The following is a 144,179-nucleotide window of genomic DNA, read 5'->3' on the forward strand; positions in this document are numbered from 1 at the left end:
AAGATAGAAGCCATTATACAGGTATTCACACTGTGGCTACAATACCCGCAGTATAATAGTTATTGAGGCATGGCAGAAGCCATTATGCAGGTATTCACACTGTGGCTACAATACCAGCAGTATAATAGTTATTGAGGCACGGCAGAGGCCATTATACAGGTATTCACACTATGGCTACAATACCCACAGTATAACAGTTATTGAGGCACGGAAGAAGCCATTATACAGGTATTCACACTGTGGCTACAATACATGCAGTATAATAGTTATTGAGGTATGATAGAAGCCATTATACAGGTATTCACACTATGGCTACAATACCTGCAGTATAATAGTTATTGAGGCAAGGAAGAAGCCATTATACAGGTATTCACACTGTGGCTACAATACCTGCAGTATAATAGTTATTGAGGCACGGCAGAGGCCATTATACAGGTATTCACACTGTGGCTACAATACATGCAGTATAATAGTTATTGAGGCATGGCAGAAGCCATTATACAGGTATTCACACTATGGCTACAATACATGCAGTATAATAGTTATTGAGGCACGGCAGAGGCCATTATACAGGTATTCACACTGTGGCTACAATACCTGCAGTATAATAGTTAATAAGGCACGGAAGAAGCCATTATACAGGTATTCACACTATGGCTACAATACCTGCAGTATAATAGTTATTGAGGCAAGGAAGAAGCCATTATACAGGTATTCACACTGTGGCTACAATACCTGCAGTATAATAGTTATTGAGGCACGGCAGAGGCCATTATACAGGTATTCACACTATGGCTATAATACCTGCAGTATAATAGTTATTGAGGCATGGCAGAAGCCATTATACAGGTATTCACACTATGTCTACAATACATGCAGTATAATAGTTATTGAGGCACGGCAGAGGCCATTATACAGGTATTCACACTGTGGCTACAATACCTGCAGTATAATAGTTAATAAGGCACGGAAGAAGCCATTATACGGGTATTACCACTGTGGCTACAATACCCGCAGTATAATAGTTATTGATGCATGGCAGAGGCCATTATACAGGTATTCACACTGTGGCTACAATACCTGCAGTATAATAGTTATTGAGGCATGGCAGAAGCCATTATACAGGTATTCACACTGTGGCTACAATACCTGCAGTATATTGGTTTTGAGGCATGTCAGAGGCCATTATACAGGTATTCACACTGTGGCTACAATACCTGTAGTATAATAGTTATTGATGCATGGCAGAAGCCATTATACAGGTATTCACACTGTGGTTACAATACCTGCAGTATAATAGTTATTGAGGCACGGCAGAAGCCATTATACAGGTATTCACACTGTGGCTACAATACCTGCAGTATAATAGTTATTGAGGCATGATAGAAGCCATTATACAAGTATTACCACTGTGGCTACAATACCCGCAGTATAATAGTTATTGAGGCACGGCAGAAGCCATTATACAGGTATTCACACTGTGGCTACAATACCCGCAGTATAATAGTTATTGAGGCACGGCAGAGGCCATTATACAGGTATTCACACTGTGGCTACAATACCCGCAGTATAATAGTTATTGAGGCACGAAGAAGCCATTATACAGGTATTCACACTGTGGCTACAATACCTGTAGTATAATAGTTATTGAGGCATGATAGAAGCCATTATACAGGTATTCACACTGTGGCTACAATACCTGCAGTATGATAGTTATTGAGGCAAGATAGAAGCCATTATACAGGTATTCACACTGTGGCTACAATACATGCAGTATAATAGTTATTGAGGTATGATAGAAGCCATTATACAGGTATTCACACTGTGGTTACAATACCTGTAGTATAATAGTTATTGAGGCATGGCAGAGGCCATTATACAGGTATTCACACTGTGGCTACAATACCAGCAGTATAATAGTTATTGAGGCATGGCAGAAGCCATTATACAGGTATTCACACTGTGGCTACAATACCTGCAGTATGATAGTTATTGAGACATGATAGAAGCCATTATACAGGTATTCACACTATGGCTACAATACCTACAGTATAATAGTTATTGAGGCAAGATAGAAGCCATTATACAGGTATTCACACTGTGGCTACAATACCCGCAGTATAATAGTTATTGAGGCATGGCAGAAGCCATTATACAGGTATTCACACTGTGGCTACAATACCCGCAGTATAATAGTTATTGAGGCACGGCAGAAGCCATTATACAGGTATTCACACTGTGGCTACAATACCTGCAGTATAATAGTTATTGAGGCATGGCAGAAGCCATTATACAGGTATTCACACTGTGGCTACAATACCTGCAGTATAATAGTTATTGAGGCATGGCAGAAGCCATTATACAGGTATTCACACTGTGGCTATAATACCAGCAGTATAACAGTTATTGAGGCACGGCAGAAGCCATTATACAGGTATTCACACTGCGGCTACAATACCCGCAGCATAATAGTTATTGAGGCATGGCAGAGGCCATTATACAGGTATTCACACTGTGGCTCAATACCAGCAGTATAATAGTTATTGAGGCACGGCAGAGGCCATTATACAGGTATTCACACTATGGCTATAATACCCACAGTATAACAGTTATTGAGGCACGGAAGAAGCCATTATACAGGTATTCACACTGTGGCTACAATACATGCAGTATAATAGTTATTGAGGTATGATAGAAGCTATTATACAGGTATTCACACTGTGGCTACAGTACCTGCAGTATATTGGTTTTAAGGCACTGCAGTAGCCATTATACAGGTATTCACACTGTGGCTACAATACCCGCAGTATAATAGTTATTGAGGCACGGAAGAAGCCATTATACAGGTATTCACACTGTGGCTACAATACATGCAGTATAATAGTTATTGAGGTATGATAGAAGCCATTATACAGGTATTCACACTGTGGCTACAATACCCGCAGTATAATAGTTATTGAGGCATGATAGAAGCCATTATACAGGTATTCACACTGTGGCTACAATACCTGCAGTATAATAGTTATTGAGGCAAGGAAGAAGCCATTATACAGGTATTCACACTATGGCTACAATACATGCAGTATAATAGTTATTGAGGCACGGCAGAGGCCATTATACAGGTATTCACACTGTGGCTACAATACCTGCAGTATAATAGTTAATAAGGCACGGAAGAAGCCATTATACAGGTATTCACACTATGGCTACAATACCTGCAGTATAATAGTTATTGAGGCAAGGAAGAAGCCATTATACAGGTATTCACACTGTGGCTACAATACCTGCAGTATAATAGTTATTGAGGCACGGCAGAGGCCATTATAAAGGTATTCACACTATGGCTATAATACCTGCAGTATAATAGTTATTGAGGCATGGCAGAAGCCATTATACAGGTATTCACACTATGGCTACAATACATGCAGTATAATAGTTATTGAGGCACGATAGTAGCCATTATACAGGTATTCACACTGTGGCTACAATACCTGCAGTATAATAGTTATTGAGGCACGGCAGAAGCCATTATACAGGTATTCACACTGTGGCTACAATACCTGCAGTATAATAGTTATTGAGGCATGATAGAAGCCATTATACAAGTATTACCACTGTGGCTACAATACCCGCAGTATAATAGTTATTGAGGCATGGCAGAGGTCATTATACAGGTATTCACACTGTGACTACAATACCCGCAGTATAATAGTTATTGAGGCACGGAAGAAGCCATTATACAGGTATTCACACTGTGGTTACAATACCTGTAGTATAATAGTTATTGAGGCATGATAGAAGCCATTATACAGGTATTCACACTGTGGCTACAATACCTGCAGTATGATAGTTATTGAGGCACGGAAGAAGCCATTATACAGGTATTCACACTGTGGCTACAATACATGCAGTATAATAGTTATTGAGGTATGATAGAAGCCATTATACAGGTATTCACACTGTGGCTACAATACCTGTAGTATAATAGTTATTGAGGCATGGCAGAGGCCATTATACAGGTATTCACACTGTGGCTACAATACCTGCAGTATAATAGTTATTGAGGCATGGCAGAAGCCATTATACAGGTATTCACACTGTGGCTACAATACCTGCAGTATGATAGTTATTGAGGCAAGATAGAAGCCATTATACAGGTATTCACACTGTAGCTACAATACCCACAGTATAATAGTTATTGAGGCATGGCAGAAGCCATTATACAGGTATTCACACTGTGGCTACAATACCCGCAGTATAATAGTTATTGAGGCACGGCAGAAGCCATTATACAGGTATTCACACTGTGGCTATAATACCAGCAGTATAATAGTTATTGAGGCACGGCAGAAGCCATTATACAGGTATTCACACTGTGGCTACAATACCCGCAGCATAATAGTTATTGAGGCATGGCAGAGGCCATTATACAGGTATTCACACTGTGGCTACAATACCAGCAGTATAATAGTTATTGAGGCACGGCAGAGGCCATTATACAGGTATTCACACTATGGCTACAATACCCACAGTATAACAGTTATTGAGGCACGGAAGAAGCCATTATACAGGTATTCACACTGTGGCTACAATACATGCAGTATAATAGTTATTGAGGTATGATAGAAGTCATTATACAGGTATTCACACTGTGGCTACAGTACCTGCAGTATATTGGTTTTAAGGCACTGCAGTAGCCATTATACAGGTATTCACACTATGGCTATAATACCTGCAGTATAATAGTTATTGAGGCATGGCAGAAGCCATTATACAGGTATTCACACTATGGCTACAATACCTGCAGTATAATAGTTATTGAGGCACGTCAGAGGCCATTATACAGGTATTCACACTATGGCTACAATACCTGCAGTATAATAGTTATTGAGGCATGATAGAAGCCATTATACAGGTATTCACACTGTGGCTACAACACCTGCAGTATAATAGTTATTGAGGCATGATAGAAGCCATTATACAGGTATTCACACTGTGGCTACAATACCTGCAGTATAATAGTTATTGAGGCATGATAGAAGCCATTATACAGGTATTCACACTGTGGCTACAATACCTGCAGTGTAATAGTTATTGAGGCATTATAGAAGCCATTATACAAGTATTCACACTGTGGCTACAATACCTGCAGTATAATAGTTATTGAGGCACAGAAGAAGCCTTTATACAGGTATTCACACTGTGGCTACCCCCCTTTGTCATGTTTTACTTCACGCATTCCCCATTACAGGATGTTTAGTGACTGTTATTTCGTTTTAGTTCCCATACTTAGTTGTGGCCATTTTGACATCTAAAATAATGTGTCGTGTATTTAATCCAGTGTCGAGGTTTACTGTAGCCATAGTAGGTTTTAAGATGGAGTGGGGGTCCGTCCCATATCCAAAAGTCATGCTGCATTATACAATGAATGGAAATATACTAGGAACTACAAAACAGAAGGACGTGATTTTGTGCTTACAGTTAAGCAAGCGGTAATTAATGTAAAGCAGCTGCTGCAAAAGCAAACAAGACAAAACTTTTTATAATATTTTTACCCCTGTTTTGTGCTCCACATTTTAAAAAGGAAAATGAGAGTTAGAGTCAGTTCAAACGCGGGAAACTAGATTATTACATGGCATGGAAGGACTCTCTTATGAAAGGCTAAAAAAGGAGCTAGTTTAGCTTAGAAAAATGAAACCACAGAGGCGATCTCATTTATACGTACAAATACATGTATGGTAAATAAATTATTTATTCCTTCCAAATTCCTTATAAAAAAAGGACAGGGGGGTGCATTCATTACATGTGGAGGAAAGGCAATTTCGGCATCTAAATTGGAAAGGGACCTTTTCATTTAGAGTTGACAGACTGGAAGGCCCTACCACAAGAGGTAGTGATGGCAGACACTATATCAGCATTTACAGAAGGGCTGAATGCTTTTCTCACAACAAATGACATTGTGGGTTATAAATAATCTACCAATAGAATATATAACTGGTAGAGAAGCTGAACTTGACCTATGCCTTTTTTCAATCCTTGTAGCAACTGTTTATGTGGCATGCTGAGTTTCACAGGATTAGGCTGTGTGTGTCTGGGGATCGGCGCACCATCAAAGCATGCAGTGTCTGTCAGATGTTATATGTGCCACCTGAGAACATTGTCAGTCTGGTATTTTATGTACCAGCGGTACATGCATTTTTTTTCTGGTGAATTACGTGACATTGCAACATGCAGTATATGTCTGTTGGGTCACGGAAGAAAAAAGCATGCAGTATATGTCTGGCGTGTCACGTAACAAAGCATGAACTGTCTGTCTGGTTTATTGAGTGCCATCGGAGCAAACTGTGTCAGTCCAGCGTGTTGTGTGCTACCGGAGAACGCTGTGTCAGTCGGGTGTGTTGCGTGCCAAAGGAGGACGCTGTGTCAGTCCGGGTGCAGCGTAGCACCGAAGCACGCTGTGTCAGTCGGGCGAGTAGCGTGCCACTGAAGCACGCTGTGTCAGTCGGGCTTGTTGTGTGCCACCAAAGCATGCTGTGTCAGTCGGGCTTGTTGTGTGCCACCAAAGCACGCTGTGTCAGTTGGGCATGCCACCTGAGCACACTGTGTCAGTCGGGCGAGTAGCGTGCCACCAAAGCAGGCTGTGTCAGCTGGGCATGCCACCGGAGTACACCGTGTCTGTCGGGCGAGTAGCGTGCCACCGAAGCACGCTGTGTCAGTTGGGCATGCCACCGGAGTACGCTGTGTCAGTCGGGTGAATAGCGTGCCACCGAAGCACGATGTGTAAGTTGGGCATGCCACCGGAGCACGCTGTGTCAGTCCGGTGTGTTACGTGTCAACGGACCACGCTGTGTCATTGAGGGTGTTGCGTGCCACAGGAGCACGCTGTGTCAGTGAGGGTGTTGCGTGCCACCGGAGCACGCTATCAGTCCGGGTGTTACGTGCCACCGGAGCACGCTGTGTCAGTCCGGGTGTTACGTGCCACCGGAGCACGCTGTGTCAGTCCGGGTGTTACGTGCCACCGGAGTACGATGTGTCAGTCCGGGTGTTAAATGCCACCGGAGCACGCTGTGTCAGCCGAAGTGTTGCGTGCCACCGGAGAATGCTGTGTCAGTCGGGTGTGTTGCGTGCCAAAGGAGGACGCTGTGTCAGTCTGGGTGTAGCGTACACCTGCAGCATGCTGTCAGTCGGGCGAGTAGCGTGCCACCGAAGCACGTTGTGTCAGCTGGGCATGCCACCGGAGTAAACTGTCAGTCGGGCGAGTAGGGTGCCACTGAAGCACGCTGTGTCAACTGGGCATGCCACCGGAGCACGCTGTGTCAGTCCGGGTGTTGCGTGCCACCGGAGCACGCTGTGTCAGTCCGGGTGTTGCGTGCCACCGGAGCACGCTGTGTCAGTCCGGGTGTTGCGTGCCACCGGAGCACGCTGTGTCAGTCCGGGTGTTGCGTGCCACCGGAGCACGCTGTGTCAGTCCGGGTGTTACGTGCCACCGGAGCACGCTGTGTCAGTCCGGGTGTGTTACCGAAGCACGCTGTTTAAGTCGGGAGTGTTGCATGCCATCGGAGCGGGTGTGTTACGTGCCACCGGAGCACGCTGTGTCAGCCGAAGTGTTGCGTGCCACCGGAGCACGCTGTGTCAGTCCAGCGTGTTGCATGCCACAGGAGAATGCTGTGTCCGTCGGGTGTGTTGCGTGCCACAGTCTGGGTGTAGCGTACACCTAAGCACGCTGTGTCAGTCTGGCTTGTTGCGTGCCAACGGAGCACGCTGTGTCAGTCGGGCGAGTAGCGTGCCACCGGAGCACGCTGTGTCAGTCGGGCATGCCACCTGAGCACGCTGTGTCAGTCGAGCGAGTAAGAGTGCCACCGAAGCACGCTGTGTTAGTTGGGCATGCCAACGGAGCACACTGTGTCAGTCGGGAGAATAGCATGCCACCGAAACAGGCTGTGGCAGTTGGGCATGCCACCGCAGCACGCTGTGTCAGTCGGGGGTGTTGCGTGCCACCGGAGCACGCTGTGCCAGTCGGGCGAGTAGCGTGCCACCGAAACCCGCTGTCAGTTGGGCATGCCACCGGAGCACGCTGTGTCAGTCGGGCGAGTAGCGTGCCACTGAAGCACGCTGTGTCAGTTGGGCATGCCACCAGAGCATGCTGTGCCAGTCCGGCGTGTTGCGTCCTCCGGAGCACGCTGTGTCAGTCCGGGTGTTGCGTGCCACCGGAGCACGCTGTGTTAGTTGGGCATGCCACCGGAGCACACTGTCAGTCGGGCGAGTAGCGTGCCACCGAAGCACGGTGTGTCAGTTGGGCATGCCACCGGAGCACGCTGTGTCAGTCAGGCGAGAAGCGTGCCACCGAAGCACGCTTTGTCAGTCGGGCGAGTAGCGTGCCACCGAAACACGCTGTGTCAGTTGGGCATGCCACCAGAGCACGCTGTGTCAGTCGGGCGAGTAGCGTGCCACCGAAACACGCTGTGTCAGTTGGGCATGCCACCGGAGCACGCTGTGTCAGTCTGGTTGTTGCGTGCCACCGGAGCACGCTGTGTCAGTCTGGTTGTTGCGTGCCACCGGAGCACGCTGTGTCAGTCTGGTTGTTGCGTGCCACCGGAGCACGCTGTGTCAGTCTGGTTGTTGCGTGACACCGGAGCACGCTGTGTCAGTCCGGTTGTTGCGTGACACCGGAGCACGCTGTGTCAGTCTGAAGTGTTGCATGCCACCGAAGCACGCTGTGTCAGTCCGAAGTGTAGTATGCCACCGGAGCACTGTGTCAGTCCGAAGTGTAGTATGCCACCGGAGCACGCTGTGTCAGTGAGGGTGTTGCGTGCCACCGGAGCACGCTGTGTCAGTGAGGGTGTTGCGTGCCACTGGAGCATGCTGTGTCAGTCCGGGTGATGCGTGACACCGGAGCACGCTGTGTCAGTCCGGGTGTTGCGTGACACCGGAGCACGCTGTGTCAGTCGGGAGTGCTGCGAGCCATCGGAGCGGGTGTGTTGCGTGCCACCGGAGCACGCTGTGTCAGTCTGAAGTGTTGCATGCCACCGAAGCACGCTGTGTCAGTCCAAAGTGTAGTATGCCACCGGAGCACTGTGTCAGTCCGGGTGTTGCGTGCCACCGGAGCACGCTGTGTCAGTGAGGGTGTTGCGTGCCACCGGAGCACGCTGTGTCAGTGAGGGTGTTGCGTGCCACCGGAGCATGCTGTGTCAGTGAGGGTGTTGCGTGCCACCGGAGCACGCTGTGTTAGTCCGGTTGTTGCGTGACACCGGAGCACGCTGTGTCAGTCCGAAGTGTAGTATGCCACCGGAGCACGCTGTGTCAGTCGGGCATGTTGCGTGCCACCGAAGCACGCTATGTCAGTTGGGCGTGTTGCGTGCCACCAGAGCACCCTGTGTCAGTCTGACGTGTTGCGTGCCACCAAAGCACCCTGTGTCAGTCGGGCGTGTTGCGTGCCACCAGAGCAAGCTTTGTCAGTCGGGCGTGTTGCGTGCCACCAGAGCCCACTGTGTGAGTCGGGAATGTCACCGGAGCACGCTGTGTCAGTCGGGCATGCCACCGGAGCACGCTGTGTCAGTCGGGCATGCCACCGGAGCACGCTGTGTCAGTGGGGCGAGTAGAGTGCCACCGAAGCACGCTGTGTTAGTTGGGCATGCCACGGGAGCACACTGTCAGTCGGGCGAGTAGCGTGCCACCGAAGCACGCTGTGTTAGTTGGGCATGCCACCGGAGCACACTGTCAGTCGGGCGAGTAGCGTGCCACCAAAGCACGCTGTGTCAGTCGGGCCAGTAGCGTGCCACCGAAGCACGCTGTGTTAGTTGGGCATGCCACCGAAACACGATGTGTCAGTCGGACGAGTAGCGTGTCACCGAAACCCGCTGTGTCAGTTGGGCATGCCACCAGAGCACGCTGTGTCAGTCGGGCGAGTAGCGTGCCACCGAAATACGCTGTGTCAGTTGGGCATGCCACCGGAGCATGCTGTGTCAGTCCGGCGTGTTGCTTGCCATCGGAGCATGCTGTGTCAGTCCGGGTGTTGCGTGCCACCGGAGCACGCTGTGTCAGTGAGGGTGTTGCGTGCCACCGGAGCACGCTGTGTCAGTGAGGGTGTTGCGTGCCACCGGAGCACGCTGTGTAAGTCCGGGTGTTGCGTGCCACCGGAGCACGCTGTGTCAGTCCGGTTATTGCGTGACACCGGAGCACGCTGTGTCAGTCCGGTTATTGCGTGACACCGGAGCACGCTGTGTCAGTCGGGAGTGTTGCGTGCCACCGGAGCACGCTGTGTTAGTCGGGCGTGTTGCGTGCCACCAGAGCACGCTGTGTAAGTCGGGAATGTCACCGGAGCACGCTGTGTCAGCCGGGCGAGTAGCGTGCCACCGAAGCATGCTGTGTCAGTTGGGCATGCCACCGAAGCACGCTGTGTCAGTCCAAAGTGTAGTATGCCACCGGAGCACTGTGTCAGTCCGGGTGTTGCGTGCCACCGGAGCACGCTGAGTCAGTGAGGGTGTTGCGTGCCACCGGAGCACGCTGTGTCAGTGAGGGTGTTGCATGCTGTGTCAGTCCGGGTGTTGCGTGCCACCGGAGCACGCTGTGTCAGTCCAAGTGTTGCGTGACACCGGAGCACGCTGTGTCAGTCGGGAGTGCTGCGCGCCATCGGAGCGGGTGTGTTGCGTGCCACCGGAGCACGCTGTGTTAGTCCGAAGTGTTGCATGCCACCGGAGCACGCTGTGTCACTCCGAAGTGTAGTATGCCACCGGAGCACGCTGTGTCAGTCGGGCATGTTGCGTGCCACCGAAGCACGCTATGTCAGTTGGGCGTGTTGCGTGAAACCAGAGCACCCTGTGTCAGTCTGACGTGTTGCGTGCCACCAGAGCACCCTGTGTCAGTCGGGCGTGTTGCGTGCCACCAGAGCAAGCTTTGTCAGTCGGGCGTGTTGCGTGCCACCAGAGCCCACTGTGTGAGTCGGGAATGTCACCGGAGCACGCTGTGTCAGTCGGGCGAGTAGCGTGCCACTGAAGCACGCTGTGTCAGTTGGGCATGCCACTGGAGCACGCTGTGTCAGCCGGGCGAGTAGCGTGCCACTGAAGCACGCTGTGTCAGTTGGGCATGCCACTGGAGCACGCTGTGTCAGTCGGGCGAGTAGCGTGCCACCGAAGCACGCTGTGTCAGTTGGGCGAGTAGAATGCCACCGAAGCACGCTGTGTCAGTTGGGCGTATTGCGTGTCAACGGAGCACGCTGTGTCAGTTGGGGTGTTGCGTGCCACCGGAGCACGCTGTGTCAGTGAGGGTGTTGCGTGCCACCGGAGCACGCTGTGTCAGTCGGGAGTGTGGCGTGCCATCGGAGCGGGTGTGTAGCATGCCACCGGAGCAAACTGTGTCAGTCCGAAGTGTTGCATGCCACCGGAGCATGCTGTGTCAGTCCGAAGTGTTGCATGCCACCGGAGCACGCTGTGTCAGTCGGGCATGTTGCGTGCCACCGAAGCATGCCATGTCAGTTGGGCGTGTTGCGTGCCACCAGAGCACCCTGTGTCAGTCTGGCGTGTTGCGTACAACCAGAGCACGCTGTGTGAGTCGGGCGTATTGCGTGCCATCGAAGCACGCTGTGTCAGTCGGGCATGCCACCGGAGCACGCTGTGTCAGTCGGGCCAGTAGAGTGCCACCGAAGCACGCTGTTAGTTGGGCATGCCGCCTGAGCACACTGTCAGTCGAGCGAGTAGCGTGCCACCGAAGCACGCTGTGTCACTTGGGCATGCCACCGGAGCACGCTGTGTCAGTCAGGCGAGTAGCGTGCCACCGGAGCACGCTGTGTCAGTCAGGCGAGTAGCGTGCCACCGGAGCACGCTGTGTCAGTCGGGCGAGTAGCGTGCCACCGAAGCACGCTGTGTCAGTTGGGCATGCCACCGGAGCACGCTGTGTCAGTCGGGCGAGTAGCGTGCCACCGAAGCACGCTGTGTCAGTTGGGCATGCCACCGGAGCACGCTGTGCCAGTCGGGCGAGTAGCGTGTCAACTAAGCACTCTGTCAGTTGGGCATGCCACCGGAGCACGCTGTGTCAGTCCGGCGTGTTGCGTGCCAACAGAGCATGCTGTGTCAGTCTGGGTGTTGCTTGCCACCGGAATACGCTGTGTCAGTCGGGCATGTTACAGAAGCACGCTGTGTCAGTCGGGCGTGTTGCATGCCATCGGAGCGGGTGTGTTGCGTACCACTGGAGCACGCTGTGTCAGTCCAGCGAGTAGCGTGCCACCGAAGTAGAAGGGCTGAATGCTTTTCTTACAACAAATGATATTGTGGGTTATAAATAATCTACCAATAGAATATATAACTGGTAGAGAAAAGCTGAACTTGGCCTATGCCTTTTATCAATCCTTGTAGTAACTGTTTATGTGGCACGAAGAGTGTCACAGAATTAGGCTGTGTGTGTCTGGGGATCTGCGCACCATCAAAGCATGCAGTGTCTGTCAGATGTTATATGTGCCACCTGAGAACATTGTCAGTCTGGTATTTTACGTACCAGCGGTACATGCATTTTTTTTCTGGTGAATTACGTGACATTGGAACATGCAGTATATGTCTCGCGTGTCACGGAACAATAAAGCATGCAGTATATGTCTGGCGTGTCACGCAACAAAGCATGAAGTGTCTATCTGGTTTATTGAGTGCCACCGAAGCACGCTGTGTCAGTCGGGCGTGTTGCGTGCCACCGGAGCACGCTGTGTCAGTCGGGCGTGTTGCGTGCCACCGGAGCACGCTGTGTCAGTCGGGCGTGTTGCGTGCCACCGGAGCACGCTGTGTCAGTCGGGCGTGTTGCGTGCCACCGGAGCACGCTGTGTCAGTCGGGCGTGTTACGTGCCACCGGAGCTCGCTGTGTCAGTCGGGCGTGTTGCGTGCCACCGGAGCTCGCTGTGTCAGTCGGGCGTGTTGCGTGCCACCGGAGCACGCTGTGTCAGTCGGGCGTGTTGCGTGCCACCGGAGCACGCTGTGTCAGTCGGGCGTGTTGCGTGCCACCTGAGAATGCTGTATCACGCTGTGTCAGTCGGGCGTGTTGCGTGCCACCGGAGCACGCTGTGTCAGTCGGGCGTGTTGCGTGCCACCGGAGCATGCTGTGTCAGTCGGGCGCGTTGCGTGCCACCGGAGCACGCTGTGTCAGTCGGGCGCGTTGCGTGCCACCGGAGCACGCTGTGTCAGTCGGGCGTGTTGCGTGCCACCGGAGCACGCTGTGTCAGTCGGGCGTGTTGCGTGCCACCGGAGCACGCTGTGTCAGTCGGGCGTGTTGCGTGCCACCGGAGCATGCTGTGTCAGTCGGGCGCGTTGCGTGCCACCGGAGCACGCTGTGTCAGTCGGGCGCGTTGCGTGCCACCGGAGCACGCTGTGTCAGTCGGGCGTGTTGCGTGCCACCGGAGCACGCTGTGTCAGTCGGGCGTGTTGCGTGCCACCGGAGCACGCTGTGTCAGTCGGGCGTGTTGCGTGCCACCGGAGCACGCTGTGTCAGTCGGGTGTGTTGCGTGCCAATAGAGGACGCTGTGTCAGACCGGGTGTTGCGTGCCACCGAAGCACGATGTGTCAGTCGGGTGAGTAGCGTGCCACCGAAGCACGCTGTGTCAGTTGGGCATGCCACCGGAGCACGCTGTGTCAGTTGGGCGAGTAGCGTGCCACCGAAGCACGCTGTGTCAGTTGGGCATGCCAACAAAGCACGATGTGTCAGTCGGGCGTGTTGCGTGCCACCGGAGCACGCTGTGTCAGTTGGGCATGCCACCGGAGCACGCTGTGTCAGTCAAGCGAGTAGCGTGCCACCGAAGCACGCTGTGTCAGTTGGGCATGCCACCGGAGCACGCTGTGTTAGTCGGGCATGCCACGGGAGCACGCTGTGTCAGTCGGGCGAGTAGCGTGCCACCGAAGCACGCTGTGTCAGTTGGGCATGCCACCGGAGCACGCTGTGTCAGTCGGGCGAGTAGCGTGCCACCGAAGCACGCTGTGTCAGTTGGGCATGCCACCGTAGCACGATGTGTCAGTCGGGCGTGTTGCGTGCCACCGGAGCACGCTGTGTCAGTCGGGCGAGTAGCGTGCCACCGGAGCACGCTGTGTCAGTTGGGCGAGTAGCGTGCCACCGAAGCCCGCTGTGTCAGTTGGGCATGCCACCGGAGCACGCTGTGTCAGTCGGGTGTGTTGCGCGCCAATAGAGGACGCTGTGTTAGACCGGGTGTTGCGTGCCACCGAAGCACGCTGTGTCAGTCGGGCGTGTTGCGTGCCACATGAGCACGCTGTGTCAGTCGGGCGAGTAGCGTGCCACCGAAGCACGCTGTGTCAGTTGGGCATGCCACCGGAGCACGCTGTGTCAGTCGGGCGAGTAGCGTGCCACCGGAGCACGCTGTGTCAGTCGGGCGAGTAGCGTGCCACCGAAGCCCGCTGTGTCAGTTGGGCATGCCACCGGAGCACGCTGTGTCAGTCGGGTGTGTTGCGCGCCAATAGAGGACGCTGTGTCAGACCGGGTGTTGCGTGCCACCGAAGCACGCTGTGTCAGTCGGACGTGTTGCGTGCCACCGAAGCCCGCTGTGTCAGTTGGGCATGCCACCGGAGCACGCTGTGTCAGTCGGGTGTGTTGCGCGCCAATAGAGGACGCTGTGTCAGACCGGGTGTTGCGTGCCACCGAAGCACGCTGTGTCAGTCGGGCGTGTTGCGTGCCACCGAAGCACGATGTGTCAGTCGGGCGTGTTGCGTGCCACCGAAGCACGATGTGTCAGTCGGGTGAGTAGCGTGCCACCGAAGCACGCTGTGTCAGTTGGGCATGCCACCGGAGCACGCTGTGTCAGTCGGGCGAGTAGCATGCCACCGAAGCACGCTGTGTCAGTCGGGCAAGTAGCGTGCCACCGAAGGCACGCTGTGTCAGTTGGGCATGCCACCGAAGCACGATGTGCCAGTCGGGCGTGTTGCGTGCCACCGAAGCACGCTGTGTCAGTTGGGCATGCCACCGGAGCACGCTGTGTCAGTCGGGTGTGTTGCGCGCCAATAGAGGACGCTGTGTCAGACCGGGTGTTGCGTGCCACCGAAGCACGCTGTGTCAGTCGGGCGTGTTGCGTGCCACCGGAGCACGCTGTGTCAGTCGGGCGAGTAGCGTGCCACCGAAGCACGCTGTGTCAGTCGGGCAAGTAGCGTGCCACCGAAGCACGCTGTGTCAGTCGGGCATGCCACCGAAGCACGATGTGCCAGTCGGGCGTGTTGCGTGCCACCGAAGCACGCTGTGTCAGTTGGGCATGCCACCGGAGCACGCTGTGTCAGTCGGGCGAGTAGCGTGCCACCGAAGCCCGCTGTGTCAGTTGGGCATGCCACCGGAGCACGCTGTGTCAGTCGGGTGTGTTGCGCGCCAATAGAGGACGCTGTGTCAGACCGGGTGTTGCGTGCCACCGAAGCACGCTGTGTCAGTCGGGCGTGTTGCGTGCCACCGAAGCACGATGTGTCAGTCGGGTGAGTAGCGTGCCACCGAAGCCCGCTGTGTCAGTTGGGCATGCCACCGGAGCACGCTGTGTCAGTCGGGTGTGTTGCGCGCCAATAGAGGACGCTGTGTCAGACCGGGTGTTGCGTGCCACCGAAGCACGCTGTGTCAGTCGGGCGTGTTGCGTGCCACCGAAGCACGCTGTGTCAGTTGGGCATGCCACCGGAGCACGCTGTGTCAGTTGGGCATGCCACCGGAGCACGCTGTGTCAGTCGGGCGAGTAGCATGCCACCGAAGCACGCTGTGTCAGTTGGGCATGTAGCGTGCCACCGAAGCACGCTGTGTCAGTTGGGCATGCCACCGAAGCACGATGTGCCAGTCGGGCGTGTTGCGTGCCACCAGCGCACGGTGTCAGTCGGGCGAGTAGCGTGCCACCGAAGCACGCTGTGTCAGTTGGGCATGCCACCGGAGCACGCTGTGTCAGTCGGGCGAGTAGCGTGCCACCAGAGCACGCTGTGTCAGTTGGGCATGCCACCGGAGCACGCTGTGCCAGTCGGGCGAGTAGCGTGTCAACGAAGCACGCTGTGTCAGTTGGGCATGCCACCGGAGCACGCTGTGTCAGTCCGGCGTGTTGCGTGCCACCGGAATACGCTGTGTCAGTCGGGCGTGTTACAGAAGCACGCTGTGTCAGTCGGGCGTGTTAAATGCCATCGGATCGGGTGTGTTACGTGCCACTGGAGCACACTGTCAGTCCGACGTGTTGCGTGCCACCAGAGCAAGCTGTGTCAGTCCGGCGTGTTGCGTGCCACCGAAGCACTGTGTCAGTCGGGCGAGTCACATGCCACTGGAGCACGCTGTGTCAGTCGGGCATGTTGCGTGCCACCGAAGTACGCGGTGTCAGTCGGGCGTGTTGAGTGCCATCAGAGAACGCTGTGTCAGTCGGGCATGTCGCGTGCCACCGAAGTACGCTGTGTCAGTGGGGCATGTTGCGTGCCACCAGAGCACACGGTGTCAGTCGGGTGTGTCACCAGAGCAAGCTGTGTCAGTCGGGAGTGTTGCGTGCCACCAGAGCAAGCTGTGTCAGTCGGGCGTGTTGCGTGCCACCAGAGCAAGCTGTGTCAGTCGGGCGTGTTGCGTGCCACCAGAGCAAGCTGTGTCAGTCGGGCGTGTTGCGTGCCACCAGAGCACCCAGTGTCAGTTGGGCGTGTTGCGTGCCACCAGAGCACGCTGTGTGAGTCGGGAGTGTTGCGTGCCACCAGAGCACGCTGTGTGAGTCGGGAGTGTTGCGTGCCACCAGAGCACGCTGTGTCAAGTCGGGCATGCTGCGTGCCACCGGAACACGCAGTTTCTGTGTAAAATGTTGTGTGCAAGTGAAGCACGTTGTGTTAGTCTGGCGTGTTACATGCCAGCAGAGAACGATGAATCTGTGTAATGTGTTGATTGCCACCAGAACACGTAATATCTGTCTTTTATTATGTCTGGAGTGTTGCATTCCACCAAAGCACAAAGTGTCTGGGGTCTTCCATGCCACTGGAGCACGCTGTGTGAGTCTGGCGTCTTGCATACCACTGGAGCACGCTGTGTGAGCCTGACTTGTTGCGTGCCACAAGAGTACCAAGCGTCTGGTTTGTTGTATGCCACCTGAGAACGCTATGTCTATCTGGCGTGCAGTGTCATCAGAGCACGCTGTGTGTCTGGCGTGTTGCGTTCAGCCAAAGCACGCGATGTTGTGTGTCACTGGAGCATGTTGTGTCTGTATGTTTTCATTTTTTTTTCTAAGGTTGAAAGTAGACATACGTTTATCCAGTTCATCCTATAACCTAACATGTTGATCCAGAGGAAGGCAAAAATCCCATGAAGCAGAGGCTATTTGGCCATATTAGGGGAAAAATTCCTTCCTGACTCCACTTACAGCAATCAGACTAGATCCCTGGATCAACTAACCATCACACAATTTAATACATGTAACCGTTAGTATTATATTTTTTAAGAAAGGCATCTAGGTCCTCCTTGATTTTTTTTTTAGTGAATCAACCATTACATCATATGTCAAAGAATCGCCATCTGAGATTATGATTAAACCTTGTTTCCTTTAGACTCTGGCCACTGGGCCAAATCTGGCACTCGGGGTGATTATATTTGGCCCACGACGCCTGGGACTATGTGGAGCCCAATATACTGTATGTAGGACTATGTGGGGCCCATTATACTGTACGTGGGGCTCATTAGTCTGTATGCAGAACTATGTGCTGCACATTTTATTCTGTATGGATGACTATGTGGGGCCCATTGATCTGTATGTAGGACTATGTGGGGCCCGTTATTCTGTATGGAGGACTACGTGGGGCCCATTATTCTGTATGGAGGACTACAGGGGGATCAAAGTTGGGGCATCATACTGTGATGGGTCACCATACTTTGCTGGGGGGGGGGGGGTACAGAAGGGCCAACATACCGTGCTTCTGGTGGGTACTGTGGAGGAATTCACTGTGGGGGGTATCATACTGTGTTTGGGGGGCACTTTTTTGGCATTGATATACAAGGGTTAATGTTTCTCCTCTGTGTTCTATATCTTGTTTTGTATTACCCAACCTTGTAGTCTCATAGTCAAGGATATCATACTTCTTATCTTATAAGCAAAGTTTTGAGGTTCTGCAAAAACTGTTTTGGGTACATGATAAATAAAGTCATAACATGGGTAACCGAGGGTAGGGGGGGGGGCGCTACATGATTTACATTGTTTGCAAATGGTATAAGAGGTAGTATTCTCAATATGAATAAACAGACTTGTTATGCTCACAAGTGTGCAATTTTTTCTCTGAGCGCTCGTTATTTGAGGGCCTAATCTCTTAATTCAGCCTCACTGGCTGACTTTGGGTCAAAATAATAACAGCTACAACAGCATCATACTTTACTATTTGTATTATTTATTATTTCAAGGTTTTTTTATCCTTTGTAATTACATATTTAAATTGGGCCATATGCTTTTTACTGCTCTTAAATAACATATTATATTATTACAGTATGACCCATTAATGATTATGCCTTGGTATATAAAGATCATTAGAAAGAGTCCTTTACTGTCTCATCATATATCGTATATTGTAATAAGATCACTCCTAAAACCTCATTTTTCCCAAACTGAATAACACCAAGTTTGATAACCTGTATTAGTATTGCATTTCTCCCATTCCCTTAATAATCTTGTTCGCTGTTCTCAACACCCACCCTCGCTCAGCATTATCCTTTGCAAGGTGGCTGCTGGACAGGTCGTGGACGGGAGGTATGTGTCCCCGAAGTGCCAAGCTTCGGTGATGTAGGACCCGGAGAAGCAGGCTCCAGCACACATAGTGCTGAGAGGAATTTAATGGGCCCGGATTACAGGGCCGGGTTTTAAGAGCAGCTGAAAGAGCTGGGGGGGAAGCAGCTGCTCACTTACCTCCAGTCCAGGTCTTGGAAGGCTAATTTAAGACAGCTGCGCCTGTCTCTGTCTGTGTGTGTTGGGCAAGGTGAGCAGACCTTGCAGGTGCTTCTTAGACTCTGCAGGAGGCAGAGAAAAGCACCTTGTTTAAACGGCTGAGGCCATGCTGCATGGACATGTTATTTTGAGCTTTGTTCCGTTATTCCTTTTAGTGCCAGGAAAAGGCTGTTACTTTTGTTTCTTAACTGGTGTATGGACACTAAAATAAACCACCAGTTTATTTGAACCCGTGGACAGCATCACTGTGTGAACCCGTGCCTACCTCCAACGCGGCTCAGTGAGTACAAATTCCTACACCTTATACACTGGAGTCCAAAATTACAGACAGTATTTGAAGTGCCGCACTAGTGATTGCATAGAGGCAAAACTATGCTCTTGCAGTTAACATTAATGCCTCTTTTAATGCATCCCATGATTTTGTTTGACTTGGCAGCAGCTGCGTAGCACTGGTGACTCAAGTTGCGTTTTTTCTCCAGCAATAAGCCCAAGTCTTTTTTAGAGAGTTTTACCCAATGTTTTGCCATTTAGTACCGTATTTTTCGGACTATAAGACGCACCGGACCATAAGAGGCACCCCAAATTTTGGGTTGGAAAATAGGGAAAAAATATTTTTTATAAGATGGGGGTCCATCATATAGTCTGAATAGGTATCTTACCTGGGGGGCGTTTGAAGCGAGGGTCACAGGAGGCAGGGTCCATCAGGAAGCCTGCGGAAGTGGTGCCTGGGCCTGGGCTGGAGCCTGTGGTCCGGATGGGGCTGGGTCCTGGGCCTGTGAGCGGCGTGCGCTGCTGTCCGGTGGCTGCGGCTGTGCAGCGGAGCTGTGGTGGGTACTGCGGTGCGGCTTTCCGGTGGCCGCGGCCATCTTCATGAAGCTGTGATCCACAGAAAAATGGCCGCCCGATCTCCCAGACGGCACATGCGCCGGCTCGGAAGGCCATTTTCCCGTAGACCACTGTGCACACACCGCTGCTCTGCCTTGCCGCGGCAGCGCTGCACATCCACTCTGCCTCGCCGCTGCACCCACCGCCGCTCTGCTGCATCGGGCTTGTCGCCGCACCCACCAACGCAAGTATGTGATAAGGTTCTGACCACAAGACGCACCCCCCCCTTTTCCTCCTAAATTGGGGGGGGGGGGGGGGGACTGACTCCTAAAATATATAATAAATTAGATTCAGCAGTTCAATGCAGTATGTGCTGTAATTTTTTTCAGAAAAATTTGGGAAAGTTATGAAATAGCCAATGTCTGTTCTATTACTGATCTAAGGATTTAGACTTTTAGCTGAGAAAAATCTGTGTTGTAGTAGTGAGCTGCAGCGTTGTGGAGTCGGGAGTCAGGGAAATTGAGGAGTTGGAGTAGGTGGTTTGGCTTACCGACAACACAGCCATGATCTAGAGGTCTAAAAAGTATCACAAATGCACGATGGACTTGCAAAAGATCTTACCATTCCAGCAGTGCTGCATACAACCTTTGGTAATTACACAAAGCAATTGTTGACCACTGTTGCCTCTTAGTTGTGCACTCTGAAAGTAAGCAGAATATATTATTGAGGATTACTAAATCCAAAAACAGTTCTGACTGCAAAATTTAGAACTTTTAATTCTATCACTTCCAGCCCACACAGTTCACAGTCAACAGTACTACTGACAGTGAGGCTGGCCCATGTGTGTCTGGGGCGGCTCTTCTAGCGGACAGTTCTCCAGTTTTTCATAAAGCCATAGCTTATCAGTGAGGCTAATTGCAAATACAAGACCGAAAAGTCATCATTGGTGGCCATTTTGGTTGCCATCTGGAACCGTGAAGTTAAAGGAGCAATGGTTGTACAAGCTTGCTAATGCTTCATTCACACAGAAGACTTTGGGATTCTTGTTCTGAAGGTTAGTTAGCTCCTAATGTTCGACTGCTCAGCAATTACACATAGCATATATTACCTATCAATAAGATAAGACTATTTATTGAGCAACCCATTTCAAATGATTTTCCAGTGTGCCATATTTTTTGGGACTATAAGACACACATTCTAGCAAGAAAAAACAAATCTTTCTAGAGTGCATTTTATAGTATGCAGGCAGCCCCCTCAGATTGAAGAGAATCCTGACACAGCTTCCTTACTGATCGCTGAGAGAACTATGCAGCAGCAAAGCCCACAGCCTCTCCTGCCAACACTACTCAATCTGATCGGTGCCAGAGTGAATGCTAACCGGAACTGCACATCACTAAAGCTGTATGGAAGTTGGAGATGTTGAAAGAAGCAACGTCCACCGCACTCTCAAAAATCTATTTTGCAAGATGATTATCTTCCGAATAATTTTATTCAATAGTGTATATACATTAAAGCAAGGTGAATCAGAACAATGAGATACAAAATGACATTTGACCTGTCCCGGGTCTTTGGCAAAGGTCAAGAACATCTAAAATATAAAATAAAAATACCAAATAACACAGTATATAATACGCACATGAAAACAGAGTAATAGTTAATACAATAACTCCATACATGTACAGTGGGGAAAAAAAAGTATTTAGTCAGCCACCAATTGTGCAAGTTCTCCCTCTTAAAAAGATGAGAGAGGACAGAGGAGCCTCTTAAAGTAGAAGTTACAGGTCTGTGAGAGCCAGAAATCTTGCTTGTTGACCAAATACTTATTTTCCACCAAAATTTGAAAAAAAATTCTTTCCAAATCAGACAATGTGATTTTCAGGATTTGTTTTCTCATTTTGTCTCTCATAGTTGAGGTCAAACTATGATGTCAATTACAGGCCTCTCTGCAAAGCAGTCATCAAAGCAAAAGGTGGTTACTTTGAAGAACCTAGAATATAAGACATATTTTCAGTTGTTTCACACTTTTTTGTTAAGTATATAATTCCACATGTGTTAATTCATAGTTTTGATGCCTTCAGTGTGAATGTACAATTTAATAGTCATGAAAATACAGAAAAGTCTATAAATGAGAAGGTGTGTCCAAACTTTTGGTCTGTACTGTATGTGTGTATGTAACTTTGGTCATAAGAGAAACTACACAAAGTGTAATAAAGTAGATATAGTTTTCTTAAAAATAGGAAGCACAAAAAAATATAGACATATAGTCCGTATTCATATAATGGAGAAAATACATGTAATCATATATAGCGTCATATATAGTAGAGCATCGGCTGAGGTACAAATGAAGGTTCCCAGAGAACATCAGAACAGTTCATAAAACATTAGAAAAGGACTAAAACAAGGAGATACTAACTGAATCGCATAAATGTGGAGTTTGAAGACATACACTTATATGGTTGAGTGGTAGTGAGAGAATAAGGCAATATTATAGGTGTGTACGGACAAGCTAAAGAGAGTATGTGTGGGCATTTCAATGGGCGCAGATATTGTAGCAATAGGCGTGCCCTAGCAGGGGCATATACAAACTAGGAAGTGTATGAGCTTAAGAGGGGCATATACAAACTAGGTGCGCACATATAATAATAATTTTTATAGCGCCAACATATTCCGCAGCACTTTACAATTTTAGGGGGGACTTATACAGACAATACAGAATAAGCATATCTCATATCGAAAGGAGTGAGGGCACTGCTCGCTAGCTTACAGTCTATGAGAAAACATATAAACTGAAAGGGTCATATACAAACTAGGAAGTATATGAGCAAAAGAGTGTGAGTGGGCGTAGATATCCAAGGGTGTATTGCTAACTAAGGAAGATGAAATGCTACTTGCGCGAAGGATAATTTATGAAAAGTTAGTACGGGTATTAAATGTTCCACTGGAGATATCTCATATGGCAGTGATGGCGAACCTTTTAGAGATCGAGTGCCCAAACTGCAATCCAAAATCCACTTATTTATCGGCAAGTGCCAACACGGCAATTTAACCTAAATATTGAGGTTTTAGTTTAGGAAAAACAACTGATACAAAGAGCGGACGAGCGCAGTATAGAGCAGCCACAGAAAGGAGCAGGGGTCTGAGACTGCAGAAATAAAGAATGTGCTCACCCCCATCTTGGTATATGCCCCCATCCTTGTATATATGCTGGCCTCCCCCCATCCTTGTACATATGCTGCCCTCCCCTCATCCTTGTACATATGCTGCCCTCACCTCATCCTTGTATATATGCTCCCCCCCATAGTCCATGTATATATGCTCCCCCCCATAGTCCATGTATATATGCTCCCCCCCATAGTCCATGTATATATGCTCCCCCCCATAGTCCATGTATATATGCTCCCCCCCCATAGTCCATGTATATATGCTCCCCCCCCCATAGTCCATGTATATATGCTCCCCCCCCATAGTCCATGTATATATGCTCCCCCCCCATAGTCCATGTATATATGCTCCCCCCCATAGTCCATGTATATATGCTCCCCCCCATAGTCCATGTATATATGCTCCCCCCCCATAGTCCATGTATATATGCTCCCCCCCCATAGTCCATGTATATATGCTCCCCCCCATAGTCCATGTATATATGCTCCCCCCCCATAGTCCATGTATATATGCTCCCCCCCCATAGTCCATGTATATATGCTCCCCCCCTAGTCCATGTATATATGCTCCCCCCCCATAGTCCATGTATATATGCTCCCCCCCCATAGTCCATGTATATATGCTCCCCCTCCCCCAGTCTGCTAGTGCCGCTGTTCATCGCATATTAAAAAATAATAAACACTCCTCGTCACCTTCCTTCTTCTCTCCTGTAGCCGGCAGCTGACTCCAGTGTCCTAGCGACGGGGGCGCATGACGTCACTGCCATGCGCCCAGTCGCTTGTACGCTGATGTCAGCGGCTAGCTGCTGGCCTCTGACTGGCCAGCAGCGTGTATTGCGGCGCACAGGCCTGGCAAGTTCGTGCCAGAGGCCTCGGCCCCAGCCAGAGGGCCCAGCACAGGAACCGGCCAGGCTAAGGGACTCAGCCAGGCACAGGCCCCGGCTCCACCACATCTGACCTCTTCTGCTGCAGCCGCCAACTTCCTGAGGGACCCCGCCTCCTGTGACCCTCGCTCCACTGCCCCCCAGGTAAGATAACATACCTATTCAGACTATAAGATGGACCCCCATCTTATAAAAAATATTTTTTTCTATTTTCCACCCCAAAATATGGGGTGCGTCTTATGGTCCGAAAAATACGGTATATACCAAGCTAAAAAGAAATAGCCAAAGTTGATAAATGGTCACATCAGTACATAATTGTAAGATGAAATATTGCAATTGCATTAGGCATTACAACAAACATATGAATGTATTTAGAAAAATACTATGAGGTAAGATCAGTGACCTATGGAGACTAAGTGTCAGTTGGGACTACTAAATTGATCTCTATTTATGAGCTATACAAGTAGTAAAGATAAAGGGTGATGAAAATAGATCTACACACTACAAGGGCTACTTAAATGGTGCAATACCAGAAGGCACTAGTCGAACAATTAATACAAAAATTCCCAGCTGACAATGCTGGTGTCAGAGGTTATACACACTAGGGCAACCAAAGAGGAGACAAGGGAGACGCACACAAGGTCCAACAGAGGCAGGGGAACGCTATCAAAGGTCTAGAACAGTTTCATTAGACACTCCCAGCGCCCAGGCCCTGATGCCCAGGTTTGTCTGACAAGAAGGGAAAAGTTTTTGACAATGGCGAAAGAGTACTTAGCCGATCATACCAGCATCCTCTGTGGATCCTATGTGCCATACAAGTATTAGGTATCCAAAATGGATACGTTTCTACACCTTGGAGATGCTGGCCTGCCTTGCCACTAGCGTTTTGTCAGATCAGGCTTTTAGTGCCACCATGGGCACAATAACTGTCAACTGAAAATGCTTGACCGGTTGACTTATCAAAATGAACAAGGCCTGGATTGGTCCACACTTCTCAATTCCAACGGATGAAGGCAGAGGAACGCAAAGCAAATTGAAATGTTCCTTTTTTATGTGGTGTATTCCCATGCACCCAAAAAGGGTATATGGGTCATGGTTTCTTCTTTTTCTTGTCCTCTTCTAATCCAAATTAATACAAAACTATCCCTCCTCCAGCACCTATCCCTACACTAAATGTAGCTAACAGTGGTATTAATAGGGAAGAGAATAGATGTAACCCTGATAAGGCCTGTTGGTTTTAGGTTGCATCAGCAAGCAGAGCTGTAGAGTCAGAATTGTAGAGTCCGAGTCTGTGTCCATTTTGGTGGAGTCGATATAAAATGAACCAACTCCGACTCCTAAAATATATACAGTAGTACAATGCAAATAAAGTTTTTCCAGCTCACCAACTTTCTAGGAAGTGTTTCTCCAGAAAGTGTACAGATCCAGAAAGGACTTGTGTTGGTGCAAGTTGAACAAAGGCAAAAAATGAAAAACGATGCATCCAGCACTGGAAATCCGGAGAAGTTAAATGTCTATTTAAAAAACATTTTATTGAAAAAAACGATTAAAAAAAGCATGATTTTTTTAAAAAGGCGTATGGTCAGGGTCATGTTCACTGCACACTGACGTGTTTCGAACATAAATTGTTCTTGATCTTAGTATGGCATAGTTCTGACTCGTAAAGATGTTGTTTAAATGGTGACCAAAGAGGAAATAACATGGCAAAGTGAAATGAATTTGCTCCGCCCCCTTATAAATATTCAGTAGTATTATAAGTCAATGTATATACATCAAATCGTTTTTTATATTCATTCCACATGGGGTACGACTATTCAATTTTAAAATCCATGAAGCCTCTTTGAATCTCAAAAGTTGTAATCTCCTCCTCTCTTAGGAGAAAAAAACTCTATTGCATTAACCCGCAAAGTGCTGACATCTCCATTGTGGCAGTATAGGAAATGTTGTGATGCACCAGACAGACTCCGTGTGGTGCTATTCTGAGCATCATATATGTGCTCCGATATACGTCTTTTAAAAGTTCTAGTGCTGCATTCAACATATTGCAAATCACATTTTTCACAAGTAATAACATACACTATATATTTTCTATTGCAATTCATAAAATATTTTAAAGAATATTCTTTATCAGTAGATGATACAAATTTCTTTACATTGTACATGAAAGGACATAAGCCACATACAGTGAGGGAAATAATTATTTGATTCCTTTTCCTGTTTTTGTAAGGTTGCCCACTGACAAAGACATGAACAGTCTATAATTTTAAGGGTACGTTAATTTTAACCCCTTTACAACCCAAGGTGATTTGCACGTTAATGACCAGGCCAATTTTTACAATTCTGACCAGTGTCAGTTTATGAGGTAATTACTCTGGAACGCTTCAACGGATCCCCCTGATTCTGAGATTGTTTTTTTCATGACATATTGTACTTCTTGATTGCGGTAAAATTTCTTCGATATCATTTGCGTTTATTTGTGAAAAAAAATGGAAATTTGGCGAAAATTTGGAAAATTTTGCAATTTTCAAAATTTTAATTTTTTATGCTCTTAAATCAGAGGGATATGTCACACAAAATAGTTAATAAATAACATTTCCCACATGTCTAATTTACATCAGCACAGTTTTGGAAACATTTTTTTTTATTAGGGAGCTATAAGGGTTAAAAGTTGACCAGCGATTTCTCATTTTTCCAACAAAATTTACAAAACCATTTTTTTTTAGGGACCACATCACATTTGAAGTCACTTTGAGGGGTCTTTATGACAGAAAATACCCAAAAGTGACATCATTCTAAAAACTGCACCCCTCAAGGTGCTCAAAACCAAATTCAAGAAGTTTATTAACCCTTCAGGTGCATCACAGAAATTTTTGGAATGTGGAAGAAAAAAATGAACATTTCACTTTTTTCACAAAAATGTTACTTTAGACCCAATTTTTTTTTTTTTCGCAGGGGTAACAGGAAAAAAATGGACCCCATAATTTGTTGTGCAATTTCCCGAGCATGCAGATATCCCATATGTGGGGAAAAACCACTGTTTGGGCGCACGGCAGGGTTCGGAAGGGAAGGAGCGCCATTTGACTTTTTGAATGTAAAATTTGCTTGAATAATTAGCGGACACCATGTTGCGTTTGGAGAGCCCCTGATGTGCCTAAATAGTGGAAACCCTCCACAAGTGAACCCATTTTGGAAACTACACCACTCAAGGATTTTATCAAGGGGTATACTGAACATTTTGAACCCAGAGGTACGACACAGAATTTGATGACATTAGGTCATCATATTGAATAAGTTGTCATTAGTCTTGAGCACAAGTGCTCGCTACTTCAGTTGGCATCGGGTACTCGGGTATGCACCATGTATCGCGGGTGCTCGAGTGACATGCTCGAGTCTCAGCCTGCATGTTTCACGGTTATTAGACACCCAAAAAAAAACATGCGGGGATCGTTCGTGAATGGCAGGCAATCCCCGCAAGGTTTTTTTGGGCCGCGAAGCATATGGGGCGGAGACTCGAGCATCTCACTCGAGCACCCGATGCAAACTCAAGTAGCTAGCACTTGCGCTCAACACTAGTCGCCATATCGTCATCTTTTTCTTTTGAAAAAAAATTCCAACCCTAACCCTAGCCCAACCCTAACTGTAGCCCAACCCTATAGTTTACTTTTTACGCCGTTCCTCGTGCGGTATAAATGATTAGACTACTTTATTCTTCGGGTCGGTGCTATTACAGGGATACTAGAATCATATTGGGTTTTTATGATTGACAGCTGTCAAACACTAAAAGATGCATTGTTAGTAAAATCTAGTTTTTGTATCGCCATATTTTGAGAGCTATAATTTTTCCATATTTTGGCAGACAGTCATGTGATGACTTGTTTTTTGCGGGACAAGTTGACGTTTTTATTGGTACCATTTTCAGGCACGTGACATTTTTTGATCGCTTTCTATTGCAATTTTTGGGAGGCAGAATAAACAAAAACCAACAAGTCAGGAATTGTTTGTTTTTTTATGCTGTTCTGCGTGTTGTAAAATTGATAAGGGTCAGTACATTTATATCGTTCTTCTATGTTTTGGCGCTTTTACACAATAAAAGCTATTTTATAGAAAAAAATATTTTTTGCATCGCTTTATTCTGAGAGATATAACTTTTTTATTTTTCGGACGCTGGAGCTGTATGGCGGCTTGTTTTTGCGGGATAAGATGACGTTTTCAGCGGTACCATTTTTATTTATATTCGTCTTTTTGATTGCATTTTGTTCCATTTTTTGTTTGGCGGTATGATGTTTTTTGCTTCGTTTTTTATTTATTTTTCTTACTATGTTCACTAAAGGGGCTAACTAGTGGGACAGTTTTATAGGTGAGGTCGTTCCGGACGCGGCGATACCAAATATGTGTACTTTTATTGTTTTGCTTGTTTTCATAATTATTAATGAGTACATTTTTACTTTTGGTGGTTTATTTTTTTTATTTATATTTTTACAATTTTTTTTTTTTTTTTTTTAACACTTTTTTTTACTTGTATACTTTGTCCCACTATAGGACTTTCACTTTTTGCAGCCTGATCACCTGTATAGCATAGGGATGGAGCACCATCCCTGTGCTATACAGGCTGTCAGCGCTGCAGATGCAGAAGATACTTTGGTCATGCACTTGGCGTGACCAAAGTATCTTCCTGCTGTCTGGCGACCCGGATGTTGTCATGACATCGGGTCGCCCTGGCAACATCCGGGAAGCCGCAGTTGTGGACGCCAGCAGGAGAGCTTAGTATCGCGATCATCTCCCTTTACCCCCGCAATGCTGCGATCGACTTTGATCACAGCATTGCGGGGGTTAATGTGCCGGGAGCGGTGCAGGACCGCTCCCAGCACACAGCACCGGGTGTCAGCTGTGTGCGGGCGAAATCAACAGGGCGTACTAATACGTACCTGGCTCTTAAAGCCCAGGGCGCAGGTACGTATTAGTACGTCTTGGGCTTTTAAGGGGTTAACATTGAGAGATAGAATATCCCCCCCCCCCCCCCCCAAAAAAAAAAAAAAAAAAAATCAAGAAAATCACATTGTATAAATTAAATTTATTTGCATTTTGTAGTGAGAAATAAGTATTTGATCCCTCTGGCAAACAACACTTAATACTTGATGTCAAAACCCTTGTAGGCAAGCACTGCAGTCAGACGTTTTTTGCAGTTGATGATGAGGTTAGCGCACATGTCAGGAGGAATTTTGGTCCACTCCTCTTTGCAGATCATCTCTAAATCATTCTAATTTTAATCGAGTCTCCTTTTATTTTAGGAATTGAAAACCAGGTCCCAACAAAATGTCCCTTTTTCCCACAAAAAAACATGCCTTTTCCCTTGCGAATCTCTGGGGAGATGTATGATGCAGACACCCTCAACTGCATAAGTTCCTCGACCTCCCCCAGTACTGGTTCACCCCCAGCCCGCTTCCCCGGCAGAGGTACACAACTCCGACAAGAAGGCCCTGGAGAAGGTGGTCCCACCCATCTATCCAAAAAGCATCTATCAAGACGTATGGCTAACGACATGGCAGCCTCCAAGGACTGAGAGGTTTCATATACTGCCAAGGCATCTTTCAACCTTTCAGTAAGCCCCTCACAAAATTTACTTCTAAGGGCTGAGTCATTCCATTTGGAATCCGTTGCCCATCTACGGAATTTCAAACTACGTCTCCACTGACCGATTCCCCTGCTGAAAGCGACATAGCCTAGACTCAGCCAAGGCGACTCGGTCAGGGTCATCATGGATGAGGGCCAGAGACCCGAAAAAACCCTCCACAGACTGGAGACAAACCGAGTCCTGCGGTAAAGAAAACACCCATGACTGAGTATCAGTAGAGGCAGTAGAGAGGTCACAATTCCAACTCGTTGCTCATTTCCGGAGGAGTAAGGACGAAGTTTAAAATACAGTTTGCAGGCCTCCTTAAATACAAAAAACTTGTCCATACCACCAGAAAACCTTTCCGGGAGGGCAACCTTGGGTTCAGGCTGGGCAGGCCTACCTGCAGAGACCCCCACATTGACAACCTGTAGCCGCTGCTGAACCTCACCGCGCAGGTCATTCACCTCCAGAGACAGCCTGTGCAGCCGCTTTGCAACTGAACCCATACCAAGTGCTCCTCGGGTTAGGAAGCAGGAATCCGGCTGTCAATCAGAATGATGTTGGCAGTCCCACCCTGTCAGTAGAGCAGAAAAGAAGCCTCCGCTCTGTCGACGTGATGTCAGCAGTGGAAGCTAAATCCCCAGCAGGAGTGGTCTGTGACCAGTCTCTGCCCACTCTATGCTGGGGAAGAACGCCGCTGGGCACAACAGGCAGGTAAGTAGCAATTACCTGCCTGTTCGTGCTTAGGCACTTTTTTTTTTCAATAAAGTCCCAGATATTTCCTTTAATGAACGGTGAGAGGGAGAAAAGATCGGCCACTTTGTGCATTTTTTAAAAACTAATAAAATAGTAAAAAAAAATATCGCTTTTCGCAATATAAAAAAATTACACATAGCTCGGATTATTCAGTTTTGATAGAATTCAAATTTTCCTGTATGTCCACAAGTCTCAGCTATCATAATTTACATCACAAAAGTGGCATAAATTACAACAGAAATGTCACAGAAATGTCCAGGGTCACTGGAGAACATTATATATATATATATATATATATAATAAATTAAACAAGAAAACAAACCACCTGTAATCACATTTATTCTGGGGCCTCATTATTCCCCTCACTGTACTATCTCCATTCTACCCACTTCTGTAATGAGCCCTCTAGATCGGAGGTAATTTTTGAGGCTCATTTTAGCCTCCACTGTAGGCGCCTCATTAGTAAGGTTACTAGAGTGGAGTTGATATTTGAGGATCGTTCGTTCATGCGCGTGTGTGTGTAAGGCTATGTGCCCACGATGCAGAAATGAAGCAGAAAATTTCTGCAGCATTTCTGCATCTCCCTGGCAGAAAAACCGCATGCAGATTGTACATGCGTTTTTCCTGCAGAATACATGCGGATTCACATGCGTTTCCGCATGCAGATTGACAAGCGCTTTCCAGGCGATAGCATCACTTGGAAAGTGCTTGACAACTAGGTCACACTGTATAAATCCATGCAAAAGGCATGGATTTATATAGTGTGACCGTAAAAATAAAAAAATAAAGCTATACTCACCCCCGATGCCCCGGCGTGTGCTGCAGCGCTCGTTCCTGTCTGGTTCCCGGCTGCCGGCATATCGCAAGACACAGCGGTGAAGGGCCTGCGGTCACATTACTGTGACGTCACCGAAGGTCCTTCAGCGCTACCGGCATGCAGAGAGAAGCCGTCGGTAAGATGAATATAAACTTTATTTTTTATTTTATTCTTTTTTTCACAGGTACAATGGTACTCAGGTCTGGATGAGAGTCTTCTCTCCTCCAGAACTGGGTACCATCCGCACATAGAGACGCATATAATCCGCGTGTTCAAATGTACAGACGCGCATTGTATGCGTCTCAATGCAAGTCAATGGCGGCGCTTCCGCAAAATTAATGAACATGCTGCGGATTTACGAGCGCTGCAGAAACGCTGCGGAAAAATCTGCAGCATGTGCATTGATATTGTGGAATGCCATTGGGGACCATGGGGTGCAGATTACCATGCGTTTTTGATGCGTTTCCGCTGCGGAAATGCATGAAAAACGCATTGTGTGCACGCAGCATTACCAGCAGTGTTCTCCAGTGACCCCAAACATTCCTGTAATAAATTTGCCACTAATGTGTTGTACATTATGGTGACTGTCGGGGGCGCTCTTTTACACCTCTCCCCGTGGAGCTGCCCCCACTCTTCACCATGTCGGTGCTGCGGACAGGACTGTGAACAAACAGGAAAAGTCAGATTCTGGCAAAACTGAATAATCAGCGCTGAGTGTAATTTTTTATATTACAAAAAGCGACAATGCAAGTTTTATTAATCTGGAAAAAAATAATTTCTCAAATACATAAAGTATAAGAGTGTAAAAATCCATAAAATACATAATAGAGTAAAAAAAATCCTGTCTGACCAGTGATATTCGCTCCGAGCAATTCCATAAAAAGATCATTAAAAAAAAAAAACAATAAAAAGCCAGATGAGGCGACTAAATTGCACGGTGTATGAGCAGCTCCTGGAATCCACTCCGATCTAGTGGAGTCAGTGATGAACTGTCTACATTGGAGGGGATTTTTTGAGGCCCTCACTCCAGCAACTCCGATCTAGTCTGCTCAGCAGTGAAGCGTCTAGATCAGAGGATAAAGTGAGGAGCACATAAGATCCCCTCCAATCTAGACGCCTCAACACTGAAAGCACTAGATCGGAGTGGAGAATGGGAGAACCTCAAAAGATCAACTCCGATCTAGTCTGCTCAGCAGTGAAGCCTCTAGATCAGAGGATAAAGTGAGGAGCACATAAGATCAACTCCGATCTAGACGCCTCAACACTGAAAGCACTAGATCGGAGTGGAGAATAGGAGAACCTCAAAAGATCAACTCCGATCTAGTCTGCTCAGCAGTGAAGCGTCTAGATCAGAGGCTAAAGTGAGGAGCACACAAGATCAACTCCGATCTAGTCTGCTCAGCAGTGAAGCGTCTAGATCAGAGGCTAAAGTGAGGAGCACATAAGATCAACTCCGATCTAGTCTGCTCAGCAGTGAAGCGTCTAGATCAGAGGCTAAAGTGAGGAGCACATAAGATCAACTCCGATCTAGTCTGCTCAGCAGTGAAGCGTCTAGATCAGAGGCTAAAGTGAGGAGCACATAAGATCAACTCCGATCTAGTCTGCTCAGCAGTGAAGCGTCTAGATCAGAGGCTAAAGTGAGGAGCACATAAGATCAACTCCGATCTAGTCTGCTCAGAAGTGAAGCGTCTAGATCAGAGGCTAAAGTGAGGAGCACATAAGATCAACTCCGATCTAGTCTGCTCAGAAGTGAAGCGTCTAGAGCGTTGTGGCTAAAGTGAGTAGCACACAAGATCAACTCCGATCTAGTCTGCTCAGCAGTGAAGCGTCTAGATCAGAGGCTAAAGTGAGGAGCACATAAGATCAACTCTGATCTAGTCTGCTCAGCAGTGAAGCGTCTAGATCAGAGACTAAAGTGAGAAGCACATAAGATCAACTCTGATCTAGCCGCAGCAGGCTACGTGCACTCACCTCTAGCAGCATTCGGCCCTCTGCTGTACCCTGTGGCGCCCCCAGTCGATCACCAGGATGATCTCTCCTCGTGGTTCTCCTACTCCGCGGACCTGTTGCCATAACAGCAGCAAGTAACAGCAAGCAACGGGAACCTATCAGCGCTCGTCTTACTGCACCGTGCAGGCTGCGCAGCGCTGATAGGCTGAGCACACAAACATGCCGCCATTTCAGGAGCAGCGACTAGCCAGGCCCTGACCCCTCCTAATTCACCTAAGCCACAGCCGTGTCGTTCAGTGTAGCAAAATGGCGGATGGATAGGCGCGTTCATGACCCCTCGAGAGCCCGGTCAGCGAAACTAGGACTGCTGCAGTGTACAGCTACATCTCCACACACTGTATATAACCCTCAGAGCTCATACAGCGCGACCCCAGCACCCCTGTGCACCGCACCTCACATTCACCTCAGCATGGTTCTGCCATGGCTCCACCTCCTCAGAACCAGACTCCACTGACCGCGCCGCCGCTTACCTGCTGTGCGCTCATACTGCAGGCCGCACTGCTGCCGCTCCTCCTCCCCGACCAGCAGGCCGGCGCTATTCTTCCAGGCAGTGCATTCTGGGGATTCGGGGCAGAGAGTGGGCACCGATATCTCAGTAACCGCCTGGAACTGGCAGCAGAAAGCCCGCCAAATTACTGGCCGATGGGAAGGGGCGGGGACTGCAGAGAGCAGGAGGGATTGGGGGAGGGGGCGTATACAATCTGAGAGGATATAGATTATCAGTGTGTATGTGATATATACTGTCCATGTGTGTGTATATTATCTGTGTATGTGATATATACTGTCCATGTGTGTATATATTATCTGTGTGTATGTGATATATACTGTCCCTGTGTGTGTATATTATCTGTGTATGTGATATATACTGTCCATGTGTGTGTATATTATCTGTGTGTATGTGATATATACTATCCATGTGTGTATATATTATCTGTGTGTATGTGATATATACTGTCCATGTGTGTATATATTATCTGTGTGTATGTGATATATACTGTCCATGTGTGTATATATTATCTGTGTGTATATGATATATACTGTCCATGTGTGTGTATATATTATCTGTATGTGATATATACTGTCCATGTGTGTATATATTATCTGTGTGTATATGATATATACTGTCCATGTGTATATATTATCTGTGTGTATGTGATATATACTGTCCATGTGTGTATATATTATCTGTGTGTATATGATATATACTGTCCATGTGTATATATTATCTGTGTGTATGTGATATATACTGTCCATGTGTGTATATATTATCTGTGTGTATATGATATATACTGTCCATGTGTGTATATATTATCTGTGTGTATATGATATATACTGTCCGTGTGTGTGTATATTATCTGTGTGTATGTAATATATACTGTCCGTGTGTGTGTATATATTATCTGTGTGTATGTGATATATACTGTCCCTGTGTGTGTATGTGATATATACTGTCCATGTGTGTGTATATTATCTGTGTATGTGATATATACTGTCCATGTGTGTATATATTATCTGTGTGTATGTGATATATACTGTCCATGTGTGTATATATTATCTGTGTGTATATGATATATACTGTCCATGTGTGTGTATATTATCTGTGTGTATGTAATATATACTGTCCATGTGTGTATATATTATCTGTGTGTATGTGATATATACTGTCCATGTGTGTATATATTATCTGTGTGTATGTGATATATACTGTCCATGTGTGTATATTATCTGTGTATGTGATATATACTGTCCATGTGTGTGTATACTATCTGTGTGTATGTGATATATACTGTCCATGTGTGTGTGTATATATTATCTGTGTGTATGTGATATATACTGTCCATGTGTGTATATATTATCTGTGTGGGTGTGATATATACTGTCCATGTGTGTATATATTATCTGTGTGTATGTGATATATACTGTCCATGTGTGTATATATTATCTGTGTGTATGTGATATATACTGTCCATGTGTGTATATATTATCTGTGTGTATGTGATATATACTGTCCATGTGTGTATATATTATCTGTGTGTATATGATATATACTGTCCATGTGTGTGTATATTATCTGTGTGTATGTGATATATACTGTCCATGTGTGTGTATATTATCTGTGTGTATGTAATATATACTATCCATGTGTGTATATATTATCTGTGTGTATGTGATATATACTGTCCATGTGTGTATATATTATCTGTGTGTATGTGATATATACTGTCCATGTGTGTGTATATATTATCTGTATGTGATATATACTGTCCATGTGTGTATATATTATCTGTGTGTATATGATATATACTGTCCATGTGTGTGTATATTATCTGTGTGTATGTAATATATACTGTCCATGTGTGTATATATTATCTGTGTGTATATGATATATACTGTCCGTGTGTGTGTATATTATCTGTGTGTATGTAATATATACTGTCCGTGTGTGTGTATATATTATCTGTGTGTATGTGATATATACTGTCCCTGTGTGTGTATATTATCTGTGTATGTGATATATACTGTCCATGTGTGTATATATTATCTGTGTGTATGTGATATATACTGTCCATGTGTGTATATATTATCTGTGTGTATATGATATATACTGTCCATGTGTGTGTATGTGATATATACTGTCCATGTGTGTATATATTATCTGTGTGTATGTGATATATACTGTCCATGTGTGTATATATTATCTGTGTGTATGTGATATATACTGTCCATGTGTGTATATATTATCTGTGTGTATGTGATATATACTGTCCATGTGTGTATATATTATCTGTGTGTATGTGATATATACTGTCCATGTGTGTATATATTATCTGTCTGTATGTGATATATACTGTCCATGTGTGTATATATTATCTGTGTGTATATGATATATACTGTCCATGTGTGTGTATATTATCTGTGTGTATGTGATATGTACTGTCCGTGTGTGTATATATTAGCTGTGTATATGATATATACTGTCCATGTGTGTGTATATTATCTGTGTGTATGTAATATATACTGTCCATGTGTGTATATATTATCTGTGTGTATGTGATATATACTGTCCATGTGTGTATATATTATCTGTCTGTGTATGTGATATATACTGTCCATGTGTGTATATATTATCTGTCTGTGTATGTGATATATACTGTCCATGTGTGTATATATTATCTGTCTGTGTATGTGATATATACTGTCCATGTGTGTATATATTATCTGTCTGTGTATGTGATATATACTGTCCATGTCTGTCTATATTATTTGTGTGTCTGTGATATATACAATGTCCATGTGTGTATATATTATCTGTGTGTATGTGATATATACTGTCCATGTGTGTGTATATATTATCTGTCTGTATGTGATATATACTGTCCATGTGTGTATATATTATCTGTGTGTATGTGATATATACTGTCCCTGTGTGTGTATATTATCTGTGTATGTGATATATACTGTCCCTGTGTGTGTATATTATCTGTGTATGTGATATATACTGTCCATGTGTGTGTATATTATCTGTGTGTATGTGATATATACTGTCCATGTGTGTATATATTATCTGTGTGTATGTGATATATACTGTCCATGTGTGTGTATATATTATCTGTCTGTATGTGATATATACTGTCCATGTGTGTATATATTATCTGTCTGTATGTGATATATACTGTCCATGTGTGTGTATATTATCTGTGTGTATGTGATATATACTGTCCATGTGTGTATATATTATCTGTGTGTATGTGATATATACTGTCCATGTGTGTATATATTATCTGTGTGTATATGATATATACTGTCCATGTGTGTGTATATTATCTGTGTGTATGTGATATGTACTGTCCGTGTGTGTATATCTTAGCTGTGTATATGATATATACTGTCCATGTGTGTGTATATTATCTGTGTGTATGTAATATATACTGTCCATGTGTGTATATATTATCTGTGTGTATGTGATATATACTGTCCATGTGTGTATATATTATCTGTCTGTGTATGTGATATATACTGTCCATGTGTGTATATATTATCTGTCTGTGTATGTGATATATACTGTCCATGTGTGTATATATTATCTGTCTGTGTATGTGATATATACTGTCCATGTGTGTATATATTATCTGTGTGTATGTAATATATACTGTCCATGTGTGTATATATTATCTGTGTGTATGTGATATATACTGTCCATGTGTGTATATATTATCTGTGTGTATGTGATATATACTGTCCATGTGTGTATATATTATCTGTGTGTATGTGATATATACTGTCCATGTGTGTGTATATATTATCTGTCTGTATGTGATATATACTGTCCATGTGTGTATGTGATATATACTGTCCATGTGTGTATAGATTATCAGTGTGTATGTGATATATACTGTCCATGTGTGTGTATATTATCTGTGTATGTGATATATACTGTCCATGTGTGTGTATATTATCTGTGTATGTGATATGTACTGTCCATGTGTGTATATATTATCTGTGTGTATGTGATATATACTGTCCATGTGTGTATATTATCTGTGTGTATGTAATATATACTGTCCATGTGTGTGTATATATTATCTGTATGTGATATATACTGTCCATGTGTGTATATATTATCTGTGTGTATATGATATATACTGTCCATGTGTGTGTATATTATCTGTGTCTATGTAATATATACTGTCCATGTGTGTGTGTATATATTATCTGTCTGTATGTGATATATACTGTCCATGTGTGTATATATTATCTGTGTGTATGTGATATATACTGTCCATGTGTGTGTATATATTATCTGTCTGTATGTGATATATACTGTCCATGTGTGTATATATTATCTGTGTGTATGTGATAAATACTGTCCATGTGTGTATAGATTATCAGTGTGTATGTGATATATACTGTCCATGTGTGTGTATATTATCTGTGTATGTGATATATACTGTCCATGTGTGTGTATATTATCTGTGTATGTGATATGTACTGTCCATGTGTGTATATATTATCTGTGTGTATGTGATATATACTGTCCATGTGTGTATATTATCTGTATGTATGTAATATATACTGTCCATGTGTGTGTATATATTATCTGTATGTGATATATACTGTCCATGTGTGTATATATTATCTGTGTGTATATGATATATACTGTCCATGTGTGTGTATATTATCTGTGTCTATATAATATATACTGTCCGTGTGTGTGTATATATTATCTGTCTGTATGTGATATATACTGTCCATGTGTGTGTATATATTATCTGTGTATGTGATATATACTGTCCATGTGTGTGTATATTATCTGTGTGTATGTGATATATACTGTCCATGTGTGTATATATTATCTGTGTGTATGTGATATATACTGTCCATGTGTGTATATATTATCTGTGTGTATGTGATAAATACTGTCCATGTGTGTATATATTATCTGTGTGTATGTGATATATACTGTCCATGTGTGTGTATATATTATCTGTATGTGATATATACTGTCCATGTGTGTATATATTATCTGTGTGTATGTGATAAATACTGTCCATGTGTGTATATATTATCTGTCTGTGTATGTGATATATACTGTCCATGTGTGTATATATTATCTGTCTGTGTATGTGATATATACTGTCCATGTGTGTATATATTATCTGTGTGTATGTAATATATACTGTCCATGTGTGTATATATTATCTGTGTGTATGTGATATATACTGTCCATGTGTGTATATTATCTGTATGTATGTAATATATACTGTCCATGTGTGTGTATATATTATCTGTATGTGATATATACTGTCCATGTGTGTATATATTATCTGTCTGTGTATGTGATATATACTGTCCATGTGTGTATAGATTATCAGTGTGTATGTAATATATACTGTCCATGTGTGTATATATTATCTGTGTGTATGTGATATATACTGTCCATGTGTGTGTATATATTATCTGTATGTGATATATACTGTCCATGTGTGTATATATTATCTGTGTGTATGTGATAAATACTGTCCATGTGTGTATAGATTATCAGTGTGTATGTAATATATACTGTCCATGTGTGTATATATTATCTGTCTGTATGTGATATATACTGTCCATGTGTGTATATATTATCTGTGTGTATGTGATAAATACTGTCCATGTGTGTATAGATTATCAGTGTGTATGTGATATATACTGTCCATGTGTGTGTATATTATCTGTGTATGTGATATATACTGTCCATGTGTGTGTATATTATCTGTGTATGTGATATGTACTGTCCATGTGTGTATATATTATCTGTGTGTATGTGATATATACTGTCCATGTGTGTATATTATCTGTATGTATGTAATATATACTGTCCATGTGTGTGTATATATTATCTGTATGTGATATATACTGTCCATGTGTGTATATATTATCTGTGTGTATATGATATATACTGTCCATGTGTGTGTATATTATCTGTGTCTATATAATATATACTGTCCGTGTGTGTGTATATATTATCTGTCTGTATGTGATATATACTGTCCATGTGTGTGTATATATTATCTGTGTATGTGATATATACTGTCCATGTGTGTGTATATTATCTGTGTGTATGTGATATATACTGTCCATGTGTGTATATATTATCTGTGTGTATGTGATATATACTGTCCATGTGTGTATATATTATCTGTGTGTATGTGATAAATACTGTCCATGTGTGTATATATTATCTGTGTGTATGTGATATATACTGTCCATGTGTGTGTATATATTATCTGTATGTGATATATACTGTCCATGTGTGTATATATTATCTGTGTGTATGTGATAAATACTGTCCATGTGTGTATATATTATCTGTCTGTGTATGTGATATATACTGTCCATGTGTGTATATATTATCTGTCTGTGTATGTGATATATACTGTCCATGTGTGTATATATTATCTGTGTGTATGTAATATATACTGTCCATGTGTGTATATATTATCTGTGTGTATGTGATATATACTGTCCATGTGTGTATATTATCTGTATGTATGTAATATATACTGTCCATGTGTGTGTATATATTATCTGTATGTGATATATACTGTCCATGTGTGTATATATTATCTGTCTGTGTATGTGATATATACTGTCCATGTGTGTATAGATTATCAGTGTGTATGTAATATATACTGTCCATGTGTGTATATATTATCTGTGTGTATGTGATATATACTGTCCATGTGTGTGTATATATTATCTGTATGTGATATATACTGTCCATGTGTGTATATATTATCTGTGTGTATGTGATAAATACTGTCCATGTGTGTATAGATTATCAGTGTGTATGTAATATATACTGTCCATGTGTGTATATATTATCTGTGTGTATGTGATATATACTGTCCATGTGTGTATATATTATCTGTGTATGTGATATATACTGTCCATGTGTGTGTATATATTATCTGTGTGTATGTGATATGTACTGTCCATGTGTGTATATATTATTTGTGTGTATGTGATATATACTGTCCATGTGTGTATATTATCTATGTGTATGTGGTATATATTATCTGTGTGTATGTGATATATACTGTCCATGTGTGTGTATATATTATCTGTGTGTATGTGATATATATACTGTCCATGTGGGTATATATTATCTGTGTGTATGTGATATATATACTGTCCTTGTGTGTGTGTATATTATCTGTGTGTATGTGATATATACTGTCCATGTGTGTGTATATATTATATATATACTGTCCATGTGTGTATATATTATCTGTGTGTATGTGATATATATACTGTCCATGTGTGTGTATATTATCTGTGTGTATGTGATATATACTGTCCATGTGTGTATATATTATCTGTGTGTATATAATATATACTGTCCATGTGTGTGTATATTATCTGTGTGTGATATATATACTGTCCATGTGTGTGTGTGTGTATATATTATCTGTGTGTGTGTGATATATATACGTCCATGTGTGTATATATTATCTGTCTGTGTATGTGATATATATACTGTCCATGTGTGTACATATTATCTGTCTGTGTATGTGATATATACTGTCCATGTGTGTATATATTATCTGTGTGTATGTGATATATATACTGTCCATGTGTGTATATATTATCTGTGTGTATGTGGTATATACTGTCCATGTGTGTATATATTATCTGTGTGTATGTAATATATACTGTCCATGTGTGTGTATATTATCTGTGTGTGTGATATATATACTGTCCGTGTGTGTGTGATATATATACTGTCCGTGTGTGTATATATTATCTGTGTGTGTGATATACAGTACAGACCAAAAGTTTGGACACACCCTTTCATTTAAAGATTTTTCTGTATTTTCATGACTATGAAAACTGTACATTCACACTGAAGGCATCAAAACTATGAATTAACACATGTGGAATTATATACTTAACAAAAAAAGTGTGAAACAACTGAAAATATGTCTTGTATTCTAGGTTCTTCAAAGTAGCCACCTTTTGCTTTGATGACTGCTTTGCACACTCTTGGCATTCTCTTGATGAGCTTCAAGAGGTAGTCACCAGAAATGGTCTTCCAACAATCTTGAAGGAGTTCCCAGAGATGCTTAGCACTTGTTGGCCCTTTTGCCTTCACTCTGCGGTCCAGCTCACCCCAAACCCCAAACCTTGGGTTCTTTAGCCCACACAAGTCTCTTCTGCTTGTTGCCTGTCCTTAGCAGTGGTTTCCTAGCAGCTATTTTACCATGAAGGCCTGCTGCACAAAGTGTCCTCTTAACAGTTGTTGAAGAGATGTGTCTGCTGCTAGAACTCTGTGTGGCATTGACCTGGTCTCTAATCTGAGCTGCTGTTAACCTGCGATTTCTGAGGCTGGTGACTCGGATAAACTTATCCTCAGAAGCAGAGGTGACTCTTGGTCTTCCTTTCCTGGTGCGGTCCTCATGTGAGCCAGTTTCTTTGTAGCGCTTGATGGTTTTTGCAACTGCATTTGGGGACACTTTCAAAGTTTTCCCAATTTTTCGCACTGAGTGACCTTCATTTCTTAAAGTAATGATGGCCACTCGTTTTTCTTTACTTAGCTGCTTTTTTCTTGCCATAATACAAATTCTAACAGTCTATTCAGTAGGACTATCAGCTGTGTATCCACCAGACTTCTGCACAACACAACTGATGGTCCCAACCCCATTCATAAGGCAAGAAATCCCACTTATTAAACCTGACAGGGCACACCTGTGAAGTGAAAACCATTTCCAGTGACTACCTCTTGAAGCTCATCAAGAGAATGCCAAGAGTGTGCAAAGCAGTCATCAAAGCAAAAGGTGGCTACTTTGAAGAACCTAGAATATAAGACATATTTTCAGTTGTTTCACACTTTTTTTGTTAAGTATATAATTCCACATGTGTTAATTCATAGTTTTGATGCCTTCAGTGTGAATGCACAATTTTCAAAGTCATGAAAATTCAGAAAATTCTTTAAATGAGAAGGTGTGTCCAAACTTTTGGTCTGTACTGTATATACGTCCATGTGTGTATATATTATCTGTCTGTGTATGTGATATATATACTGTCCATGTGTGTATATATTATCTGTCTGTGTATGTGATATATACTGTCCATATGTGTATATATTATCTGTGTGTATGTGATATATACTGTCCATGTGTGTGTGTATATATTATCTGTGTGTATGTGATACACACAGATAATATATACACACACATGGACAGTATATGTCACATACACACAGATAATATATACACACACATGGACAGTATATATCACATACACACAGATAATATATACACACATGGACAGTATATATCACATACACACAGATAATATATACACACATGGACAGTATATATGTGATATGTACTGTCCATGTGTGTGTATATTATCTGTGTGTATGTGATATGTACTGTCCATGTGTGTATATATTATCTGTGTGTATGTGGTATATATTATCTGTGTGTATGTGATATATACTGTCCATGTGTGTATATATTATCTGTCTGTGTATGTGATATATATACTGTCCATGTGTGTATATATTATCTGTGTGTATGTGATATATATACTGTCCATGTGTGTGTATATATTATCTGTGTGTATGTGATATATACTGTCCATGTGTGTATATATTATCTGTGTGTATGTGATATATACTGTCCATGTGTGTGTATATTATCTGTGTGTATGTGATATGTACTGTCCGTGTGTGTATATATTATCTGTGTGTATGTGATATATACTGTCTGTGTGTATGTGGTATATATTATCTGTGTGTATGTGATAATATATACACACATGGACAGCATATATATCACATACACACAGATAATATATACACACACATGGACAGTATATATCACATACACACAGATAATATATACACACACATGGACAGTACATATTACACAGATAATATATACACACACATGGACAGTATATATATCATATACACACACATGGACAGTATATATCACATACACACAGATAATATACACACACATGGACAGTATATATCACATACACACAGATAATATATACACACATGGACAGTATATATATCTGTGTGTATGTGATATATACTGTCCGTGTGTGTGTATATTATCTGTGTGTATGTTGTATATATTATCTGTGTGTATGTGATATATACTGTCCATGTGTATGTATATTATCTGTGTGTATGTGGTATATATACTGTCCATGTGTGTGTATTTATTATCTGTGTGATATGTACTGTCCATGTGTGTGTATATATTATCTGTGTGTATGTGATACATACTGTCCATGTGTGTGTATATATTATCTGTGTGTATGTGATATGTACTGTCCATGTGTGTATATATTATCTGTGTGTATGTGATATATACTGTCCATGTGTGTATATATTATGTGTGTATGTGATATGTACTGTCCATGTGTGTGTATATTATATGTGTATGTGATATATACTGTCCATGTGTGTGTATATTATCTGTGTATGTGATATATACTGTCCATGTGTGTATATATTATCTGTGTGTATGTGATATATACTGTCCATGTGTGTGTATATTATCTGTGTGTATGTAATATATACTGTCCATCTGTGTATATATTATCTGTGTGTATGTGATATATACTGTCCATGTGTGTATATATTATCTGTGTGTATGTGATATATACTGTCCATGTGTGTATATATTATCTGTCTGTATGTGATATATACTGTCCATGTGTGTATATATTATCTGTGTGTATGTGATATATGCTGTCCATGTGTGTGTATATTATCTGTGTGTATGTAATATATACTGTCCATGTGTGTATATATTATCTGTGTGTATATGATATATACTGTCCATGTGTGTGTATATTATCTGTGTATGTGATATATACTGTCCATGTGTGTATATTATCTGTGTGTATGTAATATATACCGTCCATGTGTGTGTATATATTATCTGTATGTATGTGATATATACTGTCCATGTGTGTATATATTATCTGTGTGTATATGATATATACTGTCCATGTGTGTGTATATTATCTGTGTGTATATAATATATACTGTCCATGTGTGTATGTATTATCTGTGTGTATGTGATATATACTGTCCATGTGTGTATGTATTATCTGTGTGTATGTGATATATACTGTCCATGTGTGTATATATTATCTGTCTGTATGTGATATATACTGTCCATGTGTGTATATATTATCTGTCTGTATGTGATATATACTGTCCATGTGTGTATATATTATCTGTCTGTATGTGATATATACTGTCCATGTGTGTGTATATTATCTGTGTGTATGTGATATATACTGTCCATGTATGTATATATTATCTGTGTGTATGTGATATATACTGTCCATGTGTGTATATATTATCTGTGTGTATGTGATATATACTGTCCATGTGTGTGTATATATTATCTGTCTGTATGTGATATATACTGTCCATGTGTGTATATATTATCTGTGTGTATGTGATAAATACTGTCCATGTGTGTATAGATTATCAGTGTGTATGTGATATATACTATCCATGTGTGTGTATATTATCAGTGTGTATGTGATATATACTGTCCATGTGTGTGTATATTATCTGTGTATGTGATATATACTGTCCATGTGTGTGTATATTATCTGTGTGTATGTGATATATACTGTCCATGTGTGTGTATATTATCTGTGTGTATGTGATATATACTGTCCATGTGTGTGTATATTACCTGTGTGTATGTGATATAAACTGTCCATGTGTGTATATATTATCTGTGTGTATGTGATATATTTACTGTACATGTGTGTATATATTATCTGTGTGTATGTGATATATATACTGTACATGTGTGTATATATTATCTGTGTGTATGTGATAAATACTGTCCATGTGTGTATAGATTATCTGTGTGTATGTGATAAATACTGTCCATGTGTGTATAGATTATCAGTGTGTATGTAATATATACTGTCCATGTGTGTATATATTATCTGTGTGTATGTGATATATACTGTCCATGTGTGTGTATATTATCTGTGTGTATGTGATATGTACTGTCCATGTGTGTATATATTATTTGTGTGTATGTGATATATACTGTCCATGTGTGTATATTATCTATGTGTATGTGGTATATATTATCTGTGTGTATGTGATATATACTGTCCATGTGTGTGTATATATTATCTGTGTGTATGTGATATATATACTGTCCATGTGTGTATATATTATCTGTGTGTATGTGATATATATATATACTGTCCATGTGTGTATATATTATCTGTGTGTATGTGATATATATACTGTCCTTGTGTGTGTATATATTATCTGTGTGTATGTGATATATACTGTCCATGTGTGTATATATTATCTGTGTGTATGTGATATATACTGTCCATGTGTGTGTATATATTATCTGTGTGTATGTTATATATATATACTGTCCATGTGTGTATATATTATCTGTGTGTATATAATATACACTGTCCATGTGTGTGTATATTATCTGTGTGTGATATATACTGTCCATGTGTGTATATATTATCTGTGTGTATGTGATATATACTGTCCATGTGTGTGTATATTATCTGTGTGTATGTGATATATACTGTCCATGTGTGTGTATATTATCTGTGTATGTGATATATACTGTCCATGTGTGTGTATATTATCTGTGTATGTGATATATACTGTCCATGTGTGTGTATATTATCTGTGTATGTGATATGTACTGTCCATGTGTGTATATATTATCTGTGTGTATATGATATATACTGTCCATGTGTGTGTATATTATCTGTGTCTATATAATATATACTGTCCATGTGTGTGTGTATATATTATCTGTCTGTATGTGATATATACTGTCCATGTGTGTATATATTATCTGTGTGTATGTGATATATACTGTCCATGTGTGTATATTATCTATGTGTATGTGGTATATATTATCTGTGTGTATGTGATATATACTATCCATGTGTGTGTATATTATCTGTGTATGTGATATATACTGTCCATGTGTGTGTATATTATCTGTGTATGTGATATGTACTGTCCATGTGTGTATATATTATCTGTGTGTATATGATATATACTGTCCATGTGTGTGTATATTATCTGTGTCTATATAATATATACTGTCCATGTGTGTGTGTATATATTATCTGTCTGTATGTGATATATACTGTCCATGTGTGTATATATTATCTGTGTGTATGTGATATATACTGTCCATGTGTGTGTATATTATCTGTGTGTATGTGATATATACTGTCCATGTGTGTATATATTATCTGTGTGTATGTGATATATACTGTCCATGTGTGTATATATTATCTGTGTGTATGTGATAAATACTGTCCATGTGTGTATATATTCTGTGTGTATGTGATATATACTGTCCATGTGTGTGTATATATTATCTGTATGTGATATATACTGTCCATGTGTGTATATATTATCTGTGTGTATGTGATATATACTGTCCATGTGTGTGTATATTATCTGTGTGTATGTGATATATACTGTCCATGTGTGTATATATTATCTGTGTATGTGATATATACTGTCCATGTTTGTGTATATTATCTGTGTGTATGTGATATGTACTGTCCATGTGTGTATATATTATTTGTGTGTATGTGATATATACTGTCCATGTGTGTATATTATCTATGTGTATGTGGTATATATTATCTGTGTGTATGTGATATATACTGTCCATGTGTGTGTATATATTATCTGTGTGTATGTGATATATATACTGTCCATGTGTGTATATATTATCTGTGTGTATGTGATATATATACTGTCCTTGTGTGTGTGTATATTATCTGTGTGTATGTGATATATACTGTCCATGTGTGTATATATTATCTGTGTGTATGTGATATATACTGTCCATGTGTGTGTATATATTATCTGTGTGTATGTGATATATATACTGTCCATGTGTGTATATATTATCTGTGTGTATGTGATATATACTGTCCATGTGTGTATATTATCTGTGTGTATGTGGTATATATTATCTGTGTGTATGTGATATATACTGTCCATGTGTGTATATATTATCTGTGTGTATATAATATATACTGTCCATGTGTGTGTATATTATCTGTGTGTGATATATATACTGTCCGTGTGTGTGTGTATATATTATCTGTGTGTGTGTGATATATATACGTCCATGTGTGTATATATTATCTGTCTGTGTATGTGATATATATACTGTCCATGTGTGTACATATTATCTGTCTGTGTATGTGATATATACTGTCCATGTGTGTATATATTATCTGTGTGTATGTGATATATATACTGTCCATGTGTGTATATATTATCTGTGTATGTGATATATACTGTCCATGTGTGTGTATATATTATCTGTATGTGATATATACTGTCCATGTGTGTATATATTATCTGTGTGTATGTAATATATACTGTCCATGTGTGTATATATTATCTGTGTGTATGTGATATATACTGTCCATGTGTGTGTATATTATCTGTGTGTATGTGATATGTACTGTCCATGTGTGTATATATTATTTGTGTGTATGTGATATATACTGTCCATGTGTGTATATTATCTATGTGTATGTGGTATATATTATCTGTGTGTATGTGATATATACTGTCCATGTGTGTGTATATATTTGTGTGTATGTGATATATATACTGTCCATGTGTGTATATATTATCTGTGTATGTGATATATATATACTGTCCATGTGTGTATATATTATCTGTGTGTATGTGATATATATACTGTCCTTGTGTGTGTATATATTATCTGTGTGTATGTGATATATACTGTCCATGTGTGTATATATTATCTGTGTGTATGTGATATATACTGTCCGTGTGTGTGTATATATTATCTGTGTGTATGTGATATATATATATACTGTCCATGTGTGTATATATTATCTGTGTGTATGTGATATATATACTGTCCGTGTGTGTATATATTATCTGTGTGTATGTGATATATACTGTCCATGTGTGTATATATTATCTGTGTGTATATAATATACACTGTCCATGTGTGTGTTTATTATCTGTGTGTGATATATATACTGTCCATGTGTGTATATTATCTATGTGTATGTGGTATATATTATCTGTGTGTATGTGATATATACTATCCATGTGTGTGTATATTATCTGTGTATGTGATATATACTGTCCATGTGTGTGTATATTATCTGTGTATGTGATATGTACTGTCCATGTGTGTATATATTATCTGTGTGTATATGATATATACTGTCCATGTGTGTGTATATTATCTGTGTCTATATAATATATACTGTCCATGTGTGTGTGTATATATTATCTGTCTGTATGTGATATATACTGTCCATGTGTGTATATATTATCTGTGTGTATGTGATATATACTGTCCATGTGTGTGTATATTATCTGTGTGTATGTGATATATACTGTCCATGTGTGTATATATTATCTGTGTGTATGTGATAAATACTGTCCATGTGTGTATATATTATCTGTGTGTATGTGATATATACTGTCCATGTGTGTGTATATATTATCTGTATGTGATATATACTGTCCATGTGTGTATATATTATCTGTGTGTATGTGATAAATACTGTCCATGTGTGTATAGATTATCAGTGTGTATGTAATATATACTGTCCATGTGTGTATATATTATCTGTGTGTATGTGATATATACTGTCCATGTGTGTATATATTATCTGTGTATGTGATATATACTGTCCATGTTTGTGTATATTATCTGTGTGTATGTGATATGTACTGTCCATGTGTGTATATATTATTTGTGTGTATGTGATATATACTGTCCATGTGTGTATATTATCTATGTGTATGTGGTATATATTATCTGTGTGTATGTGATATATACTGTCCATGTGTGTGTATATATTATCTGTGTGTATGTGATATATATACTGTCCATGTGTGTATATATTATCTGTGTGTATGTGATATATATACTGTCCATGTGTGTATATATTATCTGTGTGTATGTGATATATATACTGTCCTTGTGTGTGTGTATATTATCTGTGTGTATGTGATATATACTGTCCATGTGTGTATATATTATCTGTGTGTATGTGATATATACTGTCCATGTGTGTGTATATATTATCTGTGTGTATGTGATATATATATATATATATATACTGTCCATGTGTGTATATATTATCTGTGTGTATGTGATATATATACTGTCCATGTGTGTATATATTATCTGTGTGTATGTGATATATACTGTCCATGTGTGTATATTATCTGTGTGTATGTGGTATATATTATCTGTGTGTATGTGATATATACTGTCCATGTGTGTATATATTATCTGTGTGTATATAATATATACTGTCCATGTGTGTGTATATTATCTGTGTGTGATATATATACTGTCCATGTGTGTGTGTGTGTATATATTATCTGTGTGTGTGTGATATATATACGTCCATGTGTGTATATATTATCTGTCTGTGTATGTGATATATATACTGTCCATGTGTGTACATATTATCTGTCTGTGTATGTGATATATACTGTCCATGTGTGTAAATATTATCTGTGTGTATGTGATATATATACTGTCCATGTGTGTATATATTATCTGTGTGTATGTGATATATACTGTCCATGTGTGTGTATATTATCTGTGTGTATGTGGTATATACTGTCCATGTGTGTATATATTATCTGTGTGTATGTAATATATACTGTCCATGTGTGTGTATATTATCTGTGTGTGTGATATATATACTGTCCGTGTGTGTGTGTGTGATATATATACTGTCCGTGTGTGTATATATTATCTGTGTGTGTGATATATATACGTCCATGTGTGTATATATTATCTGTCTGTGTATGTGATATATATACTGTCCATGTGTGTATATATTATCTTTCTGTGTATGTGATATATACTGTCCATATGTGTATATATTATCTGTGTGTATGTGATATATACTGTCCATGTGTGTGTGTATATATTATCTGTGTGTATGTGATACACACAGATAATATATACACACACATGGACAGTATATATCACATACACACAGATAATATATACACACACATGGACAGTATATATCACATACACACAGATAATATATACACACATGCACAGTATATATCACATACACACAGATAATATATACACACATGGACAGTACATATCACATACACACAGATAATATACACACACATGGACAGTACATATCACATACACACAGATAATATATACACACACATGGACAGTATATATGTGATATGTACTGTCCATGTGTGTGTATATTATCTGTGTGTATGTGATATGTACTGTCCATGTGTGTGTATGTGATATATACTGTCCATGTGTGTGTATATTATCTGTGTGTATGTGGTATATATTATCTGTGTGTATGTGATAATATATACACACATGGACAGAATATATATCACATACACACAGATAATATATACACACACATGGACAGTATATATCACATACACACAGATAATATATACACACACATGGACAGTACATATTACACAGATAATATATACACACACATGGACAGTATATATATCATATACACACACATGGACAGTATATATCACATACACACAGATAATATATACACACATGGACAGTATATATATCTGTGTGTATGTGATATATACTGTCCATGTGTGTGTGTGTGTATATTATCTGTGTGTATATATTATCTGTGTGTATGTGATATATACTGTCCATGTGTGTGTATATTATCTGTGTGTATGTGGTATATATACTGTCCATGTGTGTGTATTTATTATCTGTGTAATATGTACTGTCCATGTGTGTGTGTATATATTATCTGTGTGTATGTGATATATATACTGTCCATGTGTGTGTATTTATTATCTGTGTGATATGTACTGTCCATGTGTGTGTATATATTATCTGTGTGTATGTGATACATACTGTCCATGTGTGTGTATATATTATCTGTGTGTATGTGATATGTACTGTCCATGTGTGTATATATTATCTGTGTGTATGTGATATATACTGTGTATGTGATATATACTGTCCATGTGTGTATATATTATGTGTGTATGTGATATGTACTGTCCATGTGTGTGTATATTATATGTGTATGTGATACATACTGTCCATGTGTGTGTATATATTATCTGTGTGTATGTGATATATACTGTCCATGTGTGTATATATTATCTGTGTGTATGTGATATATACTGTCCATGTGTGTGTATATTATCTGTGTGTATGTAATATATACTGTCCATGTGTGTATATATTATCTGTGTGTATGTGATATATACTGTCCATGTGTGTATATATTATCTGTCTGTATGTGATATATACTGTCCATGTGTGTATATATTATCTGTGTGTATGTAATATATACTGTCCATGTGTGTACATATTATCTGTGTGTATATGATATATACTGTCCATGTGTGTATATATTATCTGTGTGTATGTGATATATACTGTCCATGTGTATATATTATCTGTGTGTATGTGATATATACTGTCCATGTGTGTGTATATATTATCTGTCTGTATGTGATATATACTGTCCATGTGTGTATATATTATCTGTGTGTATGTGATAAATACTGTCCATGTGTGTATATATATTATCTGTGTGTATGTGGTATATATTATCTGTGTGTATGTGATATATACTGTCCATGTGTGTGTATATATTATCTGTGTGTATGTAATATATACTGTCCATGTGTGTGTATATATTATCATCTGTGTGTATGTGATATATACTGTCCATGTGTGTATGTAATATATACTGTCCATGTGTGTATATTATCTGTGTATGTGATATATACTGTCCATGTGTGTATTATCTGTGTGTATGTGATATACACTGTCCATGTGTGTATATATTATCTGTGTGTATGTGATATATACTGTCCATGTGTGTGTATATATTATCATCTGTGTGTATGTGATATATACTGTCCATGTGTGTATGTAATATATACTGTCCATGTGTGTATATATTTGTGTGTGTGATATATACTGTCCATGTGTGTATATATTATCTGCGTGTGTGATATATACTGTCCATGTGTATATATATTATCTGTGTATATGTGCTATATACTGTCCATGTGTGTATGTGATATATACTGTCCATGTGTGTGTATATATTATCTGTGTGTGTGATGTATACTGTCCATGTGTATATATATTATCTGTGTGTGTGTGATATATACTGTCCATGTGTGTATATATTATATACTGTCCATGTGTGTATATACTATCTGTGTGTATGTGATATATACTGTCCATGTGTGTATATATATTATCTGTGTGTATGTGATATATACTGTCCATGTGTGTATATATTATCTGTCTGTGTATGTGATATATACTGTCCATGTGTATATATTATCTGTGTGTGTGTGATATATACATGTGTGTATATATTATCTGTGTGTATGTGATATATACTGTCCATGTGTGTATATATTATCTGTGTGTATGTGATATATACTGTCCATGTGTATGTAATATATACTGTCCATGTGTGTATATATTTGTGTGTGTGATATATACTGTCCATGTGTGTATATATTATCTGTGTGTATGTAATATATACTGTCCATATGTGTATATACTATCTGTGTGTATGTGATATATACTGTCCATGTCTGTATATTTTATCTGTGTGTCTGTGATATATACAATGTCCATGTGTGTATATATTATCTGTCTGTGTATGTGATATATACTGTCCATGTGTGTATATATTATCTGTGTGTGTGATATATACTGTCCATGTGTATATATATTATCTGTGTGTATGTGCTATATACTGTCCATGTGTGTATGTGATATATACTGTCCATGTGTGTATATTATCTGTGTGTGTGTGATATATACACACATGGACAGTATATATTATCTGTGTGTATGTGATATATACTGTCCATGTGTGTATATATTATCTGTGTGTATGTGATATATACTGTCCATGTGTGTATATTATCTGTGTATGTGATATATACTGTCCATGTGTATGTAATATATACTGTCCATGTGAGTATATATTATATACTGTCCATGTGTATATATATTATCTGTGTGTATGTGATATATACTGTCCATGTGTGTATTTATATTATCTGTATGTATGTGATATATACTGTCCATGTGTATATATATTATCTGTGTGTATGTGATATATACTGTCCATGTGTATATATTATCTGTGTGTGATATATACTGTCCATGTGTGTATATATTATCTGTGTGTATGTGATATATACTGTCCGTGTGTATATATTATCTGTGTGTATGTGATATATACTGTCCATGTGTGTGTATATATTATCTGTGTATGTGATATATACTGTCCATGTGTGTGTATATATATTATCTGTGTGTATGTGATATATACTGTCCATGTCTGTATATATTATCTGTGTGTGTGATATATACTGTCCATGTCTGTATATATTATCTGTGTGTGTGATATATACTGTCCATGTGTGTATATATTTTCTGTGTATGTGATATATACTGTTTATGTGTGTATATATTATCTGTGTGTATGTGATATATACTGTCCATGTGTGTATATATTATCTGTGTGTATGTGATATATACTGTCCATGTGTGTATATTATCTGTCTGTGTATGTGATATATACTGTCCATGTGTGTATATTATCTGTCTGTGTATGTGATATATACTGTCCATGTGTGTATATTATCTGTCTGTGTATGTGATATATACTGTCCATGTGTGTATATTATATGTCTGTGTATGTGATATATACTGTCCATGTGTGTATATATTATCTGTGTGTATGCGATATATACTGTCCATGTGTGTATATATTATCTGTGTGTATGCGATATATACTGTCCATGTGTGTGTATATATTATCTGTGTGTCTGTGATGTATACAATGTCCATGTCTGTATATATTATCTGTGTGTATGTGATATATACAATGTCCATGTGTGTATATATTATCTGTCTGTGTATGTGATATGTACTGTCCATGTGTGTGTATATTATCTGTATGTGATATGTACTGTCCATGTGTGTATATACTATCTGTGTGTATGTGATATATACTGTCCATGTGTGTATATATTATCTGTGTGTATGTGACATGTACTGTCCATGTGTGTATATATTATCTGTGTGTATGTGATATATACTGTCCATGTGTGTATATATTATCTGTGTGTATGTGATATATATACTGTCCATGTGTGTATACATTATCTGTGTGTATGTGATATATACTGTCCATGTGTATATATATTATCTGTGTGTATGTGGTATATACTGTCCATGTGTGTGTATATATATTATCTGTGTGTATGTGGTATATACTGTCCATGTGTGTGTATATATTTTATCTGTGTGTATGTGGTATATACTGTCCATGTGTGTTTATATTATCTGTGTGTATGCGATATATACTGTCCATGTGTGTATATATTATCTGTGTGTATGCGATAATATATACACACATGGACAGTATATATCGCATACACACAGATAATATATACACACATGGACAGTATATATCTGTGTGTATGCGATATATACTGTCCATGTGTGTATATATTATCTGTGTGTGTGATAAAATATACACCCATGGACAGTATATATCACACACACAGATAATATATACACCCATGGACAGTATATATCTGTGTGTATGTGATATACAGTACAGACCAAAAGTTTGGACACACCTTCTCATTTAAAGATTTTTCTGTATTTTCATGACTTTGAAAATTGTACATTCACACTGAAGGCATCAAAACTATGAATTAACACATGTGGAATTATATACTTAACAAAAAAGTGTGAAACAACTGAAAATATGTCTTATATTCTTGGTTCTTCAAAGTAGCCACCTTTTGCTTTGATGACTGCTTTGCACACTCTTGGCATTCTCTTGATGAGCTTCAAGAAGTAGTCACCGGAAATGGTTTTCACTTCACAGGTGTGCCCTGTCAGGTTTAATAAGTGGGATTTCTTGCCTTATAAATGGGGTTGGGACCATCAGTTGTGTTGTGCTGAAGTCAGGTGTTTTCACAGCTGATAGTCCTACTGAATAGACTGTTAGCTGCTTTTTTCTTACCATAATACAAATTCTAAGTAAAGAAAAACGAGTGGCCATCATTACTTTAAGAAATGAAGGTCAGTCAGTCCGAAAAATTGGGCAAACTTTGAAAGTGTCCCCAAGTGCAGTGCTACAAAGAAACTGGCTCACGAGGACCACCCCAGGAAAGGAAGACCAAGAGTCACCTCTGCTTCTGAGGATAAGTTTATCCAAATTACCAGTCTCAGAAATCGCAGGTTAACAGCAGCTCAGATTAGAGACCAGGTCAATGCCACACACAGTTCTAGCAGCAGACACATCTCTACAACACCTGTTAAGAGGAGACTTTGTGCAGAAGGCCTTCATGGTAAAATAGCTGTTAGGAAACCACTGCTAAGGACAGGCAACAAGTAGAAGAGACTTGTTTGGGCTAAAGAACACAAGGAATGGACATTAGACCAGTGGAAATCTGTGCTTTGGTCTGATGAGTCCAAATTTGAGATCTTTGGTTCCAACCACCGTGTCTTTGAGTGACGCAGAAAAGGTGAACGGATGGACTCTACATGCCTGGTTCCCACCGTGAAGCATGGAGGAGGAGGTGTGATGGTGTAGGGGTGCTTTGCTGGTGACACTGTTGGGGATTTATTCAACATTGAAGGCATACTGAACCAGCATGGCTACCACAGCATCTTGCAGCGGCATGCTATTCCATCTGGTTTGCGTTTAGTTGGACCATCATTTTCTTTTTCAACAGGACAATGACCCCAAACACACCTCCAGGCTGTGTAAGGGCTATTTGACCAATAAGGAGAGTGATTGGGTGCTACGCCAGATGACCTTGCCTCCACAGTCACCAGACCTGAACCCAATCGAGATGGTTTGGGGTGAGCTGGACCACAGAGTGAAGGCAAAAGGGCCAACAAGTGCTAAGCATCTCTGGGAACTCCTTCAAGATTGTTGGAAGACCATTTCCAGTGACTACCTCTTGAAGCTCATCAAGAGAATGCCAAGAGTGTGCAAAGCAGTCATCAAAGCAAAAGGTGCCTACTTTGAAGAACCTACAGTCATGGCCAAAAGTATTGAGAATGACACCAAAATTATATTTTCACATGATCTGCTGGCCTCTGGTTTTTATTAGTGTTTGTCTGATGTTTATATCACATACAGAAATATAATTGCAATCATATTATGAGTACCAATAGGTTATATTGACAGTTAGAATGAGTTAATGCAGCAAGTCAATATTTGCAGTGTTGCCCCTTCTTCTTCAAGACCTCTGTAATTCTCCCTGGCATGCTCTCAATCAACTTTTGGACCAAATCCTGACTGATAGCAGTCCATTCTTGCATAATCAATGCTTGAATTTTGCCAGAATTTGTTGGTTTTTGTTTGTCCACCCGTCTCTTGATGATTGACCACAAGTTCTCAATGGGATTAAGATCTGGGGAGTTTCCAGGCCATGGACTCAAAATCTCTGTTTTGTTCCATGAGACATTTAGTTATCACCTTTGCTTTATGGCAAGGTGCTCCATCATGCTGGAAAAGGCATTGTTGGGCGCCAAACTGCTCTTGGACGGTTGGGAGAAGTTGCTCTTGGAGGACATTCTGGTACCATTCTTTATTCATGGCTGTGTTTTTAGGCAAGACTGTGAGTGAGCCGATTCCCTTGGCTGAGAAGCAACCCCACACATGAATGGTTTCAGGATGCTTTACAGTTGGCATGAGACAAGACTGGTGGTAGCGCTCACCTCTTCTTCTCCGAATAAGCTGTTTTCCAGATGTCCCAAACAATCGAAAAGGGGATTCATCAGAGAAAATGACTTTGCCCCAGTCCTCAGCAGTCCACTCCCTGTACCTTTTGCAGAATATCAGTCGGTCCCTGATGTTTTTTCTGGAGAGAAGTGGCTTCTTTGCTGCCCTCCTTGAAACCAGCCCTTGCTCAAAGAGTCTCCGCCTCACAGTGTGTGCAGAAGCACTCACACCAGCCTGCTGCCATTCCTGTGCAAGCTCGGCACTGCTGGTAGTCCGATCCCGCAGCTGAAACAGTTTTAAGATACGGTCCTGGCACTTGCTGATCTTTCTTGGGCGCCCTGGAGCCTTTTTGACAACAATGGAAGCTCTCTCCTTGAAGTTCTTGATGATGCGATAGATTGTTGACTAAGGTGCAATCTTTGTAGCTACGATACTCTTCCCTGTTAGGCCATTTTTGTGCAGTGCAATGATGGCTGCACGTGTTTCTTTAGAGATAACCATGGTTAACTGAAGAGAAACAATGATACCAAGAACCAGCCTCCTTTTAAAGTGTCCAGTGATGTCATTCTTACTTAATCATGACTGATTGATCGCCAGCCCTGTCCTCATCAACACCCACACCTGTGTTAATGGATCAATCACTAAAACGATGTTAGCTGCTCCTTTTAAGGCAGGACTGCAATGATGTTGAAATGTGTTTTGGGGGTTAAAGTTCATTTTCTGGGCAAATATTGACTTTGCAAGTACAGTAATTGCTGTTAAGCTGATCACTCTTTGACATTCAGGAGTATATGCAAATTGCCATTACAAAAAATGAAGCAGTAAACTTTGGAAAAAATACTATTTGTCTCATTGTCAATACTTTTGGCCATGACTGTAGAATATAAGACATATTTTCAGTTGTTTCACACTATTTTTGTTAAGTATATAATTCCACATGTGTTAATTCATAGTTTGGTGCCTTCAGTGTTAATGTACAATTTTCATAGTCATGAAAATATAGAAAAATCTTTAAATGAGAAGGTGTGTCCAAACTTTTGGTCTGTACTGTATACTGTCCATGCGTGTATATACTATCTGTGTGTATGTGATATATACTGTCCATGTGTGTATATACTATCTGTGTGTATGTGATATATACTGTCCATGTGTGTATATATTATCTGTCTGTGTATGTGATATATACTGTCCATGGGTGTATATATTATCTGTGTGTATGTGATATATACTGTGCATGTGTGTATATTTTATATACTGTCCATGTGTGTATATATTATCTGTGTGTATGTGATATATATACTGTCCATGTGTGTATATATTATCTGTGTGTATGCGATTTATACTGTCCATTTGTGTATATATTATCTGTGTGTATGTAATATATACTGTCCATGTGTGTATATACTAACTGTGTGTATGTGATATATACTGTCCATGTGTGTATATATTATCTGTCTGTGTATGTGATATATACTGTCCATGGGTGTATATATTATCTGTGTGTATGTGATATATACTGTGCATGTGTGTATATATTATATACTGTCCATGTGTGTATATATTATCTGTGTGTATGTGATATATACTGTCCATGTGTGTATATATTATCTGTGTGTATGCGATTTATACTGTCCATTTGTGTATATATTATCTGTGTGTATGTAATATATACTGTCCATGTGTGTATATACTATCTGTGTGTATGTGATATATACTGTCCATGTGTGTATATATTATCTGTCTGTGTATGTGATATATACTGTCCATGGGTGTATATATTATCTGTGTGTATGTGATATATACTGTGCATGTGTGTATATATTATATACTGTCCATGTGTATATATTATCTGTGTGTATGTGATATATACTGTCCATGGGTGTATATATTATCTGTGTGTATGTGATATATACTATCTGTGTGTATGTGATATATACTGTCCATGTGTGTATATATTATCTGTCTGTGTATGTGATATATACTGTCCATGGGTGTATATATTATCTGTCTGTGTATGCGATATATATACTGTCCATGTGTGTATATATTATCTGTGTGTATGTGATATATACTGTCCATGGGTGTATATATTATCTGTCTGTGTATGTGATATATACTGTCCATGTGTGTATATATTATCTGTGTATCTGATATATACTGTCCATGTGTGTATATATTATCTGTGTATGTGATATATACTGTCCATGTGTGTGTATATATTCTGTGTGTATGTGATATATACTGTCCATGTGTGTATGTAATATATACTGTCCATGTGTGTATATATTATCTGTGTATATATATTATCTGTGTATGCGATATATACGGTCCATGTGTGTGTATATATTATCTGTGTGTATGTAATATATACTGTCCATGTGTATATATTATCTGTGTGTATGCGATATATACTGTCCATGTGTGTGTATATATTATATACTTTCCATGTGTGTATATATTAATATATACACATGGACAGTATATAATATATACACACATGGACAGTACATATCGCATACATAGATAATATATACACACATGGACAGTATATATCTGTGTGTATGTGATATATACTGTCCATGGGTGTATATATTATGTGTGTATGTGATATATACTGTGCATGTGTGTATATATTATATACTGTCCATGTGTGTATATATTATCTGTGTGTATGTGATATATACTGTCCATGTGTGTATATATTATCTGTGTGTATGCGATTTATACTGTCCATTTGTGTATATATTATCTGTGTGTATGTAATATATACTGTCCATGTGTATATATTATCTGTGTGTATGTAATATATACTGTCCATGTGTATATATTATCTGTGTATGTAATATATACTGTCCATGTGTGTATATATTATGTGTGTATGTAATATATACTGTCCATGTGTATATATTGTCTGTGTGTATGTAATATATACTGTCCATGTGTGTATATATTATGTGTGTATGTAATATATACTGTCCATGTGTATATATTATCTGTGTATGTAATATATACTGTCCATGTGTGTATATATTATCTGTGTGTATGTAATATATACTGTCCATGTGTGTATATATTATCTGTGTGTATGCGATATATACTGTCCATTTGTGTATATATTATCTGTGTGTATGTAATATATACTGTCCATGTGTGTATATATTCTGTGTGTATGTAATATATACTGTCCATGTGTGTATATATTCTGTGTGTATGTGATATACACTGTCCATGTGTGTGTATATATTATCTGTTTGTATGCGATATGTACTGTCCATGTGTGTATATATTATCTGTGTGTATGTGATATATACTGTCCATGTGTGTATATATTATCTGTGTGTATGTGATATATACTGTCCATGTGTGTATATATTATATACTGTCCATGTGTGTATATATTATCTATGTGTATGTGATATATACTGTCCATGTGTGTATATATTATCTATGTGTATGTGATATATACTGTCAATGTGTGTATATATTTGTGTGTATGTAATATATACTGTCCATGTGTGTCTATATTATCTGTGTGTATGCGATATATACTGTCCATGTGTGTATATATTATCTGTGTGTATGTGATATATACTGTCCATGTGTGTGTATATATTATCTGTGTGTATGTGATATATACTGTCCATGTGTGTGTATATTATCTGTGTGTATGTGATATATACTGTCCATGTGTGTATGTGATATATACTGTCCATGTGTGTATGTGATATATACTGTCCATGTGTGTATGTGATACATACTGTCCATGTGTGTATATATTATCTGTGTGTATGTGACATATGCTGTCCATGTGTGTATATATTATCTGTGTGTTTGTAATATATACTGTCCATGTGTGTATATATTTGTGTGTATGTGATATATACTGTCCATGTGTGTGTATATATTATCTGTGTGTATGTGATATATACTGTCCATGTGTGTATATATTATCTGTGTGTATGTAATATATACTGTCCATGTGTATATATTATCTGTGTGTATATAATATATACTGTCCATGTGTGTATATATTATCTGTGTGTATGCGATATATACTGTCCATTTGTGTATATATTATCTGTGTGTATGTAATATATACTGTCCATGTGTGTATATATTCTGTGTGTATGTGATCTATAATGTCCATGTGTGTATATATTCTGTGTGTATGTAATATATACTGTCTGTGTGTGTATATATTATGTGTGTATGTAATATATACTGTCCATGTGTGTATATATTCTGTGTGTATGTGATATACACTGTCCATGTGTGTGTATATATTATCTGTTTGTATGCGATATGTACTGGCCATGTGTGTATATATTATCTGTGTGTATGTGATATATACTGTCCATGTGTGTATATATTATATACTGTCCATGTGTGTATATATTATCTGTGTGTATGTGATATATACTGTCCATGTGTGTATATATTATCTATGTGTATGTGATCTATACTGTCAATGTGTGTATATATTTGTGTGTATGTAATATATACTGTGTATGCGATATATACTGTCCATGTGTGTGTGTATATATTATATACTGTCCTTGTGTGTATATATTATCTGTGTGTATGTGATATATACTGTCCATGTGTGTATGATATATACTGTCCATGTGTGTGTATATATTATTTGTGTGTATGTGATATATACTGTCCATGTGTGTGTATATTATCTGTGTGTATGTGATATATACTGTCCATGTGTGTGTATATATTATATACTGTCCTTGTGTGTATATATTATCTGTGTGTATGTGATATATACTGTCCATGTGTGTATGTGATATATACTGTCCATGTGTGTATGTGATATATACTGTCCATGTGTGTGTATATTATCTGTGTGTATGTGATATATACTGTCCATGTGTGTGTATATATTATATACTGTCCTTGTGTGTATATATTATCTGTGTGTATGTGATATATACTGTCCATGTGTGTATGTGATATATACTGTCCATGTGTGTCTATATTATCTGTGTGTATGCGATATATACTGTCCATGTGTGTATGTGATATATACTGTTCATGTGTGTGTATATATTATCTGTGTGTATGTGATATATAGTGTCCATGTGTGTGTATATTATCTGTGTATGTGATATATACTGTCCATGTGTATGTGATATATACTGTCCATGTGTGTATGTGATATATACTGTCCATGTGTGTATGTGATATATACCGTCCATGTGTGTATATATTATCTGTGTGTATGTGACATATGCTGTCCATGTGTGTATATATTATCTGTGTGTTTGTAATATATACTGTCCATGTGTGTATATATTTGTGTGTATGTGATATATACTGTCCATGTGTGTGTATATATTATCTGTGTGTATGTGATATATACTGTCCATGTGTGTATATTATCTGTGTGTATGCGATATATACTGTCCATGTGTGTATATATATTATCTGTGTGTATGTGATATGTACTGTCCATATACAGCAGCCGCATAAATTGCATGAATAGAAATGCTAATGAAGATTGGGCGAATGGGACTAGCTGATACCCAGCTCTTTTGTTTGGTGATGACAAGGTGTCAATCAGACCTTTTCATGACCAAACTTAATTAAAGTAAAGAGTTAAATAAACACAGACACAGAATTAACATTTTATTTGAATTACAGCAGAGACATTCTTTAATCATTTAAATGAACCAATATACTCACCCCAGTTCTATGGTAATCCAAGGGTTTAAGCAATGTCCCACCAAATAACTTTATTTAGCTCCAAAAAGCATTCATTGATGTACAAAAACGCTTCAAAAAACGAGTGTAAAAAAACGCATCAAAAACGCATGTAAAATCCGCATGCGTTTTTTTCTGCCAGTGAGGCAAAAACGCTCAGGAAATTTCTGCTTCAAATTTGCATCATGCGCACATAGCCTGAGACTGCCAGAGAGGAGCCTGTGGATCGGAGACCTCAGTGAGTGTGAGGTCAGGAGGTCTGCAGTGAGGGGCAGCTGGACGCTACTCACCTTCTCATACTGTACATTCATCCAGAATTCTATATTGTCCTGTCTGCTGCTGCTGCTGGGGCTCCATGTGAGTTATTGCAGGACTCTGAGCTTTGATGCAGATTAGGGTCTCCTGTCAGTGCAGAAGGTTCAGTCTGGTGCATTAAATCACATTGAGCCCCAGCGGAGGCCACAGAGATCACAATACAGGACCCTGCACTGACTGATCACACCTGAACCTACAGCACATCACACATTATACTATATGGCTCTATATGTATATGTGAGGTCTTGTAGACAGGGAGAGGTGTGATCAGTACAGTGTATATCTGTGTACATAATATACCATATACTGATTAGCCTATGATGTACGGTGATACACACATCAGATGTTTTAAAAAATACACATTACTATATGACCTCAGATGTCTGTAGTCACAGTACATCATAAACTAGTCATGTATTCCCCTATATACTGCATGTATGTTGTATACTGTGTGAGCAGACATCAGATGTTATGTACAGGTTAATGTGTGTATAGTATAATATCTGATGTTTGGTAATTATTATACTACAAAGTCCAGCTCATGGACCAAGACAGCCGAAAGGCTGAAAACTGTGGCACACGGGCCGCACCAAACCCTCTCATATCCCAATATCACCGCTATCTGCATCCCCAAGATGCAGGCTGCGTTGAATACATTAGTGGAGGATGGAACCGCTCGCTCCTACTTCCACCAATCAGCGTGTGCAACTGACACAGCAAACGTGATGACATCACTACATCACGTCTGCTGTGCGGAGAGTCAGCGTACCGGAAACTGGTGCAGAGCGCCGGGGAAACGAGAGCGAGGTGAGTATGTGTTGTTTTTTTTCTTTCATATGTGTATGGGATGTGTGCCTGCATATAGGGGGCTATGGGAGGACTCACACTGTATATAGGAGGTTATGTTGTGGCTCATATTGTATATAGGAGACTATGTAGGTCCTCACACTGTATATAACAGGCAGTGTGGGGGCTCATACTGTATGTAGGAGGCTATGTGGGGGCTCATACTGTACACTGTGTGCAAAATTATTAGGCAAGTTGTATTTTAGAGGATTATTTTTATTATCGATCAACAACTATGTTCTCAATCAACCCAAAAGACTCATAAATATGCAAGCTTAATATTTTTGGAAGTTGGAGTGGGTTATAAAAACCAAATATAATCCCATCTCGCTGTGATATATATACTGTCCATGTGTGTATATATTATCTGTGTGTATGTGATATATATACTGTCCATGTGTGTGTATATATTATCTGTGTGTATGTGATATATACTGTCCATGTGTGTGTATATATTATCTGTGTGTATGTGATATATACTGTCCATGTGTGTATATATTATCTGTGTGTATGTGATATGTACTGTCCGTGTGTGTATATATTATCTGTGTGTATGTGATATATACTGTCCATGTGTGTGTATATTATCTGTGTGTATGTGATATGTACTGTCCGTGTGTGTATATATTATCTGTGTGTATGTGATATATACTGTCCATGTGTGTGTATATTATCTGTGTGTATGTGGTATATATTATCTGTGTGTATGTGATAATATATACACACATGGACAGTATATATATCACATACACACAGATAATATATACACACACATGGACAGTATATATCACATACAGATAATATATACACACACATGGACAGTACATATCACACAGATAATATATACACACACATGGACAGTATATACAGTTATATGAAAAAGTTTGGGCACCCGTATTAATCTTAAGCTTAATGTTTTGTAAAAATTGGTGTTTTTGCAACAGCTATTTCAGTTTGATATATGTAATAACTGTTGGACACAGTAATGTTTCTGCCTTGAAATGAGGTTTATTGTACTAACAGAAAATGTGCAATCTGCATTCAAACAAAATTTGACAGGTGCATAAGTTTGGGCACCCTTATCATTTTCTTGTTTTAAATACTCCTACCTACTTTTTACTGACTTACTAAAGCACTTTTTTTGGTTTTGTAACCTCATTGAGCTTTGAACTTCATAGCCAGGTGTATGCAATCATGAGAAAAGCTACTTAAAGTGGCCACTTGCAAGTTGTTCTCCTCTTTGAATCTCCTCTGAAGAGTGGCATCATGGGCTCTTCAAAACAACTGTCAAATGATCTGAAAACAAAGATTATTCAACATAGTTGTTCAGGGGAAGGATACAAAAAGCTGTCTCAGAGATTTAACCTTTCAGTTTCCACTATGAGGAACATAGTAAGGAAATGGAAGAACACAGGGACAGTTCTTGTTAAGGCCAGAAGTGGCAGGCCAAGAAAAAGATCAGAAAGGCAGAGAAGAAGAATGGTGTGATCAGTCAAGGACAATCCTCAGACCACCTCCAGAGAGCTGCAGCATCAACTTGCTGCAGATGGTGTCACTGTGCATCGGTCAACTATACAATGCACTTTGCACAAGGAGAAGCTGTATGGGAGAGTGATGCGAAAGAAGCCATTTCTGCAAGCTAGCCACAAACAGCGTCGGCTGAGGTATGCAAAAGCACATTTGGAGAAGCCAATTTCTTTTTGGAAGATGGTCCTGTGGACTGATGAAACTAAGATTGAGTTGTTTGGTCATACAAAAAGGCGTTATGCATGGCGGCAAAAAAACACAGCATTCCAAGAAAAACACTTGCTACCCACAGTAAAATTTGGTGGAGGTTCAATCATGCTTTGGGGCTGTGTGGCCAATGCCGGCACCGGGAATCTTGTTAAAGTTGAGGGACGCATGGATTCCACTCAGCATCAGCAGATTCTTGACCATAATGTTCAAGAATCAGTGATAAAGTTGAAGTTACGCAGGGGATGGATCTTTCAGCAAGACAATGATCCAAAACACCGCTCCAAATCTACTCAGCATTCATGCAGAGGAACAATTACAATGTTCTGTAATGGCCATCCCAGTCCCCAGACCTGAATATCATTGAACATCTGTGGGATCATTTGAAGAGGGCTGTCCATGCTCGGCGACCATCAAACTTAACTGAACTGGTATTGTTTTGTAAAGAGGAATGGTCAAAAATACCTTCATCCAGGATCCAGGAACTCATTAAAAGCTACAGGAAGCGACTAGAGGCTGTTATTTTTGCAAAAGGAGGATCTACTAAATATTAATGTCACTTTTCTGGTGAGGTGCCCATACTTATGCACCTGTCAAATTTTGTTTGAATGCAGATTGCACATTTTCTGTTAGTACAATAAACCTCATTTCAAGGCAGAAACATTACTGTGTCCAACAGTTATTACATATATCAAACTGAAATAGCTGTTGCAAAAACACCAATTTTTAAAAAACATTAAGCTTAAGATTAATAGGGGTGCCCAAACTTTTTCATATAACTGTATATTCCATACACACAGATAATATATACACACACATGGACAGTATATATCACATACACACAGATAATATACACACACATGGACAGTATATATCACATACACACAGATAATATATACACACATGGACAGTATATATATCTGTGTGTATGTGATATATACTGTCCATGTGTGTGTATATTATCTGTGTGTATGTGATATATACTGTCCATGTGTGTGTATATATTATCTGTGTGTATGTGATATGTACTGTCCATGTGTGTGTATATATTATCTGTGTGTATGTGATATATACTGTCCATGTGTGTATATATTATGTGTGTATGTGATATGTACTGTCCATGTGTGTGTATATTATCTATGGGTATGTGATATGTACTGTCCATGTGTGTGTGTGTATATATTATCTGTGTGTATGTGATATATACTGTCCATGTGTGTGTATATATTATCTGTGTGTATGTGATATATACTGTCCATGTGTGTATATATATATCTGTGTAAATGTGCTATATACTGTCCATGTGTGTATGTGATATATACTGTCCATGTGTATATCTATTATATACTGTCCATGTGTGTATATATTATCTGTGTGTGTGATATATACTTTCCATGTGTGTATATATTATATACTGTCCATGTGTGTATATATTATCTGTGTGTATGTGATATATACTGTCCATGTGTGTATATATTATATGTGTGTATGTGATATATACTGTCCATGTGTGTATATATATTATCTGTGTGTATGTGGTATATATTATCTGTGTGTATGTGATATATACTGTCCATGTGTGTGTATATATTATCTGTGTGTATGTAATATATACTGTCCATGTGTGTGTATATTATCTGTGTGTATGTGATATACACTGTCCATGTGTGTATATATTATCTGTGTGTATGTGATATATACTGTCCATGTGTGTGTATATATTATCATCTGTGTGTATGTGATATATACTGTCCATGTGTGTATGTAATATATACTGTCCATGTGTGTATATATTTGTGTGTGTGATATATACTGTCCATGTGTGTATATATTATCTGTGTGTGTGATATATACTGTCCATGTGTATATATATTATCTGTGTATATGTGCTATATACTGTCCATGTGTGAATGTGATATATACTGTCCATGTGTGTGTATATATTATCTGTGTGTGTGATATATACTGTCCATGTGTATATATATTATCTGTGTGTGTGTGATATATACTGTCCATGTGTGTATATATTATATACTGTCCATGTGTGTATATATTATCTGTCTGTGTATGTGATATATACTGTCCATGTGTATATATTATCTGTGTGTGTGATATATAATGTCCATGTGTGTATATATTATCTGTGTGTATGTGATATATACTGTCCATGTGTGTATATATTATCTGTGTGTATGTGATATATACTGTCCATGTGTGTATATTATCTGTGTATGTGATATATACTGTCCATGTGTATGTAATATATACTGTCCATGTGTGTATATATTTGTGTGTGTGATATATACTGTCCATGTGTGTATATATTATCTGTGTGTATGTAATATATACTGTCCATATGTGTATATACTATCTGTGTGTATATATTATATACTGTCCATGTGTGTATATATTATCTGTGTGTATGTAATATATACTGTCCATGTCTGTATATTTTATCTGTGTGTCTGTGATATATACAATGCCCATGTCTGTATATATTATCTGTGTGTATGTGATATATACAATGTCCATGTGTGTATATATTATATGTCTGTGTATGTGATATGTACTGTCCATGTGTGTATATATTATCTGTCTGTGTATGTGATATATACTGTCCATGTGTGTATATATTATCTGTGTGTGTGATATATACTGTCCATGTGTATATATATTATCTGTGTGTATGTGCTATATACTGTCCATGTGTGTATGTGATATATACTGTCCATGTGTGTATATATTATCTGTGTGTGATATATACTGTCCATGTGTATATATATTATCTGTGTGTGTGATATATACTGTCCATGTGAGTATATATTATATACTGTCCATGTGTATATATATTATCTGTGTGTATGTGATATATACTGTCCATGTGTGTATATATATATTATCTGTGTGTATGTGATATATACTGTCCATGTGTGTATATATATTTTCTGTGTGTATGTGATATATACTGTCCATGTGTGTATATATTATCTGTGTGTATGTGATATATACTGTCCATGTGTATATATTATCTGTGTGTGTGTGATATATACTGTCCATGTGTATATATTATCTGTGTGTGTGTGATATATACTGTCCATGTGTGTATATATTATCTGTGTGTATGTGATATATACTGTCCATGTGTGTATATATTATCTGTGTGTATGTGATATATACTGTCCATGTGTGTGTATATATTATCTGTGTATGTGATATATACTGTCCATGTGTGTGTATATATATTATCTGTGTGTATGTGATATATACTGTCCATGTCTGTATATATTATCTGTGTGTATGTGATATATACTGTCCATGTCTGTATATTTTATCTGTGTGTCTGTGATATATACAATGCCCATGTCTGTATATATTATCTGTGTGTATGTGATATATACAATGTCCATGTGTGTATATATTATCTGTCTGTGTATGTGATATGTACTGTCCATGTGTGTATATATTATCTGTCTGTGTATGTGATATGTACTGTCCATGTGTGTATATATTATCTGTGTGTGTGATATATACTGTCCATGTGTATATATATTATCTGTGTGTGTGTGATATATACTGTCCATGTGAGTATATATTATATACTGTCCATGTGTATATATATTATCTGTGTGTATGTGATATATACTGTCCATGTGTGTATATATATTATCTGTGTGTGTGATATATACTGTCCATGTGTGTATATATATTATCTGTGTGTATGTGATATATACTGTCCATGTGTGTATATATATTATCTGTGTGTATGTGATATATACTGTCCATGTGTGTACATATATTATCTGTGTATGTGATATATACTATCCATGTGTGTATATATTATCTGTGTGTATGTGATATATACTGTCCATGTGTATATATTATCTGTGTGTGTGTGATATATACTGTCCATGTGTGTGTATATATTATCTGTGTGTATGTGATACATACTGTCCATGTGTGTATATATTATCTGTGTGTGTGATATATACTGTCCATGGGTGTATATATTATCTGTGTATCTGATATATACTGTCCATGTGTGTATATATTATCTGTGTGTATGTGATATACAGTACAGACCAAAAGTTTGGACACACCTTCTCATTTAAAGATTTTTCTGTATTTTCATGACTTTGAAAATTGTACATTCACACTGAAGGCATCAAAACTATGAATTAACACATGTGGAATTATATACTTAACAAAAAAGTGTGAAACAACTGAAAATATGTCTTATATTCTTGGTTCTTCAAAGTAGCCACCTTTTGCTTTGATGACTGCTTTGCACACTCTTGGCATTCTCTTGATGAGCTTCAAGAAGTAGTCACCGGAAATGGTTTTCACTTCACAGGTGTGCCCTGTCAGGTTTAATAAGTGGGATTTCTTGCCTTATAAATGGGGTTGGGACCATAAGTTGTGTTGTGCTGAAGTCAGGTGGATTCACAGCTGATAGTCCTACTGAATAGACTGTTAGCTGCTTTTTTCTTACCATAATACAAATTCTAAGTAAAGAAAAACGAGTGGCCATCATTACTTTAAGAAATGAAGGTCAGTCAGCCGAAAAATTGGGCAAACTTTGAAAGTGTCCCCAAGTGCAGTGCTACAAAGAAACTGGCTCACGAGGACCACCCCAGGAAAGGAAGACCAAGAGTCACCTCTGCTTCTGAGGATAAGTTTATCCAAGTTACCAGTCTCAGAAATCGCAGGTTAACAGCAGCTCAGATTAGAGACCAGGTCAATGCCACACACAGTTCTAGCAGCAGACACATCTCTACAATACCTGTTAAGAGGAGACTTTGTGCAGCAGGCCTTCATGGTAAAATAGCTGTTAGGAAACCACTGCTAAGGACAGGCAACAAGCAGAAGAGACTTGTTTGGGCTAAAGAACACAAGGAATGGACATTAGACCAGTGGAAATCTGTGCTTTGGTCTGATGAGTCCAAATTTGAGATCTTTGGTTCCAACCACCGTGTCTTTGAGTGACGCAGAAAAGGTGAACGGATGGACTCTACATGCCTGGTTCCCACCGTGAAGCATGGAGGAAGAGGTGTGATGGTGTAGGGGTGCTTTGCTGGTGACACTGTTGGGGATTTATTCAACATTGAAGGCATACTGAACCAGCATGGCTACCACAGCATCTTGCAGCGGCATGCTATTCCATCTGGTTTGCGTTTAGTTGGACCATCATTTTCTTTTTCAACAGGACAATGACCCCAAACACACCTCCAGGCTGTGTAAGGGCTATTTGACCAAGAAGGAGAGTGATGGGGTGCTACGCCAGATGACCTTGCCTCCACAGTCACCAGACCTGAACCCAATCGAGATGGTTTGGGGTGAGCTGGACCGCAGAGTGAAGGCAAAAGGGCCAACAAGTGCTAAGCATCTCTGGGAACTCCTTCAAGATTGTTGGAAGACCATTTCCAGTGACTACCTCTTGAAGCTCATCAAGAGAATGCCAAGAGTGTGCAAAGCAGTCATCAAAGCAAAAGGTGCCTACTTTGAAGAACCTACAGTCATGGCCAAAAGTATTGAGAATGACACCAAAATTATATTTTCACATGATCTGCTGGCCTCTGGTTTTTATTAGTGTTTGTCTGATGTTTATATCACATACAGAAATATAATTGCAATCATATTATGAGTACCAATAGGTTATATTGACAGTTAGAATGAGTTAATGCAGCAAGTCAATATTTGCAGTGTTGCCCCTTCTTCTTCAAGACCTCTGTAATTCTCCCTGACATGCTCTCAATCAACTTTTGGACCAAATCCTGACTGATAGCAGTCCATTCTTGCATAATCAATGCTTGAATTTTGCCAGAATTTGTTGGTTTTTGTTTGTCCACCCGTCTCTTGATGATTGACCACAAGTTCTCAATGGGATTAAGATCTGGGGAGTTTCCAGGCCATGGACTAAAAATCTCTGTTTTGTTCCATGAGACATTTAGTTATCACCTTTGCTTTATGGCAAGGTGCTCCATCATGCTGGAAAAGGCATTGTTGGGCGCCAAACTGCTCTTGGACGGTTGGGAGAAGTTGCTCTTGGAGGACATTCTGGTACCATTCTTTATTCATGGCTGTGTTTTTAGGCAAGACTGTGAGTGAGCCGATTCCCTTGGCTGAGAAGCAACCCCACACATGAATGGTTTCAAGATGCTTTACAGTTGGCATGAGACAAGACTGGTGGTAGCGCTCACCTCTTCTTCTCCGAATAAGCTGTTTTCCAGATGTCCCAAACAATCGAAAAGGGGATTCATCAGAGAAAATGACTTTGCCCCAGTCCTCAGCAGTCCACTCCCTGTACCTTTTGCAGAATATCAGTCGGTCCCTGATGTTTTTTCTGGAGAGAAGTGGCTTCTTTGCTGCCCTCCTTGAAACCAGCCCTTGCTCAAAGAGTCTCCGCCTCACAGTGTGTGCAGAAGCACTCACACCAGCCTGCTGCCATTCCTGTGCAAGCTCGGCACTGCTGGTAGTCCGATCCCGCAGCTGAAACAGTTTTAAGATACGGTCCTGGCACTTGCTGATCTTTCTTGGGCGCCCTGGAGCCTTTTTGACAACAATGGAAGCTCTCTCCTTGAAGTTCTTGATGATGCGATAGATTGTTGACTAAGGTGCAATCTTTGTAGCTACGATACTCTTCCCTGTTAGGCCATTTTTGTGCAGTGCAATGATGGCTGCACGTGTTTCTTTAGAGATAACCATGGTTAACTGAAGAGAAACAATGATACCAAGAACCAGCCTCCTTTTAAAGTGTCCAGTGATGTCATTCTTACTTAATCATGACTGATTGATCGCCAGCCCTGTCCTCATCAACACCCACACCTGTGTTAATGGATCAATCACTAAAACGATGTTAGCTGCTCCTTTTAAGGCAGGGCTGCAATGATGTTGAAATGTGTTTTGGGGGTTAAAGTTCATTTTCTGGGCAAATATTGACTTTGCAAGTACAGTAATTGCTGTTAAGCTGATCACTCTTTGACATTCAGGAGTATATGCAAATTGCCATTACAAAAAATGAAGCAGTAAACTTTGGAAAAAATACTATTTGTCTCATTCTCAATACTTTTGGCCATGACTGTAGAATATAAGACATATTTTCAGTTGTTTCACACTTTTTTTGTTAAGTATATAATTCCACATGTGTTAATTCATAGTTTGGTGCCTTCAGTGTTAATGTACAATTTTCATAGTCATGAAAATATAGAAAAATCTTTAAATGAGAAGGTGTGTCCAAACTTTTGGTCTGTACTGTATACTGTCCATGCGTGTATATACTATCTGTGTGTATGTGATATATACTGTCCATGTGTGTATATACTATCTGTGTGTATGCGATATATACTGTCCATGTGTGTATATATTATCTGTCTGTGTATGCGATATATACTGTCCATGTGTGTATATATTATCTGTCTGTGTATGTGATATATACTGTCCATGGGTGTATATATTATCTGTGTGTATGTGATATATACTGTCCATGTGTGTATATATTATCTGTCTGTGTATGCGATATATACTGTCCATGTGTGTATATATTATCTGTGTGTATGTGATATATACTGTCCATGGGTGTATATATTATCTGTGTGTATGTGATATATACTGTCCATGTGTGTATATATTATATACTGTCCATGTGTGTATATATTATCTGTGTGTATGTGATATATACTGTCCATGTGTGTATATATTATCTGTCTGTGTATGCGATATATACTGTCCATGTGTGTATATATTATCTGTGTGTATGTGATATATACTGTCCATGGGTGTATATATTATCTGTGTGTATGTGATGTATACTGTCCATGTGTGTATATATTATATACTGTCCATGTGTGTATATATTATCTGTGTGTATGTGATATATACTGTCCATGTGTGTATATATTATCTGTCTGTGTATGTGATATATACTGTCCATGTGTGTATATATTATCTGTGTATCTGATATATACTGTCCATGTGTGTATATATTATCTGTGTATGTGATATATACTGTCCATGTGTGTGTATATATTCTGTGTGTGTGATATATACTATCCATGTGTGTATGTAATATATACTGTCCATGTGTGTATATATTATCTGTGTGTATGTGATATATACTGTCCATGTTTATATATATTATCTGTGTGTATGTGATATATACTTTCAATGTGTGTATATATTATCTGTGTATATATATTATCTGTGTATGCGATATATACAATCCATGTGTGTGTATATATTATCTGTGTGTATGTAATATATACTGTCCATGTGTATATATATTATCTGTGTGTATGTGATATATACTGTCCATGTGTGTATATATTATGTGTGTATGTGATATGTACTGTCCATGTGTGTATATATTATCTGTGTGTGTGATATATACTGTCCATGTGTATATATATTATCTGTGTATATGTGCTATATACTGTCCATGTGTGAATGTGATATATACTGTCCATGTGTGTGTATATATTATCTGTGTGTATGTGATATATACTGTCCATGTGTGTATATATATATCTGTGTAAATGTGCTATATACTGTCCATGTGTGTATGTGATATATACTGTCCATGTGTATATCTATTATATACTGTCCATGTGTGTATATATTATCTGTGTGTGTGATATATACTTTCCATGTGTGTATATATTATATACTGTCCATGTGTGTATATATTATCTGTGTGTATGTGATATATACTGTCCATGTGTGTATATATTATATGTGTGTATGTGATATATACTGTCCATGTGTGTGTATATATTATCTGTGTGTATGTAATATATACTGTCCATGTGTGTGTATATTATCTGTGTGTATGTGATATACACTGTCCATGTGTGTATATATTATCTGTGTGTATGTGATATATACTGTCCATGTGTGTGTGTATATATTATCATCTGTGTGTATGTGATATATACTGTCCATGTGTGTATGTAATATATACTGTCCATGTGTGTATATATTTGTGTGTGTGATATATACTGTCCATGTGTGTATATATTATCTGTGTGTGTGATATATACTGTCCATGTGTATATATATTATCTGTGTATATGTGCTATATACTGTCCATGTGTGAATGTGATATATACTGTCCATGTGTGTGTATATATTATCTGTGTGTGTGATATATACTGTCCATGTGTATATATATTATCTGTGTGTGTGTGATATATACTGTCCATGTGTGTATATATTATATACTGTCCATGTGTGTATATACTATCTGTGTGTATGTGATATATACTGTCCATGTGTGTATATATTATCTGTCTGTGTATGTGATATATACTGTCCATGTGTATATATTATCTGTGTGTGTGATATATAATGTCCATGTGTGTATATATTATCTGTGTGTATGTGATATATACTGTCCATGTGTGTATATATTATCTGTGTGTATGTGATATATACTGTCCATGTGTGTATATTATCTGTGTATGTGATATATACTGTCCATGTGTATGTAATATATACTGTCCATGTGTGTATATATTTGTGTGTGTGATATATACTGTCCATGTGTGTATATATTATCTGTGTGTATGTAATATATACTGTCCATATGTGTATATACTATCTGTGTGTATATATTATATACTGTCCATGTGTGTATATATTATCTGTGTGTATGTAATATATACTGTCCATGTCTGTATATTTTATCTGTGTGTCTGTGATATATACAATGCCCATGTCTGTATATATTATCTGTGTGTATGTGATATATACAATGTCCATGTGTGTATATATTATCTGTCTGTGTATGTGATATATACTGTCCATGTGTGTATATATTATCTGTGTGTGTGATATATACTGTCCATGTGTATATATATTATCTGTGTGTATGTGCTATATACTGTCCATGTGTGTATGTGATATATACTGTCCATGTGTGTATATATTATCTGTGTGTGTGATATATACTGTCCATGTGTATATATATTATCTGTGTGTGTGATATATACTGTCCATGTGCGTATATATTATATACTGTCCATGTGTATATATATTATCTGTGTGTATGTGATATATACTGTCCATGTGTGTATATATATATTATCTGTGTGTATGTGATATATACTGTCCATGTGTGTATATATTATCTGTGTGTATGTGATATATACTGTCCATGTGTATATATTATCTGTGTGTGTGTGTGATATATACTGTCCATGTGTGTATATATTATCTGTGTATATGTGATATATACTGTCCATGTGTGTATATATTATCTGTGTGTATGTGATATATACTGTCCATGTCTGTATATATTATCTGTGTGTATGTGATATATACTGTCCATGTCTGTATATTTTATCTGTGTGTCTGTGATATATACAATGTCCATGTCTGTATATATTATCTGTGTGTATGTGATATATACAATGTCCATGTGTGTATATATTATCTGTCTGTGTATGTGATATGTACTGTCCATGTGTGTATATATTATCTGTGTATGTGATATGTACTGTCCATGTGTGTATATATTATCTGTGTGTGTGATATATACTGTCCATGTGTGTATATATTATCTGTGTGTGTGTGATATATACTGTCCATGTGAGTATATATTATATACTGTCCATGTGTATATATATTATCTGTGTGTATGTGATATATACTGTCCATGTGTGTATATATATTATCTGTGTGTGTGATATATACTGTCCATGTGTGTATATATATTATCTGTGTGTATGTGATATATACTGTCCATGTGTGTATATATATTATCTGTGTGTATGTGATATATACTGTCCATGTGTGTACATATATTATCTGTGTGTATGTGATATATACTATCCATGTGTGTATATATTATCTGTGTGTATGTGATATATACTGTCCATGTGTATATATTATCTGTGTGTGTGTGATATATACTGTCCATGTGTGTATATATTATCTGTGTGTATGTGATACATACTGTCCATGTGTGTATATATTATCTGTGTGTGTGATATATACTGTCCATGGGTGTATATATTATCTGTGTATCTGATATATACTGTCCATGTGTGTATATATTATCTGTGTGTATGTGATATACAGTACAGACCAAAAGTTTGGACACACCTTCTCATTTAAAGATTTTTCTGTATTTTCATGACTTTGAAAATTGTACATTCACACTGAAGGCATCAAAACTATGAATTAACACATGTGGAATTATATACTTAACAAAAAAGTGTGAAACAACTGAAAATATGTCTTATATTCTTGGTTCTTCAAAGTAGCCACCTTTTGCTTTGATGACTGCTTTGCACACTCTTGGCATTCTCTTGATGAGCTTCAAGAAGTAGTCTCCGGAAATGGTTTTCACTTCACAGGTGTGCCCTGTCAGGTTTAATAAGTGGGATTTCTTGCCTTATAAATGGGGTTGGGACCATAAGTTGTGTTGTGCTGAAGTCAGGTGGATTCACAGCTGATAGTCCTACTGAATAGACTGTTAGCTGCTTTTTTCTTACCATAATACAAATTCTAAGTAAAGAAAAACGAGTGGCCATCATTACTTTAAGAAATGAAGGTCAGTCAGCCGAAAAATTGGGCAAACTTTGAAAGTGTCCCCAAGTGCAGTGCTACAAAGAAACTGGCTCACGAGGACCACCCCAGGAAAGGAAGACCAAGAGTCACCTCTGCTTCTGAGGATAAGTTTATCCAAGTTACCAGTCTCAGAAATCGCAGGTTAACAGCAGCTCAGATTAGAGACCAGGTCAATGCCACACACAGTTCTAGCAGCAGACACATCTCTACAATACCTGTTAAGAGGAGACTTTGTGCAGCAGGCCTTCATGGTAAAATAGCTGTTAGGAAACCACTGCTAAGGACAGGCAACAAGCAGAAGAGACTTGTTTGGGCTAAAGAACACAAGGAATGGACATTAGACCAGTGGAAATCTGTGCTTTGGTCTGATGATTCCAAATTTGAGATCTTTGGTTCCAACCACCGTGTCTTTGAGTGACGCAGAAAAGGTGAACGGATGGACTCTACATGCCTGGTTCCCACCGTGAAGCATGGAGGAAGAGGTGTGATGGTGTAGGGGTGCTTTGCTGGTGACACTGTTGGGGATTTATTCAACATTGAAGGCATACTGAACCAGCATGGCTACCACAGCATCTTGCAGCGGCATGCTATTCCATCTGGTTTGCGTTTAGTTGGACCATCATTTTCTTTTTCAACAGGACAATGACCCCAAACACACCTCCAGGCTGTGTAAGGGCTATTTGACCAAGAAGGAGAGTGATGGGGTGCTACGCCAGATGACCTTGCCTCCACAGTCACCAGACCTGAACCCAATCGAGATGGTTTGGGGTGAGCTGGACCGCAGAGTGAAGGCAAAAGGGCCAACAAGTGCTAAGCATCTCTGGGAACTCCTTCAAGATTGTTGGAAGACCATTTCCAGTGACTACCTCTTGAAGCTCATCAAGAGAATGCCAAGAGTGTGCAAAGCAGTCATCAAAGCAAAAGGTGCCTACTTTGAAGAACCTACAGTCATGGCCAAAAGTATTGAGAATGACACCAAAATTATATTTTCACATGATCTGCTGGCCTCTGGTTTTTATTAGTGTTTGTCTGATGTTTATATCACATACAGAAATATAATTGCAATCATATTATGAGTACCAATAGGTTATATTGACAGTTAGAATGAGTTAATGCAGCAAGTCAATATTTGCAGTGTTGCCCCTTCTTCTTCAAGACCTCTGTAATTCTCCCTGGCATGCTCTCAATCAACTTTTGGACCAAATCCTGACTGATAGCAGTCCATTCTTGCATAATCAATGCTTGAATTTTGCCAGAATTTGTTGGTTTTTGTTTGTCCACCCGTCTCTTGATGATTGACCACAAGTTCTCAATGGGATTAAGATCTGGGGAGTTTCCAGGCCATGGACTAAAAATCTCTGTTTTGTTCCATGAGACATTTAGTTATCACCTTTGCTTTATGGCAAGGTGCTCCATCATGCTGGAAAAGGCATTGTTGGGCGCCAAACTGCTCTTGGACGGTTGGGAGAAGTTGCTCTTGGAGGACATTCTGGTACCATTCTTTATTCATGGCTGTGTTTTTAGGCAAGACTGTGAGTGAGCCGATTCCCTTGGCTGAGAAGCAACCCCACACATGAATGGTTTCAAGATGCTTTACAGTTGGCATGAGACAAGACTGGTGGTAGCGCTCACCTCTTCTTCTCCGAATAAGCTGTTTTCCAGATGTCCCAAACAATTGAAAAGGGGATTCATCAGAGAAAATGACTTTGCCCCAGTCCTCAGCAGTCCACTCCCTGTACCTTTTGCAGAATATCAGTCGGTCCCTGATGTTTTTTCTGGAGAGAAGTGGCTTCTTTGCTGCCCTCCTTGAAACCAGCCCTTGCTCAAAGAGTCTCCGCCTCACAGTGTGTGCAGAAGCACTCACACCAGCCTGCTGCCATTCCTGTGCAAGCTCGGCACTGCTGGTAGTCCGATCCCGCAGCTGAAACAGTTTTAAGATACGGTCCTGGCACTTGCTGATCTTTCTTGGGCGCCCTGGAGCCTTTTTGACAACAATGGAAGCTCTCTCCTTGAAGTTCTTGATGATGCGATAGATTGTTGACTAAGGTGCAATCTTTGTAGCTACGATACTCTTCCCTGTTAGGCCATTTTTGTGCAGTGCAATGATGGCTGCATGTGTTTCTTTAGAGATAACCATGGTTAACTGAAGAGAAACAATGATACCAAGAACCAGCCTCCTTTTAAAGTGTCCAGTGATGTCATTCTTACTTAATCATGACTGATTGATCGCCAGCCCTGTCCTCATCAACACCCACACCTGTGTTAATGGATCAATCACTAAAACGATGTTAGCTGCTCCTTTTAAGGCAGGGCTGCAATGATGTTGAAATGTGTTTTGGGGGTTAAAGTTCATTTTCTGGGCAAATATTGACTTTGCAAGTACAGTAATTGCTGTTAAGCTGATCACTCTTTGACATTCAGGAGTATATGCAAATTGCCATTACAAAAAATGAAGCAGTAAACTTTGGAAAAAATACTATTTGTCTCATTCTCAATACTTTTGGCCATGACTGTAGAATATAAGACATATTTTCAGTTGTTTCACACTTTTTTTGTTAAGTATATAATTCCACATGTGTTAATTCATAGTTTGGTGCCTTCAGTGTTAATGTACAATTTTCATAGTCATGAAAATATAGAAAAATCTTTAAATGAGAAGGTGTGTCCAAACTTTTGGTCTGTACTGTATACTGTCCATGCGTGTATATACTATCTGTGTGTATGTGATATATACTGTCCATGTGTGTATATACTATCTGTGTGTATGCGATATATACTGTCCATGTGTGTATATATTATCTGTCTGTGTATGCGATATATACTGTCCATGTGTGTATATATTATCTGTCTGTGTATGTGATATATACTGTCCATGGGTGTATATATTATCTGTGTGTATGTGATATATACTGTCCATGTGTGTATATATTATCTGTCTGTGTATGCGATATATACTGTCCATGTGTGTATATATTATCTGTGTGTATGTGATATATACTGTCCATGGGTGTATATATTATCTGTGTGTATGTGATATATACTGTCCATGTGTGTATATATTATATACTGTCCATGTGTGTATATATTATCTGTGTGTATGTGATATATACTGTCCATGTGTGTATATATTATCTGTCTGTGTATGCGATATATACTGTCCATGTGTGTATATATTATCTGTGTGTATGTGATATATACTGTCCATGGGTGTATATATTATCTGTGTGTATGTGATGTATACTGTCCATGTGTGTATATATTATATACTGTCCATCTGTGTATATATTATCTGTGTGTATGTGATATATACTGTCCATGTGTGTATATATTATCTGTCTGTGTATGTGATATATACTGTCCATGTGTGTATATATTATCTGTGTATGTGATATATACTGTCCATGTGTGTGTATATATTCTGTGTGTGTGATATATACTATCCATGTGTGTATGTAATATATACTGTCCATGTGTGTATATATTATCTGTGTGTATGTGATATATACTGTCCATGTTTATATATATTATCTGTGTGTATGTGATATATACTTTCAATGTGTGTATATATTATCTGTGTATATATATTATCTGTGTATGCGATATATACGATCCATGTGTGTGTATATATTATCTGTGTGTATGTAATATATACTGTCCATGTGTATATATATTATCTGTGTATGTGATATATACTGTCCATGTGTGTATATATTATGTGTGTATGTGATATGTACTGTCCATGTGTGTATATATTATCTGTGTGTGTGATATATACTGTCCATGTGTATATATATTATCTGTGTATATGTGCTATATACTGTCCATGTGTGAATGTGATATATACTGTCCATGTGTGTGTATATATTATCTGTGTGTATGTGATATATACTGTCCATGTGTGTATATATATATCTGTGTAAATGTGCTATATACTGTCCATGTGTGTATGTGATATATACTGTCCATGTGTGTATATATTATCTGTGTGTGTGATATATACTTTCCATGTGTGTATATATTATATACTGTCCATGTGTGTATATATTATCTGTGTGTATGTGATATATACTGTCCATGTGTGTATATATTATATGTGTGTATGTGATATATACTGTCCATGTGTGTATATATATTATCTGTGTGTATGTGGTATATATTATCTGTGTGTATGTGATATATACTGTCCATGTGTGTGTGTATATATTATCTGTGTGTATGTAATATATACTGTCCATGTGTGTGTATATTATCTGTGTGTATGTGATATACACTGTCCATGTGTGTATATATTATCTGTGTGTATGTGATATATACTGTCCATGTGTGTGTATATATTATCATCTGTGTGTATGTGATATATACTGTCCATGTGTGTATGTAATATATACTGTCCATGTGTGTATATATTTGTGTGTGTGATATATACTGTCCATGTGTGTATATATTATCTGTGTGTGTGATATATACTGTCCATGTGTATATATATTATCTGTGTATATGTGCTATATACTGTCCATGTGTGAATGTGATATATACTGTCCATGTGTGTGTATATATTATCTGTGTGTGTGATATATACTGTCCATGTGTATATATATTATCTGTGTGTGTGTGATATATACTGTCCATGTGTGTATATATTATATACTGTCCATGTGTGTATATACTATCTGTGTGTATGTGATATATACTGTCCATGTGTGTATATATTATCTGTCTGTGTATGTGATATATACTGTCCATGTGTATATATTATCTGTGTGTGTGATATATAATGTCCATGTGTGTATATATTATCTGTGTGTATGTGATATATACTGTCCATGTGTGTATATATTATCTGTGTGTATGTGATATATACTGTCCATGTGTGTATATTATCTGTGTATGTGATATATACTGTCCATGTGTATGTAATATATACTGTCCATATGTGTATATACTATCTGTGTGTATATATTATATACTGTCCATGTGTGTATATATTATCTGTGTGTATGTAATATATACTGTTCATGTCTGTATATTTTATCTGTGTGTCTGTGATAAATACAATGCCCATGTCTGTATATATTATCTGTGTGTATGTGATATATACAATGTCCATGTGTGTATATATTATATGTCTGTGTATGTGATATGTACTGTCCATGTGTGTATATATTATCTGTCTGTGTATGTGATATATACTGTCCATGTGTGTATATATTATCTGTGTGTGTGATATATACTGTCCATGTGTATATATATTATCTGTGTGTATGTGCTATATACTGTCCATGTGTGTATGTGATATATACTGTCCATGTGTGTATATATTATCTGTGTGTGTGATATATACTGTCCATGTGTATATATATTATCTGTGTGTATGTGATATATACTGTCCATGTGTGTATATATATTTTCTGTGTGTATGTGATATATACTGTCCATGTGTGTATATATTATCTGTGTGTATGTGATATATACTGTCCATGTGTATATATTATCTGTGTGTGTGTGATATATACTGTCCATGTGTGTATATATTATCTGTGTGTATGTGATATATACTGTCCATGTGTGTGTATATATTATCTGTGTATGTGATATATACTGTCCATGTGTGTGTATATATATTATCTGTGTGTATGTGATATATACTGTCCATGTGTGTGTATATATATATTATCTGTGTGTATGTGATATATACTGTCCATGTCTGTATATATTATCTGTGTGTATGTGATATATACTGTCCATGTCTGTATATATTATCTGTGTGTATGTGATATATACTGTCCATGTCTGTATATTTTATCTGTGTGTCTGTGATATATACAATGTCCATGTCTGTATATATTATCTGTGTGTATGTGATATATACAATGTCCATGTGTGTATATATTATCTGTCTGTGTATGTGATATGTACTGTCCATGTGTGTATATATTATCTGTCTGTGTATGTGATATGTACTGTCCATGTGTGTATATATTATCTGTGTGTCTGATATATACTGTCCATGTGTGTATATATTATCTGTGTGTGTGATATATACTGTCCATGTGTGTATATATTATCTGTTTGTGTGTGATATATACTGTCCATGTGAGTATATATTATATACTGTCCATGTGTATATATATTATCTGTGTGTATGTGATATATACTGTCCATGTGTGTATATATATTATCTGTGTGTGTGATATATACTGTCCATGTGTGTATATATATTATCTGTGTGTATGTGATATATACTGTCCATGTGTGTATATATATTATCTGTGTGTATGTGATATATACTGTCCATGTGTGTACATATATTATCTGTGTGTATGTGATATATACTATCCATGTGTGTATATATTATCTGTGTGTATGTGATATATACTGTCCATGTGTATATATTATCTGTGTGTGTGTGATATATACTGTCCATGTGTGTATATATTATCTGTGTGTATGTGATACATACTGTCCATGTGTGTATATATTATCTGTGTGTGTGATATATACTGTCCATGGGTGTATATATTATCTGTGTATCTGATATATACTGTCCATGTGTGTATATATTATCTGTGTGTATGTGATATACAGTACAGACCAAAAGTTTGGACACACCTTCTCATTTAAAGATTTTTCTGTATTTTCATGACTTTGAAAATTGTACATTCACACTGAAGGCATCAAAACTATGAATTAACACATGTGGAATTATATACTTAACAAAAAAGTGTGAAACAACTGAAAATATGTCTTATATTCTTGGTTCTTCAAAGTAGCCACCTTTTGCTTTGATGACTGCTTTGCACACTCTTGGCATTCTCTTGATGAGCTTCAAGAAGTAGTCACCGGAAATGGTTTTCACTTCACAGGTGTGCCCTGTCAGGTTTAATAAGTGGGATTTCTTGCCTTATAAATGGGGTTGGGACCATAAGTTGTGTTGTGCTGAAGTCAGGTGGATTCACAGCTGATAGTCCTACTGAATAGACTGTTAGCTGCTTTTTTCTTACCATAATACAAATTCTAAGTAAAGAAAAACGAGTGGCCATCATTACTTTAAGAAATGAAGGTCAGTCAGCCGAAAAATTGGGCAAACTTTGAAAGTGTCCCCAAGTGCAGTGCTACAAAGAAACTGGCTCACGAGGACCACCCCAGGAAAGGAAGACCAAGAGTCACCTCTGCTTCTGAGGATAAGTTTATCCAAGTTACCAGTCTCAGAAATCGCAGGTTAACAGCAGCTCAGATTAGAGACCAGGTCAATGCCACACACAGTTCTAGCAGCAGACACATCTCTACAATACCTGTTAAGAGGAGACTTTGTGCAGCAGGCCTTCATGGTAAAATAGCTGTTAGGAAACCACTGCTAAGGACAGGCAACAAGCAGAAGAGACTTGTTTGGGCTAAAGAACACAAGGAATGGACATTAGACCAGTGGAAATCTGTGCTTTGGTCTGATGAGTCCAAATTTGAGATCTTTGGTTCCAACCACCGTGTCTTTGAGTGACGCAGAAAAGGTGAACGGATGGACTCTACATGCCTGGTTCCCACCGTGAAGCATGGAGGAAGAGGTGTGATGGTGTAGGGGTGCTTTGCTGGTGACACTGTTGGGGATTTATTCAACATTGAAGGCATACTGAACCAGCATGGCTACCACAGCATCTTGCAGCGGCATGCTATTCCATCTGGTTTGCGTTTAGTTGGACCATCATTTTCTTTTTCAACAGGACAATGACCCCAAACACACCTCCAGGCTGTGTAAGGGCTATTTGACCAAGAAGGAGAGTGATGGGGTGCTACGCCAGATGACCTTGCCTCCACAGTCACCAGACCTGAACCCAATCGAGATGGTTTGGGGTGAGCTGGACCGCAGAGTGAAGGCAAAAGGGCCAACAAGTGCTAAGCATCTCTGGGAACTCCTTCAAGATTGTTGGAAGACCATTTCCAGTGACTACCTCTTGAAGCTCATCAAGAGAATGCCAAGAGTGTGCAAAGCAGTCATCAAAGCAAAAGGTGCCTACTTTGAAGAACCTACAGTCATGGCCAAAAGTATTGAGAATGACACCAAAATTATATTTTCACATGATCTGCTGGCCTCTGGTTTTTATTAGTGTTTGTCTGATGTTTATATCACATACAGAAATATAATTGCAATCATATTATGAGTACCAATAGGTTATATTGACAGTTAGAATGAGTTAATGCAGCAAGTCAATATTTGCAGTGTTGCCCCTTCTTCTTCAAGACCTCTGTAATTCTCCCTGGCATGCTCTCAATCAACTTTTGGACCAAATCCTGACTGATAGCAGTCCATTCTTGCATAATCAATGCTTGAATTTTGCCAGAATTTGTTGGTTTTTGTTTGTCCACCCGTCTCTTGATGATTGACCACAAGTTCTCAATGGGATTAAGATCTGGGGAGTTTCCAGGCCATGGACTAAAAATCTCTGTTTTGTTCCATGAGACATTTAGTTATCACCTTTGCTTTATGGCAAGGTGCTCCATCATGCTGGAAAAGGCATTGTTGGGCGCCAAACTGCTCTTGGACGGTTGGGAGAAGTTGCTCTTGGAGGACATTCTGGTACCATTCTTTATTCATGGCTGTGTTTTTAGGCAAGACTGTGAGTGAGCCGATTCCCTTGGCTGAGAAGCAACCCCACACATGAATGGTTTCAAGATGCTTTACAGTTGGCATGAGACAAGACTGGTGGTAGCGCTCACCTCTTCTTCTCCGAATAAGCTGTTTTCCAGATGTCCCAAACAATCGAAAAGGGGATTCATCAGAGAAAATGACTTTGCCCCAGTCCTCAGCAGTCCACTCCCTGTACCTTTTGCAGAATATCAGTCGGTCCCTGATGTTTTTTTCTGGAGAGAAGTGGCTTCTTTGCTGCCCTCCTTGAAACCAGCCCTTGCTCAAAGAGTCTCCGCCTCACAGTGTGTGCAGAAGCACTCACACCAGCCTGCTGCCATTCCTGTGCAAGCTCGGCACTGCTGGTAGTCCGATCCCGCAGCTGAAACAGTTTTAAGATACGGTCCTGGCACTTGCTGATCTTTCTTGGGCGCCCTGGAGCCTTTTTGACAACAATGGAAGCTCTCTCCTTGAAGTTCTTGATGATGCGATAGATTGTTGACTAAGGTGCAATCTTTGTAGCTACGATACTCTTCCCTGTTAGGCCATTTTTGTGCAGTGCAATGATGGCTGCACGTGTTTCTTTAGAGATAACCATGGTTAACTGAAGAGAAACAATGATACCAAGAACCAGCCTCCTTTTAAAGTGTCCAGTGATGTCATTCTTACTTAATCATGACTGATTGATCGCCAGCCCTGTCCTCATCAACACCCACACCTGTGTTAATGGATCAATCACTAAAACGATGTTAGCTGCTCCTTTTAAGGCAGGGCTGCAATGATGTTGAAATGTGTTTTGGGGGTTAAAGTTCATTTTCTGGGCAAATATTGACTTTGCAAGTACAGTAATTGCTGTTAAGCTGATCACTCTTTGACATTCAGGAGTATATGCAAATTGCCATTACAAAAAATGAAGCAGTAAACTTTGGAAAAAATACTATTTGTCTCATTCTCAATACTTTTGGCCATGACTGTAGAATATAAGACATATTTTCAGTTGTTTCACACTTTTTTTGTTAAGTATATAATTCCACATGTGTTAATTCATAGTTTGGTGCCTTCAGTGTTAATGTACAATTTTCATAGTCATGAAAATATAGAAAAATCTTTAAATGAGAAGGTGTGTCCAAACTTTTGGTCTGTACTGTATACTGTCCATGCGTGTATATACTATCTGTGTGTATGTGATATATACTGTCCATGTGTGTATATACTATCTGTGTGTATGCGATATATACTGTCCATGTGTGTATATATTATCTGTCTGTGTATGCGATATATACTGTCCATGTGTGTATATATTATCTGTCTGTGTATGTGATATATACTGTCCATGGGTGTATATATTATCTGTGTGTATGTGATATATACTGTCCATGTGTGTATATATTATCTGTCTGTGTATGCGATATATACTGTCCATGTGTGTATATATTATCTGTGTGTATGTGATATATACTGTCCATGGGTGTATATATTATCTGTGTGTATGTGATATATACTGTCCATGTGTGTATATATTATATACTGTCCATGTGTGTATATATTATCTGTGTGTATGTGATATATACTGTCCATGTGTGTATATATTATCTGTCTGTGTATGCGATATATACTGTCCATGTGTGTATATATTATCTGTGTGTATGTGATATATACTGTCCATGGGTGTATATATTATCTGTGTGTATGTGATGTATACTGTCCATGTGTGTATATATTATATACTGTCCATGTGTGTATATATTATCTGTGTGTATGTGATATATACTGTCCATGTGTGTATATATTATCTGTCTGTGTATGTGATATATACTGTCCATGTGTGTATATATTATCTGTGTATGTGATATATACTGTCCATGTGTGTGTATATATTCTGTGTGTGTGATATATACTATCCATGTGTGTATGTAATATATACTGTCCATGTGTGTATATATTATCTGTGTGTATGTGATATATACTGTCCATGTTTATATATATTATCTGTGTGTATGTGATATATACTTTCAATGTGTGTATATATTATCTGTGTATATATATTATCTGTGTATGCGATATATACGATCCATGTGTGTGTATATATTATCTGTGTGTATGTAATATATACTGTCCATGTGTATATATATTATCTGTGTATGTGATATATACTGTCCATGTGTGTATATATTATGTGTGTGTGTGATATATACTGTCCATGTGTATATATATTATCTGTGTATATGTGCTATATACTGTCCATGTGTGAATGTGATATATACTGTCCATGTGTGTGTATATATTATCTGTGTGTATGTGATATATACTGTCCATGTGTGTATATATATATCTGTGTAAATGTGCTATATACTGTCCATGTGTGTATGTGATATATACTGTCCATGTGTGTATATATTATCTGTGTGTGTGATATATACTTTCCATGTGTGTATATATTATATACTGTCCATGTGTGTATATATTATCTGTGTGTATGTGATATATACTGTCCATGTGTGTATATATTATATGTGTGTATGTGATATATACTGTCCATGTGTGTATATATATTATCTGTGTGTATGTGGTATATATTATCTGTGTGTATGTGATATATACTGTCCATGTGTGTGTGTATATATTATCTGTGTGTATGTAATATATACTGTCCATGTGTGTGTATATTATCTGTGTGTATGTGATATACACTGTCCATGTGTGTATGTAATATATACTGTCCATGTGTGTATATATTTGTGTGTGTGATATATACTGTCCATGTGTGTATATATTATCTGTGTGTGTGATATATACTGTCCATGTGTATATATATTATCTGTGTATATGTGCTATATACTGTCCATGTGTGAATGTGATATATACTGTCCATGTGTGTGTATATATTATCTGTGTGTGTGATATATACTGTCCATGTGTATATATATTATCTGTGTGTGTGTGATATATACTGTCCATGTGTGTATATATTATATACTGTCCATGTGTGTATATACTATCTGTGTGTATGTGATATATACTGTCCATGTGTGTATATATTATCTGTCTGTGTATGTGATATATACTGTCCATGTGTATATATTATCTGTGTGTGTGATATATAATGTCCATGTGTGTATATATTATCTGTGTGTATGTGATATATACTGTCCATGTGTGTATATATTATCTGTGTGTATGTGATATATACTGTCCATGTGTGTATATTATCTGTGTATGTGATATATACTGTCCATGTGTATGTAATATATACTGTCCATATGTGTATATACTATCTGTGTGTATATATTATATACTGTCCATGTGTGTATATATTATCTGTGTGTATGTAATATATACTGTTCATGTCTGTATATTTTATCTGTGTGTCTGTGATATATACAATGCCCATGTCTGTATATATTATCTGTGTGTATGTGATATATACAATGTCCATGTGTGTATATATTATATGTCTGTGTATGTGATATGTACTGTCCATGTGTGTATATATTATCTGTCTGTGTATGTGATATATACTGTCCATGTGTGTATATATTATCTGTGTGTGTGATATATACTGTCCATGTGTATATATATTATCTGTGTGTATGTGCTATATACTGTCCATGTGTGTATGTGATATATACTGTCCATGTGTGTATATATTATCTGTGTGTGTGATATATACTGTCCATGTGTATATATATTATCTGTGTGTATGTGATATATACTGTCCATGTGTGTATATATATTTTCTGTGTGTATGTGATATATACTGTCCATGTGTGTATATATTATCTGTGTGTATGTGATATATACTGTCCATGTGTATATATTATCTGTGTGTGTGTGATATATACTGTCCATGTGTGTATATATTATCTGTGTGTATGTGATATATACTGTCCATGTGTGTGTATATATTATCTGTGTATGTGATATATACTGTCCATGTGTGTGTATATATATTATCTGTGTGTATGTGATATATACTGTCCATGTGTGTATATATATTATCTGTGTGTATGTGATATATACTGTCCATGTCTGTATATATTATCTGTGTGTATGTGATATATACTGTCCATGTCTGTATATTTTATCTGTGTGTCTGTGATATATACAATGTCCATGTCTGTATATATTATCTGTGTGTATGTGATATATACAATGTCCATGTGTGTATATATTATCTGTCTGTGTATGTGATATGTACTGTCCATGTGTGTATATATTATCTGTCTGTGTATGTGATATGTACTGTCCATGTGTGTATATATTATCTGTGTGTCTGATATATACTGTCCATGTGTGTATATATTATCTGTGTGTGTGATATATACTGTCCATGTGTGTATATATTATCTGTTTGTGTGTGATATATACTGTCCATGTGAGTATATATTATATACTGTCCATGTGTATATATATTATCTGTGTGTATGTGATATATACTGTCCATGTGTGTATATATATTATCTGTGTGTGTGATATATACTGTCCATGTGTGTATATATATTATCTGTGTGTATGTGATATATACTGTCCATGTGTGTACATATATTATCTGTGTGTATGTGATATATACTATCCATGTGTGTATATATTATCTGTGTGTATGTGATATATACTGTCCATGTGTATATATTATCTGTGTGTGTGTGATATATACTGTCCATGTGTGTATATATTATCTGTGTGTATGTGATACATACTGTCCATGTGTGTATATATTATCTGTGTGTGTGATATATACTGTCCATGGGTGTATATATTATCTGTGTATCTGATATATACTGTCCATGTGTGTATATATTATCTGTGTGTATGTGATATACAGTACAGACCAAAAGTTTGGACACACCTTCTCATTTAAAGATTTTTCTGTATTTTCATGACTTTGAAAATTGTACATTCACACTGAAGGCATCAAAACTATGAATTAACACATGTGGAATTATATACTTAACAAAAAAGTGTGAAACAACTGAAAATATGTCTTATATTCTTGGTTCTTCAAAGTAGCCACCTTTTGCTTTGATGACTGCTTTGCACACTCTTGGCATTCTCTTGATGAGCTTCAAGAAGTAGTCACCGGAAATGGTTTTCACTTCACAGGTGTGCCCTGTCAGGTTTAATAAGTGGGATTTCTTGCCTTATAAATGGGGTTGGGACCATAAGTTGTGTTGTGCTGAAGTCAGGTGGATTCACAGCTGATAGTCCTACTGAATAGACTGTTAGCTGCTTTTTTCTTACCATAATACAAATTCTAAGTAAAGAAAAACGAGTGGCCATCATTACTTTAAGAAATGAAGGTCAGTCAGCCGAAAAATTGGGCAAACTTTGAAAGTGTCCCCAAGTGCAGTGCTACAAAGAAACTGGCTCACGAGGACCACCCCAGGAAAGGAAGACCAAGAGTCACCTCTGCTTCTGAGGATAAGTTTATCCAAGTTACCAGTCTCAGAAATCGCAGGTTAACAGCAGCTCAGATTAGAGACCAGGTCAATGCCACACACAGTTCTAGCAGCAGACACATCTCTACAATACCTGTTAAGAGGAGACTTTGTGCAGCAGGCCTTCATGGTAAAATAGCTGTTAGGAAACCACTGCTAAGGACAGGCAACAAGCAGAAGAGACTTGTTTGGGCTAAAGAACACAAGGAATGGACATTAGACCAGTGGAAATCTGTGCTTTGGTCTGATGAGTCCAAATTTGAGATCTTTGGTTCCAACCACCGTGTCTTTGAGTGACGCAGAAAAGGTGAACGGATGGACTCTACATGCCTGGTTCCCACCGTGAAGCATGGAGGAAGAGGTGTGATGGTGTAGGGGTGCTTTGCTGGTGACACTGTTGGGGATTTATTCAACATTGAAGGCATACTGAACCAGCATGGCTACCACAGCATCTTGCAGCGGCATGCTATTCCATCTGGTTTGCGTTTAGTTGGACCATCATTTTCTTTTTCAACAGGACAATGACCCCAAACACACCTCCAGGCTGTGTAAGGGCTATTTGACCAAGAAGGAGAGTGATGGGGTGCTACGCCAGATGACCTTGCCTCCACAGTCACCAGACCTGAACCCAATCGAGATGGTTTGGGGTGAGCTGGACCGCAGAGTGAAGGCAAAAGGGCCAACAAGTGCTAAGCATCTCTGGGAACTCCTTCAAGATTGTTGGAAGACCATTTCCAGTGACTACCTCTTGAAGCTCATCAAGAGAATGCCAAGAGTGTGCAAAGCAGTCATCAAAGCAAAAGGTGCCTACTTTGAAGAACCTACAGTCATGGCCAAAAGTATTGAGAATGACACCAAAATTATATTTTCACATGATCTGCTGGCCTCTGGTTTTTATTAGTGTTTGTCTGATGTTTATATCACATACAGAAATATAATTGCAATCATATTATGAGTACCAATAGGTTATATTGACAGTTAGAATGAGTTAATGCAGCAAGTCAATATTTGCAGTGTTGCCCCTTCTTCTTCAAGACCTCTGTAATTCTCCCTGGCATGCTCTCAATCAACTTTTGGACCAAATCCTGACTGATAGCAGTCCATTCTTGCATAATCAATGCTTGAATTTTGCCAGAATTTGTTGGTTTTTGTTTGTCCACCCGTCTCTTGATGATTGACCACAAGTTCTCAATGGGATTAAGATCTGGGGAGTTTCCAGGCCATGGACTAAAAATCTCTGTTTTGTTCCATGAGACATTTAGTTATCACCTTTGCTTTATGGCAAGGTGCTCCATCATGCTGGAAAAGGCATTGTTGGGCGCCAAACTGCTCTTGGACGGTTGGGAGAAGTTGCTCTTGGAGGACATTCTGGTACCATTCTTTATTCATGGCTGTGTTTTTAGGCAAGACTGTGAGTGAGCCGATTCCCTTGGCTGAGAAGCAACCCCACACATGAATGGTTTCAAGATGCTTTACAGTTGGCATGAGACAAGACTGGTGGTAGCGCTCACCTCTTCTTCTCCGAATAAGCTGTTTTCCAGATGTCCCAAACAATCGAAAAGGGGATTCATCAGAGAAAATGACTTTGCCCCAGTCCTCAGCAGTCCACTCCCTGTACCTTTTGCAGAATATCAGTCGGTCCCTGATGTTTTTTTCTGGAGAGAAGTGGCTTCTTTGCTGCCCTCCTTGAAACCAGCCCTTGCTCAAAGAGTCTCCGCCTCACAGTGTGTGCAGAAGCACTCACACCAGCCTGCTGCCATTCCTGTGCAAGCTCGGCACTGCTGGTAGTCCGATCCCGCAGCTGAAACAGTTTTAAGATATGGTCCTGGCACTTGCTGATCTTTCTTGGGCGCCCTGGAGCCTTTTTGACAACAATGGAAGCTCTCTCCTTGAAGTTCTTGATGATGCGATAGATTGTTGACTAAGGTGCAATCTTTGTAGCTACGATACTCTTCCCTGTTAGGCCATTTTTGTGCAGTGCAATGATGGCTGCACGTGTTTCTTTAGAGATAACCATGGTTAACTGAAGAGAAACAATGATACCAAGAACCAGCCTCCTTTTAAAGTGTCCAGTGATGTCATTCTTACTTAATCATGACTGATTGATCGCCAGCCCTGTCCTCATCAACACCCACACCTGTGTTAATGGATCAATCACTAAAACGATGTTAGCTGCTCCTTTTAAGGCAGGGCTGCAATGATGTTGAAATGTGTTTTGGGGGTTAAAGTTCATTTTCTGGGCAAATATTGACTTTGCAAGTACAGTAATTGCTGTTAAGCTGATCACTCTTTGACATTCAGGAGTATATGCAAATTGCCATTACAAAAAATGAAGCAGTAAACTTTGGAAAAAATACTATTTGTCTCATTCTCAATACTTTTGGCCATGACTGTAGAATATAAGACATATTTTCAGTTGTTTCACACTTTTTTTGTTAAGTATATAATTCCACATGTGTTAATTCATAGTTTGGTGCCTTCAGTGTTAATGTACAATTTTCATAGTCATGAAAATATAGAAAAATCTTTAAATGAGAAGGTGTGTCCAAACTTTTGGTCTGTACTGTATACTGTCCATGCGTGTATATACTATCTGTGTGTATGTGATATATACTGTCCATGTGTGTATATACTATCTGTGTGTATGCGATATATACTGTCCATGTGTGTATATATTATCTGTCTGTGTATGCGATATATACTGTCCATGTGTGTATATATTATCTGTGTGTATGTGATATATACTGTCCATGGGTGTATATATTATCTGTGTGTATGTGATATATACTGTCCATGTGTGTATATATTATATACTGTCCATGTGTGTATATATTATCTGTGTGTATGTGATATATACTGTCCATGTGTGTATATATTATCTGTCTGTGTATGCGATATATACTGTCCATGTGTGTATATATTATCTGTGTGTATGTGATATATACTGTCCATGGGTGTATATATTATCTGTGTGTATGTGATGTATACTGTCCATGTGTGTATATATTATATACTGTCCATGTGTGTATATATTATCTGTGTGTATGTGATATATACTGTCCATGTGTGTATATATTATCTGTGTATCTGATATATACTGTCCATGTGTGTATATATTATCTGTGTATGTGATATATACTGTCCATGTGTGTGTATATATTCTGTGTGTGTGATATATACTGTCCATGTGTGTATGTAATATATACTGTCCATGTTTATATATATTATCTGTGTGTATGTGATATATACTTTCAATGTGTGTATATATTATCTGTGTATATATATTATCTGTGTATGCGATATATACGATCCATGTGTGTGTATATATTATCTGTGTGTATGTAATTTATACTGTCCATGTGTATATATATTATCTGTGTGTATGCGATATATACTGTCCATGTGTGTGTATATATTATATACTTTCCATGTGTGTATATATTAATATATACACATGGACAGTATATAATATATACACACATGGACAGTACATATCGCATACACAGATAATATATACACACATGGACAGTATATATCTGTGTGTATGTAATATATACTGTCCATGTGTATATATTATCTGTGTGTATGTAATATATACTGTCCATGTGTATATATTATCTGTGTATGTAATATATACTGTCCATGTGTGTATATATTATGTGTGTATGTAATATATACTGTCCATGTGTATATATTATCTGTGTGTATGTAATATATACTGTCCATGTGTGTATATATTATCTGTGTGTATGTAATATATACTGTCCATGTGTATATATTATCTGTGTGTATATAATATATACTGTCCATGTGTGTATATATTATCTGTGTGTATGCGATATATACTGTCCATTTGTGTATATATTATCTGTGTGTATGTAATATATACTGTCCATGTGTGTATATATTCTGTGTGTATGTGATATATACTGTCCATGGGTGTATGTGATATATACTGTCCATGTGTGTCTATATTATCTGTGTGTTTGCGATATATACTGTCCATGTGTGTATATATTATCTGTGTGTATGTGATATATACTGTCCATGTGTGTGTATATATTATCTGTGTGTATGTGATATATACTGTCCATGGGTGTATATATTATCTGTGTGTATGTGATATATACTGTCCATGTGTGTATATATTATCTGTGTATCTGATGTATACTGTCCATGTGTGTATATATTATCTGTGTATGTGATATATACTGTCCATGTGTGTGTATATATTCTGTGTGTATGTGATATATACTGTCCATGTGTGTATGTAATATATACTGTCCATGTGTGTATATATTATCTGTGTGTATGTGATATATACTGTCCATGTTTATATATATTATCTGTGTGTATGTGATATATACTTTCAATGTGTATATATATTATCCATGTGTGTGTATATATTATCTGTGTGTATGTGATATATACTGTCCATGTGCGTATATATTATCTATGTGTATGTGATATATACTGTCAATGTGTGTATATATTTGTGTGTATGTAATATATACTGTGTATGCGATATTTACTGTCCATGTGTGTGTGTGTATATATTATATACTGTCCTTGTGTGTATATATTATCTGTGTGTATGTGATATATACTGTCCATGTGTGTATGTGATATATACTGTCCATGTGTGTATGTGATATATACTGTCCATGTGTGTGTATATATTATCTGTGTGTATGTGATATATACTGTCCATGTGTGTGTATATTATCTGTGTGTATGCGATATATACTGTCCGTGTGTGTATATATTATATACTGTCCTTGTGTGTATATATTATCTGTGTGTATGTGATATATACTGTCCATGTGTGTATGTGATATATACTGTCCATGTGTGTCTATATTATCTGTGTGTTTGCGATATATACTGTCCATGTGTGTATATATATTATCTGTGTGTATGTGATATATACTGTCCATGTGTGTGTATATATTATCTGTGTGTATGTGATATATACTGTCCATGTGTGTGTATATTATCTGTGTGTATGTGATATATACTGTCCATGTGTGTATGTGATATATACTGTCCATGTGTGTATGTGATATATATACTGTCCATGTGTGTATATATTATCTGTGTGTATGTGACATATGCTGTCCATGTGTGTATATATTATCTGTGTGTTTGTAATATATACTGTCCATGTGTGTATATATTTGTGTGTATGTGATATATACTGTCCATGTGTGTGTATATATTATCTGTGTGTTTGTAATATATACTGTCCATGTGTGTGTATATATTATCTGTGTGTATGTGATATATACTGTCCATGTGTGTATATTATCTGTGTGTATGCGATATATACTGTCCATGTGTGTATATATATTATCTGTGTGTATGTGATATGTACTGTCCATATACAGCAGCTGCATAAATTGCATGAATAGAAATGCTAATGAAGATTGGGCGAATGGGACTAGCTGATACCCAGCTCTTTTGTTTGGTGATGACAAGGTGTCAATCAGACCTTTTCATGACCAAACTTAATTAAAGAGTTAAATAAACACAGACACAGAATTAACATTTTATTTGATTTACAGCAGAGACATTCTTTAATCATTTAAATGAACCAATATACTCACCCCAGTTCTATGGTAATCCAAGGGTTTAAGCAATGTCCCACCAAATAACTTTATTTAGCTCCAAAAAGCATTCATTGATGTACAAAAACGCTTCAAAAACGAGTGTAAAAAAACGCATCAAAAACGCATGTAAAATCCGCATGCGTTTTTTTCTGCCAGTGAGGCAAAAACGCTCAGGAAATTTCTGCTTCAAATTTGCATCATGCGCACATAGCCTGAGACTGCCAGAGAGGAGCCTGTGGATCGGAGACCTCAGTGAGTGTGAGGTCAGGAGGTCTGCAGTGAGGGGCAGCTGGACGCTGCTCACCTTCTCATACTGTACATTCATCCAGAATTCTATATTGTCCTGTCTGCTGCTGCTGCTGGGGCTCCATGTGAGTTATTGCAGGACTCTGAGCTTTGATGCAGATTAGGGTCTCCTGTCAGTGCAGAAGGTTCAGTCTGGTGCATTAAATCACATTGAGCCCCAGCGGAGGCCACAGAGATCACAATACAGGACCCTGCACTGACTGATCACACCTGAACCTACAGCACATCACACATTATACTATATGGCTCTATATGTATATGTGAGGTCTTGTAGACAGGGAGAGGTGTGATCAGTACAGTGTATATCTGTGTACATAATATACCATATACTGATTAGCCTATGATGTACGGTGATACACACATCAGATGTTTTAAAAAATACACATTACTATATGACCTCAGATGTCTGTAGTCACAGTACATCATAAACTAGTCATGTATTCCCCTATATACTGCATGTATGTTGTATACTGTGTGAGCAGACATCAGATGTTATGTACAGGTTAATGTGTGTATAGTATAATATCTGATGTTTGGTAATTATTATACTACAAAGTCCAGCTCATGGACCAAGACAGCCGAAAGGCTGAAAACTGTGGCACACGGGCCGCACCAAACCCTCTCATATCCCAATATCACCGCTATCTGCATCCCCAAGATGCAGGCTGCGTTGAATACATTAGTGGAGGATGGAACCGCTCGCTCCTACTTCCACCAATCAGCGTGTGCAACTGACACAGCAAACGTGATGACATCACTACATCACGTCTGCTGTGCGGAGAGTCAGCGTACCGGAAACTGGTGCAGAGCGCCGGGGAAACGAGAGCGAGGTGAGTATGTGTTGTTTTTTTTCTTTCATATGTGTATGGGATGTGTGCCTGCATATAGGGGGCTATGGGAGGACTCACACTGTATATAGGAGGTTATGTTGTGGCTCATATTGTATATAGGAGACTATGTAGGTCCTCACACTGTATATAACAGGCAGTGTGGGGGCTCATACTGTATGTAGGAGGCTATGTGGGGGCTCATACTGTACACTGTGTGCAAAATTATTAGGCAAGTTGTATTTTAGAGGATTATTTTTATTATTGATCAACAACTATGTTCTCAATCAACCCAAAAGACTCATAAATATGCAAGCTTAATATTTTTGGAAGTTGGAGTGGGTTTTTTTAGATTTGGCTATCTTAGGAGGATATCTGTTTGTGCAGGCAACTATTACTGTGCAGAATTATTAGGCAACTTAATAAAAACCAAATATAATCCCATCTCACTTGCTTATTTTCACAAGGTAAACCAATATCCGTGCACAAAATTTAGAAATAAACATTTCTGACATGCAAAAACAAAAACCAAAAAAATTAGTGATCAATATTGCCACCTTTCTTTATGATGACACTCAACAGCCTTCCATTAATAGATTCTGTCAGTTGCTTGATCTGTTCCGAGAGGTGTACTGTTTTCCCTCCCTGTAGATCTCACATTTTATGATGGGCCACAGGTTCTCTATGGGGTTCAGATCAGGTGAACAAGGGGGCCATGTCATTATTTTTTCTTCTTTTAGACCTTTACTAGCCAGCCACGCTGTGGAGTAGTTGGATGCATGTGATGGAACATTGTCCTGCATGAAAATCATGTTTTTCTTGAACGGTACCGACTTCTTCCTGTACCACTGCTTGAAGAAGTTGTCTTCCAGAAACTTGCAGTAGGTCTGGGAGTTGAGCTTCACTCCATCCTCAACCCGAAAAGGTCCCACAAGTTCATCTTTGATGATACCAGCCCATACCAGTACCCCACCTCCACCTTGCTGGCGTTTGAGTCGGAGTGGAGCTCTTCCCTTTACTGGCCCATCCATCTGGCCCATCAAGAGTCACTCTCATTTCATCAGTCCATAAAACCTTTGAAAAATCAGTCTTAAGATATTTCTTGGCCCATTCTTGACGTTTTATGTTATGTTTCTTGTTCAAAAGTGATCGTTTTTCAGCCTTCCTTACCTTGGCCATGTCCCTGAGTATCGCACACCTTGTGCTTTTTGATACTCCAGTAACGTTGCAGCTCTGAAATATGGCAAAACTGGTGGTGAATGGCATCTTGTCAGATTCACGCTTGATTTTCCTCATTTCATGGGCAGTTATTTTGCACGTTTTTTGGCCAACACGCTTCTTGCGACCCTGGTGGCTATTTGCCTTGAAACGCTTGATTGTTCAGTGATCACGCTTCAAAAGTTTGGAAATTTCAAGACTGCTGCATCCCTCTGCAAGACAGCTCGCAATTTTGGACTTTTCAGAGCCCGTAAAATCTCTCTTCTGACCCATTTTGCCAAAGGAAAGGAAGTTGCCTAATAATTAAGCACACCTTGTATAGGGTGTTGATGTCATTAGTCAACACCCCTCTTCATTACAGAGATGCACATCACCAGATTTACTTAATTGGTAGTTGGCTCTCAAGCCTATGCAGCTTGGAGTAGGACAATATGTATAAAAAGTATCATGTGATCAAAATACTAATTTGCCTAATAATTGTGCACACAGTGTATGTAGGAGGCTATGTGGGGGATCATACTGTATATAGGAGGCTGTGTGGGTCCTCACGCTGTATATAGGAGGCTGTGTGGGTACTCGCGCTGTATATAGGAGGCTGTGTGAGTCCTCACGTTGTATGTAGGAGGCTGTGTGGGTTCTCACACTGTATATAGGAAGCTATGTGGGTCCTCACACTGTATGCAGGAGACTGTGGGTCCTCACACTATATATATATATATAGGAGGCTATGTGGGGGCTAATACTGTATATAGGAGGCTATGTGGGTCCTCACACTGTATATAGTAGGTTGTGTGGGGGCTGATACTGTATATAGGAGGCTATGTGAATCCTCACTGTATATATGAGGCTGTGTGGATCCTCACTGTATATAGGAGGCTGTGTGGGGGATGATACTATATATAGGAGGCTATGTAGGTCCCCACATTGTATATAGGTGGCTATGTGAGGGCTCACATTGTATATAGGTGGCTATGTGAGGGCTCACATTGTATATAGGTGGCTATGTGAGGGCTCACATTGTATATAGGTGGCTATGTGAGGGCTCACATTGTATATAGGTGGCTATGTGAGGGCTCACATTGTATATAGGTGGCTATGTGAGGGCTCACATTGTATATAGGTGGCTATGTGAGGGCTCACATTGTATATAGGTGGCTATGTGAGGGCTCACATTGTATATAGGTGGCTATGTGAGGGCTCACATTGTATATAGGTGGCTATGTGAGGGCTCACATTGTATACTGCTCAAAAAAATAAAGGGAACACTTAACAGAATGTACTCCAAGTAAATCAAACTTCTGTGAAATCAAACTGTCCACTTAGGAAGCAACACTGACTGACAATCAATTTCACATGCTGTTGTGCAAATGGAATAGACAATACTGTAGATGGAAATTATTGGCAATTATCAAGACACACTCAATAAAGGAGTGGTTTTGCAGGTGGGGACCACAGACCACAACTCAGTACCAATGCTTTCTGGCTGATGTTTTGGTCACTTTTGAATGTTGGTTGTGCTTTCAAACTCGTGGTAGCATGAGACGGACTTTACAACCCACAGAAGTTGCTCAGGTAGTGCAGCTCATCCAGGATGGCACATCAATGCGAGCTGTGGCAAGAAGGTTTGCTGTGTCTGTCAGCGTAGTGTCCAGAGGCTGGAGGCGCTACCAGGAGACAGGCCAGTACACCAGGAGATGTGGAGGGGGCCATAGGAGGGCAACAACCCAGCAGCAGGACCGCTACCTCCGCCTTTGTGCAAGGAGGAACAGGAGGAGCACTGCCAGAGCCCTGCAAAATGACCTCCAGCAGGCCACAAAAGTGCATGTGTCTGCACAACTGGTTAGAGGGTGGTATGAGGGCCCGACGTCCATAGATGGGGGTTGTGCTAACAGGACGCTGGGCATTTGCCACAGAACACCAGGATTGGCAAAGTCGCCACTGGTGCCCTGTGCTCTTCACAGATGAAAGCTGGTTCACACTGAGCAGATGTGACAGAGTCTGGAGACCCCATGGAGAGCGATCTGCTGCCTGCAACCTCCTTCAGCATGACCATTTTGGCAGTGGGTCAGTAATGGTGTGGGGTGGCATTTCTTTGGAGGGCCGCACAGCCCTCCATGTGCTCGCTAGAGGTAGCCTGGCTGCCATTAGGTACCGAGATGAGATCCTCAGACCCCTTGTGAGACCATATGCTGTTGCGGTTGGCCCTGGGTTCCTCCTAATGCAGGACAATGCCAGACCTCATGTGGCTGGAGTGTGTCAGCAGTTCCTGCAAGATGAAGGCCTTGAAGCTATGGACTGGCCCTCCCGTTCCCCAGACCTGAATCCGATTGAGCACATCTGGAATATCATGTCTCGGTTCATCCACCAACGTCACGTTGCACCTCAGACTGTCCAGGAGTTGGCAGATGCTTTAGTCCAGGTCTGGGAGGAGATCCCACAGGAGACCATCTGCAACCTCATCAGGAGCATGCCCAGGTGGTGTAGGGAGGTCATACAGGCACGTGGAGGCCACACACAATACTGAGCCTCATTTTGACTTGTTTTACGGACATTACATCAAAGTTGGATCAGCCTGTAGTGTGTTTTTTTACTTTAATTTTGGGGGTGACTCCAAATCCAGGCCTCTATTGGTTAATAAATTTGATTTCCATTGATGATTTTTGTGTGATTTTGTTGTCAGCACATTCAACTTTGTACAGAACAAAGTATTCAATGAGAATATTTAATTCATTCAGATCTAGGATGTGTTATTTGAGCGTTCCCTTTATTTTTTTGAGCAGTGTATATGTGGCACCCCAGGGGTCTGGAGGACAGCAGACACAGGGAAAGTGAGAACAGGAGCTCTGTAGGAGCAGAAGCAGAAGACCAGGGGCTGGAAGCAGAGATGTAGCTCGCCCTGGCAGAGCAACTTAGTAACCGGACACTGGAGTCCGAGGCTGTGGGGACTGATATACACCCAGCAGCAGAAACCAGCCGGCAGGGGATTCCAGGTCCTCTGGCCATAGAAGCCCGGAGGCTCAGTCACAAGGAAGGGACCAGCGCCGCCATCCAGGAGCGGAGGCTAACAGAAGGCCCCAAGTCACCAGCCATACGGGTGAGCACCACACGGTATACTCAGGGACGTGGGCTACTTGTAACCGCTTACAGCAATGTAGCCAGGAAGAGTGCAGATAGACGGGGAGGCCTACAACTCCGCCTGGCCAGGGGAGATCCTGCTTGCTCACAGACTGACCAGGCCCCTTATACTAGCCAGTACTCCCAGGAGGGTCTGCCTTATAACATCAGTAAAGACCCTGAACTGCAACCACACGTCTCTGTGTTTCATCGCCGCACCAGCACCATTAGTACTGGGACGCTCCCACCATCACTACCATCATTCACTCTAGCTGCCCTGAGGCAATACTTCTCCCGTGGGGAGTCATCCCATTGTTCGCTGCGCATATAACATCAGCCTCAGCGGTCTGCAGCGCAGCGGCGGTCCCCACTGACCGCAATCCATGGGTGGCGTAGTCGGACAATTACAATACCAATAGACTGCCACTGGTTTGACCACCCCGAGCCACGGACCGGGTCACCGCCACACGGAGACTACAACCCCCAGCATCCTACAACAGGCCGGGTTCCGGGTTCCCCAGCACAGGCCCAGGGGGCGAGTCAACTTTGGCGTAGTCGGCAGGATTTCGTGCCCGCAACCACCGGGCACTGCGTGCCTGAAAAAGACTTTTGTAACTTACCTGTGGCGAAGTTTCCCGCAGTCCGGAGTCGATTCCCGCCATCAGACCCCATCTTGGACCGTTTCCCGCCGTCTTCTGCCGTCTTCCCGCCATCCGCAGCTGCTTCCCGCCATCGGACGCCATCTTCAGGACGCCGAGCAGGAAGAAGAGGGGCGTGGACGCCGAAAGCATGCGAGACCCGAAGCTCCGCCCCACGCACCGACTCTGCGCAAGGTCCTGGAAGGGAGGAAGAGCGACGCTGACGTCCTCGACCCCGACGATCGACTGCGGAGCCGCGGCCTACGGAAGAAGAGCATCGCAAGGTAGGCCACGGTCCACTAGGGGGGAGGAGGATGTCGGAGGGGAGCTCCACCGCCACACCGGTCGCCAGCGCAACCGCTGCTGCGGTCATGCCTTTCACCATGCCCTATATCCCGGGGGCAACCTGGCTACCCCAGTAGTCAGGGGAGTCACATACTCTAAATGACTTTAGAGAAAGACTGGATAGCCTCTTCCAGGTATACCCCCTCACAGAAGAACAAAAAGTGAGCATCCTGGTGGCCCAGTTAATCGGGGCAGCCCAAAGGGAGGTAAAGTCCTGGTCACCTGGGAAGAAGAGGACTGTCAGAGAAATACTAGCCCGGCTGAAAGACACATTTGATACCCGCACCTCAGCCGAAATAAAGCTCCGATTTTACGGGTGCAAACAGCGGGCACATGAGAGTATAAGAGACTATGCTCTAAACCTACAAGAGGCCCTGAGAGCCATTAAGCAGGCAGACCCTGACAGCGTGGGAAATGAAGACAAGCTGTTGACCGAACAATTTATTGAGGGTCTACTGTGCAATGCCCACCGAACCCAGTTGCGGGCAATGGCCTTACAGGACCCTGACCTGGACTTTGCACAGTTCAAGGACAGAGCCATCCGGGTGCTCCGAGAACCGGCACCAGGTGGCGCTGTGACCCACAGGCGCCCTGCTATCACTTACCACCAGGAAACGGCGCCCTTGTCTGCAGGTCTTGTGGGAGCTGATGCACAGGCTTTAAACAGTGACCCGGCTACAGACCTGCACCATCAGGTCCAAGAGCTGACTAAGAGCGTTGCCGCGCTAACCAGAACTGTGCAGTCTTTACAGGTCTCTTCTCCAGGAAAGATCCAGCTGGCATCCGGACTGGAGGACGTCCCGTGGCGCCGACTGAGGAGGACCCCACCGGCCAGAGGAAGACCCAGCGACAGATACAACGAGGGCGGACGACCCATCTGCCGCCGCTGCAATCAACCCGGACATATGGCAAGGTACTGTCATTTAAACTAGAGGGCCAACCCCCAGGCATAAGATCATCAGGCCCATCAAACTGGCGTGATAAATACGTAGGGGGACGTCCAATCTTGCCTGTGGTACTGGATGGTATTCCTATGAGTGCCCTACTAGACACTGGGTCACAGGTGACCACCATCCCGTACGTGCTCTTTAAGCAGTACTGGAATGACTCGGACATAACCCGCTACCCAGATGACGACCTGAGTATCATCGCGAGCAATGGTCAGCCCGTGCCGCAGGTGGGATTCAAGGAGGTGACCATTAAGATTGGTAAAGTCGAACTGGCGGCACAAGGACTGATTATAGTGGATATAGACCGTCATGAGAGTCACCCTAGAATAACCTTGGGAACTAATGTGATTGAAAATTGTCTTGCAGAGGTGATTCTCATTTTACAGCAGGTTGCCAAGAACGCCAATTCCAGCCAGCAGCGTGTCCTCCAAAAGTAGATCCGGGTGCTGATGAAGCGGCAACAGATGGAACTATCTGGTGGTGAGATAGGTAGCGTGAGAATGTGTGACCCGTTCCCTATTGCCATGCCCCCAAAAAGTGAGATGATGATTTGGTGCCGGGCAGCTATTGGTCGAAGAGGTAGAGACTACCAAGCAATGGTAGAACCCGTCTACTCAGACAGTAGGCCCACCATTTTGACAGCACGGGGGGTGGTCGATGTACGCCATGGGAGGGTGCCCGTCCGCATCATAAATATCGGGGAGAGAGAGGTATACCTGCCCCGGTATGCCACGCTAGCCAAATTGTTCACCATCAACCAGAACTCTGTACAGGCCGTGGAACCCTTGCCTCCATCTCAACCAGAGGAAGGTAACGGCTCTAAGAAACCAATGGAGGACTGGTGTCTGCAACTGCATTTGGGTACTGACTCCACTCCCTCACACCAAAAACAGGGAGTCTATCGGGTGGTTCAAGAGTACGAGAGAGTGTTTAGTAAACACCCGCTGAACTTCGGGCGAGTAAAGGGGGTAGAACATCACATCCCAACGGGGGACCATCCTCCCATAAAGGAGAGATACCGACCCGTACCCCCTGCACACTATCAACACGCCAAGGGGATGCTAAAAGACATGAAGGAGGCTGGGGTAATCAGGGACAGCTGTAGCCCCTGGGCAGCTTCACTAGTCTTAGTGAAAAAGAAAGACAACACCATGAGAATGTGTGTAGACTACAGGAAGGTCAACCGTATCACACACAAAGATGCGTACCCGTTACCAAGGATAGAAGAGTCCTTAGCTGCATTAAAATCTGCTAACTTCTTCTCTACTTTGGATCTCACTAGCGGGTACTGGCAGGTTCCTGTAGCAGAGGCGGACCGGGAGAAGACCGCATTCACCACCCCGATGGGTCTCAGCGAATTTAACTGTATGCCGTTCGGGCTCTGCAACGCACCAGGAACCTTCCAACGGTTGATGGAGTGCTGTCTGGGACACCGGAACTTCGAGACGGTCCTGTTATACCTGGACGATGTCATTTTCTATTCCAAGACCTACGAGGACCACCTGAAACACCTGGCAGAAGTGTTTGAAGCTCTGGCAAACTACGTCCTAAAGGTGAAACCCTCCAAGTGTCACCTCCTGAAACCAAAGGTGCAGTACCTGGGACACGTGGTGAGTGCTGACGGAGTGGCTCCCAACCCTGATAAGATCACCGTGATTAAGCACTGGCCAAGACCCTCCAGCATAAAGGAAGTGCGGCAGTTCCTCGGGTTGGTAGGCTACTACCGAAGATTCATTCCCGGTTTCACCAAAATGGCAGCCCCTATGCATGACCTCCTGATAGGTCAATCTCGGAAAGCCAAAAACCAGAAGCCGCCCTTCAGGTAGGAAAAGCTGGAAGAGGAGTCCTTCTGCCAGCTGAAGATGGCCCACACGGGGGATGAAATCCTGGCATATCCAGACTACAGCCAGCCCTTTATCCTCCACACGGACGCAAGTAACATCGGGCAAGGAGCCGTACTGTCCCAGATCGAGCAGGGGAAAGAATGGGTAATTGCTTACGCCAGCCGAAAGCTACGGCCCACGGAGAGGAACCCTGAGAATTATAGCTCATTCAAGCTGGAGTTCCTGGCAGTAGTGTGGGAAGTGACCGAACGTTTCAAGCATTACCTTGCCTCCTCCAAATTCACCGTGTACACGGATAACAACCCGTTGACACACCTGGACACTGCAAGGCTCGGTGCCCTGGAACAGAGATGGATGGCCTGCCTGTCCAACTTTGAATTCACCATCAAATACCGGGCGGGACGCTCAAATGCCAACGCGGATGCCCTGTCTAGAATGCCGAACTTACCGGACGTAGGGGAAGATCCAGAAGATCTGGAAGAAGTTGAGCTCCCTGCGTTCCACCGTCATGGGATTACCCTGTATTCCCACCGTGTGAAGGACAGGTGCTCCGTGACGTTCAATCCCTTGCCCCTCTACAACTGGGCGGAGACGCAAGACAGTGATCCCGCAGTCCGTTTGAAGGAAATGCTGACCCAGGCCGATGCCAGTCTTGACCCAGACACTCCGGAGGAGACCAAGCAACTGTGGAAGGAGAAAAGTAAGCTGTTCCTCTACAGGGAGAAGCTGTGCCGGAGAATGGTTAACTCTCGAACACATGAGTTGACCTGGCAGGTAGTGGTCCCAAGACGAGACGCGGCTATGGTTCTGGAGGCATACCACAACGGAGCAGGACACTTCGGATGGAAGAAGCTGGAGTTCTTGTTGCGTGAACGGTTCTACTGGGTAGGCATGAGAGGAGCCATCGAGAAGTGGTGCAGAGACTGTGGCCCGTGCAACCTAAGAAGAAAGGATTGTGCCAGCCAGAAGACTCCCCTGCAGCCCATCATCACCAGACAGCCACTGGAACTGGTAGCCCTGGACCATGTGAAACTGGCTCCAAGCAGATCAGGGTATGTCTACGCCCTCACAATCGTAGATCATTACTCCCGGTTCCTGGTGGTGGTCCCGGTCAAGGACTTAACGGCTCAAACAGCAGCTAGAGCCTTCCAGCAGCACTTCTGCTGTCCAAACGGGTACCCGGACCAAGTGTTGACAGACCAAGGACCAGCCTTCGAAGCGGAGGTCTTCCAGGAGTTCTGCAACCTGTATGGCTGCAAGAAGATAAGAACAACGCTCTATCACCCTCAAACCAATGGACTCTGCGAGAAGATGAACCAGGTGGTGATAGATCTGCTAAAAACATTGCCCCTGGAAGAACGCAGTCTGTGGCCTGAGAAACTGCCCGATCTGGTGGACCTGTATAACCACATCCCTGTAGGTTCCACCAACTGTACCCCGGCTTACCTAATGAGAGCAAGACCTGGTAAGCTGCCTATTGACCTGGATATGGGAGTCCTGACACCTGAGGACACCTCGCCAGAGGCAGACTGGGATACAGAACGGCAGCAGCAGTATCGGAAAGTACAGGAGAGCGTCGAGCGAAGTCTGTCTCAAGCTAGAGAAAGGCAAGAGAAGGCTTATAACCAGTATGCTCCCGCTGTTCCCCTGGTACCTGGAGAGCAGGTCTTGAAGAGGAAGAGGCGGCTCCACAAGTTGGACGACCAGTGGGAGAAGGACCCGTACACCGTACTGCCCTCAAGCCATGAGAACCCAAAAATCTGCGTAAACAGTAAGGATGGAGGAGAAACCACAGCCATTGTCTCCAGAGACCACCTGAAGAAGTGTCCCGAGCAGCTGCAAAGCCCTGAAGAAGATCAAGAAAACCCTCAACCCGCAGAGGAAAGGGAAGAAATGATCCGTACCGTACTCGGAGACTTCCCCTGGTCTTGGACACAAGTAAACGGCGCTGTCGTGGTACCCGTCCTCACCTTTCTCCAGCCAGCCCCGCAAGTGCCTACAGAGGAACCGGTAGAGCTGGAAGAGCAGCCGGCCCAAGAGGCAGAAGAGTCCACACCAGCAGTCCAGGAGAATCAACCCTCTGCTAGTAGTGAGCCTGCCGTGCCCCTAGTGAGCCAAAGAGTGCGCAGACAGCTGCCCAGCTTACCTACAACCTCCCCTACACCCTGTAGTGCAGAACCAGTTAGTGAGCTCCGTAGGTCCACTAGAGTCACAAGAGGTCAGATGCCCGCTCGCTGGAAAATCTAAACTAATGCACTGTGAATTTATCTGTTTAACTGTTTATGGTTTTTGTTGTTGCCTGTTACTAATTATGTTTCTCAGTTACCCTGCAGATTTATTTGGACTAACAGGTTATGGACGCTGGATAACCGGAACAGTTTTGTAGATAGTTGCACCTTGGTGCCTCTTGCGAAGATGGTCGCAGAAGAGAAAACCTGTCTGGCGTGGCCTCCTTGCAGCCCAAAGTAGTTAGTCTACCCTTGCAGCCATGCCCAAGGCCAGCGCAAGGGGTTTGCTTTGGACAGGTCCCCTATTCTGTGCCAAGACTTCGCATTCTTGGGTGACATGGACACCCTCCAGTTACACAAACTTCACCTTGGGTGATATGGACACCCGGTTATGGACACGCCGTGACCTTTACAGACTAAAGCTTCTTGTAAATATGTTATTGTGTTATTGTTATACCCTGCATTTATGTTTCTTTAAAAATGTGTTTAGTCCCGGAGTACTAAAATTTACTAGGGGGGAATGTGGCACCCCAGGAGTCTGGTTGCCACAGTAATAGAAATATTATGTCTGAGAGCAAGTGGGATGTTTCTCTGGTCAGGAGACCTAAGCATGCAACACTGCCCGCCCAGACCTGGGAGGGAAGGAATCTGCCCTTATAAACTGGGTCTGGGGCGGGATTAGGTTAGTCAGAGCCTAGAGTGAAGTCCCAGACAGAGACGCAGTCTGGTCTGGAGGACAGCAGACACAGGGAAAGTGAGAACAGGAGCTCTGTAGGAGCAGAAGCAGAAGACCAGGGGCTGGAAGCAGAGATATAGCTCTCCCTGGCAGAGCAACTTAGTAACCGGACACCAGAGTCCGAGGCTGTGGGGACTGATATACACCCAGCAGCAGAAACCAGCCGGCAGGGGATTCCAGGTCCTCTGGCCATAGAAGCCCGGAGGCTCAGTCACAAGGAAGGGACCAGCGCCGCCATCCAGGAGCGGAGGCTAACAGAAGGCCCCAAGTCACCAGGCATACGGGTGAGCACCTCACGGTATACTCAGGGACGTGGACTACTTGTAACCGCTTACAGCAAGGTAGCCAGGAAGAGTGCAGATAGACGGGGAGGCCTACAACTCCGCCTGGCCAGGGGAGATCCTGCTTGCTCACAGACTGACCAGGCCCCTTATACTAGCCAGTACTCCCGGGAGGGTCTGCCTTATAACATCAGTAAAGACCCTGAACTGCAACCACACGTCTCTGTGTTTCATCGCCGCACCAGCACCATTAGTACTGGGACGCTCCCACCATCACTACCATCATTCACTCTAGCTGCCCTGAGGCAATACTTCTCCCTTGGGGAGTTATCCCATTCTTGGCTGCGCATATAACATCAGCCTCAGCGGTCTGCAGCGCAGCGGCGGTCCCCACTGACCGCAATCCACGGGTGGCGTAGTCGGACAATACCAATAGACTGCCACTGGTTTGACCACCCTGAGCCACGGACCGGGTCACCGCCACATGGAGACTACAACCCCCAGCATCCTACAACAGGCCCGGTTCCGGGTTCCCCAGCACAGGCCCAGGGGGCGAGTCATATATAGTAGACTATGTGGGGCTCACACTGTATAGGAGGTTATGTAGGGGGCTCATACTGTATATAGGAGGCTATGTGAGGGCTCATATTGTATACAAGGGCTATAATAATAAATGCTATAATAATAATGTGTGGGCTCATACTGTACATAGGAGGCTATATGGGGGCTCACACTATATAGGGGGCTTATACTGTATAAAGAGGGCTTTGTGGGGCTCATACTGTATATAGTGAGGCTATATGGGGGCTCATACTGTACATTGGAGGCTATGTGGGGGTTCACACTGCATATAGGGGGCTATATGAGGGCTCATACTGAATACAAGAGGCCATGCTGGGTTCATACTGTATATAAGGGCTATGTTTGGGCTCACACCTTATATAGGGGGCTTATACTGTACATAGGGTGCTATGTGGGGCTCAAACTGTATATAGTGAGGCTATATATGTGCTCATCCAGTATATAAGAGGGCTGTATGTGGGCTCATACAGTATATAGGGGGATGTCAGCATACTTAATTCTGCTCAATATTAAGTGATATTATTTTATATTAATACTAATTGTAGTTGATATTAATGTTGCGCAGAATTCATTTCAGCCTATTGGTTTGTCCCTCCATAACAGTCACGTTCTCATGTGGCCACTCGGGAAAATTAATTGCCCACCCCTGATATATGCCATCATACATTATCAAGTATATACCATCTGATGTCTTTATCAAAGTATGTCATATACAATCACATATTATCCTGTATACTGGATGTAATATACAATGTGCACAGACATCAGATGGTACATACAGGATAATATGTAACTAGTGCATATTACACTATGAGTACAGGCATTAGATATTACACCAGTCACATATTATCCTGTATGTGGTATATACTATGTGCACATACTGTACATCACATATTATATACAGGATAATTGGAGGCTGGTATAATATCTGATGTGTGTATCACAGTATATCATATACCATCACATATTATCCTGTATACTGGATGTAATATACTGTGTGCACAGACATCAGATGGTACATACAGGATAATATGTGACTGTGGTATACAATATATACTATGTACACAGACATCCCATATGATATACAGGATAATATGTGGCTGGTAGAATATCTGATGTGTGTATCACAGTATATCATATAGTATATCATCAATGGATGTGATATACTGTGATACAGACATCCAGTGTTATACACCAGATATTACAGCAGCCACATATTATCTTATGTCTGTAGTCATAGTGTACTATATAACTCCCACATAATATTCTGTATACAATATCTGATGTGTGTAGTCATAATATATCATATACCAATACAGATGAGCAAATTGATTGGCCACCAGACCAGAGCCCTGCAAGCCTCCTCCTAACTGCCGGCACCTCCGACTCTTCTTTTGATTATAGTCCTTGCATGATGTCATCTTTGTGGAGTGACCCATACATGACATTGTGCCAGACTACAATTCAAAGGAAGAGAAAGAGAACGCCGTCATGTAGGAGGCTCGCAGGGTTCCTATTCAGCAGCCACTGAATATTCATCTGACCACTGGACCAGAGTCCAGCAAATTGCTTGTCTCTATATACCAGTCATACTGTATATTCTCCTATATATATTGTACTCTATGTGGTATAATATGTATACTGTGTGCACGGACATCAGATGGGACACACAGGATAATTAGTGACTGCTACATCATATACTTTAATGTGGAGTTGAAGTTTACATTGATGACTTGCTTGATCAAGTACGTTTGAAAAAATACACAAAATAATAATTCATAGGTATCTATCTGGCAGACCTGTGCTTATGTGTGGCCACCTTTACTCTGCTGATGTGCTTTTCTACACTTCTAAAAAAAACATATCTTACCGGGGGTTAACAGCCAGGGACGGTGCTGACATCGCTCCTGGCTATTAGTGCTGGAGCTCAGCCACTGGCAGCGCTGAGCTCCGGCACTGATCGGGCAGGAGGTGCTGATATTTCAGCATCTCCTGCGCGATCATGCTGAGATCGGTCAGTCAGATTGACTGACCGATCACAGTGATCTGGGTGCGGGGGACCAACGGCATGCTGGTGACAGTTTAAAGCCATGAAGGACACTGCATGGCAAGGAGCATTAACTTACACCTGCTCATGACAGTGTCCATCATTGAGCGTTATGTGATTAAACTGACTTGGGTCAAACCTTTGGGATATCCTTCCACAAGCTTCTTACAATAGGTGGTCGGAATTTGGGAGCATTCCTCCTGACAAAACTGGTGTAACTGATCCGGGTTTGTAGGTCGCCTTGCTCACACTTTCCTTTTCAGCTTTGCCCATAAATTTTCAGTAGGATTGAGATCAGGGATTTGTGATGGCCACTCCAAAACATTGACTTTGTTATCCTTAAGACACTTTGTTACCATTTTGGCAGTATGCTTCGGATCATTGTCCATTTGGAAGACTCGTTTCCGCCCACTCTTTAACTTCCTGGCTGATGTCTTGAGATGTTGCTTCAGTATTGCCACATAATCTTCTTTTCTCATGATGCCATCTACTTTGTGAAGTGCACCAGTCTCTCCTGCAGCATAACAACCCCAAAACATGATGCTGCCACCCCCGTGTTTCACAGTTGGGACTGTGTTCTTAGGCTTCCAAGCTTCTCCCTTTTTCCTCCAAAATGTAACGATGGTCATTATGCCCAAAAAGTTCAATATTAGTTTCATCAGACCACAGGACATGTCTCCAAAAATTAAGGTCTTTGTTCCTGTGTGCATTTGCAAACATTAATCTGGCTTTTTTATGTAACTTTTGGAGAAAAGGCTTCTCCCTGGCCTTTCAGCCCATGTTGATACAGTTCTCGTTCACTGTGGTTACTGACAGTCTTACCAGCTTCCGCCTTCATCCTCACAGAGTCTTTTGCGTTTGTCCTTGGGTTGATATGCACATGTCGGATCAAAGCATGTTCATCTCTGGGACACAGAACCTGCCTCCTTCCTGAGCGGTATGATGGCTGGACATTCCCATCTTGTTTGTACTTGCATATAATTGTTTGTACAGATGAACGAGACACCTTCAGGTATCTTGAAATTGTACCCAAGGATGAGCCAGACTTGTTCAAGTCCACAATTCTGTTTCTGATATCTTGGCTGATTTCTTTAGACTTTCCAATGATGCTACACAAAGAAGCAGTGTGTTTCAGGTGTGCGTTAAAATACATTCACAGGTGTGTCTCTAACTCAGATGTTGCCAAAAAAACGATCAGAAGCTTCCAATCCAAACAATGACCTCATCATATGGGCAGTCCAGAATTTTTAAAGGCATAGTAATCTTAGTGTATGTAAACTTATGACTGTGCAGTAAGCAATAAAAATGCCTTCAAACATTCTCTTGCTCTCATTATTCTGGCATTTGGCAAATATTAAAAATTACGGTAATCCTAATTGACCTAAAACGGGAAAGGTTTATTTTGATTTCATGTCAGATATTGATAAAAACATACATATGTGTATTTTTATATAGTGTATGTAAACTTCTGGTTTCAACTGTATATACTGTATACACTATAGTGTATGTGTGTATGTAGTATATACTGTCTGTGTGTGTGTGTGTGTGTATATATTGTCTGTGTATGTAGTATATACTAGTATGTACTGGCCATGTGTGTGTATATATAATGCAGGTAAACCGTATGCAACAGTGGAGACACAGGCAGAACAAAAGTATATTTCTTTTATTTAACAACTAATATTAATTGTAAAACATGTATTATATGGTTACAATTTCTTTACAATGTTTGACAGTAAAATAATCAGGAAATCACATAACAGAATAAAATATGAGAATATACTAGAATTCAGGGGCTCGTTGTTTAAAATGATCTACTGGAAGGAAGGGGAACTAGATTGTCATTAACTATACTGGGCAAGAGCCAGTCTTTTAAAGCTTTGACAATATTCTGTTCCTATCACAACTCGCTGCTCATTTCGCCCGTCACTCTCTATCCACTTCCGTGATGCCACTCTGGCTGCTGGTGCCCGTCTGACTACTGTCTTTCCCTCTAACCGTGCCTGGTACCATATGTCTCTGTCAGAGGTAACGGCCCGTCTCACGCGTTCTTCCTAGTCGCCGACCCAACCATGAAGCTCCGATCTGACACCTTCAGAGTTTCTGTGACGTCCTGTCACTGGGCACACGTCTGAGAACAGTGCCGCTGGAACCTGTTCCCATTCTGTCGACCGACATCACCCGGATGAGGAACCTTGACTAGTGTCGCTCGGATCTTCTGGGCTTGACTGTCGACGTCTGGGCTGGGAATCTTGACTGTCGTCGCTAGGGTCTTCGGGGCTTGACTGTCGACATCTGGGCTGGGCGGATACGCGCATTTTTTTTCCTGACAGGAGCTCCGGACGCTGCTGTTGCTCCTCCCATCTCTCTTCAGCGCCAGAATCACCTCAGAACTTGCACACGCGCTGTTTTTCTCCTCAGCTCGTTTCCCTGACAACTCTGTACCCAGAGTCCTGATCAAACTCCTCTTCTCTGCCATGCCTCCATGCTGTTCTGGTTTCACAGTGTCTCGTTACATTCCTCCCTTATAAGGAGACAAGACAGATGTTTACAAGTGTGTGTTTCTTCTTTAAGGGTAGTCCAACTTCTGCCAAAAGCCACACACATGCCTGAGTTTTCTGTTGGATTTGCATCCAGATTAACTCATCTTGTGTGTACTGCCTAGGAAGAATGCCTGCATTGGCTCGTTCTGTCCTGCGCTATTCTCCCAATAGAGGTTATTCTGAGAGATCTGAGGTTCCAGTCGATTCAGTGGGCGTTGGCCCCGGTAGTTCCGTTGGTACGCTGATCCACCCTTCATCATGATCGACTGTTAGTTCAGTAACTGTTTCTAGTCGGGTCTTCAGGGGGAGGACCTTTTCTCATTTTTCCACCTCAGAAAAGCATGGGGGAAGCATATTTCTGTGCAGCACTCGTGCCGGGGCACTCTCTTCACCTTCCTGTCGAACTTCATAAACCGGGCTATTTGGGTGAACTCTCCTCACAATTCGATAGGGCGCTTCCTCCCACCAATAATCTAACTTATTCTTGGGTCGCTTGGCTCGTATTAATATCAGCTCTCCTGCCTGAAGGTGTTCTTCCTGTATCTGACTTTGGATGTGGTATTCTGTCTCCTTAAGTTTCTATTCCACCAAGCGTCTCATCATTTGAAGTTGATGACGATGTTACCGAACCCATGTAGTTGGGTGACTTCTCAGATATTTATCCTCTAACTCTAGTCCTAATTTGGTAATTTCTCGACCACCTCGCCCAAACAGTTATGAGTAGGGTGTGTATCCAGTGGTCGCATGAACCCGATTGTTATACACCCACACCAGCTCAGAGACACAGCATTTAATCTTAATTATGCCAGACGTAAATTCTGTAGGACCAGTATGATAGACTATTGTCTGAATTGTTGACTATTGAATTTATGTGTTTCTTCGGTTGGTCGAGACACATGGACTTTTGTCATGAGTCTGAATGTTGACTCTTCTTGTAGGTTGAGTTGATATTTGTTAATTGATGAATGGCTGTTATTTACCTCTTATATCAGCTCCTACAATTTAATGTACTGTTATCTTTGCAAGAAAGGGACGCACGGTCACTGAACAATGATGTTTGCTAATATGTTGATTACGCATTATACCAAGCCATGCAGTTTGTTGACTTGTATTGTTTGGGCATTTATAGTTTATCCTTCAATGTTTGCAAGTCAACATTGGGGTGATGAACTGTGAATACTCAACCAATGGGTGTTAATATCACCACCTTTTTCTCTTGACCTGTGGATGATGGCTTCAAGAACAGTTGTGGACTATATAAAGGGGTCTCTGCCTCCTTGTGAGTCTACAGGATGTCAGGTTAGGGGACCACGGCCCCTGCTGGAAGAACACAGATCTGCCCCAATGACCATCGCTGAACACTCAGAGACAGTGTGAAGAATCCAGGTTGGAACAATGAGGTCACCTGGCCATATACCTCCATGGACTGTCAGCTTCTTAAGCTTTCCGCTACCTACTCCCTGTGGGTGCCCGCCCAAAGCGGGATGCCACTGGTTGGGGTAGTTGGTCCTGGAAGCCCTGAATGTGCAGCTGGTCTAATCCCAGCGAGTCAGTGGAAGGGTGAGACTCTGTAATTTGCCCCATTTTGTGTATTTGCTGGGACTGTTCTATATGTTATTGTCTGTTTGGTGGTTCAATAAAGTATTGCCACACTGTTTTACCCTCACTCTGTGCTGTATGAGTAGTATTCTGCCCACGAAAGACCCCAGCTTTCGGTTTTGCCTGCACTGCTTATCAAAAATTGAAGAGACCCCATGTCACAATGTTACCGCCGATCAAAGCCCATGGTTGCCACACTGTCATCTGTTCAGGCCCTCCATTCATTTGAATGGGGTCTAGTTCGGGTACCGTTCTGATACCCGAACCAAACTTTTTTAAAATGATTGGCTGAAACCGCTAGACTCGAACATCCAAGGGTTCGCCCATCACTTGTTACAATCCGTTTTTCCCTAGCCAGATAGGTGGAAGTCATTTGGAAATTAAAAAGGCTGTGTTTGCCTTAAAGAGCTCAAATTATGTTAATTTTCCTACAATGGTAATTCACAGTCTTCCACATATTTTTGCAATGAGAGGCTTTTTAATTATGCAATTCGCGCAAATTTGAATTTCAAAAGATACGCTCATCTCTAGTTTTTAGATATAGTGCATAGATAGCAAATTTAACTTTTGTAAAGAGTGAAAGAAAGTCTAGATATTGTTCTGCTTAAAAGAGTATTACAATGATAATGATGTTTTGCTTATAGAATTTTGTCCACTTTTGTAATGTGAGGGATGAGGCCTGTCTCTTGCTATCACGTGGACTCTTTTATTAACAATTTATAATGGTCTGTCTGAGTTGCAACAATATCAAACCAGCCTCTGCCAATCATAATTCAGGTTGTTGAACTGAAGAAAAAATGTTTAAAACAGTCACTGCAGCAGTCATTCCCATCACTGATACACGACTCGTTAAATTTGGCGCATCTTACTCCAGTGAACTGTTCATCAGAATGGCAGTTTAATGAATAAGGGTCAAAGCCTTTTGCCTTTAATAGTGCATCTTTTGCTATTTGTTCACGTTTATTGTGCCAAATTCTTCAAAATGCTAAATAAGGCTATGTGCTAAAGCTGTCTGTTTAGCCTTCCCACTGCAATGTAGCAGTGGCGAGTGGGGTTGGGGTTCATGTCAGCATTATATTGGCAGCTGACATGAAGCCCAAGTTAGTAATGGAGGGGCATCTCAAAGTTTTCAGCGCTTTTTCAATAAAAACACCGCCAGAATAAAGTCTTTTATTGAAATAAAATTACACACAGTTTTAATCAGGGCTGTGGAGTCAGTAAGCCAAACCTCCGACTCCTCAATTTCCGTGGCACCGACTCCAACTCCGACTCCACGACTCGGACTCCCTCATACATGGCTCATGTTTAAGTGATAAATTTACTGTAGTACAGATTCATCTCAGTTAAAAGTCTAGACCCTTAGATCAGGAATAGGACAGACATTTATAAGACATTTCATAACTTTCCCAAATTCTTATGAAAAAATATTCCCCACAAACTGCATTGAACTACTGTACCCAATTTATTATATATTTTAGGAGTCGGAGTTGGTCCATTTTATACCGACTCCGACTCCACCAAAATGGGCTCCGACTCCGACTCCACAGCCCTGGTTTTAATATTTTTTTTATTGTTTTCTCAATCCCCGACGCCCTCGTCTCCTGAAAAAAAAAATATATAGAAAACAATCATATCCCTCACCTGTCTGCCATCATGACGTAATCCAAATTGTCCCACAGCGATCCGAGTCACTTCTACAGCAGTCACATCAATCACTGATGTGACTGCTGTAGAACACAGCACTGTACACTGACTGGAGTGTAAAATCACTCCTGTCAGTGTACATGGCTGTGCTGCAGGCTGAGGTCATGTGAGTTCATCAGCTGATCAGCCCCGGTGACCTTATAATGCATCAGTACTGCTTGGGAACATTCGTGAGAATATTCCCACAAAGCACCGCTACTGTAAACTGAGGTCCCGGAGCTGGTCAGCTGATCTCCAGCTGATGAACTCGCCTGACCTCAGCCGGCAGCAGCGATGTACACTGCCGGGAGCGAGCGCACTCCAGTCAGTGTACCGCCAGCCGCCGAGATGATCGCGTCGCAAGGGAACATCAATAGGACGGCAGGACACCGGGGGATGCCAGACAGGTTAGTATAAAAGGTGTTTTTTTTATTTTAAATACATTTTTACTTTATTTTTTTCCACCGCGCACAGCCCCGGCTTGGCTGAGGAGACTACTTCTCCCCTCAACCATGCAGCTCTCGCTGTTATCAGCTGGAGCGTCGGTCGGATGATGGGAGAAGTAGTCTTCTTCCCCGGCCCGTGTACCATTCTTTGAGCATTTTTGAGCTGCAGATATGCTACAAAGAATGGACATGCTGCGTATTTTAACGTAACGACAATCCTGAGCGGAAATATTCGCATCATGTGCACAGCACATCAGGATTGCCATTACATTAGCTGGCTGATGAATTACCTAGCGTTTTTGGTGCATTTCCGTGTGTAAAAAACGCAGCGAAAACGCATCAAAAACGCTCAATGTGCACTTAACCTAATATGGTTAACAAATTTAGTTCAAAATCAAAGATGCTCTTTTTTGTTCTTAACCTTTTTTACACTTCTTTTTAAAGCAAAAAGTTGCATATGCAATTAGTCACATGCAAATTTAACATTTGCACAAAAATTTGACAATTGATGAATCGGTCACAAACAACTGCAAAACAAATATCCTGCCCTCAATTGTGAACCTTCCTGACTAGGCCAATTTTTTTAATTCTGACCAGTGTCATTTTATGAGGTAAAAACTCTGGAATGCTTCAATGGATCCCGGTGATTCTCAGATGGTTTTCTTCGTGACATATTGTACTTCATGATAGTGGTAAAATTTATTTGATATGACTTGCGTTTATTTGTGAAACAATCTGAAATTTGTTGAAAATTGTGAAAATTTTGCAATTTTCAAAATTTAATTTATATGCCCTAAAATCAAAGAGTCATGTCAAGTCAAATAGTTAATAAATAACATTTCCCACATTTCTACTTTACACCAGCACAACTTTTGAAACATATTTTTTTTGTTAGGAAGTTGGAAGGGTTAAAAGTTGACCAGCGATTTCTAATTTTTACAACAAAATTTACAAAACCATTTTTTTAGGGACCACATCACATTTGAAGGGACTTTGAGGGGTCTATATGACAGAAATGCCCAAAATTGACACCATTTTAAAAACTGCAACCCTCAAGGTGCTTAAAACCACATTCAAGAAGCATTCAAGAAGTTTATTAACCCTTCAGGTGCTTTACAGGAATTAATGGAACGTGGAAGGAAAAAATAAGCATTTAACTTTTTTTCTCAAAAATTTTAATTTAGATCCAATTTTTTTAATTTCACAATGGTAATAGGAGAAATGGACCCCAAAATTTGTTGTGCAATTTCTTCTGAGCACACCGATACCCAATATGTGGGGGAAAACAACTTTTTGGGCACACGGCAGGGCTCAAATGGCAGGTGCCATTTGACTTGTAATGTAAAATTTGCTGGCATAATCAGCAGATGTAATGTCGCGTCTGGAGCGCTGCTGATGTGCCTAAACAGTGGGAATCCCCCGCAAGTGACACCATTCAGGAAACTAGACCCCTCAGGGAACTTGTATAGATGTGTAGTGAGCACCTTGAACCCCCAGGTGCTTCACCGAAATTTATAATATTGAGCCATGAAAATAAAAAAAATCACATTTTTCCCACACAAATGAGTTTAGGCCCAAATTTGCATTTTCACTAGGGTAACAGGAAAATTGCACTATACAATTTGTTGTGCAATTTCTCCTGAGTACACAGATACCCCATATGTGGAGGAACACTACTGTTTGGGCGCATGACTGGGCTTAGAAGTGAAGGAGTGCCATTTGACTATTTGAATGCGAAATTTGCTGGAATAATTAGTGGACGCCGTGTCGCGTTTGGAGAGCCTCTGATGTGCCTAAACGATGGAAGCCACCCATAAGTGGCACCATTTTGGACACTAGACCCCTCAGGGAACGTATCTAGATGTGTGTTGAGCACCTTGAAACCCCAGATGCTTCACAAAAGTTTATAATGTTGAGCCGTGAAAATAAACAAAATCACATTTTCCCGCCAGAATATTTTTTAGCCCCAAATTTAGCATTTTCACAAGGGTAACAGGAGAAAATGGACCCCAAAATTTATTGTGCAATTTCTCCTCAGTACGCAGATACACCATATGTGGTCCAAAACTACTTTTGAGGCATAGCGCAAAGCTAAGAAGGGAAGAAGCGCCATATTAGCACTCAGATTTTGCTGGACTGGTTTGAGCATGCCATATCACATTGGTAGAGCCCCTGAGGTGCCAGATCAGCCAACCCATAAGTGACCCCATTTTATAAACTACAGCTCTCAGTGAATTCATCTAGGTGATCATATTGACACCACATGTGTGTCACAGAATTTTATACCATTGGGCCTGCGAAGAAAAAATAATTACATTTTTATCACAAAAACTTTGCTTTAGCCCAGATTTTACATTTTCATGCTGGGAAATGGGTAAAAATGGCACCAAAATTTGTCCCACAATTTCTGCTGAATGTAGAAATACCCCATATGTGGCTGTGCAGTACTGCTTAGCCGTACGGCGAGACTCAGAGACAGAAACAGCAGTGGATGTTGCTAAGTGAAGACTGCAAACTGCCATTGTAGTGACCAGTACGTTGTAGTGACCAGTACATTATGCACAGCTCGTGCTTCTTGAGACATGCACCGTAAATTTGGCGGGCTCTCATTGCTACAGTTATGCCAAACATGTGGACGCTAATTCGCTGGATTTGTTTTGGAGGGCGAGGAGCAATTTAGTTTTTCCAGAGTCTTTGTGCTACCAGTAACATGGAAGCCACTTTTATTTCCGTTAACAGATGACGGACCTGAGTGGGGACTTCCTTTTTTTTGTGAATGGAGTTGAAGCTTTTATTGGGAACATTTTACAAAACATTTGGGATCACATTTATCCTGTGCTCTACTCTGAGCATTTATATCGGGGTTTCCATCTAAATCTCTGAGTGAAGTGTTTCAGATGAAACCTCGAGGGATCCATTCACTATGATGAGAGAGCACGGTTACTCTGGACTCCATCTGGCCTCTGTTCAGCGTTGTCCTTTTCAGTAGTGCACAAAACTGTGGCCGACAGCACTTTTATGCGCGCCTAGTAAAAAGACTGACATCGCCGGATCATACAAATGAAAAAAACTGACCATCACATCCAAAACAGAAAACTGGTGTACAGGTGCTTACTAAGTGTAGCCATCTCCATATATAACAAGCAAATAAAGTAGCACTCTGCAGTGCTAAGTATGCAAACATGAAATATATGAAATTTGATTAGCAATACTGCTCAGGAAAATATAAATAATTGAGAAATCTTAGTGCATAAATTGGCCAATTCATCGTGGCTACCAGGTACACATAAGGTGTTTCTCGTTACCAGGCACCTACCAAGGTGTTTCCTCTCTTAGAGACCAAAGTCTGCATGTGTATGGGAAGGTAAGAACCTGCTGTAATTAAAACTGCCTGTTGCTAAGGGTGCAATCACATTGCGTTCTGTGTCCCCATTGGGGTATACGTCCCAAATTCCCTGCAAAACGTATGCTCTGACGTGGGCCATAGACTGCAATGGTGACGGCAGAGCTCACGTTCGCTCTGCCGTGCACTTTTTTCGGTAGTGTACACCCACAGATTGCGAACACTCAGACGCAGCAACCTACGTCTGAGTGTCCGCCTTCTATTTTGTGGGGAATTTGGGACGTATACTCCGACGGGGACACAGAACGCAATGTGAAAGCACCCTTAGAGGCGGAGTGCTTACCTTTCCATACACATGCTATAATTTTTCCATATTTCTGCCAACAGAGTTATGTGACGGCTTGATTTTTGTGGAACGAATTGGCGTTTTTATTGGTACCATTTTCAGGCAAATGACCTCTTTTGATAGCTTTTTATCCCGATTTTTGGGAGGCAGAATAAACAAAACATGCTTGGACATGCTTGTAGGTGGATAGTGCCGTCAGTTGTCATTTGACAACCCCCAATAGAAGTGGGATATTGGTCCCTGAGGAATGCACTGAGCACTTTATCAACACCACAACCACAACAATGTGAAGGAGCATGCACGAGGCACCTTATTAAGAATGCCAACGTCATTCATCTAAGCTAAGTTTTCTATTAAGTTCTCATATTATATCATTAGAGTCTATATGGTGTGTGGCTCCTGATGAGCCGATTTACAGAAGTGCGCCTGCGTCCTAGCGATACACACCTGCATCTATCTTTTGAACTTAGCAGCTCTGTGTTGTGGAGTCTTGACTGACTACCACATTGTTGATTTGTTCTTGTGACTGGGGGTTAATATTGTTGTATATAATGTTCCCTGATTATTTGGCTTACCTATGTGTGCATGTGAGGTATGTAACTGAAGATGATAGATATACTGTATACAGAGTTTGTGATATCTGTACATAACATATGTCACTTGTCCAGCATCATGGCTATAATATACAGCTGACTGGCAGAGGCTGTGATGACCGACATCTGTCTTAATGTTTTGGTTACATGTACTGTCCTGTGATTAATAAGTGAAGGCAGGGTAAGAATGTGTTATTAAATAAGGAGGAATATTTTAAACATAACACGCTACTTACCACACCTATACGCTGCCAGTACGGTGTTGCTGGTTGTGATGTTCTGATGGTGTAGCATTGGCTACCTTTATTTATCCCCTCACCTCTGTACTTTACTCCCATCACTCCCATTCATTTCAGAGCCATCAAGGAGCAGGGGTGCCAACCTCCGCTGACAGGCAGGAACAGATTAAGGGTCCGCTCAGGGCATTGTCCCTTCCCCATTAACCTGTATCTAATTGGCTGGAATTTTTTGTGCTGGCCTGTTTTTTATTGGCATTGTTTTGCTTTTTTGAGGGTTTTTCTTCAATACTGGGAATTTTTAAATGATATCAATAAACTGTAAATTTTAGGTGTATTTTTCTGTAAGATTTGATTTATTATACGCTCTTCGGACTGTTTGATCTGTGAATTCCAAAATAAACAAAAAGCAACAATTCAGGAATTGTTTTTCGGGGGATTTTTTTATGCCGTTCCGCGTGTGGTAAAATTGATCAGGCAGCTTTATTCTTCGGATCAGTACGATTACAGCGATACCACATTTATATCTTTTTTTTTGGTGTTTTTACACAATAAAAACTATTTGATAGAAAAAAATAATTATAATTTGCATCGCTTTATTCTGAGAGCTGTAACTTTCTTTATTTTTCTTCTGATGGAGCTGTATGGCGGCTTGTTTTTTGCAGGACAAGATGACGTTTTCAGCAATACCATTTTTATTTGATAAAGCATTGTTTTTTGCCTTGTTGTTCTTTTTTTTTTTTTTTTTTTTTTTTTTACGGTGTTTATTGAAGGGGTTAACTTGTGGGACAGTTTCATAGGTCGGGTCTTCGTGACGCGGTGACACCAAATAGTCTTACTTTTTTTGTTTATTTTTTTTTTCGCACAGCTAAATATATTTATTGGATTAATATTTTTTCCCTTTTTATATCTTTATTTTGATTTTTTTAATATTTTTATTGTTTTTTTTTTGCTGATTCACATCAACTTTCCCTGCTCTGATCACTGATCTAATCTTCTAACAGGCAGGAAGGAGGAGTCTCCGCGGTCGCTGACAGGCCACCTTCCTGCAGGACCCTGAAGGACCCACGGCTATCTTGGGACTGTGGGTCACCATGGAGACCATCAGCACAACGCAATCGCATCACATTGTGCTGATGGAAGCACAGAGGGGGTTCACTGCCTCTGCTATGCCCTGCGATGTCACTGTCACTATTGACAGCAGCATCACAGGGGTTAAATGCCCGATCGTGAGCATTGCTGCGGGGTGTCAACACTCACGTAGAGCCGACTCCCGCACTCAATAGCGCTCAGCATGAGCCCGCACGATCGCGGCTCCGCATATATACATGGCGATTTGCGGGAGCGCTGTATATATATATATACGCCGCATATCGGGAAGGGGTTAAAAGAAGGGTTTGATTTAAATTAAAAAAGGGAAAAAAACACCAAAGATTAGATAAAAAACTATTGCAAATGCAATAGCCAATAAAGCTTCTACAGTCATGAACCATTTGTACCTTTTTAAGGCAATATGTTTGGTGCGTCACACAATTCTCTGTATTGCATTGCAAAATTGCATCTAATGATATCCTATATTGCATTATAACATTACATCTAATGATATCCTATATTGCATTGTAACATTACATCTAATGATTTCCTATATTGCATTGTAACATTACATCTAATGATATCCTATATTGCATTGTAACATTACATCTAATGATATCCTATATTGTATTGTAACATTACATCTAATGATATCCTATATTGTATTGTAACATTACATCTAATGATATCCTATATTGCATTGTAACATTACATCTAATGATATCCTATATTGTATTGTAACATTACATCTAATGATATCCTATATTGTATTGTAACATTACATCTAATGATATCCTATATTGCATTGTAACATTACATCTAATGATTTCCTATATTGCATTGTAACATTACATCTAATGATATCCTATATTGCATTGTAACATTACATCTAATGATATCCTATATTACATAGTAACATTACATCTAATGATATCCTATATTGCATTGTAACATTACATCTAATGATATCCTATATTGCATTGTAACATTACATCTAATGATATCCTATATTGCATTGTAACATTACATCTAATGATATCCTATATTACATAGTAACATTACATCTAATGATATCCTATATTGCATTGTAACATTACATCTAATGATATCCTATATTGCATTGTAACATTACATCTAATGATATCCTATATTGTATTGCAACATTACATCTAATGATATCCTATATTGCATTGTAACATTACATCTAATGATATCCTATATTGCATTGTAACATTACATCTAATGATATCCTATATTGCATTGCAAAATTGCATCTAATGATATCCTATATTGCATTATAACATTGCATCTAATGATATCCTATATTGCATTGTAACATTACATCTAATGATATCCTATATTGCATTATAACATTACATCTAATGATATCCTATATTGCATTGCAAAATTGCATCTAATGATATCCTATATTGCATTATAACATTGCATCTAATGATATCCTATATTGCATTGTAACATTACATCTAATGATATCCTATATTGCATTGTAACATTACATCTAATGATATCCTATATTGCATTATAACATTACATCTAATGATATCCTATATTGCATTATAACATTACATCTAATGATATCCTATATTGCATTGTAACATTACATCTAATGATATCCTATATTGTATTGTAACATTACATCTAATGATATCCTATATTGCATTGTAACATTACATCTAATGATATCCTATATTGCATTGCAAAATTGCATCTAATGATATCCTATATTGCATTATAACATTACATCTAATGATATCCTATATTGCATTGTAACATTACATCTAATGATATCCTATATTGCATTGCAAAATTGCATCTAATGATATCCTATATTGCATTATAACATTACATCTAATGATATCCTATATTGCATTGTAACATTACATCTAATGATATCCTATATTGCATTATAACATTACATCTAATGATATCCTATATTGCATTGTAACATTACATCTAATGATATCCTATATTGCATTGTAACATTACATCTAATGATATCCTATATTGCATTGTAACATTACATCTAATGATTTCCTATATTGCATTGTAACATTACATCTAATGATATCCTATATTGCATTGTAACATTACATCTAATGATATCCTATATTGCATTGTAACATTACATCTAATGATATCCTATATTGCATTGCAACATTACATCTAATGATATCCTATATTGCATTGTAACATTACATCTAATGATATCCTATATTGCATTGTAACATTACATCTAATGATATCCTATATTGCATTGTAACATTACATCTAATGATATCCTATATTCCATAGTAACATTACATCTAATGATATCCTATATTGCATTGTAACATTACATCTAATGATATTCTATATTGCATTGTAACATTACTTCTAATGATATCCTATATTGTATTGTAACATTACATCTAATGATATCCTATATTGCATTGTAACATTACATCTAATGATATCCTATATTGCATTGTAACATTACATCTAATGATATCCTATATTGCATTATAACATTACATCTAATGATATCCTATATTGCATTATAACATTACATCTAATGATTTCCTATATTGCATTGTAACATTACATCTAATGATATCCTATATTGTATTGTAACATTACATCTAATGATATCCTATATTGCATTGTAACATTACATCTAATGATATCCTATATTGCATTATAACATTACATCTAATGATATCCTATATTGCATTGTAACATTACATCTAATGATATCCTATATTGCATTATAACATTGCATCTAATGATATCCTATATTGCATTGTAACATTACATCTAATGATATCCTATATTGCATTGTAACATTACATCTAATGATATCCTATATTGCATTGTAACATTACATCTAATGATATCCTATATTGCATTATAACATTACATCTAATGATATCCTATATTGCATTGTAACATTACATCTAATGATATCCTATATTGCATTGTAACATTACATCTAATGATATCCTATATTGCATTATAACATTACATCTAATGATATCCTATATTGCATTGTAACATTGCATCTAATGATATCCTATATTGTATTGTAACATTACATCTAATGATATCCTATATTGCATTGTAACATTACATCTAATGATATCCTATATTGCATTGTAACATTACATCTAATGATATCCTATATTGCATTGTAACATTACATCTAATGATATCCTATATTGCATTGCAACATTACATCTAATGATATCCTATATTGCATTGTAACATTACATCTAATGATATCCTATATTGCATTGTAACATTACATCTAATGATATCCTATATTGCATTGTAACATTACATCTAATGATATCCTATATTGCATTGTAACATTACATCTAATGATATCCTATATTGCATTGTAACATTACATCTAATGATATCCTATATTGCATTGTAACATTACATCTAATGATATCCTATATTCCATAGTAACATTACATCTAATGATATCCTATATTGCATTGTAACATTACATCTAATGATATTCTATATTGCATTGTAACATTACTTCTAATGATATCCTATATTGTATTGTAACATTACATCTAATGATATCCTATATTGCATTGTAACATTACATCTAATGATATCCTATATTGCATTGTAACATTACATCTAATGATATCCTATATTGCATTATAACATTACATCTAATGATATCCTATATTGCATTATAACATTACATCTAATGATTTCCTATATTGCATTGTAACATTACATCTAATGATATCCTATATTGTATTGTAACATTACATCTAATGATATCCTATATTGCATTGTAACATTACATCTAATGATATCCTATATTGCATTATAACATTACATCTAATGATATCCTATATTGCATTGTAACATTACATCTAATGATATCCTATATTGCATTATAACATTGCATCTAATGATATCCTATATTGCATTGTAACATTACATCTAATGATATCCTATATTGCATTGTAACATTACATCTAATGATATCCTATATTGCATTATAACATTACATCTAATGATATCCTATATTGCATTGTAACATTACATCTAATGATATCCTATATTGCATTATAACATTACATCTAATGATATCCTATATTACATTGTAACATTACATCGAATGATATCCTATATTGCATTGTAACATTACATCTAATGATATCCTATATTGCATTGTAACATTGCATCTAATGATATCCTATATTGCATTATAACATTACATCTAATGATATCCTATATTGCATTATAACATTACATCTAATGATATCCTATATTACATTGTAACATTACATCGAATGATATCCTATATTGCATTGTAACATTACATCTAATGATATCCTATATTGCATTGTAACATTACATCTAATGATATCCTATATTGCATTGTAACATTACATCTAATGATATCCTATATTGCATTGTAACATTACATCTAATGATATCCTATATTGCATTATAACATTCCATCTAATGATATCCTATATTGCATTGTAACATTGCATCTAATGATATCCTATATTGCATTGTAAGAAAACATCTAATGATATCCTATATTGCATTGTAACATTACATCTAATGATATCCTATATTGCATTATAACATTACATCTAATGATATCCTATATTACATTGTAACATTACATCGAATGATATCCTATATTGCATTGTAACATTACATCTAATGATATCCTATATTGCATTATAACATTACATCTAATGATATCATATATTGCATTGTAACATTACATCTAATGATATCCTATATTGCATTGTAACATTGCATCTAATGATATCCTATATTGCATTGTAAGAAAACATCTAATGATATCCTATATTGCATTGTAACATTACATCTAATGATATCCTATATTCCATAGTAACATTACATCTAATGATATCCTATATTGCATTATAACATTACATCTAATGATATCCTATATTGCATTATAACATTACATCTAATGATATCCTATATTGCATTGTAACATTACATCTAATGATATCCTATATTGCATTGTAACATTACATCTAATGATATCCTATATTGCATTGTAACATTACATCTAATTATATCCTATATTGCATTGTAACATTACATCTAATGATATCCTATATTGCATTGTAACATTACATCTAATGATATCCTATATTGCATTGTAACATTACATCTAATGATATCCTATATTGCATTGTAAGAAAACATCTAATGATATCCTATATTGCATTGTAACATTACATCTAATGATATCCTATATTCCATAGTAACATTACATCTAATGATATCCTATATTGCATTGTAACATTACATCTAATGATATCCTATATTGCATTGTAACATTACATCTAATGATATCCTATATTGCATTGTAACATTACATCTAATGATATCCTATATTGCATTGTAACATTACATCTAATGATATCCTATATTGCATTGTAACATTACGTCTAATGATATCCTATATTGCATTGTAACATTACGTCTAATGATATCCTATATTGCATTGTAACATTACATCTAATGATATCCTATATTGCATTATAACATTACATCTAATGATATCCTATATTGCATTGTAACATTACATCTAATGATATCCTATATTGCATTATAACATTGCATCTAATGAAATCCTATATTACATTGTAACATTGCATCTAATGATATCCTATATTGCATTGTAACATTGCATCTGTAACGGGTCTGGGAGGCGGAACCTCTGAGCTACTATACAAGGGGGCAGTCCTTGTAAGGGAGCGGGTGGCGACCATTGAAGACGGGCAGGCAGTCACAGCAGGTGACCGGGACAGTCTCTGAGTGAACGGGCTGGAGGTCACGGCAAGTGACCGGGGCAGTCTCTGGATGAACGGGCAGGAGGTCACGGCAAGTGACCGGGGCAGTCTCTGGGTAAAGGGTAGGTACGACCTGTGATGGCAGAGCCTCCCGGTAGGCTAGCAGGCAGGTGGTTGATGTGTGCTCCCAGGTGAGCAAGCGAGAGTCTCTGGAAAGGTAGGTGGTCACAGCACGTGACGGCGGAGCCTCCAGGTAGGCTAGCAGGCAGGTAACAGGTGTGCGCTCCCAGGTGAGCGGGCAGGAGTCTCTGGAATGGCCGGTGGTCACAGCACGTGACGGCGGAGCCTCCAGGTAGGCTAGCAGGCAGGTAGCTGATGTGCGCTCCCAGGTGAGCGGGCAAGCTGGTCCATAGACAGACTGACAGGAGTTGGAGGGCAGACCGTCGGACCTCAGGCTAGCAGGCAGGTAGCAGAGGAGCGCTCCCAGGTGAGCGGGCAAGCTGGTCCTTAGACAGACTGACAGGAGTCGGTAGGCAGACCGTCGGACCTCAGGCTAGCAGGCAGGTAAGTAGAATATCAGGCAGGAATCAGACAGCAAACTGGCAGGAATCTGGCAGGTAACTGGCAACGGGACCTGAGGGCTGAAGCAGAGTAGTGAACAGTGCAACAACATTGCTCGGGCACCTCCATTTTGGAGGAGGTGCCTTATATATGGTGAAGTCCTCCGGCCATTGGCCGGGGACTCCTTAGGACGGCGCGCGCGGCCCCTTTAAGAGGGAGGGAGCGCGCGCGCGCCCTAAGCACAGTGGCCGGGAAGGAGCGCGCGCTGCCAGCAGAGCGGGAGGAGGACGCCGGGCACGGAGCAGAGAGGTGAGGGGAACAGCGTCCCTGCCTAGCAGAGGGCAGGGACGCCGGCGCTACAGTACCCCCCCCCTTTAGGCCCCCTCTTTTTTAGGCCAGACACAAATTTAGCTAGGATAAGAGGGGCATGGATGTTCTCCCGGGGCTCCCACGTTCTCTCCTCAGGACCAAACCCCTTCCAATCTACTAGAAAAAAGGTCTTTCCTCTTACCCTTTTGGTGGCAAGAATGTTCTCTACCTCAAACTCGTCCTCAGCAGAAACCGGAGCAGGAGGCGTACCTGTAGACTTGGAAAAAGAGTTAAGTACCACAGGTTTGAGGAGAGATACATGGAAGGAGTTAGGGATCCGTAAGTTGGCCGGGAGTTTCAATTTATAGGCCACCGGGTTGATCTGACTGATGACCTCCAGAGGACCGATGAACCGAGGCCCTAACTTGTAAGAAGGTATCTTGAGTCGGACATATTTAGATGAGAGCCAGACTTTATCTCCAGGACGAAATTGTGGAGGATCCAGGCGTTTTTTGTCAGCGTGTCTTTTCATCCGTTCGGACGACTGAAGGAGTGCGGATCGGGTACTCTCCCAAATGGAGGAAAACTTGCTAACGAGAGATTCCGCAGCCGGGTTGTCCACAGAGGTGGAGACAGGAAAAGGAATCCGAGGATGCTGACCGAAGACTACAAAAAACGGGGATTTGGAGGAGGATTCGCTCTTGTGATTGTTGTAAGAGAACTCGGCCCATGGTAGGAGATCCACCCAGTCTGAATGATGGGCATTAACGAAGTGCCGGAGGTAACTGGTCAGGTTCTGATTGATCCGCTCCACTTGACCATTGGACTGTGGGTGGTAAGCGGAAGAGAAGTCCAGGGTGACGTCTAGCAGTTTACAAGTGGCTCTCCAGAAGCGTGAGGTGAACTGTACCCCACGATCCGACACGATGTGGAGGGGCAGGCCATGAAGACGAAAGATGTGACGAATAAAGTCTTTAGCTAGCTCGGGTGCAGACGGGAGGCCTGGCAGGGGAACGAAATGAGCCATCTTGGAGAAGCGGTCAGCGACCACCCAAATGACCGTACAACCGGCAGAGACTGGGAGGTCAGTTATAAAGTCCATTGCTATATGCTGCCAGGGGGCAGCAGGTACAGAAAGCGGAAGGAGGCGACCGGCTGGCAGATGTCTCGGAACCTTGTTGCGGGCGCAGGACACACAGGCAGAAACAAAGTCTATTACGTCCTTGTGCAGGGTAAGCCACCAGTAGTGCCGGGTAATAAGCTGGAGGGTCATTTTCTGACCGGCGTGGCCAGCCAGTTTAGACGAGTGACCCCAGTGAAGGATCTTCTCCCGATCAGGTACAGATACGAACGTCTTTCCGGGAGGGAGACGATTTAGACTCACGGGAGCCACCTGCATTACTCTGGCGGGATCGATGATGTGTTTCGGATCTTCCTCGAGATCAGACACCAGAAAGGATCGCCTTGACGTTTTTGTCAGCCCGGCGAAAATGAAGAACAAAATCAAAGCGAGCAAAAAACAAGGACCACCGGGCTTGGCGCGGGTTAAGTCTCTGGGCATGCTGGAGGTAAGCCAAGTTCTTGTGGTCAGTGTAAATTATTACCGGGTGAAGAGCCCCCTCGAGCAGGTAACGCCACTCCTCCAATGCCAGTTTGATGGCCAATAACTCTCGGTCTCCTATGGAATAATTGCACTCTGAGGAGGAGAAGAGTTTAGAGAAGAAGCCGCAAGTTACCATCCTCCCGGAAGATGATTTTTGAGTAAGTACCGCTCCGGCTCCAGAGGAGGAGGCGTCAACTTCCAGGAAGAACTGCTTGTTGCCGTCCGGGCGATGCAGCACCGGGGCGGAAGAGAAGGCCTGTTTTAAGGAAAGAAAGGCCTCCTCTGCTTCGGGCGGCCACTCTTTGGGATTAGTACCCTTACGGGTGAGCGCGGAAATTGGGGCAGTCCGGGAAGAGAAGTGTGGTATGAAGAGGCGGTAGTAGTTGGCGAAGCCCAGGAATCGCTGAATGGCCTTCAACCCCTCCGGTCGAGGCCATTTCTCGATGGCAGACAGTTTCTCTGGATCCATTCGTAGGCCGGTCTGAGAAATAATGTAGCCCAAAAACGGAAGCGAGGTCTGCTCAAAGAGGCACTTCTCGTATTTAGCGAAGAGGTGATTCTGCCTGAGCCTGAGCAGGACCTGACGAACGTCCCTCCGGTGAGTCTGGAGATCTGGAGAGAAGACCAAGATGTCGTCCAGGTACACCACTACGCAGGAGTAGAGAAGGTCCCGGAAGATGTCATTGACCAACTCTTGAAAGACGGCAGGAGCGTTACAGAGACCAAAGGGCATTACCAGATATTCATAGTGGCCGTCCCGGGTGTTGAATGCCGTCTTCCATTCATCCCCCTGACGGATACGAACCAGGTTGTACGCCCCACGGAGGTCCAGTTTGGTGAAGATTCTAGCCCCCCTCAGACGATCAAATAACTCCGGAATGAGCGGAAGGGGGTACTTATTCTTCACCGTGATCTGGTTAAGGCCTCTATAGTCTATACAGGGACGGAGAGAGCCGTCCTTCTTTTTGACGAAAAAGAAGCCTGCTCCCGCTGGGGAGGTAGATTTCCGGATGAATCCCCTGGCCAGATTCTCCTCAATATATTCGGACATCGACCGGGTCTCAGCAGCGGATAATGGATAAATACGCCCACGGGGAGGAGTAGTACCAGGTAACAGGTCGATAGGGCAGTCGTATGGTCTATGAGGGGGTAGTGTCTCTGCCTCCTTTTTATTAAAGACATCAGCAAATGACCAATAGGGAATCGGAAGTCCAGGTAGATTAGTTGGGGTAGGAGAAGGACGGGCGGGATGAACAGGAACCAAACAAGTCTTATGACAGTCCTGTCCCCAGCGAAGGACTTCTCCGGTCTGCCAGTCAAGCACGGGTGCATGTCTCTGGAGCCAAGGTAGACCTAGTAAGAGGGCGTGAGAGAGTCCAGGCAGAACATGAAAAGAGATGCTCTCAGAATGCAGCATTCCCACCTGCAGAGTTACGGATACGGTGATGAGTTGGATGGGACGTGGTAAGAGGCCCCCATCCACAGCAGCGACAGATAATGGTATAGCCAGAGGTTTGGTGGGAATGCGGTATTTTTCTACCAGGGCCTGTGAAATAAGATTCCCGGCCGCTCCAGAGTCAAGTTGGGCTAGTTCGAAATAACGATTCTCCCCGCAGATAATTGAGACTGACAGCAGCAGAGATGGAGAGGATTTATTCTTGTCTAGGTCGACCTCTCTGAGCGAACCTAGACACAGGCGTTTCCCGACCTCTCCGGGCAGGTACGGATCCGGTGCTCCTTACTGCCACAGTAGAAGCAGCTCCCCTCGGCACGGCGTAAGTCCTGACGGGTTTTGACCATCTTGGTCTGGTCGACCTGCATAGGCTCAGGAGAGTGTACCTGGGGAGAAACGGAGGGAGTGACGGATTTCTGAAAAGTAGGAGCTAGACGTGGAAACCTCCTCTCACGGGTGACTTCTTTGGCACGCTCCTGGAACCGTAGGTCAATCCGGGTGGCAAGAGTTATTAGGTCATCGAGAGTGGTAGGAATGTCTCGACCGGCAAGTTCATCTTTAATACGGCCGGACAGACCCTCCCAGAAGACAGATACCAGAGCGTCGTTATCCCAGGCCAGCTCCGAGGCAAGGGTACGGAACCGTATGGCATATTGGCCCACGGTGAGACTTCCCTGACGGAGGCGTAGCAGAGATGATGCGGATGAGGTCTTCCGTCCAGGTTCGTCGAAGACTTTCCGGAAAGCCGTGAGAAAGGCAGGCAAGTCGGACACCAGGGGGTCTCCTCTCTCCCATAGAGGATTTAGCCAGGCCAGGGCCTCCCCGGTGAGATGGGACATGATGAAGGCAATTTTGGCCCGGTCAGAGTTAAACTGGTGGGACAGGAGTTCAAAGTGCAGGGTGCACTGATTTATAAAGCCCCGAGCCTGAGCGGAGTCGCCTCCGAAGCGAGGAGGTGCAGAAAGCCGGGGTCCGGGGTAGGATACCATAGTATTGGTGGGCAGCGGAGCTGCCGGATTGCGAGTCATGGCTCTGGCGGTGGTTGCTGGTGGAGCAGAGTGTCCAGGCGAGTATTGACATTCCGCAGGTGACCCAGGATGGACTCCTGTTGGGACCTCTGACGGGACAGTTCATGACACAGGTCCGAGAGTGAGGGAGCTTGGGTGCCACCGGGTTCCATGGCCCGAGCAAACTGTAACGGGTCTGGGAGGCGGAACCTCTGAGCTATTATACAAGGGGGCGGTCCTTGTAAGGGAGCGGGTGGCGACCAGGGAAGACGGGCAGGCAGTCACAGCAGGTGACCGGGACAGTCTCTGAGTGAACGGGCTGGAGGTCACGGCAAGTGACCGGGGCAGTCTCTGGATGAACGGGCAGGAGGTCACGGCAAGTGACCGGGGCAGTCTCTGGGTAAAGGGTAGGTACGACCTGTGATGGCAGAGCCTCCCGGTAGGCTAGCAGGCAGGTGGTTGATGTGTGCTCCCAGGTGAGCAAGCGACAGTCTCTGGAAAGGTAGGTGGTCACAGCACGTGACGGCGGAGCCTCCAGGTAGGCTAGCAGGCAGGTAACAGGTGTGCGCTCCCAGGTGAGCGGGCAGGAGTCTCTGGAATGGCCGGTGGTCACAGCACGTGACGGCGGAGCCTCCAGGTAGGCTAGCAGGCAGGTAGCTGATGTGCGCTCCCAGGTGAGCGGGCAAGCTGGTCCATAGACAGACTGACAGGAGTTGGAGGGCAGACCGTCGGACCTCAGGCTAGCAGGCAGGTAGCAGAGGAGCGCTCCCAGGTGAGCGGGCAAGCTGGTCCTTAGACAGACTGACAGGAGTCGGTAGGCAGACCGTCGGACCTCAGGCTAGCAGGCAGGTAAGTAGAATATCAGGCAGGAATCAGACAGCAAACTGGCAGGAATCTGGCAGGTAACTGGCAACGGGACCTGAGGGCTGAAGCAGAGTAGTGAACAGTGCAACAACATTGCTCGGGCACATCCATTTTGGAGGAGGTGCCTTATATATGGTGAAGTCCTCCGGCCATTGGCCGGGGACTCCTTAGGACGGTGCGCGCGGCCCCTTTAAGAGGGAGGGAGCGCGCGCGCCCTAAGCACAGTGGCCAGGAAGGAGCGCGCGCTGCCAGCAGAGCGGGAGGAGGACGCCGGGCACGGAGCAGAGAGGTAAGGGGAACAGCGTCCCTGCCTAGCAGACGGCAGGGACGCCGGCGCTACAGCATCTAATGATATCCTATATTGCATTGTAACATTGCATCTAATGATATCCTATATTGCATTGTAACATTACATCTAATGATATCCTATATTGCATTGTAACATTACATCTAATGATATCCTATATTGCACTGTAACATTACATCTAATGATATCCTATATTACATTGTAACATTACATCTAATGATATCCTATATTGCATTGTAACATTACATCTAATGATATCCTATATTGCATTATAACATTACATCTAATGATATCCTATATTACATTGTAACATTACATCGAATGATATCCTATATTGCATTGTAACATTACATCTAATGATATCCTATATTGCATTGTAACATTACATCTAATGATATCCTATATTGCATTGTAACATTACATCTAATGATATCCTATATTGCATTATAACATTACATCTAATGATATCCTATATTGCATTGTAACATTACATCTAATGATATCCTATATTGCATTGTAACATTACATCTAATGATATCCTATATTGCATTGTAACATTACATCTAATGATATCCTATATTGCATTGTAACATTACATGTAATGATATCCTATATTGCATTGTAACATTACATGTAATGATATCCTATATTGCATTGTAACATTACATCTAATGGTATCCTATATTGCATTATAACATTACATCTAATGATATCCTATATTACATTGTAACATTACATCTAATGATATCCTATATTGCATTGTAACATTACATCTAATGATATCCTATATTGCATTATAACATTACATCTAATGATATCATATATTGCATTGTAACATTACATCTAATGATATCCTATATTGCATTATAACATTACATCTAATGATATCATATATTGCATTGTAACATTACATCTAATGATATCCTATATTGCATTGTAACATTGCATCTAATGATATCCTATATTGCATTGTAAGAAAACATCTAATGATATCCTATATTGCATTGTAACATTACATCTAATGATATCCTATATTCCATAGTAACATTACATCTAATGATATCCTATATTGCATTATAACATTACATCTAATGATATCCTATATTGCATTATAACATTACATCTAATGATATCCTATATTGCATTGTAACATTACATCTAATGATATCCTATATTGCATTGTAACATTACATCTAATGATATCCTATATTGCATTGTAACATTACATCTAATGATATCCTATATTGCATTGTAACATTACATCTAATTATATCCTATATTGCATTGTAACATTACATCTAATGATATCCTATATTGCATTGTAACATTACATCTAATGATATCCTATATTGCATTGTAACATTACATCTAATGATATCCTATATTGCATTGTAAGAAAACATCTAATGATATCCTATATTGCATTGTAACATTACATCTAATGATATCCTATATTCCATAGTAACATTACATCTAATGATATCCTATATTGCATTGTAACATTACATCTAATAATATCCTATATTGCATTGTAACATTACATCTAATGATATCCTATATTGCATTGTAACATTACATCTAATGATATCCTATATTGCATTGTAACATTGCATCTGTAACGGGTCTGGGAGGCGGAACCTCTGAGCTATTATACAAGGGGGCGGTCCTTGTAAGGGAGCGGGTGGCGACCAGGGAAGACGGGCAGGCAGTCACAGCAGGTGACCGGGACAGTCTCTGAGTGAACGGGCTGGAGGTCACGGCAAGTGACCGGGGCAGTCTCTGGATGAACGGGCAGGAGGTCACGGCAAGTGACCGGGGCAGTCTCTGGGTAAAGGGTAGGTACGACCTGTGATGGCAGAGCCTCCCGGTAGGCTAGCAGGCAGGTGGTTGATGTGTGCTCCCAGGTGAGCAAGCGAGAGTCTCTGGAAAGGTAGGTGGTCACAGCACGTGACGGCGGAGCCTCCAGGTAGGCTAGCAGGCAGGTAACAGGTGTGCGCTCCCAGGTGAGCGGGCAGGAGTCTCTGGAATGGCCGGTGGTCACAGCACGTGACGGCGGAGCCTCCAGGTAGGCTAGCAGGCAGGTAGCTGATGTGCGCTCCCAGGTGAGCGGGCAAGCTGGTCCATAGACAGACTGACAGGAGTTGGAGGGCAGACCGTCGGACCTCAGGCTAGCAGGCAGGTAGCAGAGGAGCGCTCCCAGGTGAGCGGGCAAGCTGGTCCTTAGACAGACTGACAGGAGTCGGTAGGCAGACCGTCGGACCTCAGTCTAGCAGGCAGGTAAGTAGAATATCAGGCAGGAATCAGACAGCAAACTGGCAGGAATCTGGCAGGTAACTGGCAACGGGACCTGAGGGCTGAAGCAGAGTAGTGAACAGTGCAACAACATTGCTCGGGCACCTCCATTTTGGAGGAGGTGCCTTATATATGGTGAAGTCCTCCGGCCATTGGCCGGGGACTCCTTAGGACGGCGCGCGCGGCCCCTTTAAGAGGGAGGGAGCGCGCGCGCGCCCTAAGCACAGTGGCCGGGAAGGAGCGCGCGCTGCCAGCAGAGCGGGAGGAGGACGCCGGGCACGGAGCAGAGAGGTGAGGGGAACAGCGTCCCTGCCTAGCAGAGGGCAGGGACGCCGGCGCTACAGTACCCCCCCCCTTTAGGCCCCCTCTTTTTTAGGCCAGACACAAATTTAGCTAGGATAAGAGGGGCATGGATGTTCTCCCGGGGCTCCCACGTTCTCTCCTCAGGACCAAACCCCTTCCAATCTACTAGAAAAAAGGTCTTTCCTCTTACCCTTTTGGTGGCAAGAATGTTCTCTACCTCAAACTCGTCCTCAGCAGAAACCGGAGCAGGAGGCGTACCTGTAGACTTGGAAAAAGAGTTAAGTACCACAGGTTTGAGGAGAGATACATGGAAGGAGTTAGGGATCCGTAAGTTGGCCGGGAGTTTCAATTTATAGGCCACCGGGTTGATCTGACTGATGACCTCCAGAGGACCGATGAACCGAGGCCCTAACTTGTAAGAAGGTATCTTGAGTCGGACATATTTAGATGAGAGCCAGACTTTATCTCCAGGACGAAATTGTGGAGGATCCAGGCGTTTTTTGTCAGCGTGTCTTTTCATCCGTTCGGACGACTGAAGGAGTGCGGATCGGGTACTCTCCCAAATGGAGGAAAATTTGCTAACGAGAGATTCCGCAGCCGGGTTGTCCACAGAGGTGGAGACAGGAAAAGGAATCCGAGGATGCTGACCGAAGACTACAAAAAACGGGGATTTGGAGGAGGATTCGCTCTTGTGATTGTTGTAAGAGAACTCGGCCCATGGTAGGAGATCCACCCAGTCTGAATGATGGGCATTAACGAAGTGCCGGAGGTAACTGGTCAGGTTCTGATTGATCCGCTCCACTTGACCATTGGACTGTGGGTGGTAAGCGGAAGAGAAGTCCAGGGTGACGTCTAGCAGTTTACAAGTGGCTCTCCAGAAGCGTGAGGTGAACTGTACCCCACGATCCGACACGATGTGGAGGGGCAGGCCATGAAGACGAAAGATGTGACGAATAAAGTCTTTAGCTAGCTCGGGTGCAGACGGGAGGCCTGGCAGGGGAACGAAATGAGCCATCTTGGAGAAGCGGTCAGCGACCACCCAAATGACCGTACAACCGGCAGAGACTGGGAGGTCAGTTATAAAGTCCATTGCTATATGCTGCCAGGGGGCAGCAGGTACAGAAAGCGGAAGGAGGCGACCGGCTGGCAGATGTCTCGGAACCTTGTTGCGGGCGCAGGACACACAGGCAGAAACAAAGTCTATTACGTCCTTGTGCAGGGTAGGCCACCAGTAGTGCCGGGTAATAAGCTGGAGGGTCATTTTCTGACCGGCGTGGCCAGCCAGTTTAGACGAGTGACCCCAGTGAAGGATCTTCTCCCGATCAGGTACAGATACGAACGTCTTTCCGGGAGGGAGACGATTTAGACTCACGGGAGCCACCTGCATTACTCTGGCGGGATCGATGATATGTTTCGGATCTTCCTCGAGATCAGACACCAGAAAGGATCGCCTTGACGTTTTTGTCAGCCCGGCGAAAATGAAGAACAAAATCAAAGCGAGCAAAAAACAAGGACCACCGGGCTTGGCGCGGGTTAAGTCTCTGGGCATGCTGGAGGTAAGCCAAGTTCTTGTGGTCAGTGTAAATTATTACCGGGTGAAGAGCCCCCTCGAGCAGGTAACGCCACTCCTCCAATGCCAGTTTGATGGCCAATAACTCTCGGTCTCCTATGGAATAATTGCACTCTGAGGAGGAGAAGAGTTTAGAGAAGAAGCCGCAAGTTACCATCCTCCCGGAAGATGATTTTTGAGTAAGTACCGCTCCGGCTCCAGAGGAGGAGGCGTCAACTTCCAGGAAGAACTGCTTGTTGCCGTCCGGGCGATGCAGCACCGGGGCGGAAGAGAAGGCCTGTTTTAAGGAAAGAAAGGCCTCCTCTGCTTCGGGCGGCCACTCTTTGGGATTAGTACCCTTACGGGTGAGCGCGGAAATTGGGGCAGTCCGGGAAGAGAAGTGTGGTATGAAGAGGCGGTAGTAGTTGGCGAAGCCCAGGAATCGCTGAATGGCCTTCAACCCCTCCGGTCGAGGCCATTTCTCGATGGCAGACAGTTTCTCTGGATCCATTCGTAGGCCGGTCTGAGAAATAATGTAGCCCAAAAACGGAAGCGAGGTCTGCTCAAAGAGGCACTTCTCGTATTTAGCGAAGAGGTGATTCTGCCTGAGCCTGAGCAGGACCTGACGAACGTCCCTCCGGTGAGTCTGGAGATCCGGAGAGAAGACCAAGATGTCGTCCAGGTACACCACTACGCAGGAGTAGAGAAGGTCCCGGAAGATGTCATTGACCAACTCTTGAAAGACGGCAGGAGCGTTACAGAGACCAAAGGACATTACCAGATATTCATAGTGGCCGTCCCGGGTGTTGAATGCCGTCTTCCATTCATCCCCCTGACGGATACGAACCAGGTTGTACGCCCCACGGAGGTCCAGTTTGGTGAAGATTCTAGCCCCCCTCAGACGATCAAATAACTCCGGAATGAGCGGAAGGGGGTACTTATTCTTCACCGTGATCTGGTTAAGGCCTCTATAGTCTATACAGGGACGGAGAGAGCCGTCCTTCTTTTTGACGAAAAAGAAGCCTGCTCCCGCTGGGGAGGTAGATTTCCGGATGAATCCCCTGGCCAGATTCTCCTCAATATATTCGGACATCGACCGGGTCTCAGCAGCGGATAATGGATAAATACGCCCACGGGGAGGAGTAGTACCAGGTAACAGGTCGATAGGGCAGTCGTATGGTCTATGAGGGGGTAGTGTCTCTGCCTCCTTTTTATTAAAGACATCAGCAAATGACCAATAGGGAATCGGAAGTCCAGGTAGATTAGTTGGGGTAGGAGAAGGACGGGCGGGATGAACAGGAACCAAACAAGTCTTATGACAGTCCTGTCCCCAGCGAAGGACTTCTCCGGTCTGCCAGTCAAGCACGGGTGCATGTCTCTGGAGCCAAGGTAGACCTAGTAAGAGGGCGTGAGAGAGTCCAGGCAGAACATGAAAAGAGATGCTCTCAGAATGCAGCATTCCCACCTGCAGAGTTACGGATACGGTGATGAGTTGGATGGGACGTGGTAAGAGGCCCCCATCCACAGCAGCGACAGATAATGGTATAGCCAGAGGTTTGGTGGGAATGCGGTATTTTTCTACCAGGGCCTGTGAAATAAGATTCCCGGCCGCTCCAGAGTCAAGTTGGGCTAGTTCGAAATAACGATTCTCCCCGCAGATAATTGAGACTGACAGCAGCAGAGATGGAGAGGATTTATTCTTGTCTAGGTCGACCTCTCTGAGCGAACCTAGACACAGGCGTTTCCCGACCTCTCCGGGCAGGTACGGATCCGGTGCTCCTTACTGCCACAGTAGAAGCAGCTCCCCTCGGCACGGCGTAAGTCCTGACGGGTTTTGACCATCTTGGTCTGGTCGACCTGCATAGGCTCAGGAGAGTGTACCTGGGGAGAAACGGAGGGAGTGACGGATTTCTGAAAAGTAGGAGCTAGACGTGGAAACCTCCTCTCACGGGTGACTTCTTTGGCACGCTCCTGGAACCGTAGGTCAATCCGGGTGGCAAGAGTTATTAGGTCATCGAGAGTGGTAGGAATGTCTCGACCGGCAAGTTCATCTTTAATACGGCCGGACAGACCCTCCCAGAAGACAGATACCAGAGCGTCGTTATCCCAGGCCAGCTCCGAGGCAAGGGTACGGAACCGTATGGCATATTGGCCCACGGTGAGACTTCCCTGACGGAGGCGTAGCAGAGATGATGCGGATGAGGTCTTCCGTCCAGGTTCGTCGAAGACTTTCCGGAAAGCCGTGAGAAAGGCAGGCAAGTCGGACACCAGGGGGTCTCCTCTCTCCCATAGAGGATTTAGCCAGGCCAGGGCCTCCCCGGTGAGATGGGACATGATGAAGGCAATTTTGGCCCGGTCAGAGTTAAACTGGTGGGACAGGAGTTCAAAGTGCAGGGTGCACTGATTTATAAAGCCCCGAGCCTGAGCGGAGTCGCCTCCGAAGCGAGGAGGTGCAGAAAGCCGGGGTCCGGGGTAGGATACCATAGTATTGGTGGGCAGCGGAGCTGCCGGATTGCGAGTCATGGCTCTGGCGGTGGTTGCTGGTGGAGCAGAGTGTCCAGGCGAGTATTGACATTCCGCAGGTGACCCAGGATGGACTCCTGTTGGGACCTCTGACGGGACAGTTCATGACACAGGTCCGAGAGTGAGGGAGCTTGGGTGCCACCGGGTTCCATGGCCCGAGCAAACTGTAACGGGTCTGGGAGGCGGAACCTCTGAGCTATTATACAAGGGGGCGGTCCTTGTAAGGGAGCGGGTGGCGACCAGGGAAGACGGGCAGGCAGTCACAGCAGGTGACCGGGACAGTCTCTGAGTGAACGGGCTGGAGGTCACGGCAAGTGACCGGGGCAGTCTCTGGATGAACGGGCAGGAGGTCACGGCAAGTGACCGGGGCAGTCTCTGGGTAAAGGGTAGGTACGACCTGTGATGGCAGAGCCTCCCGGTAGGCTAGCAGGCAGGTGGTTGATGTGTGCTCCCAGGTGAGCAAGCGACAGTCTCTGGAAAGGTAGGTGGTCACAGCACGTGACGGCGGAGCCTCCAGGTAGGCTAGCAGGCAGGTAACAGGTGTGCGCTCCCAGGTGAGCGGGCAGGAGTCTCTGGAATGGCCGGTGGTCACAGCACGTGACGGCGGAGCCTCCAGGTAGGCTAGCAGGCAGGTAGCTGATGTGCGCTCCCAGGTGAGCGGGCAAGCTGGTCCATAGACAGACTGACAGGAGTTGGAGGGCAGACCGTCGGACCTCAGGCTAGCAGGCAGGTAGCAGAGGAGCGCTCCCAGGTGAGCGGGCAAGCTGGTCCTTAGACAGACTGACAGGAGTCGGTAGGCAGACCGTCGGACCTCAGGCTAGCAGGCAGGTAAGTAGAATATCAGGCAGGAATCAGACAGCAAACTGGCAGGAATCTGGCAGGTAACTGGCAACGGGACCTGAGGGCTGAAGCAGAGTAGTGAACAGTGCAACAACATTGCTCGGGCACCTCCATTTTGGAGGAGGTGCCTTATATATGGTGAAGTCCTCCGGCCATTGGCCGGGGACTCCTTAGGACGGTGCGCGCGGCCCCTTTAAGAGGGAGGGAGCGCGCGCGCCCTAAGCACAGTGGCCAGGAAGGAGCGCGCGCTGCCAGCAGAGCGGGAGGAGGACGCCGGGCACGGAGCAGAGAGGTGAGGGGAACAGCGTCCCTGCCTAGCAGACGGCAGGGACGCCGGCGCTACAGCATCTAATGATATCCTATATTGCATTGTAACATTGCATCTAATGATATCCTATATTGCATTGTAACATTACATCTAATGATATCCTATATTGCATTATAACATTCCATCTAATGATATCCTATATTGCATTATAACATTACATCTAATTATATCCTATATTGCATTGTAACATTACATCTAATTATATCCTATATTGCATTGTAACATTACATCTAATGATATCCTATATTGCATTATAACATTCCATCTAATGATATCCTATATTGCATTAT

This window comes from Phyllobates terribilis, unplaced genomic scaffold (assembly GCF_046119375.1).
Source record: "Phyllobates terribilis strain yellow unplaced genomic scaffold, ASM4611937v1 Scaffold_5__5_contigs__length_657084704, whole genome shotgun sequence".
Lineage (NCBI taxonomy): Eukaryota > Metazoa > Chordata > Amphibia > Anura > Dendrobatidae > Phyllobates > Phyllobates terribilis.